Raw genomic sequence first — 133,797 nt, 5'->3', positions numbered from 1 at the left:
AGCAGCCGGACTCCCCACGCATACCTTTCGGTAAAACAACTGCAAGTTTGTTTTCCATAGATACAAGAATTCCAATATATTCCATTTTGTATGATTCACACAAAAACAAAAATAAACAATTGAATATATGACATTACTTAGATTCCTGATGAATGAGAAACTTCATTTTAGGTTAGGCATTGAGAAACTTGACCCCTCCACTTAAGAGTTTTTTACTTTTGAGAGTGGGAAGGATTTTTTAATGGGCTAGTTTCTCCTTTTCTTTCAAACCTTGTTTCTCCTCTGTCGCCCATGTATTTCCTGTGCCCGGCATCACAGAACTCTTTTGCCTCTATCCCTGTACCTCTGTGACATATTGATGGCTGAGTTGGCATAATGGGCAGTAGGTGAGTTCCAGAAAGCCGTTCCTACACCCATGGTGAATAATAATTTAACAGTAGACGGAAATGACTGCAAACCATAAATGCATGCCACTAAACCCAAATGAAATGTATCCCTAAGTCAATCATTGTTCCCTTAGCCAGATCTCAAAAAAGCCAATAGCTATTCCTGCACTATTTACTGCAGAAGAGAAATGATGGAAGTTTGAATACGATGTGACAATGGTCTTAAATATCTTAATTTAGAAACTTTTATGGAAACATTTGACCTAGTGAATATATTGCCAGGGTCTCTCCAAGGGCTTTGAAGTGACTCGTGCAAGTGAGGGGCCCTGAGGCTTAAGCTTCATTAATCTATGGTAAGCCCGCATCTCAAAATGAATTCTGCTGTTCCAAGCCCAGTGAGTTTTTCCACTTAACTGGAATCTTTAGATTTAGCTTTAATTATTTAAAAAATATGCATATTAGAATTCAAGGCATTGCCTCCAAGAAGTCATATATACATTACCTTTTTGTATTCTACCTTTAGTATTCAGTAACTTTTGAGGGTGATAATGATGGTTAAATATAACTCTACTTCCTAGAATTACAGATTCTGTTTCCCAAGTTTACTATAATAAGCATTTCTTTCGTAATCAGAAAAATTTTTTTTTCCAAAGCACTGTAAATGTTAAAGCCTATAGAACACACCTAGAAAGATGGACAGGTAAAATATGATACACTGGTAATTAATGACTTTTTAAAATTGGTTTGAACTTTAACATATTGAAAATTCTTGAAAATCTGCTCATCCTCTAGAGCAAACATGTAAATCTCTTTCTAATGTAACCATCAAAGAATGCCCGAGAGGGAGTTGCACTTAGTGACTAAAACAGAATAGGGAATATAATTTTCCATTAACAACTCATGGTGGAAATGAGTTCCAGACATCTACTATAAGAGGTCAAATTTAACATGTATGAGAATCACACACAGGTCATGTTAAACTGCAGATTCTGACTTAGGAGGGAGGCCCAAGAGTGCATTTCTCATAAGCTTTCTGGGCTGATGCTGCTGTCTACAGACTACATTTCAAGTGTTTAGGAAACTTTCTCATAGCTTTATTGAGGTATAATTAACATCAAATAAACTGCAAATACTCCAAGTTTACAATTTGATGAGTTTCAACATACGCAAATACCTGTCAGACCCGTTACCACAATGAAGATGACAAAAATGTCCATCACTCTTTCTTAATGCCTCCCTCCCCCAAGACATCTCAGTAAATACTTGTTAGAGTGTGCTTGTCACAGTAGAATCTGATTTCTATAAACAGTTCAGGGAAACTACCTCTATTTCCACACTCCTGTCTTTATTTATTTATTTTTTTAAATAAATTTATTTATTTTAGTTGGGGGTTAATTACTTTACAATATTGTAGTGGTTTTTGCCATACATTGACATGAATCAGCCATGGGTTTACATGTGTTCCCCTTCCTGAACCCCCCTCCTACCTCCCTCCCCATCCCATCCCTCTGGGTCATCCCACTGCCCCAGCCCTGAGCATTTGTCTCATGCATCGAACCTGGAATGGTGTTCTGTTTCACATATGATAATATACATGTTTCAATGCTGTTCTCTCAGAACGTCCCACCCTCACCTTCTCCCTCAGAGTCCATAAGACTGTCCTATGCATCTGTGTCTTTTATTCTGTCTCGCATATAGGGTTATCATTACCATCTTTCAAATTCCATATATATGCATTAGTATACTGTATTGGTGTTTTTCTTTCTGGCTTACTTCACTCTGTATAATGGGCTCCAGTTTCATCCATCTCAATAGAACTGATTCAAATGTATTCTTTTTAATGGCTGAGTAATATTCCATTGTGTATATGTACCACAGCTTCCTTATCCATTCGTCTGCTGATGGACATCTAGGTTGCTTCCATGTGCTGGCTATTGTAAACGGTGCTGCGATGAACATTGGGGTACACGTGTCTCTTTCAACTCTGGTTTCCTCGGTGTGTATGCCCAGCAGTGGGATTGCTGGGTCGTATGGCAGTTCTATTCCCAGTTTTTTAAGGAATCTCCACACTGTTCTCCATAGTGGCTGTACTAGTTTGCATTCCCACCAACAGGGTAAGAGGGTTCCCTTTTCTCCACACCCTCTCCAGCGTTTATTGCTTGTAAACTTTTGGATAGCAGCCATTCTGACTGGCATGAAATGGTACCTCATTGTGGTTTTGATTTGCATTTCTCTAATAATGAGTGATGCTGAGCATCTTTTCATGTGTTTGTTAGCCATCTGTATGTCTTCTTTGGAGAAATGTCTGTTTAGTTCTTTGGCCCATTTTTTGATTGGGTCGTTTATTTTTCTGGAATTCAGCTGTAGAAGTTGCTTGTATATTTTTGAGATTAATTGTTTGTCTGTTGCTTCGTCTGCTATTATTTTCTCCCATTCTGAAGGCTGTCTTTTCACCTTGCTTATAGTTTCCTTTGTTGTGCAAAAGCTTTTAATTTTAATTAGGTCCCATTTGTTTATTTTTGCTTTTATTTCCAATATTCTGGGAGGTGGGTCAAGGAGGATCCTGCTGTGATTTATGTTGGAGAGTGTTTTGCCTATGTTTTCCTCTAGGAGTTTTATAGTTTCTGGTCTTACGTTTAGATCTTTAATCCATTTTGAGTTTATTTTTGTGTATAGTGTTAGGAAGTGTTCTAGTTTCAGTCTTTTACAAGTGGTTGACCAGTTTTCCCAGCACCACTTGCTAAAGAGATTGTCTTTTCTCCATTGTATATTCTTGCCTCCTTTGTCGAAGATAAGGTGTCCATAGCACACTCCTGTCTTTAAATGTGAGGAGACACAGAGTTAGCAAAAAGGTATATTTTCTGAAACCTTTCGAATATCTTCCCTGTCTGTTTCTATACAAAAACCAACCAACTTTGTTGTGTGAATTTCAGTTAAGTACCATCACATTCAGATGAAATTTACCAAAAATTTCAAATGCTTTTGAAATTTCTTCTCTAAAATCAACCTTTCCCTCTGTTCTCTCCACATATTTTCATCTTCTCCGTAGACTATTAGATCGCTAGACAGAGACTAGGTTGAATTGTATGTTTCCTGCTTCATCTGATGAGTTCATTTATTGGCCCTTGGTAAAATTTTGCAGTTAGTCATATTTAGTAATTATAATTATGGACCTCCCTGTGGATAAGAATCCACCTGCCAATCCAGGGGACATGGGTTCGATCCCTGGTCTAGGAAGATTCCACAGCAAATAAGCCTGTGCACCACAACTAGTGAGCCTGTGCTCTAGAGACTAAGAGCTGCACCTACGGAAGCCCATGTGCCTAAAGCCTGGGCTCTGTAACAAGAGAAGCCACTGCAATGAGAATCCTGCACACTGTAATGAAGAATAGCCCCTGCTGGCCACAACTAGAGAAAGCCCACGAGCAGCAACAAAGACCCAGTGCAAAAAAATAAAAATAATAAACAAAACAAATTGTTAATGATAAATACTATTCTTTAGTGCTCCTGCTTAGTCGCTCAGTTGTGTCCAACTCTTTGCAACCTCATGGACTATAGCCCACCAGGCTCCACTGTCCATGGGATTCTCCAGGCAAGAATACTGGAGTGGGTTGCTATTTCCTTTTCCAAGGGATCTTCCTGACCCGAGGATTGAACATGAGTCTCCCACATTGCAGGCAGATTCTTTACCATCTGAGCCACCAGTGATAATTATTTTGTGCTCTTTGATTGGAAGCACCTGGAGACCAAAGACTATGTCCCATAGCCCCCAACACAGGACAGGAAACATGGTAGTCACTCCAGATGTTTTACTGAGTGAATGAATGAAGGTATAACTACGTCTATTACGTGCAGTTCAGCTCAGCATACATTTAAGGAGTGCCCCATATGCTATTGTAGGAAATACACAGATGAGAGGTTCTGGTGTTTGTAACAAAAGGATCACGGTCCAGTAGTTAAGAACATGAAAGAAGCACTTATATTAGGATCAGGCTGCCAGTACTGGAATGAACTCAGCAATTCGGTGACTTTTTATAAAATGGGGATGATAATAGTATCCACCTCTCAGGCTGTTGGGAAGACTGTATGCATGAATACCTGTAAAGCACTTAGAAAAGGACCTGTCAGGCATATAGTGAGCGTGTAATAAATTTGGCCACTATTATGTACAATGTTTTATTAAAATGTAGAAGAGAGGAGTTCCCTGGTGGTCCACTGGTTAGGACTCTGTGTTTTCACTACCATGGGCACAGGTTCAGTACCTGATGGGGGAACTAAGATCCTACAGGCCCTGCAGACAAAAAATGTACAAGAAATATTGCACACCAGAGGCCCATCAAATGAAGCCTGCCCACTAATGTCTTCTACCTGGCTCACAAGAGTTGGTCCCTGCAGTGCTTTAAATCTGAATCAGTTACTAGCATTTTAAAATCTGGAATTTTTTAGACAGAATTTTTACTTTATTTAATTATTTTTTGGCCTCGGTGCATGGCTTATCGGAGAAGGCAATGGCAACCCACTCCAGTACTCTTGCCTGGAAAATCCCATGAACAGTGGAGCCTGGTAGGCTGCAGTCCATGGGGTCTCGAAGAGTCGGACATGACTGAGCGACTTCACTTTCACTTTTCACTTTCATGCATTGGAGAAGGAAATGGCAACCCACTCCAGTGTTCTTGCCTGGAGAATCCCAGGGACAGGGGAGCCTGGTGGGCTGCCGTCTATGGGGTCGCACAGAATCGGACACGACTGAAGCGACTTAGCAGCAGCAGCAGCACAGCTTATGGGATCTTAGTACCCCAAACAGGGATCAAACCTGGGCCCACGACAGTGAAAGAGCTGAGTTCTAACCATTGACCTGTCAGAGAGTTCCCCCTAAAAATCTGGAATTTTAAATTAAAAATTCAGATATCTGAGTTACCTTAAAAAATTAAAAAAGTTGGTGGCACTGGCCTGGCACTGGTGCTAGACAACCACGAGCTGAATTTTGTAGAGGCTGCCTTCTTAAGAAGGGACACAGGCTCTCAAGTTTACAGCAATCCCCCCAGCCCATTGGGACAGACAGTTCTTGGCGTTTAGTGTGGGCCCGTAGCTTGGGCTAGTGCTCATTTTATATTGACTCTGTTTATATTGCTACTTGCCTGGCTGTTGTAGGCATTTGTGTTTGGAGCTTCCTAATGCAGAAGGAAGAGAATGGCATATTGCCAGGAGGGTTTAGAGATGGCCTCAGAGAGCAGATAAGTATGATCACTGTGCATGCTTTCATTAGAGGAAAGTAGAAATGACATCGGAGAAGGCAATGGCACCCCACTCCAGTACTCTTGCCTGGAAAATCCCATGGATGGAGGAGCCAGGTAGGCTACAGTCCATGGGGTCGCTAAGAGTCGGACACGACTGAGCGACTTCACTTTCACTTTGCCCTTTCATGCACTGGAGAAGGAAATGGAAACCCACTCCAGTATTCTTGCCTGGAGAATCCCAGGGACAGCGGAGCCTGATGGGCTACCGTCTATGGGGTCGCACAGAGTTGGACACGACTGAAGCGACTTAGCAGCAGCAGCAGCAGCAGCAGAAATGACATTCTAGGCAGAGGGGATACCATTTGCTAACTTCCTGACGGTTAAGAGAGCTGGCAGGTTTGCTTAGCCTCAGAGAAGTAAAGGAGAAAAGCCTGAAGAGATAGGAGGGGTCAGATGTACAGAGCCTAGAAGGGTAGTTCAGAGATAGTCTTGAATCTGGTGGGGAGCCACTGAAGGATTTTATGCAAGGGAGTTTCACAAATAACTTAGGCAGTGGTAGAGGGAGAACCTGGAGGGGATGCAGGCCATAGGGAGCTCAGAAAGAAGCTGCTGTTAGCCCAGGTGAAGACCAGGCGATCCTGAAGAGGAGCAGCTTAAGGAGATGACAAAGAAGAGACAGATTCCAAAGAGATGTACAACAGAGCCAGCCAGAGTCGGTAAGGGCAAGGGACTGAATCCGTCACTTTTTTAGGTGTTGTGAACTTCGGGCCATTTTCTGGACCTCCATCTCTTTATCTATAAAAAGTAGAAATTGTTTCTGCCCTGGCCTTTCAAAATCCATCAAGATGTGAAAAGACCTAAATTATACTGTGAAAGTGCTTTAGAAACTGTAAAATTCCTGAACAGATAAGATATGATAAGCATGGCTGCTGTTACCATTCCTCCCAGGCCTCCACATCCAAAACACTTTAGGGCCACTTTCCACTATGAAATGATGTATATTTCTTCAGGTTCAAAAGTAAAAGTGAGTCTAACAAAAGAAGTCAAAGACAGTGATGACTGGTGTATAGCACAAATCTTTCAATTGTGAAAGAGTGTATATATTTATGTGCCAGACTCCTAATATTCATGAACAGCTCCAAATATATTCAATGGACATCGGATTAATAAAAGAGCATTTTTTGCTCCATTATGTTTAAAAAAAGAGTCAAGACATAGATATTTGTATTTAAAAATATAACTCTTCCATAATCCCATTACTGATATCTAACCAGTATTAGCACTGTGGGGTACATTATTTCATTGTCTTGCAAATAATAATATTCATATAATAATGGTGATGATTATAAAGTAATATTCTCCACTTATAGTAAGAAGAGGTGAAACGTTTAGGAAGGGAGATGCCCTGATTGCAAGGGATCGATTCAAAAAATGCGAGACTAATGCTTAAGCTTCAGGGCCCCTCAGCCCCACCTGCTGGCGAGAGGAGGTAGCGCTGCCTGAGCCGGGCTCACTGTCCACATCTGGTGCTCCTGGTATTACCAGACTTGCCTCCACATCCACGGCCCTGTAACCATCTCCTGGGTTGAGGGAGAGAGATGTGGGCAGCCATGGGGAGGAGCTGGGCTTCCTTTGTAGCTCAGACGGCAAAGAATCTGCCTGCAATGCAGGAGATGAGGGTTCAATCCCTGTGTCAGGAAGATCCCCTGGAGAAGGGAATGGCCACCCACTCCAGTATTCTTGCCTAGAGAATTCCATGGACAGACCACAGGGTCACAAAGAGTCAGACACGACTGAGCAACTAACACACACAGGGGAACAGCTGCCTGGGGCCTCGCCTGGGAGCTGCAGAGCCAGGATGAAGCCTGGGGCCCTGGGCAGTTTTGACTAGATGATGACACTTCACAATGATGGATATAAAACCTAAAATGTGATCAGCCATGCTAGAGGAAAAGACTAAATTATCTTTCCATGCTCTCAGTAAAAAATTAAATTATGAAACTGTTATCAAATGGAGGACAAGGAGTATGCAGCCAAAAAAATGTAGGATGTGTCAGGGAATCAATAACAGTATTAGTAGTAATAATAATAATAGCTGTTGTTGACTGCTGTTGTAGGTGTGCCCTTTGAATTTTGTCATTGCTAGTCAGCTTTTTTAACATTCGTGATTCACTGTGATTTCATTTCTCAGTTTAATTAAGCATTCATTTTTGTACCTAATTGTTTATCTTTTTTCTTTAAGAGTTCCCCATCCCCCCAAAGTTGAATAAGTTTCAGGCCAGGTTGTGCCCTTGCTTGGTTGCACTGGAGGGCTGCTCTCCAAAGAGCATAGAACTGAAGCTGGAGACACAACTTCCGAGATGGTTTGGTCACTTGTCCTGTATCTCGGATCCAACCTGTGCTTCCTTCCAGCTTCACAACACACTCAGTGCAGCGAAAACTTACTTTACCTGCACATGCGCTTCAGCTCCCTGGTGGCCAAGCTGCAGACTGACCTGAGATTTCCTGAGGGACACCAGCTGTGACTTGGGACTGCTGTCTTCCCCTTCCTTGCACAGTGCCTCGGAGCCTTGGGTTGGTATCCAAAGAAGTGGGAATACACCAGAAAACTGGTAAGTGCAAACAAACAGGGAGAATGGAAACTGGGTCCTCATGTGCTGATAGGATAACTATATGGTTGCTGAGTGTGGTTTGGGAAGACTTCCTGGAGAAGGGATGATTTTGAGCCTGGATTGAAATCAACAAGCAACAAGAGCAAGAAGTACAGCTAAGTAGATGTGGGAGAGGGGGGCTGAGTCTGGGAAAAAGGTATGTCAAGGAAGAAGTGATGGTTCTCCTTACATATTCCAGTGACTCTCATGTGGTGGAGGGGTACTTCTCCCACATACAGGGACCAGTCCTTTATCTCATTTGTGCTCACAGGCCTGGCCCAGTCCCTGGCAGGCAGGAAACAACCAATCTACGTTTGCTGAATGACTGAAAGAGCATACCATAATAAAAAACATTATAAATAAATTTTTTTTAAAAAAGAAAGAGCATACTTACAGATTTCATGGCAATGCAAGAAAGTTGCAGGAGACCAATTTCAGCTCAATAAGAGGAAGGACTTTCTAAAAATTAGAACTGACGGCTGAAGAACACCAATAATAGCTACTGAACATGTTGTATGTGCTGTGGACTAGGCTAAACTTTTGATGTACATTTCCCATTGAAGCCTTACAGTAGCTGTTTGGAGTAGTCATCATTGCCCTCATTTTATTTTATTTATTTATTTTAATTTTTTTTTTAATTTGTTTTGCCATACATTGACATGAATCCACCATGGGTGTACATGTTTTCCCCTTCCAGAAACCCCCCTCACCTCCCTCCCCATCCCATCCCTCTGGGTCATCCCGGTGCACCAGCCCTGAGCGCCCTATATCATGAAACTGGAGCCTATTATACGGAGTGAAGTAAGCCAGAAAGAAAAACACCAATACAGTATACTAACACATATATATGGTATTTAGTTAATCGGTAAAGATAACCCTGTATGCCCTCATTTTAAAATGAGGAAACGAAGTCGCAGAGGTTAAGTCAAGTGCATAGGGTCACAGACCCTTGTTCAGAGCAAGTGGCGGAGCCTTGATTTGCACCAAAGCTGTCTGACACCAAAACCACAGCTGACCCCACCCCAGAGGTTTGCCAGTTCCTCTAGCCCTGTCTGCCAGTATTTCCTGCATCTTGCTGGCCCATCAGCTCTTGCATTTCATATGCAGAATATGCACAGCCTTTCCCCTGAAGAGTCTCTGTCTGGTAAGATCTACCAACAGGTACAGGAAAAGGTGCTCAACATCACTAATTATCAGGGTTTTGCAAATGAAAACCAGGACAAGATACCACCTCACACCTGTAAGAATGACTATTATCAAAAAGTCAAGAAATAACAAATGTTGGGAATTCCCTGGTGGTCTAGTAGTTAGGATTCAGCACTTCTCTATCCTGGCCCGGGTTCAGTCTCTGGTCAGGGAACTGAGATCCTGCAACCCGTGCCTCATGGACAAAATAAAAACAAATAAAAAGAAACACATGTTGGTGAGGATGTGGAGAAAAGAAAAACCTTGTGCACTGTTGGTGGACATGTACATTGGTGCAGACACTAAAGAAAACAGCATGGAGGGTCCTCAAAAACTTAAAAATAGAACTGCCATATGATCTAGCAATTCTACTGCTAGGTATGTGTTTAAAGAAAATGAAAACACTAATTCAGAAAGATGTATGCACCCCAGTGCTCACAGCAGCATTAGTTACAATAGCCAAGATATGGAAGCAATTTAAGTGTCCATCACCAGATGAATGGATAAAGAAGACACACGCGCGCACACACACACATGCACACACACGAATAGTACTCAAACATAAAGAATACAAAATTTTGCAACAAAACAGATGGATCTAGAGGATATTAGGCTTGGTGAAATGCCATACAGAGAAGAAAGACAAATGCTGTATGTTGTCACTTATATGTGGAATCTAAAAAATAAAACAGATGAGTGAATATAACAAAACAGACTCACAGATATAGAGAATAAACTAGTGGTTTATTACCAGTAGAGAGGGGAGAGGAAAGTAAGGAAGGGCAAGATAGGGGTAGGGGATTAAGAGATACAAACTACTGTGTATAAAATAGATAAGCTACAAGGATATACTGTACAGCATAGGGAATATAGTGATTTTAAATAGAGTATAATCTATACAAATTTTGGATCACTATGTTGTACACTTTAATATAACATTGTAAATCACCTATGGATGGCTAGGTGCTTAGTCGTGTCCAACTCTTTGTGACTCCACGGACTGTAGCCCTCCAAGCTCCTCTGTCCATGGGATTTTCCAGGCAAGAATACTGGAGTGGTTTGCCATTTCCTCCTCCAGGGGATCTTCCAGATCTGAGAAATAAACCCACATCCGCTGAGCCCCTGGGGAAGCCCTACCTCCATAAAAATAAATTATTTTTTAAAAAAGGAAGCAGCAAAGTTTCTTGGCACATCCTCCCTCCAGGACAAAAATCCCCTTCCTAGTGCCCTTATTTTGCTCGGGGCAGGCCAAGCGAGACAAGATTTGAAGCTGGCCTCCCATGCAGGTATTAACCAGGTTCAACCTTGCTTATCTTTCAATATTAGAAGACATAAGGTACAGTTAGGGTTGTTTGAATACAGGGTGAGTCTGGCCTCTTGACAAGAGGTGCAGAGTCCCTCAAGAGTACCAAATCACAGGCACAGGAATGTTTATTACAACAGCATTTATAGTAGAAAAAAATTAATAGCAACCAAAGTGCCCAGCAATAAGGGACAAGCAACATACATAATGGTACATCCATTCAGTAGATAACAATTAAAATAGTAGTGACTATTAAAAAAAATGTTCCAATATGGAAAGATCTCAAAAATATATTACTGTGTTAAGAGCCACATTTATAGTATGATTCTTTTAGGTTAAAATATTTATGTGGCTAAAGAAATTGATATATATGGGATATATGAGGGAGGTTTTTAACCTTTCATTTTCTACCTTTCTGTACTGTTTGAAAGTTCTAATCTTATATGGGCTTTACTTTAAAATACCATTGAGGATTATCTGGGAAGGAAGATAATGGCTTATTTCTAAAATCTATTTGTTGTGTATTCTTGTGTTAAAATACATGGCTCTTCTACTCTTACAAATAATCTATTCTTGTATATTAAAAATTAACATTTTTACATACATATATGTTTGACTGAATCACTTTGCTGTACAGCAGAAATTATCACAACATTGTAAGTCAACTATACTTCAATAAAATGAAATTCATAAAAATTAACATTTATTCAAAGACTATTTTAGGAATTTTTGAGCTGATAGCCATTATTGCTAGCACGACTACCACCCCTCCTTGTGCTTGGCGCATAGTAGATACTGAGTAAACTATTCATTGGATGAATACTTTTTATGAATAGGTTGGAGGCCTATCTTTCTGACTTTTGTTTACCTTCAGAGAACATTTCCTGGGTTAAATTCCTGCACTTATGAAGCTCAGCCCCTCAAGCTCTCCCATAGTCTCTGAAGAGCAGGGAGAGCACTGGAGTGGCAAACCACTCCAGTATTTTATTCATTTTTTTGGGGGGGTGGGTGTGTTTCTCTCAGTGAATGGGATCTTAGTTTCCCAACCAGGACTTGAACCCATGCCCTCTGCATTGGAAGCGTGGAGTCTTAACCACTGGGCTACTGGGGAAGTCCTAGAGCAAGTTATCTTAAATGTAGCCTTTGCAGCCTTGGTGTTCCACCCAGAAGTACATTTTCACATCTTCATTTAGCAGTTATTTATTGGTCACTTACTGTATGTACAAGGCAGAGCAGGGGGCTGGTGTTAGCTTCCCCCAATTACTTTGATAATTTAGTATTTAGTCAACAAATATTTACTGAGGATCTATCATGTATTCCAGGTGCAGGGGCAAAACAGACGTGGTTTCTGCTCTAAAGGACCTGGAGGTCAAAGGCCACGAATCTCAACTCTATCAGACCTTACACCTCTTCTTAAAACAAATCATTTTTAGTATCCCTCTTCCTATATGAAGGAAATCTGTTGATAAAATGGCGTATTTATACAGTCATTTTTTATGTCCTAAATTTAATATAAAGGAGAAATGCAGGGAAAGTGATTAATAATAAAACTGTTGCTGTTTAAGCATGACTTCTAGAACAATAATAAAGTGGTCAGATACTTGCATGCATACATAGTACCACCTTGAAAACATCTGCTATAAATACAGATGGATGATGTTGTTGCTGTTGGCAATAAGCTTTTGAAATTATGAACGACTCTTGAAAAGAAATTATGCATAGATACTACCCTGGAAATTTTGGTACAAAAATTCACTGTGTTTCTTTGTGAAAGTCAGGATCTGTGCTTGGATAAATGCAGACTGGCTTTTTGTCTCCATGACCACCCAGTGGGACGTGGGAGTTGGGTGACCTGACCTGAGAGTTGAAGGACGTGGAGTGTCCCCGCCCTGCCCACATGTAGCCAGGTTCATTGTCTGCTTGGGTGACAAAAGCAGAAATGCTCGAGAGAAGACCCTAAAAGCACCAGGTCTAGAGGCTGCCACAGGAGAGTGCAAAGAACCAGCCCAGTCACACTGCATATCTTCAAGCCGCAGGAAGTCCCAACACCCAGGAAAAATGTGGTGTGTAAGCCCCAGCGCTGGGACCAGGGAGTAGGCGTTCCAGGTGCCAGACAGCAGGATTCTGGCTGAGGCAGATGTAAAGGTGATAATCAAATAAAACCCCCATCACAAAGGGCTTTAAAATAAGTACCAAGAGCATGCCAGCTACGTATGCCCTCCCCCATGGCATAGGGATGTGTACCAGCCTATATCTATTTATTTAAAAAAGCAAACTTTTTTAAGTTTCCTGAGAAGCAGAGTGATGATTGCAACTCTTGAGAGCCCTAGAGAACATTTCAGTAGTCAAAAAACAGGCAGTGGGATCAGACAATATTTTCTTATTGTTTTTATCTCTTATGAAGTTTATGTGTTAATACTTAATTATAATTTATAAACTTTAATATATGGTGCATTTTTAAAAAGATAAATACATCATGTGCATGTGTGAATATTCAGTCACTTCAGTCGTGGCCAACTCTTTGTGACCCCATGGACTGTAGCCCACCAGGCTCCTCTGTCTATGGGATTTCCCAAGCAAGAATACCGGAGTGGGTTGTCATGCCTTCCTCCGGGGGATCTTCATGACCCAAGGATCGAACCTGCATCTCCTGCATTTCCTGCATTGCAAGCAGATTCTTTACCACTGAGCCAGCAGGGAAGCCCAAATACATCATATTGCTATAATATAATCATTAAAATAATTATATAAATACCAATAGTAATTAATTCTTAGAGAAATATTCTCTATTTCTCTTGACTTCTTTCTAATATATTTACTTTTAAATTCATCACAAAATAACACAGATTTGTGGTAAAATATATTCACACAGCACTGCAGGATATTAAGTGAAAAGTTAAATTCCCCTCTCCTACCCCTAAACTCCCCAGTCCCACCTTCTAGAGGTCAGAGTTTCTCCAGTATCCTTCCCTGAAATTTTTTTCTATGCATATGCAAATATATTCATGTATACACAGTCTAGAACCTCTTTAGAAACATACACATGTGCTTAAAATAGCATTGGGCTTCCCTGGTGGCTTAAACGGTAAAGAATCTTCCTGCAATGTGGGAGACCTGGGTTCGATCCCTGGGTTGGGAAGATCCCCTGGAGGAGGACATGGCAACCCATTCGAATATTCTTGCCTGGAGAACCCCATGGACAGAGGAGCCTGGTGGGCTACAGTCCATGGGGTCACAAAGAGTTGGACACAACTGAGTAACTAAGTACAGCACACACAGCACACGTAGTCTTGTTTGGCAATTTCCTTTTTTCATTTCACAGTTCTTTCCAGATAGTACATTTAGAGCTACTGGGTTGACCAAAAAGTTCATTCGGGTTTTTCCAAACCGTGTTATGGGAAAACCTGAACAACCTTTATGGTCAACTCAATACAAACTCTTTCTGCTTGGGTCTAAATTGCCTTTGAACCAACGTACCCCCGTTTATTTAAGCAGGGAGTATAGGCACTGTCTGGAAACTTGGGGGGTGGAGGGCACAGCAAACCTGACAAGATGCACTCAGCCCTGCAGCCTCTCAGGCACACCTGGGGAAGGGTGGGGTGGAGTCATTATCTCTTCTCCCATTGCAGGCTGGGGAAGGGTTTGAGTCCTGGAATTGCAAGGGACCTAAGACTCCAGTTACCCTGGAGAAGAAAATGGCAACCCACTCCAGTATTCTTGTGTACGAAATCCCAGACATAGGACCCTGGTGGGCTACAGTCCATGGGGTCACAAAAGAGTTGGACGTGACTTGGCAACTAAACATCAACAACAACAAAGAGTCCAGTGCACAGACCATATGGATGAGAAACTTGAGGGGTTGTGTTGACCTAAGTCACCACCAGCTGGTGGAAGAGCCTGAGAAGTGAAAGTGAAAGTCACTGAGTCATGTCTGACTCTTTGCCACCCCATGGACTTTATAGTCCATGGAATTCTCCAGACCAGAATACTAAAGGGGGTAGCCTTTCCCTTCTTCAGAGGATCTTCCCAACCCAGGGATCAAACCAAGGTCTCCGCATTGCAGGCAGATTCTTTACCAGCTGAGCTATCAGGGAAGCCCAAGAATACTGAAGTGGGTGGCATATTTCTTCTCCAGCGGATCTTCCCAATGCAGGAATCAAATTGGTGTCTCCTGCATTGCATATGGATTCTTTACCAGCTGAGCTACCAGGGAAGCCTGTACTTGACCCAAAGTCCCCCAGCGCAGCTGACCCACCACCCCTCCCTATGGACTCAATCCCCCCCATCTCACACTCTACCACTCTGGCCTCTTCCTCCTCTCAGTCTGGGAAGAGCTTTGAAAACTGCTGAGAGGGGCCTTTCTGTGCCTTACCAAGAACTAGGGATCAGGGCAGCAAGCGACCTTTGATGTAGCTTCTTTGGGGAGTGAATACATCTGACTGATGGATTTTTAAACTAATGGATTTACTGGAGTATTTCCCCCCATATATAATAAGTGAATACAACCTATGATCTCATTATCTTAAAAGAAGCAGCATTAATATTTTCAAAGATGCCCCACCAGAAATTTTTCTGTGAATTTATATGTGTATGTGTGCTTTTTATCTTCAGAAAATGATATATTTTCCATACTTCTGTCACACAGCTTGCTTTTCCCCCTTTGTGGTGGAGGGGGCTATATATCATTTTCTCATGATAATAAATGTTATATCACAACACAATTTTCAGTGGTTGCATCATGTTCTATATTATGAATGTACCATAATTTATCCAGCCAAGCTTCTGCTGGTGCTGGTTTGTAATCAGATCAACTGTAAAGGGGTTAAGTTATCACCCAGTCCATATTTCCTGCACTTTCTCTGAGTCCAGCATGTGCTGAGGGAAGGGCAGAATGCTGGTCACAGCTCCTGTCCTCTGGAAGCCAAACATCTGCAAACGCTGATCAAGAATGAGAGGAGGCACTTCCCCGGCAGTTCAGTGGTAAGAATTTATAGTTTGCAACATCAAATACTTAAATACTTATTAATATGATGTCCGCGAGCGTGGTCTCCATCCCTGGTGGGGAAACTAAGATCCTGAATGCCACACTGTGTGGCTGGCAGGGATGGTGTATGGGGTGGGGTGAATGACAGGAGACCATGCATCGTTCTGCTGTAGGTTATAAATGTTTCCGAGTTGAGAAGGGAGTGATGGAGCGTTGCCATGGTGAGGAGGTTAGACTGTGGTGTCAGGCAGACCTAGGCTTGGGTCCAGGCCAGGCCACTTAAGCAGCTTGGGTAAGGAGGTCTTGAGTAAGTTATTTGGCCCTGTGCCCAAACCTAAGTCTCTTCATCTATGAAATAACTAGTGATAACCATACAATGGGATATTTTCCAGCCGTGAGAAAGGAATGTAGTGCTCATACATGCCACAAAGCTAGACAAACCTCTAAAGTATTACACTGAAGTGAAAGAAGTCAAATTCAAAAGATCACATACTGAATGATTTGGATTCTATAAAATATCCAGAATAACCAAGTGCATAGAAAAAGAAAGTAGACTGATGGCTACCAGAGGCTAGGGGAGGAGAGGAGGAGGAGTAACTGCTTAGTGGACACGATATCTCCCCCGGGGAGTGATGAAATCCTTTGGAAATAGAAGCAATGGTTGCACAATATTGTATATATACTAAATGTCACTGTACTGTATACTTTGAAGTGGTTAATTTTAGGTTATGTGAATTTCACTCCTTAAAATAAATGGTCACAATAACTGTATTTACCACATAGGGAGGCTGTGAAAGTGAAGAGAGATAAAGAATAGAAAGCATTGAATGCAGAATTCAGCACAGAAAACTCAGTTAGTGTCAGCTATGGTTACAAAGCCCCTCTTTTGAACAAAGCCTTCCAGGGCTTGGATTCCCAGGAAAAGCCAAAGTCATTACTCCATCTACGACCTAATGTGGGCCCATCTCCTCCCTCATCTGTTTTCCTACTGTTTCCCCTACTGCGTACACTAGACTTAGGATTCCTGCAACCTACCAGCCACACTGCCTCCCTAGGGCCTTTGCATTAGCTTTTGCCTTCCAAACACTCACAGCCATCACCTTCAGTGTTTGTTTCAGACTTCCCTGACCAGTCTGCTTCACAGTGTCTTCCTTCTTTAAAAAAAAAAAATTATTTGTTTGGCCGCACCGGGTCTTAGTTGCAGCATGTGGGATCTAGTTCCCTGACCAAGGATCGAACCTGGCCCCCCTGCATTGGGAGCATGGAGTCTTAGCCACTGGACCTCCAGAGATGTCCCACCCTATCTTCCTTCCCTACTCTTTATACCAATTCTACCAAACTATGTAGTTACACCGTCCCAAATTCATATCTAATCAATCACTTATTTTGCTTATTATCTGTCTCCTCTCAATTAGAAGCCCCTGGGGGCCAGGAGTTTTGCTGTTTGGTGCACTGCTGTGTTCCCAGTGCCTGAGACAGTGCTGGGCTGATGGTAGGTACCCCTGGAACGCCTCTGAATGAGTCAGGGCTGGAGGCCAGCATGCTTCCCCTGAAATTTGTGTCAGGGTGGGGGGCTCGGGGCCACACTCATGAGGGACGTCGGGGGTTCAGAAATCCTAAACTTCTGGGGTGAATGTGCTGAGAAAGAACTGGAGCGAGGGCACACTGGGCAGAGCACAGGTTCCAGAAAAGTCAGGGAACATCTGTTTTGTCGTGAGTGGTTGTCCAAAAGACAGGGTTGCCATCTCAAGCCTCAGTCCCTTTTGAGTTCCTGTGAGAGATCTGCTTGACGCCTAGCTGTTCCTAGATGGATGAAAGAGGGCAGGGCAGCTGAGGAAGAAGGCTCTGGCTTTCTCATCATCTCCAGGGGAGTACCAGCTGCAGGATGGTAGTGGGAACTGCATGGAGCTTGGAGGTGTAGGCAGATCCATCCCCACCACATACAAGCTGTGGGATCTTGGGTTGGTCATCTACCTTCTTGGAGCCCTGGTTTCCTCATCTGTAAAATGAGAGAAAAGGCAACAGAAAAAAAAAAAGAAAAGAAAAATGGGAGAAAAGGCACAAGAAGAGTGGATTATTGAGGAATGGATTAAGGTAATAGGTGCATGGTAGCTAGAAAAGGTTCTGGCCTAGTAGGGATACTGACTTCTTCCTCCTCCTTTAAGTGGGGCTGAAGAGGGCCTAACTGGATTGTACTGAATCTCTGTTTCTAAGTAGATATGCATGAGAGCGAAGTCTCATAAGAGGGTTTAATGTGGGTCTACCTGGAGTACGTAAGAGATACAGGTTCAATCCCTGGTCGGGAAGATCCTCTGGAGGAGGGCATGGCAACCCTGCCCTGGAGAATCCCATGGACAGAGGAGCCTGACGGGCTACAGTCCATAGGGTCGCATAGAGTTGGACACGACTGAAGCATGCATGCACATGAAGTACGCTATTGGTCAGAGGCTATGAAAAGATTTGCAATAAAAGGACAGTGTATTGTGTCTCATGGCTTCCCAGGTGGCACAGTGGTAAAGAACCTGCCTACAATGCGGGAGACTTGGGTTTGATCTCTGGGTCACGAAGATCCCTTGGAGAAGGAAATGCCAACATATTTCAGTATTCTTGCCTGGAGAATCCAAGGACAGAGGAGCCTGGCAGACTACAGTCCATGGTGTTGCAAAGAGTTGGACACAACTTAGCAACTAAACAACAACAACATATTGTGTCCCACGGGTTGTTATCAGCAGTCTAATAAAACCACGGCTGCATCTCCAAACAGAAGGGTGGGGCTGAGGGCTGCTGCTTCCTCTCTGCCAGGCCTTGCGGTAGACATGATGTACAACCAGGATGAAACTCAGGGACTGCTACAGAGCTTCAGACAGTGGGTTGGGGGAGTGTCTGGGTCAGCAAAGGGGGCAGGCAGTGATCTTAGCATACGAGAGACCAAGGGCCAGAGAACTTGGTACAGATGAAAAATCCACTGGATATCTGGCCACCTCTGTCTGTCCCCTCTGGTCCCTGCAACTCCAAACACAGCGCTAGCTCTTTGTTCATTTCCTGTGATGTCTGGGGTGACAGCCTGCGGGCTGCTGTGAGTCCAGAGGCCCCTGGACAGTGTGCGGTCATGGGCACACCTCCGAGGTCCTGTCCCCTCTGAACAGCCTGTATGTTAAAGAAAAAAAATGTATTCATACTACTTGTTAAAGATGGTAAAGTCAACTCTATTCAGGAACATCTTGATAGATAATGGGGACCATGATGATCAAATTTTGCAAGGGAGGGAGAGAGATTGGTCTCAGCTCCAAATACAGCTTAGGCAAGGAGCAGTATGGGAATCAGTGGATGGAAATTTACTAAAATTACATCAGGGGAAAGGGGTATTTTGGCTAATCAAGCTAACAAGATTCTTGCTGAAGACAGGCCAGGGTGACCAGACATCACCTGGGGCTTGTGAAGGATGAGGAACCTGATCAGACATGGAGGGTGGGGGGTTCTTGCTAAACTAACATAGCAGTAAGTAAGTAAGTAAGTGTTAGTCGCTCAGTCATGCCCAACTCTTTGCCACCCCAGGGACTGCAGCCCACCAGGCTCCTGTGTTCATGAGATTTTTCCAGGCAAGGATACTGGAGTGTGTTGCCATTTCCTTTTCCAGGGGATCTTCCCAACTCAGGGATCAAACCCGGGTCTCCTGCACTGCAGGCAGATTCTTTACTGGCTGAGCTACAAGGGAAGCCCAGGGTTCTTGCTAAAACTGGATTCAAGTGCACAGATGAACCCAGGAGAAGTTTCAGGAATCTGACTAAAGTTAGGCCAAACAAAGGATCCTCATCACCTTCAGACACTACAGTTTCGCTCTCTGCACCCACGACCCTGGGGCAGGTCCAGAGCCCCCTCAAGGGACTCGGTGAGACCCTGAAACCAGTCCCTGCCCTGTAAAGTTTCTGCTGGGTGGGGATGGAGTCCTTGTGGCAGAGAGGGGGAGAGGAGCTGGCATCAGGCAGAAACCCTCCTACTGGTGATGCCTGGAGAGTCTATCATTCTTGCTCTCTCTCTGCTGGCTGCTGGCTTTTGGAGCCCATCCCACTGCTCACGGAGGTTTCCACCAAAGAGGGTCAGGAAAAACGACAGGAGATTGAAAACTCAAATAGTCTAGTGGGTGCAACTCTGGTTTTTAAAATTAAATTAATTAATGACTAAACTTTTTCTTTTAAATTGAAGTCGAGTTGTATATTATATTTTACAGAAGTACAATAGAGTTATTTATAATTTTTAAAAGGTTATACTCCATTTAATTACTATAAAATATTGGCTATATTCCCCATGTTGTACAATATAACCTTGTAGCTTATTTTTATTTTTTTTCAAGATCCAAAGTATGTCACTCCACTTTATTTTTTAAATTAATTTTTATTCAGTATAGTTGATTTATAGTGTTGTGTTAGTTTCTGCTGTACAGCAGAGTGAATCAGTTATATGTATACATATATCCACTCTTTTTTAGATTCTATTCCTATATAGGTCATTACAGAGTATTGGGTAGAGTTCCCTGTGCTATGCAGTAGGTTCTTATTAGTTATCTGTGCTGTGCTGTGCTTAGTTGCTCAATCATGTCTGACTCTTTGCGACCCCATGGACTGTAGCCTGCCAGGCTCCTGTGTCCATGGAATTCTTCAGGCAAGAATACTGGAATGGCTAGCCTGAACCTTCTCCAGTGGACAAGGTCTTCTTCCCGACCTAGGAATTGAACTGGGGTCTCCTGCATTGCAGGCAGATTCTTTACCATCTGAGCTACCAGGGAAGCCCATTGGTTATCTACCTTGTAGCATATTTTACACCTGTTTGTATTTCTCATTGTTGTACCCCTATATTGCTCCTCCCTCCTTGCAACTTTTCTTTTTTTTAAAATTTAAATTAAATTTTTTTTTTTTTTTTTTTGGTTACACCACAAGGCATGGGGGATCTTAGCTCCCCACCAGGGATCAAATCCATGCTCCCTTGCATTGGAAACACAGAGTCTTAACCAATGGATCACCAGGGAGGTCCTCTGTTTTTTAAAAAAAAAATTTTGAGGAAGAAAAATAACCTGACTAAAAAGAACACTAGAAAAATTTTATATTTGAGACGTGGTTGGAAATAAATTAATAACTGAGTTCTGCGCACAGAGAGGGCTCCAAAAGACTCAGATATGTGAGCTAAATTTTCAAATACCTCACAGAATCCCTCAGAGACTCCTTGAGTGGTGGGAAAGTTACGCTCAGAGAACCTTAGAATCCTGGAAATCCTTTATTCCAGAGCTTGAACTGGGCTGCATGTTGGAATCAACCAGTAGCTTTAAAAACTTCTGATGCCAGGGTTCCACCTCAGAGGCTCAGGTTTATTCCATCTGAAGTACAGTCTGGAGTCAGGGTTTTAAAGGTGTCCCCTGGAGGTGACATCACAGTGTGAATACGGCCCAGTTTGGGGGCTACTTCTCTCCTCAGTTTCCTCCTTTTGCACCTTAGGAAACTGAGGCCCAGAGAGGGGAGGGCTTGCCCAAGGCTTTGCCTGTCTGGGCTTTGCCCATCTCCCTCAGCACATTGTCCCAACCCCCCTCTTCAGGAAAATGACAGGTTTTGCCCCAGATAAGGGCTCCGCTCCCTGCTGCCCTCACGCCCTAGGTGTGGCTGATTGGCATGCTAATTCTGCCCAGCATCACCTTCTGGGCTTCTTCACAAGTACCTGTCAGCTGACCACTTCCTCCAGCCGCTCCTCTCAGGCTTCAGAAACTGTGGAGAAATTTAATATGGCCCCAAGATCCTTTCATCCCATCAGTGCCTTTCATCTGAGCCTTTTAACAGTGAAAAGTTTCGACTATCAAAGAACCCCCAGGAAGAAGGTAGGAGGCAGGTACCACTTTCCCCATTTCACTGCTGGCAAAACTGAGGCTCTGGAAGAAGCTGTCAGTTGCCCCCCTCTCCTCGTCCCCCAGCCCTCTAGTTCCTCTTGAGATAAGTCAGTTGACAGAAACCTGCAGGCGCTGAAAGAAACCCCACTGAGTCTTCCAGAAAGAGATGGTGGACCAGACAGTGGCTATGGCTTGGACAGCCTCCTGTGTCTTCTCGTGTCTCGGCATCTGGGGTGGGTGCTGCACCCCCTTACTTTTGTACCCTCAGGAGCCGAAGGCCCCAGCCTCGTACAACCACTGCCCGTGCAGCCACATTGGAGCTAGCCCCAGAGCACAGCAGACACCAGGGGACCTGCCCCTCTGGGAGCTCACAGGCCAGGTGGGAGCCGAGATGAGAACACCTGAAAAAACACTGCAAAGCAGCATGTGAGATGTGAGAGACCCAGCAGTGGAGGTCAGGGAGGGTGGGAGGGCGCGTGGGCAGAGCCGAAGTGAGTGCGCAGGGTCCCTCTGCCTCACTCAGTCTGCAGCACTACCAGTAATGTCCTAAGGACCAGCCAGAGGCTCCATGGGCAGTCTTTTGAGTGTTTGTTGCCATGTCAGCCGAGGTGTGCACATGGCATGGGCTACCCAGCTTAAAAAGCCTTCTTGGGGGACTTCCCTGGTAGTCCAGTGGTCAAGACTCCAGGCTCCCAGTGCAGGGGATCTAGGTTCAATTCCTGGTCAGGGAACTAGATCCCACATGCTGCAACTATGACCTCGGTGCAGCTGGAAAAAAAAGCCTTCTTGGGAGGTGGGGAAGGGGTGGCGGGGGAGGGAAGTGCCTCTACTCTCCGCGGGCACATTTTGCAGAGGAGAAAACCAAAGCCTGGAGACATTAAAGCCCTTGCCCAGGGTCCAACGACTAATCAAGACTAAAGTGAATCTGCACCCTTCCTGGGGCTGGTAACCTGACCCAGAGCGGGCAGGACCCCCGAGCTTGTGCAGTGTGCCAGCTCCCAAGGCGCCCTGGCCTGCTAGGTGTTTATCATAATGAAAAGTGCACTGAGTCTCCACTATGTGCTGGATATCAGGCTGGTGTTGAGGGAGAATAAGTCAGATTCAGCTCTGCCAGTCTCCCAGGGCAGGTGGATGTTTACTCAGGCATCCCAGGCAACATGCAGACAGGAGGACTGGGAGCAGGTGCTTTGGTCTTGGGCGGGCTCAGCACTCCTTTTGGGTGTTCACACCACACTTCTACCTGAGACAGAACCCAAGGCCACCTAGCTCAGGTTAGGAACTTTAGTGACTGTGTGGGAAGGAGGGAGCAGTCATGAAGATGGACTGCGAACCAGAGTGTCACCCCATCTGGCTCCAGGATGTCAAATACACTCAAACACAGCCAGTAATATTCCGGAACTGATTCTTGTTTTGAGGAAAAGCTGGGGCTAACACAGGGAGTGACCTTTTAGAGTCTAAGATGGGTGTTTCCCAAACAGCTCAGTCAGCCCCTCCTCATCCAAGTCCCTGCAGACTCCAACCCTTCAGCCCACAGACTTAAGGTGGCTCATGGACCCCAAGTAAGAGATACACACTCAGCCACGCTCTCTACTCACCCTCATTCCTTTCTGGTCACAGAAGAAGGAGAGGTGTGCTCAAGTTTCTGAAGCTCTCCTAATCTAAAGGCTTGCAGAACATCTTTGTTGTTGTTGTTGTTGTTAAGTTGCTAAGTCCTGTGGACCTTTTACGACCCCATTAACTGCAGCACGTCAGGTTTCCCTGTCCTTCACTGTCTCCCAGAGCTTGCTCAAACTCACGTCCATTGAGTCAGTGATGCCATTCAACCATCTCATCCTCTGTCGCCTGCTTCTCCTCTTGCCCACCATCTTTCCCAGCGTCAAGGTCTTTTCTCTTTTCTAATAAGTCAGCTCTTCACATCAGGTGGCCAAAGTATTGGAGCTTCAGCTTCAGCATCAGTCCTTCCAATGAATATTCAGGGTTGATCTTCTTTAGGATCGACTGGTTTGGTATCTTTGCTGTCCAAGGGACTCTCAAGAGTCTTCTCTGGCACCACAATTTGAAAGCATTGATTCTTTGGTGCTCAGCCTTCTTTATGGTCCCACTCTCACATTCATACATGACTACTGGAAAAACCATAGCTTTGACGATATGGACCTTTGCTGGCAAAGTGATGTCTCTGCTTTTTAATACCCTGTCTAGGTTTGTCATAGCTTTTCTTACAAGCAGCCAATGTCTTTTAATTTCATGGCTGAAGTCACTATCTACAGTGATTTGGGAGCCCAAGAAAATAAAATGTTTCACTGTTTCCACTCTTTCCCCTTCTCTTTGCCATGAAGTGATGGGACCAGATGCCATGATCTTAAGTTTCTTTAATGCTGAGTTTTAAGTTGTTTTTTTCACTCTCCTCTTTCGCCCTCATCAAGAGGCTCATGCAGAGTCAGTATCAGATGCTTCCAAAGCAAGACTGACCCCAGGAAAGTGGGGTCATCCCAGAACTGGGAATCTAGGAATTTCCCTGGGGGCATCCATCCTTGGGCATTGCCTGAGTCCTTGCAAACCTAGAACACCCAGAAGATTACAAGAGTTTGAGATCGCTTGCTGTACAATCAAGATACAACCGTTAAAGTCTGTAAGGTAAAGTGTGAAAACCTCTCTCTCCCACTCAGCTTCCCTTCCTGAACAGATGGGCACATGCACAGATTTTAGATTGTGATTTCTTTCCAGCCCATGACAGATTTTTACAGTGTGCTAGGCACATAGAGGGGGCACAGTAATATCAAACAAAGCAATTATAGTCTGGCTAAGGAAACAAGATTTGACTACATAAAACTATACATAAAATTATATAGATATATGTATAAATACACACACCCACACACATGGCTACAAAGAAAAAGTTTTATATGAATGAGTTGATCATGGCTGACCTCTGATAGATTTATTTCTGTGTCTTTTCTCTTTTCTGTGGTTTACATTTGACTTCTGCAGAAACCAGGATTCACAGGAATTGGTTGGAGAGCCCCACATACACAACCAGGCAACAGTGGCAGCTGGGGCAGGCTTGGGGGGAGGAGGACTGGAACCCAGTCTGGCAGTGGGTGGGGGTGGGATCTGGAATAAGTATCAGGAGGAGGAACCAAGTTACTCCAGAGAAGGAGGAGGAGAGATGAGCAGATCTGAGAGGCTGTGGGGCGGGGGGATGGCCTGAGGGGGAACAGGTGGCACAGGCTCTGGATTGGGTCAGCCTGGCTCTGATTCCAACCCCCTGGGGCCTCCTGGGCTTGTCCCCTTCTTGGGTCACCCTTCACCCCAGGGAGCCGAGGCTCCATGAGATCAAGTTTGCACGGTCTTCACACAGGGAGCTCCAGGCTGGGCCGCCTCTGATAAGCCCTCCGCTAGGCCCACAGGGACGATGTGGAGAACTGGCAGCAGGCTGAAGCGGTCTTTTCTGTTCTAGAAAGTTCCCAGGGTGGGCTCCTGAGCTCGGCACCTCCGGGAGAGGTTCCGCATCACCTATACCCCTGCTCCTGCCCTTGGGCCCAGGCCCAGGAGCGCAGGAAGGTGAGGGTCCCCAGGCAGCGTGCACCCCAAGGCACACCCACCCCTAGTGCCTGAGGTTGGAGAGGGGCCATCCTGTAGTGGGCTGTTTTCGTAAGCCCCGCTCAAGGACATCTTAGGGCTGTGGCTGCAGCTGAGGAGTCTCTTTGCATGGAACAGTCCCAAGCTGCCCTCTCACTGGCTCTCTGCCACCACGGTGGGCATGACTTCCGGCAACTTCTCCTCTGGCCAAGACTTAACAACAGATGAGACAAATTCTGGGGGATGCCCCAGAACTCAGCTCAGAGGCCCCAGAAACTTGCGCAGGATGATGGGGAAGAAAAAGGAGCCTTCTGGGTGAAGAACTGTTTGCAGAAGAAAAATTTCCTCAAGAGCAGCGGAATGAGAAGCTTGATTTTCTTCCCTCTGGTGTATTAGCTCTTCTTCCAAGTCCCTGTCCCCAGGCTGATACCTGGTGCTGAGGATCCAAGCTCCCTGACAGGCCCTTGCTTATTCCTGCATTCGTACCTGGTTCGTACCCTCTTCTCCCAAAGTCCTTCTCTCAGCCTTCCTAAAGCCTGACAACCGTCTGCGAGGCTCAGCCCAGCCACTCTTCACCCAGGAACTGTTTCTGCACCACTAAGCCCACCAAGCCTGCCTTCAGCTCTCCCCCACATCCTCTCCTCCTCCCACGTCCCTGCCAGTGTCCCTTCATTTGATGCGGTAGCATGGCAGTATCATGGTTGTGCAGTAGGTACTGACTGCTGGCTGTGATTTGCACAGCCTGGCTTGTGGCAGATTCCCTAGAGGAAAGACCCAGCTACAGACCCTGCTCATCTCCAGCACCACCCCGCTTCCTCTGGCCCCAGCTCTTAAAGCAGTGACTCTGCTCTCCTCTGGGTTCATAAAGCAAGTGCCACCCCTAGGCCAGCAGACCCTGCTGCTCCAAAGTGATATTTTTGTCCTCAGGCCCAGCATCTATCTTCCTCTTCTTTCAAAAATACTGCCTATTGCTTTTAAAAACTTTTTATTCTGGAAAAAATCTCAGACATTTACAAAAGTAGAGACAACAACATCGTGAATGATCACGACATAACTTCAACTGTTATCAATTCATACCCAATCCTGTTTCTGCTATATTTTCCCTCTTTTCTCCCAACCCCCAAAATAGATGACCCCTAAATATCTTATTTCATCTGCCAGTGTTTCCATATATCTCTAAAAGACAATGAATCTTTAAAAAATAGAACACAAAATCACCACAATGAAAAAGATGTTAACAGCAATTCCCTAATATCATCTCCTATCTACTGTTTAAATGTCCTGCCTTGTTTTTGAAACGAATTTTTACAGATGGTTTGTTGGCACCAGGACCTAAATGTTGCACTGGGTTGATACATCTCTTCGGTCTTGTTTATTCTTCAGGTATTTTCTCTCTCTCTGCAATTTATTTAATGAAGCAGCAGTCAGTTTGTCCTGCAGAATTTTCCACAGTCTGGGTTTTGAGAGAGTACCCTTGTGAGACTGCGCCTGTTCCCTGTACTTCTTTTGAACCATTAGGAAGTTCTAATAACTGGATGAGATTCTGGTTCTAAATTTTGGTGAGAATGAGTTATAGGTGGTGATGTGCATTTCTGAAGAAAGTACAGTTAGCAGCTATGATGACCACTGCTTAGGTCCACTATTTCATTAGAAGTTGCAAACGGGAATATTCTATCATTTCTTCTTCATGTATTAGGAAAATACCTCTATAAGGAGAGATTTTTTCTTGATCAAGAGTTTGTTTCCCAGGAGTTGCAGTCATACAGAAAAGACAGGATAAATACTTGCTTTTCTACAGAATGAAGGATTTTTCCAAAGATGATCCATTTTTGTTTTTTTGTGATCATTATGAAATAAAGGATTTTTAATATGCTTGATAGGTATATTGCTTTTAGCATTCTGCTTTTGACTTTTTGGTTTTGCTTTCAGGGTTCTTACTGATGCTCAAACTGTCCTAGTGTTTGGCCAGCAAGAGCTTCTTCAGATTATCTCCTATGAGGGCTCCCTCGGTCGTGCTTCGTAGTTTTGTCATTTTCAGATATGACTAAATATTTCAGACTCATACATTTGCTGTTCTAGGCCTAGAATGAGCCATTTTGCAAAGGAGCATTTTCTTTCCTTTTAATAGGAAATAGTATGTAGAAGCCAAAGTCTCATTGTGAATGAGTTTAAATAATCCTAGAATAAGCCACCAAATTAAAAGCACGACCTGCTTTGGCACTATGTACTAGTGATAAACCAGGGCAAGTGTATTTTGGGCAATAAAAGGGAGTGGGCTGAGTCTGGGTCTATGGCTGGGGCCTTAGAGTGGTGCTTCAGCTGCATGGGGTGGGCTTCATTCATGCAGGATGGCCACCGGCCCAAGAAGCCAAGCTGGAAAGCAGAAGGCCCAGCAGTAAGGACATCTCCCTCATGGTTCTACAACTTGGTGTCTGGAGCAGAGCTGGCCCCCAAGCATGGGAGTGCTGTCTGAAAGAAGGGGAGGTCAAGGTTACTTTCTCTTCCAAAGGAGTCTGAATGCTGAGACTGTGAAAAGCTAAATGCCCAACTGTCTGAAAGAGTGGATCTGTTTATTTAAAAATCACCCTTCTTGGTGCACACTAAAATGGACTAGGATCTGTTTGAAAGAGCCTTACGTGTGTGTGCATGTTCAGTCACGTCCGATTCCTTGCGACCCCGTGGACTGCAGCCTGCCAGTCCATGGGATTTTTCAGGCAAGAATACTGGAGTGGGTTGCTATTTCTTCCTCCAGGGGATCTTTCCAACCCAGGGATTGAACCCACATCTCATGTGTCTCCTGCATAGGCAGGCAGATTCTTTACCACTTAAGCCACCCGGGAGGCCCTGAAATTGCCTTATTATATCTTATATCCACTAAGAATCTGTGATTGATTAGACTAACTTTAGGTGGTATTTTGCTTGCACAGAATTTCTCATCTGTTACAGCGTGTGTGTGTGTTAAGTCACGTCAGTCGTGTCTGACTCTGTGCAACCCTATGGATTGTAGCCCTCCAGGCTCCTCTGTCCATGGGGATTCTCCAGGCAAGAATACTGGAGTTGGTTGCTGTGCCCTCCACTAGGGAATTTTCTTGACCCAGGGATTGAACCCGCCTCTCACATCTCCTATGTTGGTAGGCAGATTTTTTATCACTAGAACCACCCGAGAAGCCCCATCTATTACAGGCTTATAATATATCCAGTAAAAGACAATGTACTGGAAATTCAGACCCAGTACATGCTGGCTGGGACAGAGTCCAGAACTGATCTTAGATTACTTCGGGTATCTGCTAACACATAAATAAATTATTTGGGGGCAGAAAAGACAGGTATTGGCAGATTCTGTGTTCTCCTAATACCTCTCTCTTTACTTGTCCTGGTTCAGTTTAACTTTGTGCAAGACATATGATATGCATTAATTCAATACCATGTCACACTCCACAGAGAATCAGGGAATTCTGAAGCTAAATTTCATTACCTATTTAGAAGAGAACAGAATGATCAAAATGAAATGGAATTTAAGTCAAATGACAATATTGAAGAAACTCATGGTATCATAAGGCTTCAATCAGCACACTGTCACTTCGGAGAAAGACCATTCATGAATGCTACAGGAGTGCTTCACATGCTGCTTAGACAAATCTGTATGAGACATCTGGCTGGAAAATGTGGTAATCATTTTGCTGATCCAGAGTTCTGTTTAAACATTAAAAATGAGATTCTAGAATTCAAATCTAGTGTATGAGTTTGCATCAGCTGAATACCTTTTTGTATCTAAGTATAAAAAATTACCATTGGGGAGTTCCTTGGTTAGGTGGTTAGGATTCTGGGCTTTCACTGCCATGGCCCAGGTTCAATCCCTGGTTGGGAAACTGCTTCAAGGCACGACCAAAAAAAAAAAAAAATTATCATGGATCTAGAGATTATCATACTAAGTGAAGTAAGTCAGAGAAAAACAAATATCATATGATACTGGTTACAGGTGGAATCTAAACAAATTATACAAATGAACTTATTTACAAAACAGAAATAGACCCAGAGACATAGAAAACAAACCTACGGTTACCACAGGGGAAAGAGGGGGGAGGGATACATTAGAAGTCTGAGATTAACATGTACACATTAATATACATAAAATAGTTAACCAACAAGGTCCTGGTGTATAACACAGGGAACTATATTCAATATTTTGTAATAGCCTATAAGGGAAAAGAACCTGGAAAAGCATATATATATATTTACATATGTAACTAAATTTAAACATACAAAACTGAATCACTTTGCTGTACACTTGAAACTAACACAATATAAATCAACTATACATCAATAACGGAGAAGGCAATGGCACCCCACTCCAGTACTCTTGCCTGGAAAATCCCATGGACAGAAGAGCCTGGTAGGCTACAGTCCATGGGGTTGCGAAGAGTCGGACATGACTGAGCGACTTCACTTTCACTTTTCCCTTTCATGCATTGGAGAAGGAAATGGCAACCCACTCCAGTGTTCTTGCCTGGAGAATCCCAGGGACGGGAGAGCCTGGTGGGCTGCCATCTATGGGGCTGCACAGAGTCAGACACGACTGAAGCGACTTAGCAGCAGCAGCATACATCAATAAAAAATATCAACTATATTTCAATTAAAAATAAATAGAATCAAAACAAAGGGGAGCACAGACATACAGATTGTGGACAAATGTGGAAATTTTCAAAACCTAAGTTACAAAACCTAGCACTTACCAAATAAAAAACTTTATATGAAAAAAAAGATCAAAGAAGGGTGATTTTTGGATGATATAGAGCTTAAATACAACAGCCGCTAGCCACGTGTGTCTACTTGATTTTAAATCAATTGAATGGAAATAAAATTAAAAATCCAGTTCCTCGGTGGCACCAGCCCTATTTAAAGTGCTCAGTAGGTATGTTGTAGAAAGAAACGTCAGACAAATGTGGGTGTGAGGACAAAATACTCTGCTAGTTGTTTCAGTTTTTCTTTACAAGTGTGTAGACATAAACTTGGAAAATTTATGGTTTCCTTTCTCTGAGGTTGACATGTTCTTTTAACTTTATTTCTCAGCTATGGGAATCAGGATCCTGAAAGACATCCAGAAGAGCCTTTCCTGCTCAGAGGCTTTTGGGTAAAAATCCTTGAAAGACGAAAAGGAATCATCCTTTCAAAAAGCTCAACAGGCTAGGTTCCAAATCTGTTTTGTGTTTGTTATTTGAATTTATATGACGCTGACTCAACAACAACAAAAAAGCTTCTTAACATTTTATCACTTTCCTGGCACATTGATAGCTTTGCGGGGGTGGGGGTGGGAGTTGTCTTTCGATCTCTTGTAACCACTGGTTCTGAAATAAACTTCAGAAACCTGAAGAGGCCTGGGCAGCCGAGGAGATGAAATCAAAGCGAGGCCAGGATCAAAGGGGCCAACAGCTCTGGGATCTCAAGGTGAAAGCAGAGCCATCGACTCCCCTGGGCTGCCTTTTCCTGGCTCTCTCTTTAATAAACAGCCGGGGCTCCAGGGCCAGGTTTGAGGGCAGCCCAGAGGGGAAGAGAGTACTTAGCACTTGGAGAGGAAAGGCAGGCCTCTGTGAAGTTTGGGGGAGTCGGTGACAGGAACCGTGGTGGGAAACGTGGAGCAAGCAGAACGGGACGGTGACCCCGAATGGCTCCATCCTCCCCAGCCCCGGCGGCCTCAGAGCCAGTGTGGCTCTGGAGAATAATGTTTTCTCTCCACACTGCTTTTCTATTGCATTTTCACTTGTATTTTACCAGACTTCCCTCTTAATACAGGAAATAGCCTTGAAAATTGTCTGCTATTTCATCTTGCCCTTCCCTGTGTCTATTTCAATAGGCGTTCCTGACAAGCCGAATAAAATAATGGCCCCAAATTCTCAGCACATCAAGTGGTGAGCAGAGCCCAGGTATTGGCGAGGGGGAATCAGGCCCCTGATCTCAGTGAGCCTCCTCTTCAGCTAACCCTGAACTTGTCTGCTATTCTGAAACTGGTAAACTGACTTCCTTTGATAGAAACAAGTACTTTACAGAGCTTATTTAAAATGTACTTAAATTTCACAGATAATCTGCTTTGGGAAAATCACTTGCAATAGTTGTTTTTTAAGATATTGCCAAGGATCGAGCTCTTTCCACTTTGCATTTGGAGAACAGGTATAGGAGAAAGAACGAATATTCACTGTGTGCTTGCAGCATGGTAAGGAATCTAAAACTGAGTAAGGAATCTAAAACTTGGATTTAGTGAAAACCACTCATGATTTTGAGACTTTTCTGGTGGCTCAGATGATAAAGAACCTGCCTGCAATGTGGGAGACCTGGGTTCGATCCCTGGGTTGGGAAGATCCTCTGGTGAAGGAGAAGGGAATGGCTATCCAATCTATATTCTGGCCTGCAGAATTCCATGGACAGAGGAGTCTGGTGGGGTGCAGTCCACAGGATTGCAAGGAGTTGGACACAACTGAGCGACTTTCACTCACTTATGATTTTATAGGTGTTTGTCAAACAAAGGAGAAGCAGAAAATAACTTTCAAGTGAATGAACACCTCAGAGCTTTGCAGAGACCCTCTAGACACTTACAGCTTACCGATTTTAGTCAATGAAAATCCAAGAGAACTGGGAAATCCATTCCTACCGCGAAGTAACATCTCTTTCCAGATACATACCCCTGCATTCTTTGCTTCAGTTTTTAAAAGTTAGTTTGCTAAAAAAAATTCGATTTTACCAGTTTTTCCACTAATGTTCTTTTTTCTTTTCTAACGCCCCAACTCAGAATAACATAGCATATTTAGTCATCAAAAAACTAAATTTTAAAAATATACTGATAACAATACAGGCACATGATTAAAGAAATAAAAAAAACAGCACCGAAGGGTATACAATAAAGTCTCCATCTCTAATACTTGATTCCAATTTCCAACCCTGGGTTTGCAGCACCGTCTCCTCAATGAAGTTATTTTGTAGGGATATACAAGCACATGCCATTAAAACTTCATTTTAGGGCAAAAGCAGGAGAGAAGGAGAAAGGCTGAAATCTTATTTCAACATCGAGGATTCTAATTCCACAGACTCTCGTAGACTCTTAGGAAAAGTCATAAGAAGATAATGCTTGTTTAGTCAGTTTGGAGGATTATCAAGCCACAAATTGAACACTGCAATTTTCTACCACTAGTTTAAAAGACAGAGAGAAGACTGTCTTATAGGTTTAGATTCCTTCATCAGATTGTCACCAGGCACTCCATTTGTCCCTGCAGGTCCATTTTCCAGGCCCACTGTAAAACAGGCAGGCTTGCGGGTAGGGGGAGGGCCCCTCACAGGTGAGCAGACAGCAGCAGAGGAATGAGGCCTGGGCACCGGACTAGGGGGGATTTTCACATAAGCTAGAGAATTCCGATGACTCGACCTCTGCGGAGAGTTTCTGGATTGCTGGGATATCTGGCTGTTAGACCTCAGCTGGCAGCCCGCAGCCAGCAGCCAAGCCAAGGTCTGCTTTCCTTGCGTGGCTGGCCTAACAGTGCCAGAGTGAAGCAATAGCAGCAGTGGATCTGGCTCCATCACCTCTATCGCCTGTGCCTGGGAACCCAGAGGGCCCAACGTGCCTGGAAGAGAACAACCCTGAAATGGGAGAGGGCCAGGGGCTTCACCCCCCTCTGAGGGCGGCTGGGAAGATCAGCAGGGGGCCCAGGGGTCATGTCTGGAGAACGGCTTAGCATAGTGGCTTTGGAGTCATCTGGGCCTCTAGACTGTGGAGTACTTCTTGATCTGTAAAACTGGGATAGGAATATCGACTTCACAGGTACATATGCAAAGCACAGTCTAGTACAGTGACACTTCATAAATGGTTTTTGAATTAATGAAAGAATGAAGGCAAGAGTAAAATAAAAGGGTCTGACCTCCCATCCCATGCAGCCTATGTCTGAAAACCCCAATGACCGGGCTAAGGAATAAGAAGGAAGGAGGAGAGGGGAAGAGAAAGAGGGGTGCTGTGGGGTCGATGGAGGAGCAAGCAGGTTGTAAGAATGGTCAGACTGCCTGCAAGAGCCTCTGGGACTGTGTCCCAGACCCCATCTTCCACCCCCACACCCACAGGGAGAGAATCAAGCACAGGGCTCCTATTTGCAGCAGCCCCAATAATCCTTTCTGGGGACTTCCCTGGCAGACCAGTGGTTAGGACTCCATGCTTCCATTGCAGGGGTTGAGGGTTCAATCCCTGGTAGAGAAAGTAAAAAGTTGCGCAGGTGCAACCAAAAAGTTAAAAAAAAAAAGAATCCTTTCTGCTTTGACACCTTCAACAGGGTCCACTCAGGATGAAAATATCCAAGCTCTTCCTGAGGTTGTCTCTGAGCATTCTAGAATGGATGGAGACAGGCAGGGGCTGTGGCCTAAAAGATCCTTCTAGCTCAGAGACCCCTTGGAGCCAATGACAGTATGTGGTCCTGGTGAAATCAGGGCTCAGGTTCTGGGAGCAAGAAGAGCCGGGTCTCTGTGCTCCTCTTCTGAAGACTGCACTGTGGTGGAGCTGCTTCCATTCTGTACCATGAGTTTCGATAAATCAGTTCAGCGGCATCCACTTCTACAGACCTCCACTGAGATTCTAGCATGGTGCCTTATACATACATAGCAGTAGACATACAAAGCAGACACTCGACAGACTTGATCAAGAGAAGTGGTTCCTGCTCCCTAAGCCTTTACAATCTAGGAGGGAAGGCAGGTACAGGAACAGTAACCACAGTCAAATAATAAAATAGGAATCTTAAATGAGGCCCAGAGGGCAGAGGCAAGAGGGAGAGGAAACTTCGGGGTGCCCCTTTCTCTTCTCCCTTCCAGCTAAGAGGAGCCTTGAGCATTGCAGGGTATCTCCAGAGAGGCCAGATCAGGAGTCAATAACTGAATCTAGAAAGGCACATTCCTAACTCTAATGTGTCTAGGGTACCCTTAGTCCTAGGCCCACTGGGACATTTCAGACAAAAGGTCTCCTCCCCTCCAAGGTGAGTTCACTGCCTCTCTTTGAGGTCCCTTTATCTGCACCCCCTCCTTCTGATTCAGGATTTGTTAAGGAGGTCTGAGGAGGACAGGGGCTGGGCTGTTTGACCAACCTGGTGCTGGGTCTAGCACATAGCAGGGGGCGTAAATAAATACCTTTGATGACTATAGACAGGGCAGCGGGCAAGGCTCTCTGCCTGGCCATGGGAGAGATAGGCGACTGGCCCCTCGCTGCCCTGCGTGGGGGCCTGGCCCTCGGAGAGGGCGGTTCTGCCCCACTCTGCCCACGCACTCAGGCGCCTAAAGCCCTGCTCTCCGGGGCAGACCTGCTCTGGGGGATGTTGATTGCGGTGGCGGCAGTGGGGCTGGCCGGACAGATGGACGGGGGAGGGGGCGGAGGGGGCCCAGGCCCAAGTTCACGCCTCCCTCCCTCCATCCCACGGGCAGCGGAAGCGATTATTCCCCACCGGCGTCTGGCGGGGTGGGGGGCGGGCTCGCACCCCAAAGAGACACGGGCCTCCCCGCGTCCACCGCTTTGATCGCACCGCCACCCCGGGCTCCCGCCCTCGTCCCCGGGGCCAGTATAACTAAAGGCCGTGCCCCTCCCGGCGGTGCACTGGAGTCGGGCAGCGATGGCCGCAGCGGAGTCCAGCCAGCTCCAGTTCGAGGAGATCGCCGCGCCCCCCGCCTACCTGCCCGCCCACCCCGGCGGGGCGTTCCTGCCGCCCGCGAACCCCGCCTCTGGCCTGCTCCTCGCGCGCCCCTCGGGCTCCGGTCCGGAGCTCGGGGCCCCGGTAGCCTTCGCCGGCTTTCTCGGGAGGGGTCCCGGGCCCGCCGCACCGCCCCCCGCCGGTCTGGGCCCGCCTGCGCCCCCTAAAGGCGCGGCCGTCTCGTCGGCGTCGCAGCGCCGCAAGCGCACGTCGTTCAGGCCCGAGCAGCTGCAGCTGCTGGAGCTCGTCTTCCGCCGAACCATGTACCCCGACATCCACCTGCGTGAGCGCCTGGCCGCGCTCACCTTGCTCCCCGAGTCCAGGATCCAGGTGAGCGGCCCGCGGCGGGCTGGCGAGTTCGCCGGTGCCACCTACTTGACGTTGGGCAAGTTATTTCCCTTGAGCCTCAGTGTCCTAGGCTTTAAAATCGGTGTCTGTTGCCTACTGTGATCGTGAGGCTTGAAGGAAATAATTCAGGCTCACACTCAATGACTTCTGTCTCTCATTGCTGATTATAAGGGCTCCTCCCGGGAGGCTAGCTGGTCTCTTGAAATGATCAGAAAATAAATCCTCAGCAGGAAGATAATAGGGAGTATTTTCACACTTTTTTCCTTATCCAGGAAGAGGGGGCAGATGAGGTGCAGTTGGTGTTTCCCCCTGCTGGCTCACCAAGTTGCCCCCCGGGCCTCTAGGCCACTTACTTGGCAGGTGTTGGATTTGGAATGTGGGTTGTAAAGGATGTGTCTTGGGGGTAAAGCCTGAAACATATGGAGTTTCTTGTCACGGTTTGAAAAGTTTAGTGCAAGGTGTGTTTATTGCCTAAAGTAATTTAGATCAGAACCCTAGAGCTTGGTGGTCATAAGAAGCCTGCTTTTTTTGCCTGGTCTGTAGCACCGTGGTCTGTACCTAAGAGCAGTTCTAAGTAGGAGCCCTGATTTTCACACTGGGAGAGAGTGGACTTGTTTTGCTTCATCTTTGGTGGAATGCATCTGTCCGTTTCAACAGCTGGCACAGAAGCTTCCTAAGCAGGACAAGTCCTCTGGTATTTGTGGGGAACTGGCAAAAATTTTATTCACCCAAGTGAATAAAGTCCACTGAGAAAAATGCCTCCTTAAATAATTTGACAAGGGAGTACACTTTTGAAAATTGATTCTCCAGATTCTTTTAAGGCACAGTGGCATTTTTTTCCCCTAAAATTCCAAGTGCTGCTGTTGCTGTGGCCTCATTTTTTCATTGCAAATGTCCCTATATAAAGTAATAAAGATGTCCCTATATAAAGAACTAGGTATTACTGCAGTTTTGCACCTGGGAATGATGAGGTCGAGAAAGCCAGGTGCTCTGATTTTGTGAAGTGTTTTGTGAAAACCATAAGGTTCCACAGCAGGGAGCCAGGGCATGTTAACTGGAACTTACAATGAACTATGAAGGTAAAAGTAGCATGAGGACTCCAATCAAAAGCAGTTTCTCTCTTCCCTCTTCCAGGTGTGGTTCCAGAACAGGCGCGCCAAGTCACGTCGTCAGAGTGGGAAACCCTTTCAATCCTCAGCCAGGCCGGAGCTGTTCCTCCACCACTCTGCTTGTGAAACTGAAGCAAAATATCTGAAGCCCCAGCCGCCTCTGGACGTAGATGTGAACTGCCTGCCCGATCCCAACAAGGTTGGAGGAGGCATCTCTGACCCTAACTCCCAGGGTCAGAATTTTGAAACCTGTTCTTCTCTCTCTGAAGACATTGTTTCAAAGCTGGACTCATGGGAGGAACACATCTTTTCTGCCTTTGGTAACTCTTGAGTCTGAGAGGATTCAGGGTGAGCTGAGAGGAACCATGACTGACAGGGGGACGCACATCGGAATACCGTCCTTTCTGGCTTCCATGTTAAGGACTCATCCATGTTAAGCTTGATAATGGTCTTGAGTCATCTCTCACCTGTGAAGCCTCCTCCCCTGTTGCCCATGGCCTGTTCTTTCTTCATAGTACACACCACCTAGGAGTTCTGGCATTTATTTTTACCAACACATCTCCAAATATGCATATTCATTTTGGTCCCCTTATCTGTTCTTTCTTACCAGCCCTGTTGTAATTTTTTCGAATTAGTTTCTTAGAACTCATTATTTTCACAAGAACTCCTCAGTTTGACTCAATTTCCCCTTGTGCTTGACAGCTGCTGTCTTCATATGGCTCCTCCAAAGGCTAATAACCTTAAACTTATGTTAACCCAGCTCCTTCAACCCTCCTCCTATCGTCAAGATTTACTCCTTTTAAAATCGGGCCTCACATATTTACGCTCCTTCATAGTTCCAGTGATTCTGCATCCAGATTATTTGAGACCCCTGCCTCTATTTTCTCAGCTTTTAAAAAACTACTCTCTTAAAACCTGTAGTAGCTTTCAGTTGCTGTCAAATTATAAAGAGCTTTTGGTTACCCTTCTAGGTAACTGACATTGATAGCCTATAGGACAGTTACACACATCTTCTTAATTTCACCCATCCACAATATATGTCTCTGTCTCAAAGCCATTTCTTTCAGTTTTGGAAGCAAATGCATAACCTCTCTCTTTCAAAACATTCTAGACCTCCCTCTTGCTGAAGGCTATAACTTCCTCTCATCCTGATTTTGTACCTGTTACTTCAGTCACTGCAGCATTACCCTTAGCACTTGTTAATTGTACTTCTGTGCAACTTTAGTTTATTATTATTAAATGTTTCCCACAAACGTTTCATTGTTAATTCTATTTAAATGAGTTCTGTTCTTTAGACAGCTCTTAGTACAGCACTTCACTCCATAACTGCTCAGCACATATTTTGTGGCCATGAAAAACATTTCTACAAGAAGTTTCTGCAAATGTAGTTCCTAAAGCCAGTCATTGTTATATCTGGAGGCCACTGTACTAAGTTTAACTTGGTTAAAAGTCTGTCCAGCTTGTTCAAAGTTTGGTAACATGAATCTTTTGGTTCCAGGAGATTCCTTCTTCCCAATTTATATGATAAGGATGTATGCAAATTATTGTTTTCAAGTTTTTCTGAGATAAATTATTGTCTTGTTATTTTGAGGGTTTTTAAGCTTCTAAAGGCAAAAGGAAACTCTGTATATGAGGTAATCACAGGTGAGGTTTTTTTGTAAATTGTGCTTTGGAGGCAGTGCATGAGAAACCAGGGTTGGGGGCCAGGACTCAGGTGTTTCTTTTTTTTTAATGGAATTTTTTTAAATTTGAATATGCCTTGGCATGGGGCTTCCCAGGTGGCAGTGCAGGAGACAAGAGACGTGGGTTAGATTCCTGGGTTGGGAAGATTCCTTGGAGGAGGGCATGGCAACCCACTCCAGTATTCTTGCCTGGAGAATCCCCATGGACAGAGGAGCCTGGTGGGCTTAAGAGTCCATAGGGTTGCAAAGAGTCAGACACAACTGAAGTGACTCAGCACACATGCCTTGGCATGGCTTATGGGATATTAGTTCCCAAATCAGGGATCAAACCTGGGACCTTGGCAGTGAAAGCGAGGGCCCACCAGGAAATTCCCCAGGACTGGACTACCAGGGAATTCCACAGGACTCATGTCTTCATGATTACTAGAAGACTGTGAACTACACTGAAAACTTCAGCGATTGTACATGCCCGTTACCCTGATTTTCATAGAGGTGTTGAGTGGCCTGTAGTTTTCAGAGTAGCAAATCCACTATTACAAGCAACCAGGATATAGTTCAGGCTTTAGTAGCAGATGACTTCTGAACCCTTGACAACTGTCTGAAACCAAAAATGGGATGATCAACATTAGGTCTTATTTTCAGTGCTTGCTTTGTATTATACATCATGCTTGGGGCCTACTATGGGGTTGGCCAGGAGGTCTCACAATCACAGCTTCCTTCACATTTAGACTTGTGACAAGGCCAAATGAGATAATATAAATACATTCACAACTGAGAGGCATATCATTTAAACTTAACAGTCCATTAAGGATCACATTTAAAGCATATCTTGTAATTAGCTTATTAATTTTATTATTGCATTTACATTATGTTCTCTTTTCTCCAGTGAACAGTTAAAAAATCTATAAATATTTAAGTACTCTAACAATTTTTAATATAGGATCCTCAAAGAGTGGTCTGTACTGCTCTGAAACTCTTAAGAGACCCTAATTGTTGAAGTATTACAGGCATTATAGATTTAATCCTTACAACTGCCATATAAGTTAGGGACTGTTATTATTTTAAAGATTACAAAATTTAGGTAGTGGTTGACAGTCACATAGCTAATAAATGATGCCCAGGACTCATATCTAGGACTCAGTCCACCATTTATTCACCACCATATAATGCCTGTTATATTGGCCTGACCTTTTAGTTAGGACTAATGATAATGTGATAGGTTTAAAGGCAACTCCTTAATCAGTATTTGTACATTCAAGTGAGTATGTCTCATCTTTCAAAGCAATCATCATGAAGGACCCTACTTTTACTCCAGGGACACAAATGTTGCTTAGAACTCCTTTGAAACTCTTACTGTTCATTTATTCCACAAATATTTGGTGCCTATGAAAGGCACTTTAGCAGGGCCTGGAAATAAAATGGTGAGCAAAACCAGCAACAGTGCCCCACCTAATGGACCCAAGAGGCCAGGATGGAGTCAGAAGAGATACAAAATTGCAAATGTGACCAAGTGCTGGATGGAGGAGGCATGTGAGGGCCTGGAGAGGACAGTTGTGGTCAAAGATTATCTTCCTTTCTGAAGATACCTTCAGACAGTGATGCTGAAGGTAAAATCTGCAGGATCATCAGGAGTTACCAAAGTAAAGGGAGAGGGAACATAGAGGGCACTGAGTGTGCAAACACCCTGGAGACTTAAGGAGCAGGATGGAGAAACGGTAGGGGAGGCCAGATCACGCACGGCTGTGTAGGTCTTGTAGAAGAGTTCTGAATTTGTCCTGAGAGACATAAGACTTTAGTTGGGGATAACCTGACCATTTCTTCATTTTAAAAGCATCGCTTTGGCTGCTTCTGAGGAGAGCTGAGTGGATGCTGGGAGACAAGTTTGGAACTGACTGCTGTGTTCCAGGATAGGGATGAGGGCATTGGGCTGACAGTATTGGTGATAGTCAAGATGGAGAAAGGGCTTGAATTCGAGGAAAAAAATTTAACAGGCAAGTTTGTAGATTCTCAATGGTAGCAAGTGAATCTGATTTTTGGAACTAATAGAAATTCAGAACCAAATCTACATATAAAGCATGATGTACTTGTTTGCTCGCTCAATCTGGCTTTGATAGTTTTCTTTAGGGCTCCATAAAGGTGTTAAGCAGTTGCAGCATCATTTAAATTAATGCACAGCCAATCCCAAATGACTACTTTGAATTATATAGATTTCTTCTTCCTTAAACAAAAATAAAATTCAAATATATTCTTAGGCACAGTTCTTGTCATCAACACATGATGGCACTGAAAGATATAGATGATCCTTAATTACAAAAGTGCAAAACTAGGTATAATTTAAGTGTGACACGTCAGCCTTAAGAAATGTATAAGAAAAAATGTAAAAAATGCTTGCCTAAGTCTAGGCAGAATATATTAAAAATCAACCTTTCTCTAGGTCTATAGTAAGCCAAGTAACTTACATGCTCACAGTGTTTTCCATAGTGATTCCTTAGCCATGGGAAAAAAAATCCTAATGGTATTTTAATTCAAAATGACTTAGTAATAAATTTGTACTGTTCCTCCTAAAAATATAGTTTAGTGGAAAAGATAATTTTAAAAAACATTTTAAATAGAAGAAATATTTATCAACTTGTATTAATTAAATGAAAATGAAGATCATTAATTTTCATAGATCAATTTATTTAGAATTACAAATATTAAGAATAAAAGATTTATGCATTTCTTAATTAAACATAACAGTTTAGCTAAATATAAACTCTGCACTAAAGTTCTGCAGTGGCACAATACCAACAAAGAATATGGAAGCATTTTTAAACTATACAAAAATTTCAAATGGAAAATAATCTTGTTTCAGTTTTATTATACATTAACATATAAAAAGTCTCATTTTATGAGACGTCTAAAAGAATCAAAGCCACTTCTACAGCTATATCTTAAACTCCAAATCTGAAAACAATTTATTATATTTTGACTTTATAATATTCTATATTAAAACAGAAAATTCCAAATACACACTTTTTACAAGATTAACCTCTTAGGCAGGGTTTTCCTTAAAAAACCGAAAACCAAAAAAGCCCACAACCAAATACAAACCTTTTTTCTCCATTTTCTAGCACTTGCTATTATATTTGTTTTCCTTATAAAATTTTTTTACTTTAAAAATTGTGTAACTGTTGGATTTTAACCAGTAATCTGGTTCAAAAATTGTGCAAATAAACAAAAAAATATGAAAATAGTGTGTTATCAGTCTTTTGAAAGTAAATCCCATAACAATAGCACTTTTTGCCCTGAATTGATGGGAAAAGACATGCCAAATCCATTTGCTGAAATTTAGCATCTTGCAGTAAAGTTTCTTTCCTGCTCCTTCATTTTCTTTCAACAGACAAACAACAAAGGTTTCTTTTATAAATTATGATAAATTAAAATATTTATTATTATAAAATGATCTATAGAACCATGTCACATTGCAAGTATATAGCATATATACTTGTAAAGTCCGTATTTCCCACCTATATTCCAGTGGCTTCCTAAAAATGAGGACTTCCCGTACCTCATGATGTTATCTTTTGAAGACTGAAGTGGTGACCAACTAAATGAACTGGAGTTGTAATTTTCTAGATGGAATTTCCACATTGCCATGCATAATGCACAAAAGACCATGTTTCTTCATGTTCTCCACTGCAGTAGTTGTCTGCCTGGGTTGAGTTGAATTCATGCACATTAAAAAATGGTCAACATATTCTTCCATGAAATTATATTATGTTCAGACATTTTCAGTTTAAAAATACTTGCTAATAAACATATATAATATAAGCAGTGCTACTGCAGCTGAGTAATAAAAGAACAATAAATATAATGCTGGTCAGCAATGCTGGTTTAAGAAGCAGTAGAGTATATTAAAATGCCTTATTTGGAGATTTAAATTTCCCTTGTTTTCCAGCAATTAGGTTATTTGGTGTTGGAAGCCTATATAAAGGAAGAGAACTTCACAAAAACAATGTCCTATGCAGTTGGGATAATTAAATCTTCTATTCAGTCTCTGTTGGTGTTATTTGCTGCAAAGGCATGTAAGTTTCCCATCTGGCTCAGGCCGCTCTGAATATGTGCAACATGAATTTCTACATTATTCTGAAAGCAACTAAAGAAAGAAGAAACATGGTTAACTACTTTGTCTCACAAAATTAAGAAAAACAGTTTTTTTAAAAAAGAAAAAGCTGAATTTCAGTTAGGAAATAGCTAAGATAACAACCCCACATAAGTAATATATCTTCCCTTTACATTAGCCATAATTCTATTTCAGTACTAACTGAAAAGGTAAGCTTGAAAGAAGCAAAGAAACCATGGGAGTACGGGAAAGAGAGGATGAACAAATCTCTCTTTGGGGAAGACTTACTTCAAAGTTAAACCTCTATGCCAAACCCAAACCTAAATATTATATGTCTTTCGATTCCTATATATAAAAAAATCCATCTGAAAATTCTGTCAATAGATTGTATGTAACATGAAAGCTCATTTACAATTTACTTAAAGGATAAAAATCATGACTAGTTCATAAATATGTACAATTCTTAAAGCTTATACTGGAAATCACTATGAATTTCATATAAAAACAGTACATCTAATGAATTACCTGATATTAGAAGCATCTATTGTACTCTTGATATCATTTAGTGAATCTGTAAGTGATTTAAATTCAAAGGAATTCAGGTCTCCTCCTTCTGCTAGACACTAAAGAAAAAAAAAAATTTCAAAATTTAATTGTACTTCAAATACAGACAAAAACTCTGCTCTAATATACAGTTTAATTTTTTAGGACCAAATCAGCACAGTTTGTTTAGGTGTCAAAATGAAGAAAGTATTCTTAATATTTTCTCCAAAAGGTTCTCCGAAATTTACCTTAATTTGTAATAAAATAGCTGTAAGCCTGGAGATTAAGTCTGTCAGATTTTCATTTTCAACACAGGGCTGTCCTGTTGCGGAATTTGCATGCCGAACTATTTCCTGTGCTTCTTCCTCACACCTTCGTCTCATGTCTGTCGGCTGATCTGCAGGCTGGAGCCCTTGGTCTGGAGCAAGCTGAATACAGATGATTAAAACATAAGATATACATTCATAAGGCCATGATAATTTCTGTGTGTGTGTGCCCTGTTTTCAGGTTAGGATTTTTATAAAAGTAGCATTTGTATAACAAAAACAATTTCACTCTTACCTTAGAAATTTTTTCTCCTCTAACAGGATTTATTTTTTGATTTGTTTTATATTTTGGGTACCTTTTAATTTTGAAATACTTCTAAAAAAAGAACAGAACAAAAATTTCTTGATAACCTTTTACCCAGATTCACTAACTGCTTATGGTTTACTGTGTCTGACTTAACATTTGACCTTTCTCTGTCTGTATATAATTTTTTTTCTCTTAACTATTTGAGAATAAGTTGCAAACACTGTGCCTCTTTACTCCTAAATACTTAATTAACTACAGAGCAATGATCTGATCACAATCAGAAAGTTTAGCACAGACATAATACCATTTTGTAACAGTCTATATTCAGATTTCATCAACTGTCCCAATACCTAGCTATTTTTCACCCCGAATACATCTGGTTGTCCTGTCTCTCTAGACTCCTTTACTCTGGAACAGTTCCTCCGTTTTTCATAACCTTGATAGCTTTGAAGAGTATCAGCTAATTATTTTGCATAATATCCCTCAATGTGGGTTTGTCTGTTTCCTCTTGATTAAGGTAATAGGTCTTTGGCGGGAACACCACAAAAATGATGTTTTTGTTCTCAGTTCTTTGTGACTAGGAGGCATATGATGTTTATCTGTCCCACTACTGCTTATGTTATCTTCAATCACTCGGTTAAGGAAGCTATGTGCCTCCATTAGCACAGAAAGCTTCCTTGATCGTTTTTATAGCAGCACACTGCTCCACTGTGGGATGCGCCACAAGTTATTCAGCCAGTTCCCTATGTATGGGCATTTAGGTTACTTCTAATATTTTGTGGCTGTCAGTAACACTGCAATGAATAATCTTGTCTTCTAACACTTAACATTTTTTTAAACTGAAGTATACATAAATATATAATACTCCAAGGGTAGCCACCATCCTGACTTTTATATATATATTATAACACAGTACAGAGCTATATATTATTTATTATATACATTAGTTTTTGCTGGCTTTTGAGCTTTCAGTTCAGTTCAGTCGCTCAGTCGTGTCTGACTCTTTGCGACCCCATGAATCGCAGCACGCCAGGCCTCCCTGTCCATCACCAACTCCCGGAGTCTACCCAGACCCATGTCCATCGAGTCGGTGATGCCATCCAACCATCTCATCCTCTGTCGTCCCCTTCTCCTCCTGCCCCCAATCCTTCCCAGCATCAGGGTCTTTTCCAATGATTCAACTCTTCACATGAGGTGGCCAAAGTATTGGAGTTTCAGCTTCAACCTCAGTCCTTCCAATGAACACCCAGGACTGATCTCCTTTAGGTTGGACTGGTTGGATCTCCTTGCAGTCCAAGGGACTCTCAAGAGTCTTCTCCAACACCACAGTTCAAAAGCATCAATTCTTCTGCGCTCAGCTTTCTTCACCGTCCAACTCTCACATCCATACATGACCACTGGAAAAACCATAGCCTTGACTAGACGGACCTTTGTTGGCAAAGTAATATCTTTGCCTTTAAATATGCTATCTAGGTTGGTCATAACCTTCCTTCCAAGGAGTAAGCGTCTTTTAATTTCATGGCTGCAATCACCATCAGCAGTGATTTTGGAGCCCAAAAAAATAAAGTCTGACACTGTTTCCACTGTTTCCCCATCTATTTCCCATGAAGTGATGGGACCAGATGCCATGATCTTAGTTTTCTGAACGTTGAGCTCTAAGCCAACTTTTTCACTCTCCTCTTTCACTTTCATCAAGAGGCTCTTTAGTTCTTCTTCACTTTCTGCCATAAGGGTGGTGTCATCTGCATATCTGAGGTTATTGATATTTTTCCCGGCAATCTTGATTCTAGCTTGTGTTTCTTCCAGCCCAGCGTTTCTCGTGATGTACTCTGCATATAAGTTAAATAAGCAGGGTGACAATATACAGCCTTGACGTACTCCTTTTCCTATTTGGAACCAGTCTGTTGTTCCATGTCCAGTTCTAACTGTTGCTTCCTGACCTGCATACAGGTTTCTCAAGAGGCAGGTCAGATGGTCTGGTATTCCCATCTCTTCCAGAATTTTCCACAGTTTATTGTGATCCACACAATCAAAGGCTTTGGCATAGTCAATAAAGCAGAAATAGATGTTTTTCTGGAACTCTTGCTTTTTTGATGATCCAGTGGTTGTTGGCAATTTGATCTCTGGTTCCTCTGCCTTTTCTAAAACCAGCTTGAACATCTGGAAGTTCACATTTCACGTACTGTTGAAGCCTGGCTTGGAGAATTTTGAGCATTACCTTACTAGCCTGTGAGATGAGTGCAATTGTGCGGTAGTTTGAGCATTGTTTGGCATTGCCTTTCTTTGGGATTGGAATGAAAACTGACCTTTTCCAGTCCTGTGGCCACTGCTGAGTTTTCCAGATTTGCTGGCATATAGAGTGCAGCACTTTCACAGCATCATCTTTGAGGATTTGAAATAGCTCAACGGGAATTCCATCACCTCCACTAGCTTTGTTCGTAGTGATGCTTTCTAAGGCCCACTTGACTTCCCATTCCAGGATGTCTGGCTCTAGGTGAGTGATCACACCATCATGATTATCTGGATCGTGAAGATCTGCATGTTTTTTTTTGTACAGTTCTTCTGTGTATTCTTGCCACCTCTTCTTAATATCTTATGCTTCTGTTAGGTCCATACCGTTTCTGTCCTTTATCGAGCCCATCTTTGCATGAAATGTTCCTTTGGTATCTCTAATTTTCTTGAAGAGATCTCTAGTCTTTCCCATCTGTTGTTTTCCTCTATTTCTTTGCACTGATCGCTGAGGAAGGCTTTCTTATCTCTCCTTGCTATTCTTTGGAACTCTGCATTCAGATGGGAATATCTTTCCTTTTCTCTTTCGCTTTTCGCTTCATTGTATATTATATGATAATTTACTGATTCATTTTAGTATTGATGGGTATTTGGGTAATTTCTAATTTTTGGCTATAATGAACAGTGATACTATGTATGTTCTAGTGTCTCTCTTTTGGTAAATACATGTTTATGTATCTTTGATATATACACAGAAGTGGAATTGCCTGTTCTCATTTTAAAATCAATATTGTACTTCCATAAGAGCTTTGTGAAAATTAAATTAAATTTACTGCATTAGGAAATGAGTCTATCACACATGGCCTTGTGTATACAATGAGATACAAAAAGACATCCACTTCTGCATGTTTTGTTATATGTCATCTTGGTCTGCTTGGTTTGCACCTCTTGTGGATGGTTGCTAGTCCAGGGGGAGAACTCTATTTGCTAAGACAACACATATTGCTATGTAGGTAAATGACAATTATCAGGAAAATAAAAATAATAATGGATGGCTAAAGGAATGAGTAAAATATACTCAGAATTTAGTTAAAGGTAATCGCAGTTCAATTTCCCTCAGTTCAAGTGGACTGATATCAACACTAATGGCAGATCTTTGGGACTCAATGATGAGGTTAGTTATCATAAAAAGCTGTTTAGCTCACATCACAAACACAGGTGGCTTTAAATAACCCACGCTGTGCTTAGTTGCTAGGTCGTGTCTGACTCTGTGAGGCCATGGACTGTAGACCACCAGGCTCCTCTGTCCATGGGGATTCTCTAGGCAAGAATACTGGAGTGGGTTGCCATGTCCTCCTCCAGGGGGTCTTCCCAACCCAGGGATAGAACCTCTCGCATTGCAGGTGGATTCTTTACCATCTGAGCTACCAGGGAAGTCCTAAACCCAATCTACAACAAAGAGGCACAAACATACAATGGAAAAAAGGTAGTAGTCTCTTCAGTAAATGGTGCTGGGAAAACTGGACAGCTATATGTAAAATAATGAAACAGAACATTCTCTAATATCATATAAAAAATAAACTCAAAATGGATTAAAGACCTAAATGTAAGACCAGATACTAGAACACTCTTTGACATAAATCACAGCAATATTTTTTTGGATCATCTTCTAGAGTAATGAAAACAAGAGCAAGAAAAAACAAATGGTACCTAATTAAACTTAAAAGCCTTTGCACAGCAAAGAAGACCATAAATAAAAAGAAAACCTACAGAATGAGACAACATGGTTGCAAATGATGTGACTGCAAGGGATTTAATTTCTGAAATAAACAAAGAGTTTATACAGCTCAATATCAAAAACACCCAAACAACCCAATCAAAAAATGAGCAAAAGACCAAAAGAGACATTTCTCCAAAGAAGACATTCAGATGGCCAACAGGTATATGAAAAGATGCTCCACATCTCTAGCTATAAGAGAAATGCAAATCAAAACTACAAAAAGTTATCACCTCACATCAGTTGAGAATGGCCATCATCAAAAAGTCTACAAATAATAAATGCTGGAGAGGGTATGGAGAAAAGGAACCCTCCTACACTGATGGTAGAAATGTAAATTGTACAGCCAATACAGAGAACAGTATGGAGGTTCCTTAAAAACTAAAAACAGTTACCATTATGATCTAGTAATCCCACTCATGGAAAAGATGAAAACTCTAATTCAAAAAGATACATGCAACCCAAAGTTCATAGCAACACGACTGACAATAGCCAAGACATACAAGCAACCTAAATGTCCATCAGTAAAAGAATGGATAAAGAAGATGTATAAAAAAAAAAAACCACACAAAACCACAGGAATATGTGGTACATATATACAATAGAATATTACTCAGCTATTAAAAAAAGAATGAAATAATTCCATTTACAGCAACATGGATGTAACTAGAGATTATCATACTAAGTGAAGTAAGTCAGACAGAGAAAGGCAAATATCATTATGATAACACTTATTTGTAGAATCTAAAAACATGGGACCAAAAAAAGGATCAAAGGGTGATACAAATAAAATTTTTTACAAAACCAAAATGGACTCTCAGACATAGAAAAGAGGACATAGAAAGGATTATCAGTGGAAAAGGGGTGGGGGAAGGATAAATCAGGAATTTTGGATTAACAGATATACACTACTATATATAAAACAGATAAACAATGTCCTACAGTATAGCATAGGGAACTATATTCAGTAATAATCTATAATGGAAAAGAATGTGAAAAAGAATATATGTCTCTGAATTACTTTGCATACACTTGAAACACTGTAAATCAACTAGTCTACAAATAAGAAATGCTGGAGAGGGTATGGAGAAAAGGAACCCTCCTACACTGATGGCAGGAATTAAATAGGTATAGTCAGTATGGAGAACAGTATGGAGGTGCCTTAAAAACTAAAAACAGAGTTACCATTATGATCTAGTAATCCCACTCATGGAAAAGATGAAAACTCTAACTCAAAAAGATACTTTTTGAATGCTAATTCAAAAAACTCTACTTCAAAAAAAAAGAGTGGCTTTACTGGAAATATACAACCTCTAAGAACAAATGCTGGAGCATACTAAACTCATCACAATCATTTCATTCTTACCTTGTAAGAAACTCAAATTTTAGGCGAAACTGGTGAACCACCTTCATACATATAATTATATGTGCATAACAATAATGATAGTTCACAAATAATCCTATAATGTATGTGACTGCAGTTCAAGAATCCATAGTTCTAATGTAAAGTTTATTTTTAAAATTTCTATTTATTTTTTTGACTGTGCCTCACAGCCTGTGGGATTTTAGTTCCCCAAGCAGACACTGAACACAGGCCCTCGGCAGTGAAAACACCAAGTCCTAACCATTGGACCACCAGGGAATCCCCAAATGTAAAGTTTAAAAAGGAGCAAACAAAACTGTATACACAGCATGATCATAACTTTGTGAGAAAAAGCATGTACGGTTAAAAAAACCAAACACTAGGAAATAAACAAAAATACAGTTTTTGTGGTAGCAGAATTAAGACTAATTATTCTTCTGGATGTTTCTAAATTTTTAGAGAGCTATAATCATTTGTAATTCAAACAAAAAACCAACAGAATTGACAGGTCACTGTGTATAAAGCACTCTTCAATGTTGATGCTGTAAGGAAAAAATATATATATAAAATATGGTTCTGCAAAAAGATCTTGGCTTAGTTTGGATTTTCTAAAATGGGATGGTAACACTATCAGTTTCAAGTAAGAGGGGAGGTCACAGCCCCGTCAAGGGAACTTCATACAAACTACCTACCTCATAGCAGTACTGTTGAACTTTATGCAAAACTTTGTTTAGGTCCTTGTTCAGTTGTTCAAGCTCTAAAACAATCGTTGCATATCTCCGTTGAAATTCAATGCCAATGGGCATGGAATATGATTTCTGAGAAGGAAAAAAAGTCAGATTTTGATAAGGTTTTTTTTTTTAACAATGCAATTTCAACGCTCTAATAGGACACCAGAGTTATTCAAAATAGACAAATAGGTTATTAAAACAGACTGTGCTCAATGTTATACTACTTATATGTGATAATGGAATTACTGTTATTTAGGTGATTGTCTTTGTTCTTGGGAGTGTCATGATGTCTGTCATTTACTTTTTAAAAAATGGAGATCGTACAGAGAGAGAGAGTGTGTGTGTGCAAGACAGATTAAATAAAGCAAAATTGTTTATATATGTTTCTTATAGAAATCTTTCAACTTTTTAATAACTATCATTTTCAAAAAAAAAAGTTGGTAAAAAATTATATATATTCATTTGAAGTGTTCTAGTTATTTAATTGATTCTCCATTTGGACTCAATTCAGTATAGCATAATGGATAAGAGTACGGGTGCTAGAATCAGATTACACGTTCAAAACCCAACACTATTACATACTAGCTGTGTGACTTTAAGCAAGTTCCTTAATTTCTCTGTGCCTGTTTTCTCATCTGCAAACTGGGGATAAAAGAACTTCTATCTAATGAGATTATGGCAAAGATTAAATGAAATAATATATGGTAGCATATTGCCTTCCACATAGAAAATATTCATTAAGTATTAACTGTTATCACCATTGCCATCATTTCCTATCTGCTTCCTACCAGTAAGTGTAAATGGACTTTGATTCTGTTTCCTTTCCTCTCTTCATAACACCTCCAATAAATTACACTATCCATTCCACTCTAGCTACAAATGCTGCAGTGAGACTTCTTTAGTCAAGCCAAATTGAACCACACTTCTTTTTTCCACAGGATTTCCGAGAAAGCAGATCATCGTGCACTGGGGAAACAAGTACAATTAAGAAAGAAAAGTGTGCCTAGACTGGTAGGGATAAACTACTCACACTAGTAACCAATCACAGTGCTTTAATTATTTGAGCTAACAGAAACCTGGTGATCATCTTGTTCAGCCTTGTTATTTTACAGATGAGAAAACGGAGTCCCAGGAAAGTTAAATGTTTTGCTCAACAGCACACACTATTAATAATGTACCAGGTACTGTTCTAAGTGTTTAAGAGAATCTCACAGAATCCTTACAACCATCCCAAGAAGGGTACTATAATTATCCCCACATTACATATGGAGGAATCTGAGGTCCATGCCAATAAGTGGTAAGATCTCAAGGTAGACTGCATCAGAATTCCTCCACCATGGGATCTGATGCAGTGCAAGAGGAGGAAAGGAAACAATGTCACAGGGAGATAAGGGAATGGATAAGTCATTTAAAGATTATTTCTTAATTAGTTTTTGAATTGAGGTAAACTGACATACAACATTCTATTAGTTTCAGGTGTACAACACAATGATACTATATTTGTATATATTGCAAAACAATCACTACAAGTCTAGTTAGTATGTCACCATACATAATTTTTTTCCTTGCAATGAGAACTTTTAAGATTTACTTAGCAACTTTCAAATATGTAATATAGTGTTATTAGCTATAGCCACCATACTGTACTTTACATCCCTATGACAGTTATTTTATAGCTGTAAGCTTGTACCTTTTGATCCCCTTTACCCATTTTATCCTACCCTCCCCCCTCCTCCACCAAGCTCTGGCAACCACCAATCTGCTCTCTGTACTTATGAGCTTGGTTTCTTGTTTTTAGTTTTTTTTAGATTCCATATATAAGTAAGATCATACGTTAGTTGTTGGAAAAGTAAGTTCTATAATGGGCTTCCCAGGCGGTGCAGTGATAAGGAATCTGCCTGCCAATGCAGGAGATATGAGATGTGGGTTCAATCCCTGGGTTGGGAAGATCCCCTAGAGTAGGAAATGGCAACCTGCTCCAGTATTCTTGCCTGGAAAATCCCATGGACAGAGGAGCCTGGTGGGCTATAGTTGACGGGGCTGCAAAAAGTTGAACACGACTGAGCACACACACACAAGTTCTTATACCAGCCCAGAGTTATACCCAGTACATCCACTGGAGCTTCCTGAATTCCCGTTCCTAAGCTTTAGTTTTTGTGGAGTTAAGCCCACTGTTCTATCAAAAAAATTAGTATTTCCTATGCAAGGATAAACAGGACATGGTGAATTTAACTCCATTTCCCTGTTGGGGACACGGTGTTGAGTTTAAGCATTTGGTCAAGTTTTTCTTGAGTGTAAGTGTGTATTGTGGCAGACTCAGAAGTAGTCAAAATTATAAGAGGGTGAGGGTATCAAAAGTCTTGATCCTCAATTTTTGTGTTCAACATATTCATGAGGTATTTAAATAAAGACATACAAAGACTTTATCTACAGTGAAATAACAAATGAATCATTTTTGAAAAGAATCCTAAAATGAAACAGGTATCATCCTCTTCAAAATTATCATCTGCTTGTATCTCCAACTTCTCAGATACTGCTGGAGCCCCCTCTTTTGAAAATGCCCTCAAAGTCTTCAGCACTTCTTTCTGAATATCCTAAATGAAAACAAATATTTCCCTTATGTTTTAAAATAATTAAGTACTAACACAGAAAATAGAGTAATAAGTGTACAAGAATGACCAAAACCATTTTGAAAAAGGACAAATAGGGAACTTATACTGGTAAATGGCAGATTACACTGTGGAACTGGCATGGGTAACCAATCTTCCAATGGAATAGAACAGTGGGCAGTCTTTAATACATGGTAATTCCTATATATATATATATATATATATATATATGTATGCTTGTGTATTTATTCATACATGGGAATTTAGTATACAATAAAGTTGCCCTTTCAAATCAGTGGGGAAAGATAAACTATTGTTAAATTGAGACTAATATTATTTGTTTGGGGGGGGGAAATAAAGGAAATCTCTCTGCAGAAGTTCCTAGAAGTGCAATCAAAGGGCTTGTGCATTGTGCATTTTAAATTTCAATAGATACTGACAAAATGCCCTTCATAGAAGATGTACTATTTTTAAGAACACTTATTTCCCCATAGTCTCACCAATAATTAAAAAAAAGTTTTTTGGCTGTGTGGTGGTCGGTAGCTTCTCTCATTTTGGAGGCTGGGCTCTAGAACGTGCAAGCTCAGTATCACCATAATGTTTTATTACAACTTTTAATTTTTGCCAATTTCACTAAGAAGAAGGGTTTTTTTTTTAACTGTTTCTTTGACCACCTTTTCACATGGGGCTTCTCAGGTGGTGCTAATGGTAAAGAATCTGCCTGTCAATACTGGAAATATAAGAGATGTTGGTTCGATACCTGGATCGGGAAGATCCCCTGGAGGAGGAAATGGCAACCCACTCCAGTATTCTCGCCTGGGAAATCCCATGGACAGAGGAGCCTGGCAGACTATAGTCTACAGGTTCACAAAGAGTCAGACACGACTAAGCAACTGAACACACACACACATACACACACACACCCCTTTTCACATATTTAAGAGTCATTTGTATTTTTTCCCTATGAACTGTCTATTCACATTTATTTCATTAAAAAAATTCTTACCTCAAGATCTTAAAATTACTCTCCTAATTATCTCTAGAAGCTTTATAGTTTTGCCTTTCACATTTAGATCTAAAATGCCAGTCATCTGGCTATGTTATGAGATTCATCTCCCTCCCCACACGGATATCCAGTTAATCCAGCACCATTATTTCAAAGACCTTTCTTTCCCCACTGCTCTGCAGGACCACCTTTTCATAGATTAAGAGTGTGCACACATGCAAATCTATTCCTGGGCTCTCTATTCTGTTGCATGGTCTGTTTGTCTATGTTGGGCCAGTAGCACATAGTCTTCAGAAACTCGAGCTTTGTAATAAGTCTTGATATACAAGAGTAAATCATCCTACTTTACTGCAGTTCCACATAAATTTTAGAATCAGCTTGTCAGTTTGAATGCACTTATGCATACATGCATGCGCACACACACACACGCAAAATTCACTTGTGATTTCATTCAATTTATGGATAAATTTGGTGAAAATAACCCCATTCAAAAAATAGTGTTTGAAATCATGAGTATCTCTTTTTATTTAGGTCTTCTTTAATTTCACTCAACATTTAATAGTTTTCTATACGGAAGTTTAATATCTTATATTTATATCAAGGCATGCAGTTTTAAATGGTATTTTTTGAAATTTCATTTTTAACTGCTTATTGCCGATATATAGAAAAACTGCTTAAAAAACTTACCTTGAATCTTACAACTTTGCTAAACTCACATATTAATTCTAATAATTTAATTGCATATTCTTTTACATTTTCTAGGTACACAACCACATCATCTGTGAATAAAAGAGTTTTATTTTTTCCTTTCCAATCTTTATAGCTCTTACTTCATTTTCTTGTTTTATTACATTGGCTAGGCCCACTAGTGTACTATTGAATAAAAGCTGTGATTGTAGGCTCCCTTATCTTATTTCCAGTCTTAAAGAGAAAGTTTTTAACACTTCACTAATAAGTATGATACGTGCTGTAAGTTTTCTTGGTAAATATTCTCTATCAGGTTAAGGAATTTTCATTCTATTCCTAGCTTGATAACAATGTTTGCTTTTCCACGATGAAGAGATGTTAAACTTTGTAAGATGGTTTTTATGCATCCATTGAGATGATCTTGTAGATTTTCTTTACTTTTTGGTGGGGGGGGGGGGTCATGCTGCACAGCTTGTGGGATCTCTGTTCCCTGACCAGGGACTGAACATGGGTTACAGCAGTGAAAGTCTGGAATCCTAACCACTAGGCAACCAGGGAAATCCCCTTTACTTTCTTGCATTGTAAATTACACTTAAAAAAAATTTTTTTTAATTAGTAAGTGACTAGCTTTAGGAGTCTTACCTGTTAGTCTTTTAAACAAGTATCTAAAGCAATTTTATAGTTCATTTAAAGATGAATAACACACACTTTTACAAGCTTGGCTACTTTATAAAACAGATAAAAGGAAAATTGCATCACACCTGTCTTTTTGGAAAATAGCCTGGCAGTTACACAAAAGATAAGGGGAGGGTTAACATGACTCAGCAATTCTACTTTTAGATACATACTCATAGAAACGAAAATATACATCTACACAAAAATCCATACATGGACGTTCATAGTCGTCTTACTCAAAATAGCCAGAGTGGAAACAACTCAAATGTCCTTCAACTGATGAATGGATTTGGCAATAAGAAGTACTGATACATGTTACAACATGGATGAACCTTCAAAACGTTATGCTACTTGAAAGAATACAGTCACAAATGATTACATATCACAAGATTCCATTTACATTAAATGTCCAGAACAGCTGGAGAGAAATTAGATTATTGATTGCCGAGGTTTGGGGTGGAAACTGATTTGGGGGAAATGAGGAGTAGCTGCTAAAAATGTAGGGTTTCTTTTTGGGATAATGAAAATGTTCTAAAATCAACTCTGATGATGCCTCTACAATCTGTGAACTGAACCGTAAACTAAACACCACAAAATTGTCCTCTTAAATGGGTGAATTGTATGGTATGTAAATAATATCTCAATAGGGCTGTTATTTTAAAAACCTGCCCCTTTAAATAAGTTATTATAATTAAGCATGGTTTCCTATCCCTCCTATATAGTCAACTAATGTGCTTTTAGGCTGTCACATAAAGGTTGAGTACGGCACACAAAATGGACTCTTACTTTTTTTTTTTTAAATGTATTCTACTTTCAAATTAGTAAGCAGATTTCTGCAGAGATTCATGATTTCAAAAATAAAAAGAGAACTAACAATCATGATAAGACAATTCTGAGAATATTTGGAAAAGAACAACCTTTGTAGTGGTGATGGAGAGAGGGAAGGAGTACAGAGAATACAGTATCCAGAGTTTTTCAAAGCCATTAATACACAGTTTTAAAAGTGGTTAAAACAGAACTGTCTAGGATAAATCCCCTTTCCTACTCCTGAATTATTATTAACGTCCATGTAAGACAAGACAAATTTCCAAAGTGGAAAAGCAATGATCAGAGACTGACTGAGACTGCTAGTGTAATATCTACTTTTATATAGTGTTGAGGCAATTCAAATCTATTTTAATGAATTTCATATACTAATTAATTTGTATGTGTATGCTCTGTATATGGAGAAGGCAATGGCACCCCACTCCAGTACTCTTGCCTAGAAAATCCCATGGATGGAGGAGCCTGGTGGGCTACAGTCCGTGGGGTCGCTACGAGTCGGACACGACTGAGCAACTTCACTTTCACTTTTCCCTTTCATGCACTGGAGAAGGAAATGGCAACCCACTCCAGTATTCTTGTCTGGAGAATCCTAGGGACGGCGGAGCCTGGTGAGCTGCTGTCCATGGGGTCACACAGAGTCGGACACGACTGAAGCGACTTAGCAGCAGCAGCAGCAGCTCTGTATATGTATTTTAAAAATGTTTTGATAGTCCAAAATAGAAAAGGTATATTGAAGTTAATAAGCTTGGACAAACCTTCACTGACTTTAACATACTATATAATCAGGTCAAGAAAAGGTAGTTCAAAACTTCAAATCTAAAAGAACTTGACAAAAATTCCTCAGATGTATGACTGAAAACTTTTTCCTTGTTGTATCAATAAAAGTGACTAAAGTATTTTAAAGTAATTTTCCTCCATTTGCTTTGCAAGTTGAAAGTCTGAACATTTAATTTCATATTTTGACAAGTTTGCCTTTAGTTTGCTTTTGCTGGGTAAAGTAAGAGTGAGATAAACACTTAAGTATTCCAAAATTAAAGGAGAGTTTATCAGACCAATGTTCTCATTTTTAATAAATTCCATCAAGAAATAAATTTTTGTGTCTCCATAAAAAAAATTCCAAACATAATAAATGCTGGAGAGGGTGTGGAGAGAACTTGGGAACACTCCTACACTGTTGGTAGGAATTTAAATTGGTACAGTCAGTATGAAGAACAGTATGGAGGTTCCTTAAAAAACTAAACTAAAACATATAATACTACAATCCCACTCCTGTGCATATATTCAGAGAAAAACATGGTCCGAGAGAATACTTGCACCCCAATATTTGGTGCAGCACTGTTTACCATAGCTAAGATATGAAAGCAACCTTAATACCAATGGACAGAATGGAGAAAGAAAATATGGTATATATATATATATATACACAATGTAATATTACTCAGCCATTGAAAAGAACAAAATAATGCCATTTGTAGCAACATGGATGGACCCAGAGATGATCATACAGAGAAACAGAAACATTGTATGATATAGCTTATATGAGGAATCTAAAAAGAAATGATACAAATGAACTTATTTACAAAACAGAAACAGACTCACAGACTTAGAGAATTGAACTTATGGTTACCAGAGGAGAAGGGTGAGGGGAAGGGATAGTTAGGGAGTTTGGGACTGACATATACACACTGCTATATTTAAAATGCATAACTAACAAAGGCCTACTGTATACCAGAGGGAACTCTGCTCAATATTATGTAACAATCTAAATGAGAAAAGAATTTGAAAAAAAATAGATACATGTATATGTATAACTAAATCACTTTACTGTATATCTGGAACTCTCCCAACATTGTTAATCAACTATACTCCAGTATAAAATAAAAAGTTAAAAAGAAAAAAACAAATATACTTTGGACAAAGTAGTATGTCCAGTCCTTTGAAGTACAATATAATGAACTATTCAGGTCATTTTGGTAAAAACAGAATAGAAATTAGCTCTCAGCTTCAAAATTAAGTTATACTGATCAAATAAAATTAAGTATTTGTTAGGGCAGAGACTAGGTAGGGATCAGTTCAGTTCAGTCGCTTAGTCGTGTCCGACTCTTTGTGACCCCACGGACTGCAGCATGCCAGGCTTCCGTGTCCATCACCAACTCCCGGAGCTTGCTCAAACTCATGTCCGTCGAGTCAGTGATGCCATCCAACAATCTCATCCTCTGTCATTGCCTTCTCCTGCCTTCAATCTTTCCCAGCATCAGGGTCTTTTTCTTCGCATGAGTCAGTTCTTTGCATCAGGTGGCCAAAGTATTGGAGTTTCAGCTTTAGCATCAGTCCTTCCAATGAATATTTAGGACTGATTTCCTTGACGACTGACTGGTTGGATCTCCTTGCAGTCCAAGAGATTCTTAAAAGTTTCCTCCAACACCACAGTTCAAAAGCATCAATTCTTCAGCGCTCAGCTTTCTTTATAGTCCAACTCTTACATCCATATATGACTACTGGAAAAACCATAGCTTTGACTAGACAGTAAGGTGGCAAAGTAAGGTCTCTGCTTTTTAATAAGCTGTCTAGGTTGGTCATAGCTTGTCTTCCAAGGAGTGTAAATCACTGCACAATCTGGAGTGATTCTGGAGGCCAAGAAAATAAAATCTGTCAGTGCTTCCATTATTTCTCCATCTATTTGCCATGGAGTGGTGGGACTGGATGCCATGATCTTTGTGTTCTGAATGCTGACTTTTAAGCCAGCTTTTTCACTCTCCTCTTTCACTTTCACCAAGAGGCTCTTTAGTTCCTCTTTACTTTCTGCCATAAGGGTGGTGTCATCTGTGTATCTGAGGTTATTGATATTTCTCCCGGCAAGCTTGATTCCAGCTTGTGCTTCATCCAGCCCAGCATTTTGCATGATGTACTCTGCAGAGAAGTTAAATAGGCAGGGTGACAATATACAGCCTTGATGGACTCCTTTCCCAACTTGGAAGCAGTCTGTTGTTCCATGTCTGGTTCTAACTGTTGCTTCCCGACCTGCATACAGATTTCTCAGGAGGTGGGTAAGGTGGTCTGGTATTTCCATCTCTTTAAGAATTTTCCAAAGTTTGTTGTGATCTACACAGTCAAAGGCTTTGGCGTAGTCAATAAAGCAGGAGATGTTTTTCTGTAATTCTCTTGCTTTTTCTATGATCCAATGGATGTTGGCAATTTGATCTCTGGTTCCTCCTCCTTTTCTACATTTAAGTTGTACATCTGGAAGTTGACGGTTCACGTACTGTTGAAGCCTGGCTTGGAGAATTTTGAGCATTACTTTCCTAGCATGTGCTGCTGCTGCTGCTAAGTCGCTTCAGTCGTGTCCGACTCCGTGTGACCCCATAGATAGCAGCCCACCAGGCTCCCCCGTCCCTGGGATTCTCTAGGCAAGAACACTGGAGTGGGCTGCCATTTCCTTCTCCAATGCATGAAAGGGAAAGTGAAAGTGAAGGCGCTCAGTCATGTCCGACTCTTAGCGACCTCATCCTCTGTCCGTGGGATTTTCCAGGCAAGAGTACTGGAGTGGGTTCCTAGCATGTGACATGAGTGCAACTGTGCAGTAGTTTGAACATTCTTTGGCATTGCCCTTCTTTGGGACTGGAATGAAAACTGACCTTTTCCAGTCTTGAGGCCACTGATGAATTTTCCAAATTTTCTGGCATATTGAGTCCAGCACTTTCAGAGTATTATCTTTTAGGATTTGAAACAGCTCAACTGGAATTCCATCACCTCCACTAGCTTTCTTTGTAGTGATGCTTCCTAAGGCCCACTTGACTTCACATTCCAGGATGTCTGGCTCTAGGTGAGTGATTACACCATCGTGCTTATCTGGGTCATGAAGATCTTTTTTGTACGGTTCTTCTGTGTATTCTTGCCACCTCTTCTTAGTATCTTGTGCTTCTGTTAAGTCCATACCATTTCTGTCCTTTATTGTGCCCATCTTTGCATGAAATGGTCCCTTGGTATCTCTTAATTTTCTTGAAGAGATCTCTAGTCTTTCCCATCCATTCTATTGTTTTCCTCTATTTCTTTGCACTGATCACTGAGGAAGGCTTTCTTATCTCTCCTTGGTATTCTTTGAAACTCTGCATTCAAATGGGTATATCTTTCCTTTTCTCCATAAAATCACTCAGTGCGAAAATCACTTGGGTTTAACTTAAACATTAAATTAGTTCAATGTCACTAACCTGACATATCACAGAAAATTAGGAAAAAATGCATACCGAGAAAATCTGTAATCCATAAAAATGAAAGAACTGTTATACCTCTGAAGGTTTTAAAAAATAACAGTTCTGGATATATTAAAAATAAAATCTCCTTATAATGCCTAGGATTCTTCCTTCTATAAAGAAGGAATTAAACTAACTGAATAATTTGTATTTGTCCCTGAAATATTCTACAAAATTTCAACTCACAAGTGATATATGAAACAGAATAAATAATAGGTATGTTACAATTAATGGATATAATTTGATTTTTACTACCTCTATAAGGCAGTGTACTTATATCAATATAAATAGAAATGGCACAGTCTCTGAAAATAATTCTCACGTTTTATTTACTTTTTAAAACTAATCTCAAATCACATAAGTAAATGTTAGTCACTCAGTCATGTCTGACTCTTTGTAACCCCAGGGACTGTAGCCCACCAAGCTCCTCTGTCCATGGGATTCTCCAGGCAAGAAAACGAGTGGGTTGCCATTCCCTTCTTCAGGGGATCTTCCCGACCCAGGGATCAAACCTGGGTCTCCTGCATTGCAGGCAGATTCCATACCATCTGGGCCATCACATACCATACTATTTCCTTTTTGATGATTCCACTTAAATTTAAGGGTATGGTTTATTAAACAAAGGTTAAGACCAAACAATTACCATGCATGTTACATGTTATACACAGGAGCTACTGTGAATAGAAATCCATCCCTCTCCACCGTTTGTTTTTAATGAGTACAAGGATCAAATAACCTTGAGTATACTTTTTATACTATTAGCAGTTAGCAAATCTTCAAAAATCAACAGGATTTGCAATAGCATTCATTTTACCCACTACACTGAACAATTTACATTTCAACTCTTTTGCCAGGCAAGTACGTGATTTATGCTTTTTCTTCTTTGGGGAACAGTTTTATTCTAAAGCAGCCTGATACTTCATACCTTTATCTTATCCTATAAAACTGAATTCCAGGTTTATGTTTAAATGACAGTCCTTGATATGAGAAAAAAAAAATAGTGGCATGTTGTCCTCCTGTTGTCTGAAAACATGAGTATACATGTTTTAAATATTTTATTACCAACGAATGAACATGTTATGTTTACCAGCTGGAATAACTTTATTAAATGTTTGAGTTTTTAGTACCGTAATAACCAAGACAGTAAGCTGGATAGTCCCTAAAATCAACTGCTATTTCTTACATAAATGCCTACGGAAGTTTCATATTTTCTTTGGATATCTTTAGATTTCCTAGTTCTTTTTTTTTTAACCTTTTATCTTATATTGGAGTATAGTTGGTTAACAATATATATAGTTGGTTGTGATAGTTTCATGTGTGCAGGAAAATGGTTCAGTTATACATATACATGTATCTATTCTTTTGGATTGACATGTATACACTGCTATAATTAAAATGGATAACCAATAAGGACATACTGTATAGCACAGCGAACTCTGCTCAATATTATACAACAACCTAAACAGGAAAAGAATCTGAAGTAATGTTTTAAAGCTAATATGAATTCTGACATTTTGCTAAACATTAGTATGTTCTGTGAATCCGCCACCCCATTGGAAATACTCTTTTCATATGACGTTTTCTTGTAAATCTACCTAATGGAGGAGCTTCTGGATATTTAGGTCATTTTAGCTTCCATGTTTCATATTCTATTTTCGTAATCGGTCTATGGAGACCATCATCATCATCTGTGGCTCGAGACTCCACTCATTTATTTCTGAATGTTAAACTACCTTTACATTCCTGAAATAAATCTACTGGCTGGCATGATGTACCTTTTAAACATTCCCATTTGTTAATACTTTGTTTAGGATTCTTTCACCTATATTCATAAATGAGACTGGCTAGTAGTTATTCTCTTTTGTAATATCTTTGTTAGGTTTTAATATCAATTTATTCAAGAATTACAAAAAGGAATTGGAAAATGTTCCTAGTTTTTCTCCTATTCTCTAAAAAAGTTTTTGCGAGGTGATGGTAATGGTAAATATTTAGTTGAATTCACTGGTATGGAAGAATTCATCTGGTGGTGTAGGTTCTTTGTGGTCAAGTCTTACATTATAGATTGATTTATAAGGTGGTGATGGGACTATTCAGACTTTCTTTTCATATCAGTGTTGACAAGTATTTTTCTAACACCTTGCCTCCTTCATTTCAATTTTCAAACATATTTACAGGAAGCTGTTTATAAACTGTACTAGTCCGCTCGGGATGCTACAACAGGATATCATGACTGGGTGGCTTAAAAAATACCAATAAATTTTTTTTGTAGTTATGAAGGCTGTAAGTTCAAGGTCAAGGTGCTGTCAGGGATGGTTTCTAAACAGAACTTTAGAACTTTATCTGGCTTGCAGATAGCTGCATTCTCATTGTGTCCTCAGATGGCTTTCCTTCTGTGCATACATGGAGAGATCTCTTGGGGTCTCTTCCTCTTCTTGTAAGGACACCAGTCTTATTGATTTGGGCCCCAACTTTATTGCCTCATTTAACCTAAATTATCTCCTTAAAGGCCCTATCTCTAAATACAGTTACACTGTGGCTTTAGGGCATCAATTTATGAATTTGAAGCATACAAAATTCAATGCCACAATATCCTCTCAAGATCTTTTTCATGTCTGTAGGTTTTATAGCCATGTTCCTGCTTTCTTTCTTTTTATGGCTGTGCTGGACCTTCACTGCTGCACGTGGGCCTTTCCTAGTTGGGGCTACTCTGTGTTGTAGTGTCTGGGCTTCTTACTGTGCTGGCTTCTCTGGCTGCTGCTCTCAGGCTCTAGAGTGTAGGCTTTGCAGTTGTGGTGCACAGGCCAGGGACAGAACTCGTGTCTCCTGCCTTCGCAGGCTGATTCCCCACCACTGGACCACCCTCTTTCTTAATAGCAGTAATTTGTATCTTTCCTGATTAGCATTTTCAGGATTATCAATTTTATTAGGTCTTTCAAAGGGCTGAACTTTTACTCTCTTGATCATCTCTATTTTAGATTTGTTTTCTTTCATTACTTTTCTCTCTGGATTTAATTTGTTGTTCTTATTCTAACTTACTGAGATAGATGTAACTTACTAATTTTTTTCAGTCCGTCTTCAATTTAAATATGCCTTTTGGGAGAAGGCAATGGCACCCCACTCCAATACTCTTGCCTGGAAAATCCCATGGATGGAGGAGCCTGGTAGGCTGCAGTCCATGGGGTCGCTGGGAGTCGGACACGACTGAGCGACTTCACTTTCACTTTTCACTTTCATGCATTGGAGAAGGAAATGGCAACCCACTCCAGTGTTCTTGCCTGGAGAATCCCAGAGATGGCGGAGCCTGCTGGGCTGCCATCTATGGGGTCGCACAGAGTCGGACACGACTGAGGTGACTTAGCAGCAGCAGCAGCAGCAACTCAGTATTAATTCAGTTTTAACTCAGTATTAACTCAGTTAACTTAGTATTAATTCAAACAAGTTTTTGCCAGTACCTATTTTGTAACCAGAAGTTTTATTTGGCAATAAGAATAAAACATGAATAATCTACAGCATTTGCACTCTTAAAACTCATTATCTAACAGAATAGATAAACTTGTAAATAATTATTTATGATTCATTGTGACAAATATTCCAGCAGTGTTATGGAGGGGGAAGTAATTCATTCTGTTTCTAGAGTTTAGAGAAAGTTCATCTCAGCATTTAAAGAATATATTCTCTATGACTTACGATTACCAGAAGGGAAGGATGGGGTGGGGAGGAATAGACTGGGAGTTTGGGATTGACATGTGTACACTACAATATTTAGGATGGATAACCAGCAGGGACCTACTATATAGCACAGGGAACTCTGCTCAATATTCTGTAATAACCTAAATGGGAAAAGAATTTGGAAAAGAATAGAAAAAAAAATTTTTAACAAAATGCTTATTTTGAAAAAATAAAATTACTGGAATAGGAAATGCTAAAAAAAGTAAAGTGTGTATTCTCTGTGTAGAAAAGATGAACAAAGCTTATAAAACCTTAAAAATAAATAAATAAATAAATAAATATGCCTTTTATTCTAAAATAGGCGTGGCTGCATAACAACATTTCGATGTATATAATTTTCAACACTACTAAATTAAAAACATTTTCTGTTCTCTGATAACTCATTCTTTGGTCTATAGTTTATTTAGCATTGTATTCTTTAATTTTCAAGCATGAGTTTTATTCTTGGTATCTTTTAGTTAAGAACTGACTTATTGGAAAAGACCCTGATGCTGGGAAAGACTGAAGACAGGAGGAGAAGGGGACGACAGAGGATGAGATGATTGGATGGTATCACCAACTCGATGGACATGAGTCTGAGCAAGCTCCGGGAGTTGGTGATGGACAGGGAAGCCTGGTGTGCTGCAGTCCATGCGGTCCCAAAGAGTCAGACATGACTGAGCGACTGAACTGAACTGATCTTTTAGTTATTAACTTCTAAGTTTATCTGTACTGTGGTCAGAGAACTTACTTTGGAGAATTGTAATCATTTTGCAATTTGTTGAGAAAGCAATGGCACCCCACTCCAGTACTCTTGCCTGAAAAATCCCATGGATGGAGGAGCCTGGTGAGCTGCAGTCCATGGGGTGGCTAAGAGTCGGAGCGACTTCACTTTCACTTTTCACTTTCACACAATGGAGAAGGAAATGGCAACCCACTCCAGTGTTCTTGCCTCGAGAATCCCAGGGACGGGGGAGCCTGGTGGGCTGCCGTCTATGGGGTCGCACAGAGTCGGACACGACTGAAGCGACTTAGCAGCAGTAGCAGCAAGACCAGCATACAATTAATTTTTGTAAATATTCCACGCAGGCTTGAAAATAATAGGTATCCTACAGTTGGCAGGTGTAACTGTCTCCATGTGCTAATGAAATCATTTGTTAACTGTGTTTTTCAAGTATATATTCTGACTTTTTAAAAATTTAATTAATTTAGTTTTGACTGCTCTGGGTCTTCAATGCTACACAGGCTTTTTCTCTAGTGGTAAAAGAGAAATGCAGTGCATGAGCTTCTCATTGCGGTGGCTTCTCTTGTTACAGAACATGGGCTCTAGGGCACGCGGGCTTCAGTAGTTGCAGCTCCTGGGCTCTAGAGCACAGGCTCAGTGGTTGTGGAGCACGGACTTAGTTGCTCTGCGGCATGTGGGATCTTCCTGGGCTAGGGATTGAACCCATGTCTCCTGCATTGGCAGGAGGATCCTTTACCACTGAGCCATCAGGGAAGCCCTCTAACTGATTTTTGACTACTTGTTTTATTAGTTACTAAGATGGCTATGGAAACTGTGTTGCTACAACAGTGGATTTGTATTTTTTCCTTTGAGTTTTGCCAATTTTTGCTTTATATATTTGGATGCTATGTTATTAAGTACATATAAATTTCAAGTTATTATTTTGAAATTATGCCTTTCATCATTAAGAATCACACCTCTTTACATCCAGTAAGATATGGTGAATTAAACTTTTCTTCATTAGAAAGCATATCTCTCTATATCCAGTAATACCAGTAATATCTGTTGCCCTACATTTCATTATCAGATACTAATATAGTTACATGCCTTTCTGTTGTTATATTAAAATTTGTATTGCTGGGGTTTCCCTGGTGGCTCATTGGTAAAGAATCCACCTGCCAATGCAGGATATGTGAATTTGATCCCTAATCTGGGATGATCCCACATGCCACTGAGCAACTAGGCCCATGTGCCACAGCTACTGAGCCCATCCACCTTAGAGCCCTGCTCTGCAATAAGAGAAGCCACTGCAATGAGAAGCCCGTGCACCACAACTAGAGAAAAGCCTGCATAGCAACAAAGACCCAGCAAAGCCATAAATAAATAAATAATTGCATTGTTTATCTTTTCATACATTAACAATTTTATCCTGGATTCTTTTTTTTTTTTTTCCCCTGGATTCTTTTATATTAAATGTGTCTCTTTCAAGAATCATAGAGTTGGATTTTTTTAAAAAGTTGTAGTTGATTTACAACTATTTAAACTACTATGTTAGTTTCAGGTATAAAATACAGTGATTCAATATTTTTTTATGGATTATACTTCATTTAAAGTTATTACAAAATAATGGCTAAATTTCCTTGTGTAGTACAAAGAATTTCTTTGTGTAGTATCCTTGTTGCTTATTTGTTTTATACATAGTAGTAGTTTGTAACTCTAAATACTCTACCTCTATCTTGCCCATCCCCCTTTCCCTTTCCCCACTGGTAACCATGAGTTATAAAGATATAAAGAACTGTGAGTCTGTTTCTGTTTTGTTATAGCCACTTGTTTATTTTTTAGGTTCCACATTTAAGTAATAACACAAAGTAGTATTCATCTTTCTCTAACTTCTTTCACTAAGCACAATACCCTCTAGGTCAATCCATGTTATTGCAAACAGCAGCATTTCTGTTTTTATGGATGAGTAATATTCCACTGTGTGTGTGTATGTGTGTGTGTGCGTATGTATGCATGCATGTGTGTATATACACGTACACACATATATACAGACTACATCTTCTTTATCCATTCATCTGTTGATGGACACTTAGGTTGCTTCCATATCTTGGCTACTGTAAATAATGCTGCTATGAACACTGAAATGCATGTCTCTTTTTGAATTAGTTTCTGTTTTCTTCAAATATATACCCAGGAGTGGAACTGCTGAATCATATGGTAGGAACTGGGTTTTATTTTTCATCCAGTCTGGCAATCTTTGCTTTTTATTCAAGAAATTTAGTCCACTTATACTCAATGCTACTTATCAATATGTTTAGATTTAAGTCTACCATCTTACTATGTTCCTTCTGTGTGTCTCACTTGTTTGGAGTCATTTTTTTCTTTCCTTTGTTGCCTTCTCTTGAACTGAGTGAACACTTAATTGTTGCATTCCCCCATGCAGCTCCCCCTGATAAGCTTGGTAGTTATTAATCTTTTACCATTATTTTAATAGGTGCCTTAGAGAGTAAAATGTACATTCTTCATTTTTCAAAATCTATGTGGAATACACACTCCTTACCCTAACCAACAAACAAATGTTGGATTGTATTTTTAAACCTTTATATTCTAAATGCCACAAGACATAATTATATTATTTTATATGGTGACACTTAGACTAATATACATATTCATCCTTTTAGTTGTTTTTCATTCCTTTTTGAAACTTTAAGTGTCTTAAACAAGTTTTTTTTCCCCCCCTGCTTGAACAAAACCTGTATTATTTCCTTTAGTACAGGTATTCCGGTAACAAATTCTATAACTTGCCTGCAAATGTCCTTGTATTAAGTTTACCCTTACGAAATTTTCACTGGATATAGAAATCTAGGTTGGCAGTAATTTTGTTTCAGTGCTATAAAGATGTCATTCCATTTTCTTATGTTCTCTGTGTTTTCTGTGGGGAAGTCAGCTGTCAAACAAACTGTTACTTTTTTTAAAGTACTTCCCCATCTCCATCCTACTCTGGGTACTTTAAATACCTCCCACTTTGTGTTTAGCTTTCAGCAGTTTTACTATTATGTGTTTTGGAGTCATTATCTTTTTATTTACCTTATGATTTATGGGGGTCTTGAATTTGTAACCTGTTGAATTTTGAGAGTTCTGAAGAATTCTCAGTTATTATCTCTCAAAAATTCTCTCTCCTTTTGTCTCATTTTTCTTTCTCTTCTCCTTCTGCTACCCTATTAGACATGTTAGACTCCTCACTATATCCCTTATTTATCTTACTCCTCTCTTCGGTACTTTCTAGTCATCTTTCTATGCTTAATTCTGGATATTCTATTCTGATCTGTTCTCAACTACTAGCTCTCTCTTCAGCTGTTCCTAATCTGCTGTGTTATATCTACCAATTGAATTCTTAATTTTGATTACTGTAGTTTATTTCCTTAGTTTTTGTTAGGTCATTTTTGTTGTTTCTAGTTCTCTTCTAGAATTCTCAGTTTTGTCTCATCTTGTTAAACAAAATAAGCATTCAAAACCTATGTCTAAAAATAACATTCTCTTTAATCTGCCCTCTGTTCATATTTTCTTGTGTTTTTCTTTAGTGTTATCATGTCTCCTACTGTTTCTGGGATTTAAAATTGAATATTAGATACTGTATGTTAATAACTGTAGAAATAATTTCAGGTCTAGTATGATATTATATTCCTCTAAGAGGACTACTTACTTCTGGATGGCTGCTTGGGGCCTGTGTGTGTTAAGTTGCTTTAGTTGTGTCTGACTCTTTGTGACCCAGTGGACAGTAGCTCGCCAGGCTCCTCTGTCCACGGATTCTCCAGGCAAGAATACTGAAGTAGGTTGCAATGCCCTCCTCCAGGGGATCTTCTCGACGCAGGGATCGAACCCGCATCTCTTATGGCTCCTGCATTGGCAGGAGAGTTCTTGACCACTAGCACCACCTGGGAAACTCCATAATCATCTTAGTTCAATTTCAGAGATAAAATAATCTGAAGCTGGGCCAATGTAGCCTTTTTGGGTTCCAATCCAGAACATGGAAGGAATTTGCCAACTTCTCTCAACCCCTGCAGGTTCGCTGGACTCTAATTTTGTCCTCCCCACTCTCATAAGCCCTTTGAGAACATCACTCAGTTTCTCAGCCACCTTTTCTGAAATTTGCATAAGCCCCTAAGGAAAACGGAATCCTAACTGCCAGAATCCTTCTGAGTTTAATTTTTTCCTAGATCCTACCCCTAAAATTCTTAAATACCTTATTAACGCTCCAGTGTCTTTGGCTTGTTTTTATATTTTATTCCAGAGGAAATAGCTGTTCTTAACTATTTGGATTAGGAAGACTAATCCAAATTATCTAGCCTACCATTATCAAAAGCAGAAGCACATTAACTTTTCCCAAGCAGTATGTTCAAATTCTTTAGAGAAGTGTCAGTTTCTTTCTCTCCTTTTAACTCGGGTAAAAGCCACATTTACATTCTGTCACTCGGATGAAGATCAGGAATGTGGAAACAGAAATTAAATCAATTCCTTTTAAAGTATAGCATCTCACTTCTGCATTCCTCTAACATATTTGCAACTCTTGGCCTGGTGTCTCTTCAGGGTTCCAACACGCAGCCTCTTTTAGCCAAGGTTTTAATTTCATCCAACACGTAAGAAAATGTAAAAAAAAAAACACCCTTTCATACATTGTTAAACAATCTGTTTCCATATATTCTATTTACTTTTTTTTTGTACTTCTTATTTTATGTGGAAATTGTAAGGGACGGGAAAACACATGTCCAGCATACCATCTTAAGTTAGGAGTACAATTAAATCTTTAAAATGCCCATACATTTTGACCCTGCCACTTCCTATACAAAAAACCAAGCCAAACCAAATCAAAAACCCCTTCAAAATGGTTTAAAGACCTAAATGTAAGCCCCGAAACCATAACACTCTTAGGACAGAGGCAGAATACTCTTTGACAGAAATTGGTAGCAATATTTTCTTGGATCAGTCTCCTAAGGCAAAATAAATAAAAGTAAAAATAAACAAATGGGGCCTAATTAAACTTTTGCATAGCTAAGGAAACTATCAACAAAAGAAAAAAACTATGGAATGGGAGGAAATATTTGCAAATGATGAGGCTTACAAGGGGTGCATACCCAAAATACATAAACAGCTCATACAACTCTAAGAAACCATACAGACAAACAATTCAATCCAAAAAGGGGCACAAAACTTGAATAGACACTTTTCCAAAAAGGACATGCAGATGGCTAATAGGCACATGAAAAGATGCTCAACATCACCAATTATTAGTTAAATGCAAATGAAAACCACAATTAGGTATCACATCACACCAGTCAAAATGGCTATAATCAAAAAGTCTACAGGAAACAAATGTCAGGGTGTGGAGAAAAGGGAACCCTTGTACATGGCTGGGAATGTAAATTGGTATAGTCACTATTGAGAACAATATGGAGGTTCCTCAAAAAGCTAAAAATAGAACTACCATATATAGGATCCAGCAATTTCACTTCTGGGTATATATCCGGAAAAAATGAAAACAGTGATTCAAAAGGATACATGCACCCCAATATTCATAGCAGCACAATTTAAAATAGCCAAGACAATGGAAACAACCCAAGTGCCCAGCAACAGACTGGTTTATGAAGACATGGCACACATGTGCACACACACACACACACAAATGAAGTATTACTTAGTCATAAAAGAGAATGAAATAAAACCATTAGCAGCAATGTGGACAAACCTAGAGAATGTTATGTTTAGTGAAATAAGTCAGATAGAGGAAGGAAAATACTGCCTGATATCACTTACATGTGGAATCTAAAAAGCAATGCAAATGAATGTGTATGCAGAAAGAAATAGACTCATAGATACAGAAAACAAAGGAGAGAGGAAAATAGGGAGGGATAAATTAGGGGCATGGGATTAACAGATATAAACTATTACATACAAAATAGATAAACAACAAGAATATACTGAATAGCACTGGGAATTATACCCAGTATCTTATAATAACCTATCATGGAATATAATCTGACAAAAGCACTAAATCAGTGTGCTGTATACCTGAAACTAAGACAATACCATAAATCAACTATACTTCAAAAAACAAAACAAAATATGAAAGTAAAGGCATGGAAGAAGAAATATATATGCTAAGCATAAAAACATATTTATACCATATACTAGTTTTACAATACTTGAATTTTTATAATGGAAATTATTTCTAATAATAAAATTATAAAGTCTATCAATAAAATTAGATTTCTGCAGAGTTCCCACATGCCAAGAAGCCAAGCTGACATCAAAATAGGCCTTTATTTAAAAGTAGGTAACATTAACTCGGCTGAGTCAAATCTAATACTTTAAGGTGTGAAACCCAGCTACAGGGAAAAGTCCTAGCTAGTGGTGTGAAAGTAAAATAATTTGATTATGCATGAAGATGAAATGGGTTCCCTAGTGGCTCAGATGGTAAAGAATCTTCCTGTAATGCAGGAGATCCAGGTTCGATTCCTGGGTTGGGAAGATCTCCTGGAGAAGGGAATGGCAACCCACTCCAGTATTCTTGCCTGGAGAATTCTACAGACAGAGGAGCCTGGTGAGCTATAGTTCATGGGGTCACAAACAGTCAGACACAACTGAGGAACTGAACACTTTTTTCAAGATGGAAAAGATGATAAGATGATCAGAGGAAATGCAGCGGGGGAACATTGAAAAACCATAGAATAAAGGGTAGAAGTAGAAACTAATGGAAACCAAAATAAGAATTAGAGTCCAGTAGCAAAGAAGCTAGCACATTAATATTATTATGTTTAGGATATACAACAGCAATATGCTATGGCTAATTTTTTTCGATCTTTGATAGTCTGCATATCTGACAATACTAATTTTATAACATGCCTACATGAATTAAACTGGGACCAAGAAGCCTGTTCTGGTAACTGTACTACTAAATAGCAGCAAAATCTTAGGTCAAAATCCCTTGACATCTTTGGTTTTCAGTTCCATAAAAATGATGGGCTTGAATTGGATAATTCAAAGTCATGTTCAGATTAAAAAAAAAAAAGCCTACAAGAGGACTGTTCCTCATTCAGTTCTGTATCTACTTGTCCAGCTGTTTAGTCACACCTACCCCTCACACCATTCCATGCAACAGGTGATTAATGTTATGACAATTCCCTATTCTTGTACTCATGACAGACACTGGTAATTAGCTAAAGCCCTTTGCCTCCAAGTCTAGTCACTGAGCTCTCCTTTTCTTTCGTACTTTTTAGCAACCATTTCTAATCAGTTGGAGATGGTACTTGAGATAAAAACTATTTACCATCCTATAAAATCATAACTATGACTTTCAGTACGATTAAAAAACTTTCTTAGTGAATATTTTCTACATCTTAAAAAATTCTGATAATTCTCTCCTATGAATTAAATCGACTCTCATATTGTGTACTCATTAGATTAATAAAATAAGATATAAGCTTTGTCAAGATAACCTGAAGATACCAGCCTACATATTTCCTGATTTATTTATTCTGAACCACTTTGAATAACCTCTGTTAATATGATTTCCTTAGTCAGAAGCACCAATGGCAGGAATTCTACACTCAGGCAAACTGTCTAAGAATCTAATATATATCCATTAATCCTATTCAATGACATAAGAAGGTCTAGGGTAATGAACTGTACTGTATTGCTAATTAAGCATGTGTTCAGTATAATAAAACATAGTGAGAGTACATCAGGATTTTAAAATAAGTTATCTCTAGGTTTTCTTTCATAAAATCTTTTTAACCTTTACATATAGAAGCCTCCCCCATTTGAAAATGAAACAAGTAAACAAAAAAATATCCTTACCAGTTTTTCTGCTTCTGTATTCATTTCCCTTAATTTCTTGATATGTTCCTTTTTAATCATGAGAATTTTTGATAGTCTGGTCTACAGACAATGAAAAAGAGATGTTTTGGAATAAAGAGAGGCACTTAAATATACCAGGTAGACATCAAACTTGTAAGTTTCCACTAAGATATTTTCGCAGATGTGTTTCAATATAAATATAGCACAGACACTATTTTAGAAATCTGACTGGCTGAGAGGAAGATATTTTAAAATCCACTGTAAGCAGGTACATCAAAACGAGTAAGAAGTCAACCTGAATAAGCTTTCATTGGAACAATGTGTGGACCAATCAGAATAATAACTACAATTAATTGAAGCACAAATATGTTAAAATCCATGCGTTCAGACTGATACTTTAACAAAATTAACCACTATTGGAGAACACTAGTAACCAAACTCGTCAACTGGAAAACAAAGCCAAAAAATCAAGCATTTATCTTGCCTTTCCTATACAAACTATGCCATTAGGTAACCAAATAATAAATTTGGGGAAGTTTTTCCTCACAGAACGATTTCAGCTAATAAACAAAGAACAAGAATGGCACCGTTTTGCAATCCTAATGAATGAATGGATCTAGGCATTAATAATTTATAGCAGCTAACATTATATTAAAAAAGAGATAAAAAATAGGGGTATCCTATCAGGGCTTTCCAGGTGGAGCTAGTGGTAAAGAAACCGCCTGCCAATGCAGGAGACACAAGAGATGTGTGTTTGATTTCTGCTTCGGGAACATCCCCTGGAGTAGGAAATGACAACCGACTCCAGTATTCTTGCCTGGGAAATTCCATGGGCAGAGGAGCCTGGTGGACTATAGTCCATGGGGTCGCAAAGAGTCACACATGGCTAAGCACTACTACTACACATCCTATCAGAATACAAAAGTATGCATAAAAGTAATCATATAAAAACAACTATACCAATCAAAAAACCCAAATCAAATCAAATCTTTATATTCAATGAGCAATTTACATGAAGTACAAAGACAGAAGAGTATACTGGATGTTATTACAAAGATTCAGTCAGCAACATCCAGACAGTGGGAGACTCTATGGACAAATAATACAGTTTATTCAACAAACAGGTTAACGGGAAAAAAGAAGAGCCAATACTTAAGAGCCAACTAGACAACTGGAATGCTGACTGGATATGTGATGATATTAAGACATGTTTTTGTTAACTTTTTAGATGTAATAATAATATTACAGTTATGTTTCTTTAAAAAAAAGGGCCCTTACCACTTAAAGATACATAACAAAATATTTACAGATAAATGGTATGATGTTTAATTTATCAAAAGAGAGAAAGAGGGTAGGAGTATATATGAAATAGAAACGGCCAGGAGTTTTTGATGACTGCTATAGCTAGATAACGGCTATAACAGCTGTTTCATGCTGTTTCCTTCTCATTCTTTTCAAAACTGAGTCCTCTCTTAAGAGGGTCAGTCTTTTTACATTCCTCAGAATCCCTAACCCAAAGAAAAAAAATTCATTGTGAAGTATGAATTATGAAACTAGCAAAAAATGTTTATTTTGTCATAAGAAAAAAAAAGTAACAGAAAAAGACAAAAACATATCTCATAGCTCGACAAGAGCAAACCTCAGTTTCATAAAATTTTAGATATGACAAAAGACAAATACATAAAAGGACTTTCATTTTTACCTGCTAGAAAGCTGAAAATAATGAAAGCAGTGTTTCAACTAGGCATTACACATAGATTTTGAAGTTAAAATTAAGCACTGCAATCAAACATCTAAGCAGCAATAAAAACATCAATCCTTTACAAGTAGTGTATTAGTATCTAGCTTCTGACTCCCTCTGCTGGTGGATCTCTTGCTCCCCACTCCTCTTTCTCTTCGCCCTCCTTCCCAATCTCCCTCCACCCCTTGCCCAAATATGACATATCAGCTTTGTTTTTACTTCCACTATTTAATAAAAGAATGTCTTTAAAAAACAAGTGTCCTAGTTGTGAAATGATAAGCCTTGGCTCTTTTCATTTAAAATTTTTCATATAAAAATATCTACCTTTGAAAGTTAAAAGGTATAATTCTGTATTCCAAGGATAATTAACAACATATAACTAAGGAATAAGAAATGCTATACATATACATACAAATGACAATACTTTTCCTCAAAATAACGTTAATTGTAAAAGGTAACACTGAATATTTTAATAGCTTATGTTATAAACATTTTTATTTATAAAGACTTTATCTATCCCAAGCCAAATAGCTTTATTTTCAAAAAAGAAAAGGAAAGGAAAAGAAAAGAAACAAATCAAATATCATTAGACTATGATTCAAACTAAATAATTTATTCAACCTAATTTTCAAAACAAACAGCTCATTATATTAAGAGTCAGGCTATTCAAGAAAACTGTTGTATATAATAATTGCTATTTGTTTCACTTTAGCTTTAGATTTCTTTGTGTCTAATCATTAAGTACTTAGCAAATGAATAGCTATTTGTAGTCACAGAAAAAAACTAAAGTTCCTCCTAACCAGAGAGCTGGCCAACACACCATAAGTTTTGAGGTGACTGATAATGGCAGGATTACTGAGGTTACTAAATAAAAACCTTTATGTTTATACAATTTATTAACAGCTAACCGTTCAATTTCATAGGGTGTATGCTAGAACACTTATGCTAGAGTCCTTAACACAGCAAAATAATAAGAACAAAACCCAAGAAAAGCCCAACAAAAATAGACCTCCAAGTCTTTTTTGGATGTTATAACTTATTTTCAAGCTTTGTTGGAAATAACAGAGTTCTTAAAACACAATGATTTTAAAAAGTGTAAAAATATTTGGTCCCAGAAAGATTTTCAACTTTAATAAAACAAAAGATATTGAATTTTTTTTTTAACAAATGAGCAAAATATTCAGAGCAATTCTTACCACTTGGATAAGGAATTCTACTGGAAAACCACCTAACGTTTCAGTGTCAGAGCCAGAAATTTTACTTCTCCAAGGTGACTGTCCTAATAAGGGATCATTATCCTGTGGGAATAAGAGGGAACCATTTAACCACTGACCATTCAAAAGGAAGCATTTTAATTTTTTAAAACTTTATTTTATTGAAGTATAGTTGATTTACAATGCTGTGCTAACTTCTATTATACAGCAAAGTGATTCCTTTCTACATATATGTTACATTTTAAAATATTCTATTTCATTATGGTTTATCACAGGATACTGAATACAGTTCTTTGTGCTACACAATAGGAACTATCATAAAATTTTTAAATAAAGAGCAAATTCTATTATAATTAATATTCTATTAAAAATCCTATAAAAAGGAAAATATTTCCAAGCTGAAACAACTATTTTATTTACTTTATTAGCTTTTTACTTAATATCTGACAACTCAAAATAACGTGGGCACCACCTAAAGTTACTACTGTCAATCAATGTATATTTTGTAAGAACATAGTTTACATTCATAATATTCATTTAAATTACTGGTGATATTTAAAAAATCTTACTTACTGTAATCGGTGACTGGAGAGGAGGAGTATAATGTAACCGTGGTGGAGTCATAAAAATTCTAGAAGGCCGCTGTTTTTGTCCAAAGGCAGCAATTGGCATTGTCTCATGAGGCTCATTACTCTTTAGGAAAAGAGAACAGGCCCCAAAACTTGAAGAACTTTACCAATCATTTTAGCTTTATAAAAATTCTATTTTAGCATTAAATGTACACTAGTTTATTATGATTTATCATAAAATATATTAACTACAAAGATCAAAGGGCTAGAACCTAAATCAGAGTATGAATACTACTTGGCTACTAAGATGTTGAACCCACAAAACAGAAGAAAGTGATCTATGAAAGAAAGGAAAGTGATCTATGGCCACCCTTGGCTGTCTGTGTTAAAGACTATCTGAATATTACCCACTGTAATTAGAGGCAAAGGAGAAATGTTTTGGTGATCTCATAAAGGAAATTACATTAATGCAACAGAAGAGTAATTTTTCTCTTTTGAAATGGGAGGTTTAAAGATTTCATCCTTTAATGAAAAAAATTAGATCGATACACCTTGCTCTATATTTAGCCCAAATTATCTCTCTCCTACTCCTCTCTAAAGTACGTTTGATAAGGAAACTCTCACAATAAGCAGAGTCACAGTTTTTTTAAAAGTATGGACCAGAAAAAGTCTTCTATTTTTATACTAAGGAGATAAGGAAATTTTTATTTTTAATTGTAAGTTCAGAATCCTTAAAAATCAAGTTTATAACAAAGGAATGAAGAGGCAGGGGGATTAATGTAAACAGTTAAATTTCCATAATACTTAGAGGCAAACAATTTTTTTCCAAAAAGTTTTTACTCATTAAAAAAACTATCAGAGAGTTATATTTACTCTTTATATTTTGACTTATTAGGAAAGTATATAATTTTCATGACATTGCTAAGTTAAGCATGATCATGAAATAATGGTTCAATAGTTTAATGGACTATATCAGAAGTTCAAAAGATCTGGATTCAAGACTCAACCTGTCAAGAATCCATCTTGAAAGCCTTGAATAAATTACCTAATGTACTTATGTCTCAGTTTCATCTTACGAAAAGTGGAGGCTATTAACATCCACCTTGTATATTCTGAGGATAAAATAGGAACATATAAAAATATATATATTTCAAAGTACAAGATGTTACTTCAACTTTCAAAGTTGTTTTACAAAACAACTTGTTTTAGTTTTATAAAAACAGCTAAAAGCAAGTGTTGTGTAGCTATTTAGTCAAGAGTGATCAGTTGCGTCACAGTATAATTTGGTGGGGAAGGCAGAGGGAGGCTAGATTCTGGAAAATGTAGAAGAAAAGTAGAGTTCTGCTCCAGGAGTCCAGGAGGCAGGGCTGGGAACCCCTAAAGATCTCTCCCTTTGTGACTTGAGATCTTGATTCTATCATAAATACAACCCCTAAAAAACTCTACAAAACATATATATATATATATATTTTTTACAAAACATAGTTTATAGGCATAAACCAAATATGTATTGTGAAATAAATACTCACAAGAACTTCATAGTCAGGGATAGTATGAGTTCCAAGCCCTGCCCTATCAAATGTTACTCTATAAGTAGCATTAAGAGTATCCACAGCATCTATTTGTCCAGTGAAGAGACCATCATGAACACCACGTAATCGAGCTGAAAAAAGAAACAAAAGGCATTATGGTATTTAGGATACAAAAAACTGCCACATATAGAACCGCTCCAAGCATGTACTTCAAAGTGGAGAAAGTACAGGACTGCTGTCTATTAAAATTTCCAAAAAAGGTATGTATTAATACTTTATTTTAGGTTTAGAAGAACAATTAAAAAACTTCTGAAACAAACAACAAAACTATAAATGGTGATCCTTAATTTGATGAATGAATGAAACCATATATCTACCAAACTAGGAGGAAAATACTTTAAAAAAAAAGTCAACAAAAGAAACTTGGTCATTATACTCATGAATGAAGCACTAGGAACAATTCAAATGAAAAAAAGACAAGGGTGCTATGCAGAAAAGATTTACTAGGCTTCAGACTTCTATCCTTAGAAAGGGTCGTCTACAAGATTAACTTCTGGGAGCCTGAACTTTGAGAGTGTTCCCACTGTTGCCATACTAAGAAAGGTGGTTTACTGTGCCCAGATTGCTTGTGTAAACAATGTTGTTACCAGCTTTCCAGTTCTTATATATGCCAAGCTAAAGGTGCCTACGTAACTAGTCCCCTATAAAAACCTTGGGCATTGAGTAATGAGTTTCCTTGGTAGACAACATTTCGTAAGTGCGATTACAACTTGCTGCTGAAGGAATTCTGCAAGTCTTGTGTCACACCACAGGGAGGGGACTCTTGGAAGCTTACACCTGTTTTCCTCTAGACTTTGGCCCCATGTACTTTTCCCTTGGATCATCGAAAAAGCAAGAGTTCCAGAAAAACATCTACTTCTGCTTTATTCACTATACCAAAGTCTTTGACTGTGTGGACCACCACAAACTCTGGAAAATTCTTAAAGAGATGGGAATACCAGACCATCTGACCTGTCTCTTGAGAAACCTGTATGCAGGTCAGGAAGCAATAGTTAGAACTGGACATGGAACAACAGACTGGTTCCAAACAGGGAAAGGAGTATGTCAAGGCTATATTGTCACCCTGCTTATTTAACTTATATGCAGAGTACATCATGAGAAACGCTGGGCTGGATGAAGCACAAGCTGGAATCAAGCTTGCCGGGAGAAATATCAATAACCTCAGATATGCAGATGACACCACCCTTATGGCAGAAAGTGAAGAAGAACTAAAGAGCCTCTTGATGAAAGTGAAAGAGGAGAGTGAAAAGGTTGGCTTAAAACTCAACATTCACAAAACGAAGATCATGGCATCTGGTCCCATCACTTCATGGCAGATAGATGGGGAAATAGTGGAAACAGTGACAGACTTTATTTTTGGGGGCTCCAAAATCACTGCAGATGGTGACTGCAGCCATGAAATTAAAAGATGCTTGCTCTTTGGAAGAAAAGTTATAACCAAGCAGAGACATTACTTTGCCAACAAAGGTCTGTCTAGTCAAAGCTATAGTTTTTCCAGTAGTCATGTATGGATGTGAGAATTGGATTATAAAGAAAGCTGAGCGCAGAAGAATTGATGCTTTTGAACTGTGGTGTTGGAGAAGACTCTTGAGAGTCCCTTCGACTGCAAGGAGATCCAACCAGCCAACCAGTCCATCCTAAAGGAGATCAGTCCTGAATATTCATTGGAAGGACTGACGTTGAAGCTGAAACTCCAATACTTTGGCCACCTGATGTCAAGAACTGACTCATTTGAAAAGACCCTGATGCTGGGAAAGATTGAGGGCAGGAGGAGAAGGGGACGATAGAGGATGAGATGGTTGGGTGGCATCACCAACTCGATGGACATGAGTTTGAGTAAACAACAGGAGTTGGTGATAGGCAGGGAGGCCTGGCGTGCCACAGTCCATGGGGTCGCAAAGAGTCAGACATAACTGAGCGACTGAACTGAACTGACTTTTCCCTTTGCTTACTCTTTGCTTCGTATCCTTTTCTGTGATAAGCCATGGCCATGAATACAACTATTTGCCAAGTACTCTTGGGTTTTTCTGGGGCTTCCGAGGTGGCTTAGTGGTAAAGAATCCATCTGCCAATGCAGGAGATGTGGGAGATGCAGGTTTGATATCTGGGTTAGGAAGATATCCTGGAGGAAGAAAGGGCAACCCAACTCAGTATTCTTGCCTGGAAAATCCCACGGCCAGAGAAGCCTGGTGGGCTACAGTCCATGGGGTTGCAAAGAGTCGGGTACAACTGAGCGACTGGGCACACTTGTATACACACTTGAGTCTTTCTAGTGAATCGCCAAACGAAACCTGGGGGTGGTCTTGGGGATCCCTCACATAGATGAATTCTTGTACCACTATTATTTAAATTCAGTTTGAAGTAACATCAGGAAAATCCAAGGAAACAACCAGCATGAGTGAAAAAATAAGAACATTTAAGGAGTTAAACTAGGTAAAATGACAATATTTTGCTGTGTCCTATGCTTAGTCGCTTAGTTGTATCCAACTCTTGGACTGTAGCCTGCCAGGCTCCTCTGTCCATGGGGATTCTCTATTTTTATACACATAAAAGTGATATCATTTTAGTAGAACACAAGTGTTCAATGCAAAACTGTTTAAAAGGATCAACTGATTAGAAACTCAAGTGCAGAAGACTAAAATATCATTTTCAGTCTTTGACCAATTAAGGGAAAATTAAACAGGTATATAGAAGATAGGAGCAATAAAGTTGAATAAACAGAGAATTAGAATTTCTACTCATGGCATTATGAAGAGGTTGGTGATTCTTCTCTGCAAAAGGACTTCTATAAACCTGTACAAGATTGTCAAAGACTACCATTTCAAGGTACTGGAAATGGACTAAATACAGAAAACAATTCAGAAATGAGCACTGTTAGAAAACTGCTAGAACTTCAGGTAAGGATAGGTGAACTCAGTGGCCTTTTTGCAAAAGGCTATTCACACTCCACCATCACCAACAGCCTGATTGGTGAAAAGAGTTTTTCTAGTGTATGGTTGGTCATGGAAACAGTGCTGTTTATTGCCAGAGGGGCAGACTGGTTGTGGATCAGTGAGTAAAAACCTGTGACTGTGTTAGCTAAGAGTGGTGAACTCAGTGAGGAAAGAATAAGAAAACCCTACAACTCTGGAAGCCTAAGATGCAGTCCTGTCTGAGGTGAGTGGTAGAATAGGCAGGAATTTAACAGGGAGATCCTGTAAACTACAGAGCCATAAAAAGACTGAAATAAACTCTCCATAAATTTTTGCCTAAGTGGAAAACTACGTGATTTGGTGGGAAAGACCCAAGAAAGTCTGGTAAAGAGCAAAAACTAAAGGATGACCTGGAAACCAACATCAACTTTGTATGTGTTACCCAACTACACACACAGATTAGTCTGATGCCTTTCCGGATTAAGATGTTTGAGTACAATCTCTGCCTAAGTCACTGGCTGACCACTAAGTCTGCATGAATTTATTTATTAAAAATAAAAAAAGAGCAAACAAAAACTGAGCAGAGATATCTGTGGTTGCACAGTGAAAGTGTCAGTTGCTCAGTCATGTCTGACTCTTTGTGACTCCATGTGTGTCCATGGAATTCTCCAGGTAACAATACTGGAGTGGGCTGCCATCCCTTCTCCAGGGGATCTTCCCGACCCAGGGATTGAACCCAGGATCCCCTGCAATGCAGGCAGATTCTTTACCGTCTGAGCTGCCAGGGCAAGTTACTAAAGGAAATACAACAATTCTCAAAAAAAAAAAAGTAGAAAAGAGACTTGCTATAATATATTATCTAAAATATCTAGTTTTCAACCAAAAATTGATAGACATGTAATAAAGTAAAAAAACGTGATTCTTACCCAGAATAAAGGTATAGTAGGTAGAAACTGAAAGAGATGATATATTAGCAGAGTCTTCAAAAGTAGGTTTTATAAATATGTTCAGAGAATTAAAGACAATGACTCAATAGGAATCTCACAGAAACTGTACAAAAGAACCAAACAGAAACTCTAGAGTTAAAAAGAGGATATGAAGAAAAGCATCAGGGAACATTTTAGATAATATATTGTAATAAGTTTGGATTCTGCTTTATTAAAGAGAGATCAAGGTAGAAATTATCCAATCTGAAGAACATAGAGAACAAAAGACTGAAGAAAACTGAAGACAGCCTCAGGGAGCTGGAGAAAGATATCAAGTGTACCAGGATATTTGTAATGAGAGATGGAAAGGGAAAGTGAGAAAGCAGCAGAAAAAGAAACTGGAAGAAACTATGGCCAAAAATCTCCCATATTTAATTTTAAAATTAAGTCCTACTAATCCATGAAACTCAATAAACCTCAAATAGGATAAATATAAAGAGCATCAAATCTAGACACAACACAGTGAGATTTCCAAAATCCAAGGACAAACAAAGAATACTGAAAGCTTCAAGAGAAAAATGACTCATCACATGTAGGAGAATAGCAGCACAATGAACAGGTACATCTCTCACTTCTCATCAGAAACAATGAAAGTCAGAAGGCAATAGGGTGACATATTCATGGTGCTAACAAGAAAAAACTGTCAGTCAAGAATTCTATATCCTGTGAAACTATTTTTCACAAATGCAGGAGAAATGGAAACATTTTCAGATAAAGAAAACAGAATCTGCTGCTACTAGACAAGATAAGAAGAAATACTAAAACACATCCTTTGTGATAAAAGGAAACAATACCAGACAGTAACTAAAATCCACAGCAAGAAAAGAAAAACACCAGAAATGTTAAATATGTGGGTGCATATAAAAAAAAGTGTATACAAAATACAACACTTTTTCTATTTTCTTCATTTCATTTTTAAGAAGTAAGATTATTTAAAGCAATAATTGTAATACTGTATTCTCAGAGGATCACAGATATAAATCTAATGTATTTGATGATGACAGTAAAAAGGAAGTGGGAGAAAATGGAGCTATAATGGAGTAAATTTGCTATATTTTATCAGAATTAATTCAGTATTAATTAGATTGTGATATGTTCAAACTTCATACTGGGAAAAAACCCTTCATGTTGTATTTCCCAGAGCAACACACACACATACACACACACAAAACCCTCAAAAAACTTCTAAAAATAAGAACAGAGAAATTAAAATTGTACACTAAATTTGTACACTAATATACAAATCCTAATTAAATAACTATACTAAGTAAAATCTGTACACAAACAGTACTTAACACAAAGGAAGGCAGCAAAGGAGGTACAAAGGAACATGAAAGATATGAGACATACTGTAAACAAATAGCATGACAGGAATAAATTCAACCATATCAACTACTACATTAACTGTGAACAGACTAATCACTGATTAAACAGCAGAGGGTGAAGGGGGTCAAAAGTTACAAACTTTCAGTTATAAAATAACTGGATTTCCCAGGCAAGAATACTGGAGTGGGTTGCCATTCCCTTCTCCAGGGGATCTTACACCACCCAGGGGTCAAACTCAGGTCTCTTGCATTGCAAGCAGATTCTTTACTGTCTGAGCCACCAGGGAAGGAGTATAAAATAAGTTAAGTCTATATAAAATAGATAACCAACAAGGACCTACTGTATAGCAGAGAGAACTATACTCGATATTTGGTAATAACTTATAATGGAAAAGAATCTAAAAAAGAATATATATATACACACATGGACACAGCCATACAAACACACACATAACTGAATCACTCTGCTATACACCTGAAACCAACACAGTGTAAATCAACTATATTTCTATAAAATTTTTTTAAATTGTAAACATACAAAAAGTCATGTACAAAATGTACAACATGGTGACCATAATTAATACTGAATTATAAACCTGAAAGTTGTTAAAAAAAGTAAATCTTTAAAAAGTTGTAACTTTTTTTGTAACTATGTGTGGCAATGGATATTAACTAGAATTATTGTGGTGATCATTTCATAATATATACAAATACTGAATCATTATATTGTACACCCGAAACTAGTGTTAGATGTCAATTATACCTCAATAAAAAATACAATTAGATAAAAATTTCTCAAATTTTTAAAAAGGCAGAGGTTTATAGACTGGCTTAAAGAGAGCAAGACTCAACTATATGTTGTCTATGTTTCTACATGTGTCTGAGACACACTTTATTGTTTTTAAATTTTTTAATTAATTCATTTATTTTAATCGGAGGCTAATTACTTTACAATATTGTGGTGGTTTTTGTCATACATTGACGTGAATCAGTCACGGGTATACATGTGTCCCCTCTGCCCCGAACACCCCCTCCCACCTCCGTCCCCCATCCCATCCCTCTGGGTTGTCCCAGTGCACCAGCTTTGAGTGCCCTGTTTCATGCACCAAAGTTGGACTGGTCATGTATTTCACATATGGTAATACATATGTTTCAATGCTATTCTCTCAAATCATCCCACCCTCGTCTTCTCCCAAAGAGTCCAAAAGTCTGTTCTTTACATCTGTTTCTCTTTTGCTGTCTCACATATAGAGTTGTCTTTGCCATCTTTCTAAATTCCATATACATATATATACTAATATACTGTATTCGTGTTTTTCTTTCTGACTTCCTTCACTCTTTATAATAGGCTCCAGTTTCATCCACCTCATTCGAACTAATCAAATGCGTTCTTTTTAACAGCCGAGTAATATTCCATTGTTTATATGTACCATAACTTTCTTATCCACTCGTCTGCCAATGGACATCTAGGTTGCTTCCATGTCCTAGCTATTGTAAACAGTGCTGTGATGAACACTGGGGTACGTGTGAGACACACTTCAGATTCACAGATACAAATAGGTTAAAAGTGAAAGGATGGAAAAACATTTACCACAGTAACAATGGAATACTGGGATGGCTATATAATAAAAACTGAAGATAAGGCATGAGCTTCCCTGGTGGCTCAGCAGTAAAGAATCCGCTTGCAATGCTGGAGATGTGGGTTTGATCCCTGGGTCGGGAAGATCCCCTGGAGAAGAAAATGGCAATCCAATCCATTATTCTTGCCTGAAAAATCCCACAGACAGAAGAGCCGGGCAGGCTACAGTCCATGGAGTTGCAAAAGAGTCAGACACACACACACACACACACACACACACACAGAGTCAGACATGACTTAGCCACTAAATAACAACAAACGTAAGTGATAATACCAGAAACAAAGAGGAACATTTCATAATGACAATAGAGTCAATGTATCAGGAAAATATGACAAATATAAATAAATATGCACCTTAACAAAGCACCAAAATACCTGAAGCAAAATAAAGTTATAGTTAGAGATCTTAATAGTCATCTCAGTAACTGATATAACAATAAAACAGAAAATCAGTAAGAATATGGAAGATATGAATAACACTATCAACCAATTCGACCTAACATATATGGAATGCTCAACCCAACAGCAAAATACACAATCCTTTAAAATACACATGGGACCTTCTTCAAGGCAGACCAAATGACGGGCCATAAAACAAGTCTCAACAACTTTAAAAGAAGTAAAACCATATAGAGTACTTTCTCCAGCCAAAACAAAAAGAAATTAGAAATTACTGAGTCTTCATCAAGCAGACTGCGTTATATAAAATAAACCAAGAGAATACTTATAACATGAATAGTGTAAGAACTCAAATATATTTTGGACAGAGGACCATCTTATGTTCTGACATATATTGTATACTTAGATACATCAAACTTTAGAGGGAGATTTATAAAACTTTAGAGAAAACTTTCTTGCTACACTTCTGTGGTATTTTTGTTTTGTTTTGTTTGCTTTGAGAATGTGTTGCTTTTATAAATCAACAAAAAGAAGATATTTCCATAATTTTTATGTGGATGTCATTTATGTCCTTCTACCACAGATCTATATTTGAAATAGGTTCCCCTATTATTATAGGAGTATCTATCAGTTCAAGTGATGACTAAATTCTAACCAGTTTTACTTAACTGGTTCCAAGATTTTTAAAAATATTTAAACTTCTTCATCTCTAAGGCAGCCCTCTCATTAACAGCCATTTCTGTACTAGATTATTGGTGCTGACAAAGCAAACCTAAAAAAACAGAAGCAAAAGCAGCAATTTAAGTATATTACATATGATAACTCAGGGGTAAAAAGCAGACTCTTGGTCAGGAAAGTTAAGAAAAAAATATTATTGTTGTTATCAGCACTTCCTTTATCCTAAGGTTTTGAGAATACAATAAGAAATTTCAAAAACATCAGGTAGAGTAAATCCTATTAATCCATAAATCATATTAGACAATGTCCATTTACACTTGTTATCCTACCTCAGTTATTAAGAGCACCTCCTCCTCTTCTCTCAGAAGATGCTTATTTGGGTGATAAATTACATGGCCACTCTACTCCTCTGACTGTTTATAGGGTCAAATACACAATGCAATCCTTTCTGCAGAAGTGACCACTTTTCTGATAATATTTTTCTACCATAAACTAATTTTGTCTGTTCTACTTCACATAAATTGAACCATATGATACACATTTTTTAGTTTTCAGCTTCTTTTGCTTAGCATACTGTCTGAAGTGAATCTATACATCAGTAGTTTCTTTTTATTGTCAATTTATATTTCACTGTGAGAAAATACCATGTTATGTTTATCCATTCGCCTGTTGTTGGCGTGATTCTGGGTTTTGGCTATAAAATTGGAACAATGATGCTATGAATATTCCTGTACATATCCTTCTGTGAATAGCACTTTTCATTTCTCTTACTTAAATATCATGCAGCAGAACTGGTGGGTTTATAGGGCAGGCATAAGTTTAATTTTATTAAAAATTGTCATGCTTTTACCTAGATGTCCAACGGCAGACAAATGGATAAGAAAGCTGTGGTACCTATACACAATGGAATATTACTCAGCTATTAAAAAGAATGCATTTGAATCAGTTCTAATGTGGTGGATGAAACTGGAGCCTATTATACAGAGGGAAGTAAGTCAGAAAGAAAAACATCATACAGTATATTAATGCTGCTGCTGCTGCTGCTGCTAAGTCACTTCAGCTGTGTCCGACTCTGTGCAACCCCACAGACGGCAGCCCACCAGGGTCCCCTGTCCCTGGGATTCTCCAGGCAAGAACACTGGAGTGGGTTGCAAATGCCTTCTCCAATGCATGAAAGTGAAAAGTGAAAGTGAAGTCACTCAGTTGTGTCCGACTCTTCACGACCCCATGAACTGCAGCCTACCGGGCTCCTCCTTTCCAGGGGATTTTCCAGGCAAGAGTACTGGAGTGGGGTGCCATTGCCTTCTCTGGTATATTAACGCATATATATGGAACTTAGAAAGAGTAATGATGATCCTATATGTGAGACAGCAAAAGAGACACAGATGTAAAGAACTTTTGGACTCTGTGGAACACGAGGGTGGGATGATTTGAGAGAATAGCATTTAAACATGTATATTACCATATGTGAAACAGATCATCAGTCCAGGTTTGATGCATGAGATAGGGTGCTCAGGGTCAGTGCACTGGGATGACCCTGAAGGATGGGATGGGGAGGGAGGTGGGAGCGGGGTTCAGGACAGGGAACACATGTACACCCTTGGCTGATTAATGTCAATGTATGGCAAAAACCACCCTAGTATTGTAAAGTAAATAGCCTTCAATAAAATAAATAAATTTTTAAAAAAATGGTCATGCTTTTCTCCAAAGTGGTACACCATCCTGTCAACAATGATTTACGGTAGATCTACATCTTTGTCAACATTTGATGTTATCAGGAGTTTCAATTTTAGCCATTCTGGTGTGTGTAGTGGTATTTCATTATGCTTTTAATTTGCACTTCCACGATGATTAATTGATGCTGAGTGCTTTTTCATGTGCTTATTGGCCATTCATACATCTTCCTCTGGGAAGCCTCTACACAAATATTTTGTCTCATTTTTTAAACTGAATTATTTATATTTCTATCACTAAATAATTGAGTTATTTATGTTTTCTAACTGTAGTCCCTTTTCCGATATAAGATTTGGAAATATTTTTTCCTAGTATATGGCTTGCCTATTTGTTTTCTTGGCATTGGCTTTTAGTGGGCAGAAGTTTTAAACTTAAGCTCAATATAAAAATCACCTTTATGTTTTTGATAATTACTTTTTTGTCAGATCCAAGAAATCTCTGCCTACTTACAGATCACGAGATATTCTCCTGTGTCTACTTACTGAAGTTTTATAGTTTTAGCTTTTATATTTGCCCTCTGGTCCATTTTAAATTAAGCTTTTTATATAGCATGAGGAAAGGTCAAGGCTCATTTCCATATAGATATCTAGTTGATCAGTCATTATTTATTTGTATAATTATTTTTTTATTCTTATTGCTATTTTATCTATTCTTTTCTGGCTGTGCAGCATGTGGGATCTTAGCTACCCAATCAGGGATCAAACCTGCACCCCCTGCAGTGGAAGCACAGTCTTAACACTGGACTGCTAGGGAATTCCTGCTCATTTCACTTCAGCTTCAAATAATATTCCATGTGAGGATATACCAGTTTATTCATCTAATGAAGGACACAGTGGTTCTTCCAACTTTTGACAATTACAAATAAAGCTGCTGTAAACATCCATGTGCACTTTTTTGTACAAAAATAAGTTTTGAACTCATTTGGGTAAACAACAAGGAGTGTGACTGCTGGATTATGTGGTAAGGATATGTTTAACTTTGTAAAAAACTGGCAAACAGGTTTCCAAAGTGGCTGTACTGCTTTGCATTCTCACCTGTTGCTCCACATTCTCACTAATGTTTGGTATTGTCAAGTTCTTGATTTTGGCCATTCTAGTAGGTGTATAATGGTATTTCACTGTTTAATTTGCATTTCCCTGATGACCCATGATTGTCTAATGTTGATCTGTTTTTTTGGCACTGCATCTTCTATGTCTTCTTCCTTATTTTTCTGGCACTAATTCGGAAGCAATCATCTCCATCAAGTTGTGTTGTTAATTCCTCTGGTGTGGTGTCTACTAGTTCTTCAAAATATCTGCATCTCAAACCTCTTCACCCCCAACCTTTCCCCCCCTCACCCCATACAGCTACAATCTCTTTCATGATTTCCTTGACTGGCTCTATCAGACTTTTTCTATAACAGCAATGACATCTTCAGTGATATAATCCTTCCAGATTTTCGTGACGTTTTCTCTATTTGCATTCTCTTCCACAGCGTTGACAATCCTTTCCATAGAGTACCATGTGTAACGAGCCTTTAAGGTCCTTAAGGCTAGCGGCTGAATTACAGATGTTGTATCTGTGTTCAGTGCCTTCAGAGCTGAACTCATGGGGTTCTGGGTAGCCAGGGGCATTGTTCAATATCCCAAGAACTTTAAAACGCAGTTCCTTACTGGCAAGGTACCTCCTGACTTCAGGGACAAAGCATCAATGGAACTGATCCAGAAAAAGGGGTTTTGTCATCCAGGACTCCTTGCTGGACAACCAAAAGACTGGCAGCTCATGTTTATTTTTCCCTTTCAAGGCTCCGAGGTTAGTAGTTTTATATATAAGGGAAGTCTTGATCATAAACTCAGCTGCATCTACAGTTGTTAGCCTATCTCTTTCTGCTTTAAATCCCAGTGCTTGCTTTTCTTCCTTACTAATAAGGCATTTTTTTTTAACCCAGAATAGGACATACATTGGCATTAAAAACCTGTTCAGGCAGATATCCTTTCTCTTCCATGATTTCCTTAAGGGCATTCGGAAACTGCCTGTTGCCTCTTGGTTGGCAGAAGCTGCTTTTCCTATCATCTTGATATTTATTAAACCAAACCTCTTTTTAAAATTATCAAACCATCTTTTGCTGGCACTAAATTCTTCAGTTTTAGATCCTTCAATCCCTTTTGCTTTGTTGTCTTATCAGAGTCCATAGGTCTGTCTTCCTTATATCGATCCTGCACTCACATAAGAGCTACATTTTCATTATGAGATAAAAAGATATTTCAAAAAATGCAAGGTATTCATGCCTACTGACATAGCTGAAGCTATAGCTTCACAAATTTCCTTTCTTTTTTCTTTTTTACATTGGTCCTTATGTGGATTCATTTATCTTGAAATAGTGGGCAATCACAGCTGAAGACCTCAATCTACAATACATATCAAGCAATTCAACTTTTTCTTGTAATGTCATAATCTTTCTCTGCTTCTTGGGAGCAACTTCAGCATCACTGTGGCACTTCACATGAGCCCTATGAAATTATTCATAGTCTATGGTGTTGCACTAAACATAATGAAAAATATCTGAGAACTGTAAGAAATCACTTTTTAAGGCAATCACATGCATTTTGCTGCAGACAAACTGATCACATGGAGATGATTACTATTACACAGCATTTTAAGCAGATACTTGCAACACCTGAGCTCACTGCAATAGCAACAGAAGGTTACTATGAAATTTTTACAGTAGTGCAGTGTGTACTACAGTTAATTTTAAGAAGTTACAGTTTAATACAGCATCTTTATGTTTGCTTCCGTTTCTCTCAACAGTAAATGCATAGACTATGTTTGTGGGAGTAAGTTTTGATAAGTTTTACTGTTGTATTTTATGGTAAGCAAATGATAAAATAGACTATGCCTACATATATCTTCTGCATTCATGACATATTAACTTATAAAATTTTTTTCAATATTTCAAGGCTAAGCAATTCATCTGCAAGTTCTTTCACACTGTCAAATCTCCCCCAAAATTGTCAGTTTATTGAAAAAAAAATCCACAAATAAATGGATTCACACAATTCAAACATGTCAAATCCATACTGTTCAATGGTCAGTTGTAGTTGAGTGTGATTTAAAAAAAAAAAAAAAATTCAGTTTGATAATCTCTACTTTTTAAGTATAGTGTTCAGTTCATTGAGATTTAATATAATTTTAAAAGGGCGAAATATAAGTTTACCATCTTGCTATTTATTTTCTACTTGTCTGTCTTTTCTTTCCTGTCATCTTTTCATTTAACTGAGAATTTGTTAGTATGTCAATTTAATTTCTTTATTGGCTTTTTAGGTATATCTCTCAACACTTTAAAAAGTAATTCCTTCAACTTGGACAGCCACAAGCAAAAGATGAAACTAAACCACTATGTCACATTGCACAGAAAAATCAGCTCAAAATGGATTAAAGACTTGAATGTGAGACCTCAAACAATAAAACTCCTAGAAGAAAACACATGTAGTATGCTCTTTGACATTGATCTTAGCAATATCTTTCTGGATATGTCTCTTCAGGCAAGGGAAACAAAAGCAAAATTGAATACATGGGATCATATAAAACTAAAAAGTTTCTGCACAGCAAAGGAAATTATCAACAAAATGAAAAGACAACATACCAAATGGGAGAAAATATTTGCAACTCATATATGTACATTAATTGGCTAATATCTGAAATATATAAAGAACTCAACAACAAAAAGACAAACAACTCAATTAAAAAATTGGCAGAAAAGCTGAATAGACATTTTTTCAAGGAAGACATATAGATGGCCAACAGGCACATGAAAAGATATTCATCACTAACTGTTAGGGAAATGCAAATCAAAACCACGATGCAATTAAAAAAAAATACAAAAAACCATCAAACAACCTAATCATGAAGTGGGCAGAAGATCTAAACAGACATTTCTCCAATGAATACACCCAGATGGCCTAAAGGCACATGAAAAGATGCTCAAAATTGTAAATTATTAGAGAAGTGCAAATCAAAACTGGAATGAAGTACCACATCACACTGGTCAGAATGGCCATTATCAAAAAGTCTACAAATAAAAAACGTTGGAGAGGGTGTGGAGAAAAGGGAACTCTTATACACTATTGGTGGGAATGTAAATTGGTGTAGCCACTATGGAAAACAGTCTGTAAGTTACTTAAAAAACAAAAAATAGAGTTATCATATGATCCATCAATCCTACTCCTGGGTATATATCTAGGAATGAGAAAAACTCTCATCTGAAAATATACATGCATCCCAATATTCATCAGCATTGCAAACAGCAGTATTATTTGCAATAGCCAAGACAGAAACAACTCAAATGCCCAGCAATAGATGACTGGTTTAAGAAGATATGAATATATATATCTCTCTCTCTCACACACACACACAATGGGATATTACTCAACCATAAAAAAGAATGAAACGTTTGCAACAACATGGATGGACTAGAGAATATCAGTAAGTGAAATAAGTCAGACAAAGACAAATTACATGACATCACTTGTACATGGAATATAAAAAATAATACAAATGAATTTATATACCAAACAGAAACAGACTCACAAACATAGAAAACAAACTTACAGTTACCAAAGGGGAAAGGGAGGTGAGAGGGAGGTATAAATTAGGGGTATAGGATTAACAAACTACTACATATAAAGTAGACAAGCAACAAGGATTTACTGTATAGCACAGGGAATTATATTCACAAAACTGTATATCAACTGTACTCGAATAAAAAAAAAACCACAACAAGATATCACCTCACATCTGTCAGAACGGCTATTATCAAAAAGGCAAGAAATAACAGGGTTGGCAAGGATGTGGAGAAAAGGAAACCCTCATACACTGTTGGTGAGAATGTAAACAGGTGCAGTCACTATGGAGAAACAGTCCCCTCCAAATTAAGATTAGAACTATCACATGATCTATCAATATCTATCCCACTTGTGTATTTAGCCAAAGAATACAAAAATACTAATTTAAAAAGACATATTCACCTCTATGTTCATCACAGCTTTATTTAGAACAGCCAAGATATGGAAATAACCTAAGTGTCTGTCAATGAATGATGAATGGTAAAAGATATGCTGCACACACAAACACACATACACACTAAATACTGCTCCACTGTAAAAAAAAAAAAAAAAAAAGAATAGTGATCACCATAAATGGAATACCACTCAGCCATAAAACAGAGTAGTCATTACCAGAGGGGAAGGAGTGGGATGGGGGGTGGGGGGTAAAACAGATAAAGGGGATCACCTGTATGGTGAGAGATAAGAACTACATTTTTTGTGGTGAGCATGCTACAGTGTTAGGAGAATAAAAAATATACACATGAAACTTATGTTATAAACCAAAGTTACCTCAATAAAAATTAAATTAAAAAAAAAAAGAAAGTAATTCTTTTACTAGTTCTCAAAGTACAGCCCACTCCAGCAGTGTCAACACCTGACACTTGGAAATTTCTTAAAATGCAAATTCTCAGGCTCTACCCCTGACTCTCTGAATCAGAAACTCTAGGGCAGGGGCCAGCAATCTGTCCTTTATAAAGCTCTCCAGCTAATCTGCTGTACACTAAAGTTTTTGAACCTTAATATTCTAAGGCTTATAATATCCACTCTTCACTTATTACACTCTACTAATAATTAATATTGTATGCCCTCACAACAAATTTAAGAAACTTGAAACACAACAGTTACATTTTATACACACATTTACCATTTCTGGTGTTCTTATTCTATAGTCAACATTCCATTTGGTATCATTTCCCCGCAATCTGAAATTTTCATTTGATGTAACATCTAGTGTTCTTTTCCCATGAGAAGTCAGCAGCTATTTGTATCACTGTTCCTCATACATATTGTTTTCCTAAGACTGCTTTCAAGATTTGCTCTAATTATGGGGTTTTGTATATACATGGGTTGTATGACTTGGGGTTTAGAGTACTAAGGTGTGGTATGTGGTGTGTGTGTGTCACTCAGTCGTGCCCGACTCTGTGATCCCATGGACAGAAGAGACTGACGGGCTACAGTATTTTTTCAGGCAAAAATACTGGATTGGGTTGCCATTTCCTTTTCCAGGCTATCTTCCCAACCCAGGGATTGACCTCTTGCATCTCCTGCATTGGCAGGCGGATTCTTTACCACTGAGTAACCCAGAAAGCCCAGAGTATTAAAGACCTGTACTTTTTTTTTAAATTAAATGAGTAAAGTGGCCAAAATGGCGGAGTAGGACGATCTTGAGCTCACCTCTTCCCAGTGGCACACCAAAATTGTAACTATTACAGAGCAAGTATTGATAAGAAAGACCAGAAGACAAGCAAAGAAGATCTTCTACAACTAAAGACATAAAAGGAACCATAACCAGACAAGGAGGGACAGAGATGCAGTACAGTCAAGAACTATACCTCCACAAGGGTGACCCACAAAGGGGAGGATAATCACAACTGTAGAAGTTCTTCCCAAGGAGCAAGGGATCTGAACTCCACAAACTTCCAGTTTGTGGCTTTCCAAACTGGAAGTCCTGCACTGGGAAAATAAACCCCACAACGTTTGCCCTTGAATGCCAGCAGGTCGTACATTCAGGAGAGCCAGAGGGCTGTGGGAAATAAACTCCATTCTTAAAGGGTGCACACAAAACCTCATACGTTCTGGGACGCAGTGCAGGAGCAGTAATTCAAAAGGAGCCTTGGTTAGACCCACCTGCTGATCTCGGAGAGCCTCCCTGCGAGGCAGGAGCCAAGTGGAGCTCATCCACGGGAAAGAGCCACTTGTGGCAGCCATTTCTGGAAGCTTGTTCAACCATGACACTGGTGCTGGCAAGCGCCATTTTTTAATCCTCCCTTTAAGGTAGTAGGCCCCGCCCACCAGCCTGTCCGCACCAGTGCTGGGACACCTCAGGCCAAGCAGCTAGCTGGGCGGGAACACAGCTCCACCCACCAGCTGACCAGCAGGGAGTCTCTGAGCTCACAGCCGCTTCAGGACCTGGCCTTATAAACCAGAGGGCCCAGGACTGACCACTGACACCAACGCACCCCTAGGGCCCTGCAGCCAGGGACTTTGGGACTGGCTACCCCCACCAGTGAGCCAGCACTAGCGCTAGGACCGAGCCTCACCCAGTAGGTAGACACCAGCTCCAGTATCCCAGTCCTGCAGATAGAGAATCCAGGACCCAGCTCTACCTATCAAGGGGTGGGCACCAGCTAGGGGATCTGATGCCCTGTCTCATCCTCCACTGGGTGGACACCAGCTCCAGGACCACCACAGCCCTAGGGCCTGCTATTTCTGGATGCAGCCCACACACCAGCAGGCTGGCACCAGGCCCAAAACCTACTGAGTCCTGGTGCTGCCCACCAGAAGGCTAATACTAGCTCTGGGACACCTCTGGCCCCTCAGCTAGCTGCCCATGGTGGAAATGCCCCCATCCACGAGTGGTGGGACACTAGCTCAGGGAATACCAGGGGCTCTGGTCAGCCAACAGTAGGCTGATAGCTGCTACTAGACGCTCTGGACCCCTCAACCAGTAGCCCCAAGATCCAGTTCCGTTGACACAAACTTTGGGATATCCCAGACCACACCCCCACCCCCAGGCAGCCATGCCAGGAACTGGCCCACCCACCAGCACTAGATCTGGGACCCCCAGCCTGCAACCACCCACCCCAAAACCAGCTCCACCCACCAGTGAGCTAGCATCAGTTCCAGGACTCCCCACCCCTTTCCACAACCAGCCACCTGATGACCTAGCCCACAGACAGAAGCCCTCCACAAGGCAGAGCCTAGCACCCAACCAGAAGGAGGGTCAGCCACACCTACCAGACTGCCCATAAATAGTCTACCACAACAGAAGGATCCAGGCAGCCCACACAGGGGGCACCCCTAGAGAATATAGCTCTGGTGACCAGAAGGAAGTGAGCTGCTGGGACACACAGGAGTTCTCTTACAAAAGGCCACTTCTCTGAGGTCAGGAAATGTTGTGGATGTAAGTCAAATCTTTATGACCTATACTTGACTCTTGTGTGTTTGTCTGTGTGTGTGTACACGTGTGTGCATGCGCACGCATTCAGTTGTGTCCAACTCTTTGACACCCCATGGACTGTAGCCCACCAGGCTTCTCTCTCCATGGAATTTTCCAGGCAAGAATACTAGAGTAGGTTGCCATTTCCTCCTCCAGGGGATCATCCTGACCCAGGGATTGAACCCACATCTCTTGTGTCTCTTGCACTGGCAGGCAGATTCTTTACCAACTGTGCCACCTTGGAAGCTATAATACTGTATGCCAATTATATCTCAATAAAACTGGAAAAAAAATCAAATATTTTGTCTTTTTAATATGCCACTGTGCCTCTCTTTTTTTAAGACACTAATTATATGTTTATTATTTGCTTAATATTGTCCCACAGGTCTCTGAGGCTCTATGAATGTTTTTTCCACTTTTTTCCTCCATGTTTTCACAATGGATCATTTATACTGATTTATTCTGAAGTTCACTGACTCTTACTTTTTGTTGTTTTCAATATGCTTTTAAGTCCGTTTAGAAATTTTCTTTTCAGACACTATACTTTTAATTTTCTATTTGTTTTATATAAGTCATTTCCATTTATCTACTGTGATATCCCCATTAATTATGACCATATTTACATTTAAGTTCTTGAACATGTTTTATAACATTTATTTTGAAACGAATCCCAGTATCTGAGTCACCCTAGCATCTAATTCTATTGATAGCTTTTGGTCTTAACTATAGAACCTGTTTTTCTGTTTCTTCATAGGTTTAGTAATTTTTTATCATATGCTGACACCTCCCCTAGACCAAATAGAAACTTTCAAAAGCTCTAGTAGTTGATTCCTACAAACTTCTTTCATATTTTTATACATCTAGTCCCCCTATTCTGCATTGTAAAAAAGTACCTACTTATTGATCCTCTGTAAAACTTTCAGTTCTTATCAAATAATACCACTAGTCTTTAAAATTCTAGAGCAATTAACTTTTAAGGATTTCCTAATTGGGTCTATGAGTCACTCTATTCACGTCAGCATTTCTCTGATTAGTAGTTACATTGTAGACTTTGTATGTGTACTTATTTATATGGGGTTTTTAGAACTAACACATTTTTTCAGGAAAGCTATCTCTTCCTCACTCTATCTCCATCCTCACTCCAAGACTAATTTTGTTAAGGGAGAGATCATATATATAACCTATAACTTCTGTACATGGTGGGTTAAGACTAAATGCATTCTTCTCTTTTCCAATGGCATTTCATATGCATGATAGAGCCTTTTCCCTGCTGTCTACTTTTCCTCTTCACTACCCATTTTTACAATATAACGAAAAAATGTACCACTTTTATAACCAGGAAAAAATGGTACAAATATGTAATTCAAAGATCACTTTCCTCCAGAAAATACTGATTAATCCAACAATTTTTCAAACTTTAACTCTATCTACTCACTGAACACCTTGCTATTGCTTGTATTACATAAATTGTAATTTTAGATTACCAAATTATTAAGGATTAACCTAAATTTGAGATTTTAGTGGCACTTTGAACTTCCAGATGTTCAAGCTGGTTTTAGAAAAGGCAGAGGAACCAGAGATCAAATTGCTAACATCTGCTGGATCATCGAAAAAGCAACAGAGTTCCAGAAAAACATCTATTTCTGCTTTATTGACTATGCCAAAGCCTTTAACCGTGTGGATCACAATAAATTGTGGAAAATTCTTAAAGAGATGGGAATACCAGACCATCTGACCTGCCTCGTGAGAAACCTGTATGCAGGTCAGGAAGCAACAGTTAGAACTGGACATGGAACAACAGACTGGTTCCAAATAGGAAAAGGAGTACGTCAAGGCTGTATATTGTCACCCTGCTTATTTAACTTACATGCAGAGTACATCATGAGAAATGCTGGGCTGGAAGAAACACAAGCTGGAATCAAGATTGCCAGGAGAAATATCAATAACCTCAGATATGCAGATGACACCATCCTTATGGCAGAAGAAGAAGAACTAAAGAGCCTCTTGATGAAAGAGGAGAGTGAAAAAGTTAGCTTAAAGCTCAGCATTCAGAAAATGAAGATCATGGCATCTGGTCCCATCACTTCATGGCAGATAGATGGGGAAACAGTGGAAACAGTGTCAGACTTTATTTTTTGGGGCTCCAAAATCACTGCTGATGGTGATTGCAGCCATGAAATTAAAAGATGCTTACTTACTCCTTGGAAGGAAGGTTATGACCAACCTAGATAGCATATTTAAAAGCAGAGACATTACTTTGCCAACAAAGGTCCGTCTAGTCAAGGCTATGGTTTTTCCAGTGGTCATGTATGGATGTGAGAGTTGGACGGTGAAGAAAGCTGAGCGCCGAAGAATTGATGCTTTTGAACTGTGGTGTTGGAGAAGACTCTTGAGAGTCCCTTGTACTGCAAGAAGATCCAACCAGTCCATCCTAAAGATCAGTCCTGGGTGTTCATTGGAAGGACCGATGTTGAAGCTGAAACTCCAATACTTTGGCCACCTGATGCGAAAAGCTGACTCATTAAAGACCCTGATGCTGGGAAAGATTGAGGGCAGGAAGAGAAGGGACGACAGAGGATGAGATGGTTGGATGGCATCACCGACTCAATGGACATGAGTTTGGGTAGACTCCGGGTGTTGGTGATGGACAGGGAGGCCTGGCGTGCTGCGATTTGCAAAGAGTCAGACATGACTGAGTGACTGAACTGAATTGAACTTCCCTCAATGTTGTAACTGAAGTGACCATATAGAATCACTGCCTACAAGCTGACAGAATTTACATCTTTACAAAATTTTGAGCAAACTAAATTATTCAGTAGGTAGTTTAGTCATTTAGTCATTAGAAATGGAGTATTTCTAAACCCAAAGATCACAAGAACAATGGTGTTTGCGAATTAACTAGGTAAGACTGGTAAGAAAAGAAAATCAATATAATATAGAAGCAAAAACGAAACAAAAATTTAAAAATTTAAACATTACACTCATTTTTAAATTTCATCTTTGTGGCAGTTAACGTTGTGGAAGACACTGCTTTGAAGATGTACACTTTTATCCAACTACTTTAAAAAAGAGACTTCACAGATGAAGAACAGTAACCTCTACAGAATATTGCTATAGAAATATAGTTTAAGCTTTCTAAATGTACAGGCCATTTGTCTAATAAAGGTTATCTTGATGAAAAACCACAAGTCAAAATAGTAATAAGCTTATCTTTACCTACCAGTAACTTTGGTTCCAATAACCAGAGGCAAAGGAATCTCGTCTGGGAGGTCTTTGAATTGTGAAACATCTGCAACTTTCCTTTGTTGTAAGAGCCTTATTTTTTGCCGTTTCTGTTTTAATGCTGATCTCTCTTCCTCAAAAAATGCAGAAGAACATCTAGAATAAATTACAAAAATCATATAAAGTGATAACTGTCCTATATAAAAACTTCAAGTCACACCATCCATATCACTAATTCCTTTATTTCTTTCATTGAGTGCTGTATTTTAAAATGGGTTCTTAAAAATAATAATTTTCTCTTCAAAGTAAATTACCTTTATGTTGTTTTAAAAATAGGACCTTGCAAGATTGAAAGATACATAAGCAAGTCTAGATTGCTGCATCTGGATCCCAGGTCCTCTCTTAAGAACAAAGTTCAATTGCAATATTCTATTCAAAAGAACATGATATTTTCCCTGTGACCTAGTGAGCACATCAATATATAAATTAAAGATAAGACTTGCCACTGTGTAAACTTTTAATCATATTTTCTGTCTTTAAGTATGAATACTGAATATACTCTTATTTTTAGGGCCCATCTTACTTCTATTTTCAAATTCTAGGATGAACCAAAGGTATTTTAACATAGCTTTCATGCCATAAAATATATATCCATAAAACTATCACTACAGCCAAGATAATGAACATATGAAGATATCAATCAGCCTGGATGGAAAGGAAATTTGGGGGAGAATGGATACATGTATATGCATGGTTGGGTCCCCTCGCTGTTCACCTGAAACTATCACAACACTGTTAGTTGGCTATACCCCAAGACAAAATTAAAAGTTAAAAAAAAAAAAAGAAAAGAAGAACGAGGCATGTGAAAATACTCTGTAAAATACTGATATTATAATGGTGGCTATGTCACCAAACATTTGTCAAAACCCATAGAATGCGCACCACCAAGAGTGAACTCTAATATGAACTATAGACTTTGGATGATTATCATGTGTTGATGCAGGTTCATCAACTGTCACAAATGTACCACTCTGATAGGGGATACTAACAACAAGGGAGGCTACGTATGTGGGGGGAGGGGCAGTAAATGGAAAATCTCTGTATCTTCCTCTCAATTTTGTTGCAAATCTAAAACTGCTCTTAAAAAACTAAGTCTTATAAAAAAAAACAAAACAAAGGGACAGGAACTGCCAAATGGTTTTTTCAAAGTAGTTATACCATTTTATATTCCCATCATCAGTGTATAATAAGAGTTCAAGTTTTCCCACAGATTCACCAACACTTGGCATGCTTAGTCATGTAAATTTTTAACACTGTGGTTTTAATTTGCATTTTCCTAACGACTAATTATGTTTAATATCCTCTCATTGGTTTATATGATATCTCTACATCACTGATGAATTATCTATTCAAAATTTTTTTTGCCAATTTGTTAAATGGGATGTTTGATTCTTTTTATTTTGGGGCTGTGCCACGCGGCATACAGAATCTTAGTTCCCCAACCAGGGATCAAACATGTGCCCTCTGCAGTGAAAAATGTGGATCCCGAACCAGTGGACCACCAGAGAATTCCCCTGTTTGAGCTTTATTACTGAATTTTCAGAGTTCTTCATACATTCTGGATATAATACACACTTTGGCAATCAAATTTTATTTAAATAGCATTTTTGCATAGTAAAAACATTCATAGGCTTCTAATTTAAAAGGTTCAAAAGGCATTGAAAACTCTAAGGCTTCCCTTGTGGTTAAGTGTCTGCTTTGCGATGCAGGGGACACTGGTTTGATTCCTGGTCCAGGAAGATACCACGTGCCACAGATAAACTAGGCCCATGCACCATAACTACTAAGCCCACACTCTAGAGCCCATGCCCTCAGCAAGAGAAGCCACTGCAATTGAGAAGCCTGCAAGCTGCAAGGAAGAATAGGCCTCGCTCACTGCAACTAGAGAAAGCCCATGTAGCAATGAAGACCCAGCACAGCCAAAAATAACTAATTAAATGAGATTAAAAAAAGAAAACTCTAATATTTTTGTCCCTCAGTTTCCTATTCTGTCTTCCAGATGATGACTATAAATTTTGTACATGCCCTTTATTGATATTATACTTTAGAAATATACATGCAAGAAATGCTTATGTTCCCTTCCTATTTTTCTCAAATAGCTACAATATGCTCTGTTGTGTATTCTGCTTTCTTAAAGTATCTTAGCAGTACATAAGAAACTTTCTCTGATTTTAAATTAAATGATTTCAGTTTTCTCCTATACTGAGGTATACTACTTTAATTAATCATTCCTCTATTTATGGACACTTAGGCTTTTTAAAAACTTTTTCTTTTACAAATAATACTGTACATGTCATTTTATTCATGAAGAAGTACTCATAGAAGTACTAGGTCAGAGAGTATGGGAATTTGTAAATTTGACAGATATTACCCAACTGCCCTCCAGAGGTTACATAAATTTATTCTCTCACCACCAACAGTGGCTTTTTCACCACGCCATTGCCAACCCAATATATTCAAACTTTAGGAACTCTGTTGTTCTGATAGTTAAAAAACAGTATCTTGGCATACTTTGATTTTGTATTTCTCATTATAAGTAAGATTGAATTCTTTCATCTGTTTAGAAGAGCCACTTCTTTCTCCTTTCTTAGGTACTGTTTGTATAAACAGACATTTTTATTACAGGTTATTTGATATTTTTTACTGGTTCGTAAACATCGACTTAGCAGCAGCAGCAGCAGCAAAGATTGAGGGCAGGAGGAGAAGGGACGACAGAGGATGAAATGGTTGGATGGCATCACCGACTCAATGGACATGAGTTTGAGTAAACTCTGGGAGTTGGTGATGGACAGGGAGGCCTGGCGTGCCACAGTCCATGGGGTTGCAAAGAGTTGGACATGACTGACTGACTGAACTGAACTGATTCGTAGTTCTTCACATATTTAGAAATTGGTCCTTTGTGGTAAGAATTATAAATATTTCTGTCATTGTCTTTTGCCTTTATGGGTTTTTTTGGGGTGAGCAATGCAAAATGCTTTTTTTTTTTTTACAAAATCAAATTTATCAGTATTTTCTTTTATGATTCCTAGCTCTGTGGACTGTTAAAAAGATCTTAACTCTTAAGATTGAGCAAAACTCTCCTACAGGTTCGCCTAGTAGTTTCACTGTTTCATTTTAAAAATCTGAATCTCTTATACTTTCAAATCTTTCCTGGTGAGGTATGAAATCAACTTGTGTTTTCTTAGATTGCTTCAGAGTGGTCTCAATATCCACCAAATAAATAATTTAACCTCCTTCTCCTTTGTGTGCCTGAGATGCAATCAGTGTTATTATGTATTAAGATTCTGTGGACATCTTTGATTCAATAAAGATATTTTAACTTTACTGGAGTATAGCTGATTTACAGTGTTGTGTTAATTTCATGGACTTTCTCTCCTTTTTAACTCATCTTTTTATTCAAGTACCACTATGACATCATTTTGATTATGATCATGTTACATCAATGTTAATATCTGGTAATACATAATACATACATATGTATGATACTACATAATCTCCCCTCATTACTTTGTTTCTTCAGAATTTTCCTGGCTCTTCCTGCTTGATTTCTTCTCTTTATGTGAAATTTAGAATGAGTTGGTCTACTTTTTTTTTTTTTAAAAGGTCTACTGATATTTTCATGGGGACTGATTTTAGAATGCTGAGTATTCTGCACATTTCCTGCTAAGCTCTTTCCTGGCTTCTTTTTTTTTAGGATATTTGAAAAAGTATATCAATAATTTGTAGTGTACTTCACCTTCTTCAAAATAAAGAAAAACTAAAAACTTGCTGAAAATAAAGACTTCACTTAAACTGTTAATTTATCTTGATGAAGTAAATAAAGAACTCTAAGATTCAACAATGTTACGGTAACCCTATTAATAGAGGATAAATTAACAAGAAAAATAATGACCAACTGCAGAATTATAACTAAACAATACAATAAATAGTGACTAATACTTCACTCTGACAATAATTAGAAACAGTGTGGCTCAATTTACTTAAACACATAAAGTTACAGCAGTTCAGTTCAGTTTAGTTGCGCAGTCGTGTCTGACTCTTTGCGACCCCATGAATCACAGCACGCCAGGCCTCCCTGTCCATCACCAACTCCTGGAGTCTGCCCAAACCCATGTCCATTGAGTCAGTGATGCCATCCAACCATATCATCCTCTGTCTCCCTTCTCTTCCTGCCCTCAATCGTTCCCAGCATCAGGGTCTTTACTAATGAGTCAGCTCTTTGCGTCAGGTGGCCAAAGTATTGGAGTTTCAGCTTCAACATCAGCCCTTCTAATGAACACCCAGGACTGATCGCCCTTAGGATGGACTGGTTGGATCGTCTTGCAGTCCAAGGGACTCTCAAGAGTCTTCTCCAACACCACAGTTCAAAAGCATCAATTCTGTGCTCAGCTTTCTTTATAGTCCAACTCTCACATCCATACATGACCACTGGAAAAACCATAGCCTTGACTAGACGGACCTTTGTTGGCAAAGTAACGTCTCCTCTTTTTAATATGCTGTCTAGGTTGGTCTTAACTTTCCTTCCAAGGAGTAAGCGTCTTTTAATTTCATGGCTGCAATCACCACCTGCAGTGATTTTGGAGCTCAAAAAAATAAAGTATGACACTGTTTCCATTGTTTCCCCGTCTATCTGCCATGAAGTGATGGGACCGGATGCCATGATCTTCATTTTCTGAATGTTGAGCTTTAAGCCAACTTTTCCACTCTCCTCTTTCACTTTCATCAAGAGGCTCTTTAGTTCTTCTTCACTTTCTGCCATAAGGGTGGTGTCATCTGCATATCTGAGGTTATTGATATTTCTCCCAGCAATCTTGATTCCAGCTTGTGCTTCATCCAGCCCAGCGTTTCTCATGATGTACTCTGCATATAAGTTAAATAAGCAGGGTGACAATATACAGCCTTGACGTACTCCCTTTCCTATTTGGAACCAGTCTGTTGTTCCATGTCCAGTTCTAACTGTTGCTTCCTGACCTGCATACAGGTTTCTCAAGAGGCAGGTCAGGTGGTCTGGTATTCCCGTCTCTTTCAAAATTTTCCACAGTTTATTGTGATCCACACAGTCAAAGGTTTTGGCATAGTTAATTAAGCAGAAATAGATGTTTTTCTCGAACTCTCTGGCTTTTTCAATGATGCCAGTGGATGTTGGCAATCTGATCTCTGGTTCCTCTGCCTTTTCTAAAACCCGCTTGAACATCTGGAAGTTCACGGTTCACGTATTGCTGAAGCCTGGCTTGGAGAATTTTGAGGATTACTTTGCTAGCATGTGAGATGAGTGCAATTGTGTGGTAGTTTGAGCATTCTTTGGCATTGCCTTTCTTTGGGATTTGAATGAAAACTGACCTTTTCCAGTCCTGTGGCCACTGCTGAGTTTTCCAGATTTGCTGGCATATTAAGTGCAGCACTTTCACAGCATCACCTTTTAGGATTTGAAATAGCTCAACTGGAATTCCATCACCTCCACTAGCTTTGTTCGTAGTAATGCTTCCTAAGGCCCACTTGACTTCACATTCCAGGATGCCTGGCTCTAGGTGAGTGATCACATCATCATGATTATCTGGATCGTGATCTTTTTTGTACAGTTCTGTGTATTCTTGCCATCTCTTCTTAATATCTTCTGCTTCTGTTAGGACCATACCATTTCTGTTCTTTATTGAGCCCATCTTTGCATGAAATGGTCCCTTGGTATCTCTAATTTTCTTGAAGAGATCTCTAGTCTTTCCCATTCTGTTGTTTTCCTCTATTTCTTTGCATTGATCACTGAGGAAGGCCTTCTTATCTCTCCTTGCTATTCTTTGGAACTCTGAATTCAGATGGGTATATCTTTCCTTTTCTCCTCTGCTTTTCACTTCTCTTCTTTTCACAGCTATTTGTAAGGCCTCCTCAGACAGCCATTTTGCTCTTTGGCATTTCTTTTTCTTGGGGATGTTCTTGATCCCTGTCTCCTGTACAATGTCACGAACCTCTGTCCATAGTTCATCAGGCACTCTGTCTATCAGGTCTAGTCCCTTAAATCTATTTCTCACTTCTACTGTATAATCATAAGGGATTTGATTTAGGTCATACCTGAATGGTCTAGTGGTTTTCCCCACTTTCTTCAATTTCAGTCTGAATTTGGCAATAAGGAGTTCATGATCTGAGCTACAGTCAGCTCCTGGTCTTGTTTTTGCTGACTGTATAGAGCTTCTCCATCTTTGGCTGCAAAGAATATAATCAATCTGATTTTGGTGTTGGCCATCTGGTGATGTCCATGTGTAGTCTTCTCTTGTGTTGTTGGAAGATGGTGTTTGCTATGACCAGTGCATTCTCTTGGCAAAACTCTATTAGCCTTTGCCCTGTTTCATTTTTTACTCCACAGCCAAATTTGCCTGTTATGCCAGGTATTTCTTGACTTCCTACTTTTGCATGCCAGTCCCCTATAATGAAAAGGATATCTTTTTTGGGTGTTAGTTCCAAAAGGTCTTGTAGGTCTTCATAGAGCCGTTCAACTTCAGCTTCTACGGCATTACTGGTCAGGGCATAGACTTGGATTACTGTGATAATGAATGGTGTGCCTTGGCAATGAACAGAGATCATTCTGTCGTTTTTGAGATTGTATCCAACTATTGCATTTTGGACTCTCTTGTTGACTATGATGGCTACTTCATTTCTTCTAAGGGATTCCTGTCCACAGTAGTAGATACAATAGTCATCCGAGTTAAATTCACCCATTCCAGTCCATCTTAGTTCGCTGATTCCTAGAATGTCGACGTTCACTCTTGCCATCTCCTGTTTGACCACTTCCAATTTTCCTTGATTCATGGACCTAGCATTCCAGGTTCCCATGCAATATTGCTCTTTACAGCATTGGACCTTGCTTCTATCACCAGTCTCATCCACAACGGGGTATTGTTTTTGCTTTGGCTCTATCCCTTCATTCTTTCTGGAGTTATTTCTCCGCTGATCTCCAGTAGCATATTGGGCACTACCGACCAGGGAAGTTCACCTTTCATTGTCCTATCTTTTTGCCTTTTCATACTATTCATAGGGTTCTCAAAGCAAGAATACTGAAGTGGTTTGCCATTCCCTTCTCCAGTGTACTACATTCTGTCAGACCTCTCCACCATGACCCGTCCATCTTGGGTGGCCCCACAAGGCATGGCTTAGTTTCATTGAGTTTAGACAAGGCTGTGGTCCACGGGATCAGATTGGCTAGTTTTCTGTGATTGTGATTTCAGTCTGTCTGCCCTCTGATGCCCTCTCTCAGCATCTACTGTCTTACTTGGGTTTCTCTTAGCGGGGCATAGATAATATAAAAAAATTATGTTCAAAGCCTGTGATCTGAAGAAAAATGAAATTGTGTATTTAATTATAAATTGCCTAAGTATAAAAAGCACCTACATTAATGCTGGTCAATAGAATATATTTAACATATAACTAATTACTCTGGAAAGTTATGTTTTGGTACTAGTCTTTTAAACAAAAACATTATTTTTACCTCCGTGGTTTCCCCATAAGCCTCCTGATTTTTCCCCATTCCACTCTTGTTAATTTTCTTGTTTTCAAATTAGGAAAAGATTCCTTTAGACACACACAGAAGTCATTGTCACCTTCAAAAAGCGGTCTGTAAAAGAGAAATGGTATTTTAAGTTAATATATAGCTTGAGACATAAAATTCAAAATATGCGTTCCAATTATGAACATCAATCAATCTCGACACCAAACTTTCACTTCTACCCAAAATATACACACAATGGGCACAAATTCCAAGTGTTAAAATTAAGCTAAATCATTTACATTTATAAAACAAACAATGTGTAAAAGTTACTCAAGAGGTATTGTCTGTGCTTGAGATTCCAGGAGACACTGATTTTCATTAAATCTCCTATAGGAGTCTATCCTTTGGGAGGCTATTTTAGTGTTATCATTGTATCTGGCGGGGATAAAGAATGTAAGCTACAAAGTATCTTTGGCCCAAAGATAATAAATACCATCACCAAGGAGTTCTCTTTGATATTAAATTAGGTTTAAGAAACTAGGGGACTCTATAAAGAGTTAGATTAGTTCTTAGGAAATGCAGAACACAGATTATACTAGGACATCCTGAGAGCTCTCTTAATTAAGATAATGAAAAAATTTGTGGACAAAAAGAAGGCAATTTTATTGATGAGTTTGGGAAAAGAGGAACCAGTCATAGTAACGACACATGAATGTCTTGGGCTTAAATATGAAGTTCATGAGATTAACAAGGTTCAGAGTAGGCAACTGGTGACAACAGAAAAAGGAAATAAAGATAAGCAGCCAGCAAAGCAAGCACCACTGACAGGCATGGGTTAGATAAGATTAGATTGCAGTGGATGAGAAATCAGAATCTTTCCTCAATGCATTCTGCTGTTGAATAATTGCATTTCACCCAAATCTCTTACTATGTTCTACTTAAACACTTACATATAACTAAAAAGTGCATGAATATCATCACCTAAATAGAAAGACTCTTAAAAATCTTCCTGAATCACTTTTACCATTCATAACTCTTTCTCTACTAATATACTAAGCATTTAAAATCTTAAGATTTATAAAACAAGTCCCATTCACTGAAAATAATGGTGCTTTGTTTTCAGGGTATCTCCACTCCATAGTCTTTGTAAATTATAATATAGAAATTATACTTTCATTTGATTTTTCACAAAAACTTATAATAACTTCTTCCCCAAAAGACAGGAAGCAAGAAAAGCATGAAAAATGGAAACAGATCAAACTAGAATGAGGAATAGGAAAAGAAATGCAGGAAAAAACAGAATCAAAATAGACCTCTAGAAAAAGTCGAAGCTTTTAACATTTGAAAACCTTAAACTTCTGATTCAAATGATATTCATGATATGAGCCGTGATACATACTTATCTATATTTGAGTAGAACCACTCATATATGCACCATTTATGTGCTTTGGGAAGCTTGAGTAAGTTACGTAATCGAAAACCAATCTTCTGTGAGGCCTTCTTATCTGGTGTTGACATTGTTGCTGTAAATTTCTATACAATAAAAAAAAGAGATTAATTACGGTCCCATTAAGTAAAAATGAACACCCATAACACTGACAACATTCGTAAAAAGGTAAACATTATGGTTAAGTACTCAAAAAGATTCAACAATACACAAAATAAATTTGTTATTATTTTAAAAATACACGTTCTGATTATATCTTACAAAGTTAAAGCCTCCATTTTCATAACAAATTTTGACAAGGAGGGTGAAACATTTGCCCCCACCGTGTTTGTGCTACAGTACAATTTCAATTTAGGTATGCAGGAAGAAGATACTTACGAAAACTATTTCTGCAGTTCTTGGGTTAGAAAAGACCAGTAAGGACTCTGATACAATTGTGAGAGAGATCAAGAGAAAGAACATGCAGAAAATATCACTAATTTATATGAATTTTTAAAATGCTGGGAAAGATGTTTTGTATTCATTGATTGGAAGAATATTGTTAAAATGTCCATAATACCCAAAGCAATCTACAGATTCAATGCAATCCCTATTAAAATTTCAATGGCATTTTTCACAGAAATAGAACAAGCAATCCAAAAACTGTTATGAAACCACAAAAAAACCCTGAATAGCCAAAGTGATCTTGAGAAAAAAGGACAAAGCCAGAGGCATCACACTCCCTAATCTAATAGTATAGATTATAAACTGTATTACAAAGCTATAGTAATCAAAACGTGATAGGACTAGCATAAAAACAGATAGGCTAGGCCAATAGAACAGAACTGAGCCCAGAAATAAATGCATGCGAATGTGGTCAACTGATATTGACAAGGTAACCAAGAATATTCATTGGGGAAAAGATAGTCTGTTTGACAAGTGGTGTTGGAAATGGTTTTCACAAGCAAAAGAATAAAACTGGCTACCTGTCTTACATCACAAAAATAAACTCAAACAGATTAAAGCCTTAAATGTAAATGTAAGACCTGAAACTATAAAATTCCTAGAAGAAAATATAGGGGAAAATCTCCTTGACATTGGTCTTGGTGACAATTTTTTTTGGAGATGACACCAAAAGCAAAGACAACAGAAGCAACCATCAACAAGTGGGACTACATCAAACTAAAAAGCTCCTGCACCACAAAAGAAACAATCAACAAAATGGAAAGACAGGCTACAGAATGGGAGAAAATATTTCCAAATCATATATCTGACAAGAGGTTAATACCCAAAATACCTAAAGAACTCATACAACTCCACGACAAAAAGACAATCTGATTTAAAAATGGGCGGAAGAGTTGAACAGACATTTTTCCAAAGATGACACACAAATGGCAAACAGGTACATGAAAAGGTGCTCAACATCACTATCAAGGAAATGCCACAGTAAGATATTACCTCACATCTGTAAGAATGACTATTATCAAAAACGCAAGAAATCACAAGTGTTGGAGAGCATGTGGAAAAAAGAGAACCCTTGTAAACTGCTGGTGGAAATGTAAATTGGTGTGGCCAGAAGGCAAAACAGTATGGAGATTGCTCAAAAAATTAAAAATAGATGTACCACATAATCCAGCAATTCTAATTCTAATTTTGGTTCATTATCCAAAGGAGATGACCTCACTATCTCCAAAAGATACATGCACCCCCAAGTTCACTGTAGAATTATTTACAATAGCTAAGACATGGAGACAACTGCTGCATACACTGACAAATGAACAAATAAAGAAAATGTGGCATATGTGCAGATGGAATATTATTCAGTCATTAAAAAGAAGGAAATTTTGCCATTTGTGACAATGTGGATAGGCCTTGAGGACATCATGCTAAGTGAAATAAGTCAGAGAAAGATAAACACCATATACTTTTACTTATATGTGTAACTTAAAAAAAAAAAAATCACTCCTCTCCCCTCAAAAAACCCAAACTCAACAGAGAACAGATACAGAGAACAGACTGGTGGTTGCCAGAGACAGGGTAGGGGGATAGATGAAATGGATAAAAAATGGTCAAAGGATACAAACTTCTAGTTATAAAATAAGTAAGTTATGGGTATGTAATGTATAGCATGGTGACTATATCATACTATATATCTGAAAGTTGCTAAGAGAATAAATTTTTAAAGTTCTCATCACAAGAAAAAAAGTTGTAACTATGGGGATGGATGTTAACTAGACTGGACTTACTGTGATGATCATTTCACAATATACACAAATACTGAAATCATCATATTGTATACCTAAAGGTAATATGTCAATTATATTACATTTTTTAAAAAGCTTAAAAAATATCATCAGAACATCAAAAAATACAACACAATCAAGTGAAATTCATGTCAAGAATACTAGAATGGGCCATTATTAGAAAACTATTAGTGTAATGTGCCATTATTAATAAATGAAATAATGAAAATCATATGATCACTTCCACTGATACTTAAACACTTGATAAAATCCAGTATCTACTAAAAAAAACTCTTAATGGAATAAAAATAGACAAAATGACTGAAAAAACACAATATGCCAAAAGTTAAGTGATATAGCTAAAGCAGTACCTGAAAGAAAAATTTTAATTCATTGGGTAAATGCTTATACTAGAAAAAAAGAAAAATTTCAAATATGACTTATTTTTCCACCTTAAGAAATTAGAAAAAAAAAGAACAAAGAAAACTCAAAGCAAGTAGAGGAAGAAAATAATAAAAATCAGAGCAAAAATAATAGAAATAAAAAACGGAACACCAATAGAAGAAAAATCAATAAAATCAAAAATTGTTTGAAGAAAAAAATTGACAAAATTAATAAGCCTTTAGCTATACTGACCAAGAAAATAAAAATAAATGAATACTTTCTTAACCTTCAAAACACATTTCTCGGGCTTCCCTGGTGGCTCAGTGGTAAAGAATCCACCTGCCAATTCAGGAGACATGAGTTCGATCCCTGATCTGGGAAGATCCCACATGCCACAGAGCAAATAAACCCACGTGCCACAACTATTGAGCCTGTGCTCCAGAGCCCAGGAATCGCAACCACTGAGCTCACGTGCCATAATTACTGGTGCTCGTGAGCCCTAGAGCCCATGCTCCACAACAAAAGCTACCGCAATGAGAAGCTTGTGCACGGCAACTAGGGAGTAGCCCCTGCTCTCCACAACTAAAGAAAAGCCCATGTATCAAGAAAGATCTAGCCAGCGAAAAATAAATAAATAACACATTTCTCCCCAATCCAATCCAAAAGTCAGGATCACATTCAACGTTACAATTCTGAACATTTCTCATTAAAGTGAGGAATATCATAAAGATGTTGATTATACTATTTTTGACATTGTTTTGATGGTGGAATTAGCCAACTGAAGAAAAAGGAATAAAACTGTAAATTTGCAGGTGACATGACTTCCCCAGAAAACTCAAAAAAATCCTACTATAAACATCAAAAAGAATAAGAATTTAATAAAGCGGGAGAAAACAAAGCTATTATCCAAAAATCTCTATTTTTTAAAAATATTATCTTCTCTCTATATAAATGAAAACAGATTAGACAATAAAACAAGAAATATATTGTTTATTACAGCAAAAATGATGAGAAGAAAGTATTAAACACCTAGGAATACACTTAAGAAATGTGCAAGATTGACACGGAAAAGAAATTTAAAGTCTGGAATTAAGATTGCCAGGAGAAATATCAACAACCTCATATAGGCAGATGACACCAACCTAACGGCAGAAGGCGAAGAGGAACTAAAGAGCCTCTTGATGAAGATGAAAGAGGAGAGTGGAAAAAGCTGGTTTAAAAACCAAACATTCAAAAAACTAAGATCATGGCATCCAGTTCCATCATTTCATGGCAAACAGATGGGGAAAAAATGGGAACAGTGGCAGATTTTCTTTTCTTTTCTTTTTTTTTTTTTTAGATTTTATTTTCTAAAGCTCCAAAATCACTGTGGATGGTGACTGCAGCCATGAAATTAAAAGACGCTTGCTCCTTGGAAGAAAAGCTATGACCAACCCAGACAGCATATTAAAAAGCAGAGATGTTATTTTGCCAACAAAGGTCCGTCTAGACAAAACTATAGTTTTTCCAGTAGTCATGTATGGAAGTGAGAGTTGGACTTATAAAGAAAGCTGAGCGTCGAAGAATTGATGCTTTTGAACTGTGGTGTTGGAGAAGACTCTTGAGAATCCCTTGGACTGCAAGGAGATCAAACCAGTCAATCTGAAAGGAAATCAGTCCTGAATATTCATTGGAAGGACTGATGCTAAAGCTGAAACTCCAATACTTTGGCCACCTGATGTGAAGAACTGACTCCTTGGAAAAGATGCTAAGGAGGTGAAGGGGCGACAGAGGATGAGATGGTCCACTGATTCAATGGACATGAGTTTGAGCAAACTCTGGGAGATAGTGAAGGCCAGGGAAGCCTGGTGTGCTGCAGTACATGGAGTCAAACATGACCTAGCAACTAAATGACAACAAAAAAAGGGGCAAACAAGCTTGAATAAGTGTAACTACAACCAGTTCTTGGATGGGTAGTCCCAATGTTACATGTCATATTCCCCAAATTAATTTATAATGTTACTGCAATATCAATGAAAATCCCAACAGATTCTTTTTCCTAGTCAAGTTGATTCTAAAGTTCACATGGAAAAATAAATGTGAAAGAATACTCAGGAAAATCTTAAAAAAGACTAAGTAATGTTATATCAGAGGTTAAAACACAATATAAAGTCACATTAAAATAATTTGATACTAGCACATAGAGAGATATACTAGATATAAAGAGATAATAGAAATAAACCCAAATATATACAGAATTTAGGTTGTCATGCAGCAGCATTATAAACCAATGTAAAAAAGATGGATTATTCAGTAAATGTTACCAGGACAACTAAACAGTCCTCTGGAAAAAAAAATCTGGTTGCAGTCTTACCTCATTCCTTACTCCAAAATAAATTTCAGACAGTTGAAGATTTAAACATTTTTTTAAAAAATGAAATAAGAAATAGAGAATTCTAAAACTATAAATTTTAGACTAGGGAAGGTTTTTCTGATCATACAATCAAAAACTCATCAAAAGGAAACAGGTATATTTGACCTATAGAATCTTTTTCAGTCCTCTATGGCGAAAAACATAGAAACAAAGCAAAAGACAAACTATTATACAAACTCTGAAAAAAATTATAACCAATATGAATAGCCAAAGGGCTAATATTCTTAATATATACAAAGTTCTTACAAATTAATCAGAAATGACCAACAATTTAATTTTTAAAAATGGGAGGACTTCCCTGGTGTTACAGTGGATAAGAATCCACCTGCCACTGCAGGGCACACAGGTTTGATCCCTGGTCCAGGAAGATTCCAAATGTCGTGGAACAACTAAGCCCATGAGCTACAGCTACTGAGTCCACACTCTAGAGCCTGTGTTCTGCAACAACAGAAGCCACTGCAATAAGAAGCCCACACACTACAACAAAGAGTAGCCCCTGCTTGCTGCAACTAAAGAAAGCCAATGTGCAGCAACAAAGACCCAATACAGACAAAAATAAGTAAACAAATAAATAAAAATTAAAAATTAAAAAAAAATAGGAGAAAGTTTAGAACAAAGGAGAGAAAGTTTATAAATGTATATGAAAAGTAATCTCACCATCACTCATAGATGACATATCAACTAAAACAAATGAGATGCTGTTATGAGATTAGCAAAAATCTAGCTGTTTGGTTATATACTGGGTTGACAAGCATTAGATAAAATAGGCACTGTGATATATTATTGGCTGAAAGTATAAGCCAGTACAATTTCTTTGGAGAATAATCTGGCACTACTTTAAAAACTTTAAATGTGCTTATCCTGTGATCTAGCAATTCCGCATTTTAGGCATCTGCCCTAGCAAACACTTGCAAATTTACACAAACATGCTTGGGATGTTCACCACAGCATTGTGTGTAATAGTGAAAACTCAGAAACCACTTGAATCCCCATAAATAGGAGAATTTATAAATAAATTACGGTATAAGGTTGAATGCTACAAAACAGCAAAATGAAATGAAATACTGAAGCCTGCCTAACTAAATCAGTCAGCATGGCCAGATCTCAAAAACAAACTTTTGATTCCACTGCAGGGGGCCTAGTTCCAGTCCCTGGTCAGGGAACTAAGATCTCCACAAGCCACACGACAAAATAAAAACAAAAAAACAGACTTTTGAGTGAAAAAATAAATTACAGAATGATGACTGATACAATATCATGAAAATACTACTATAAATGTAATTTTTAAACTACATACACAAAACAATACTATATATTTTCTATGAATACATATAGAAATATTTAGAAGTATTAAAGAGGTCTAAAAGTGGTTGGTTACCAACGGAAGAGGGAAGCAGATCTGAAGGGTAGATGAAGGTTAAAATAAACTTTTTATTTCTAAATATAAAACTTTATTTTGGAAAGACTGTAGATTTATAGAAAAGTTGCAAAGACAGTACAGAGTTCCCATATGCCCTTCACCCAGCTTTCCCTAATGTTAACATCTTATATAAACATGGTTTGTCAAAACTAAGAAATTAACATTGGTATAATACTATTAACGAAACCACAGACTTTATTTGAATTTTTTCAGTTTTTCCATTAATGTCCTTTTTCTGGCCCAGAATCCAATTCATGATACCACATGGTACTTAGAAAGTTGACTTTTTAATGTAAAAAAAAATTATATGTCATGATAACCAAATTCAAGATCATAAGGCTGGGAAGTGAAAGCTGATACTGAATGGCAGACAGCCTGTCTTCAGAGCCTTTCTTTTTTTGTTGTAGCTTTATTGAGATGTAATTAAGAAAGCAGACAATTCAGCATGCTTTAAATGTATACATAGACGTGTGCAACAGTTACCACTGCCAATTTTAAGACATTTTCATCATCTCAAAAAAAGAAAAAGCAGTAGTAGTCACTCTACTACTATTTGGTTAAATAATAACCAAATTATTATAAAATATTACTATCAGAAAGACTGCTATTTTTGTTTCTATTGAGTTATTGACCCAGATTTTAAAACAGGGTATTATTGGTGGCTCACTGGACATAAAACTGTATTGAAGATCCCTCTGTTGAGTATGAAGAAATACAGTCAATTTGTTAGTGGAAATATAAGTTATTACAACTTTTATAAATAGATTATTAGGGTGTGTGTGTGTGTGTGTGTGTCTTAATTGCTTAGTCGTGTCTGACTCTTTGCAACCCCATAGACTGCAGCCCACCAGGCCTCTCTGTCCATGGGATTCTCCAGGCAAGAATACTGGAGTGGGCTGCCATTTCCTTCTCCAAAAGGAACTATAGAAAGAAAAGAAAGTGAAGTCACTCAGTCGTGTCCAACTCTTTGTGACCCCATGGACTGCAGCCCACCAGACTCCTCCATCCATGAAATTTTCCAGGCAAGAGTACTGGAGTGGGTTGCCATTTCCTTCTCCAGATTATTAGGTAGTATCTTCCAAAGTTTAAGTGTAAATACCTTTGCAGCAATTAAACTTCTAAGGGTTTATTCAATAAATGGAAAATGGAGAGTGACTACTACTGCTTTTTCTTTTTTTGAGATGATGAAAATGTCTTAAAATTGGCTGTGGTAACTGTTGCACACGTCTATGTATACATTTAAAGCATGCTGAATTGTCTGCTTTCTTAATTACATCTCAATAAAGCTACAACAAAAAAAGAAAGGCTCTGAAGACAGGCTGTCTGCCATTCAGTATCAGCTTTCACTTCCCAGCCTTATGATCTTGAACAAGATAACTTCTCTGTCTGCTTTCTCATCTGAAAAATGTGAAATAAGTAACCTAACTCATGGGGAATTTGAAGAGTAAATCAAAGTATTACATATGAAGTGCTTAGAACAGGATCTGGAACATACTAAGGACTCAGTAATACTAATTTGGATTTTAGTAATTTTTCAGCTGAGTGGTGCTCTTTAAACAAAAAGAATACAACAGATTAGAGGCTGTGACTAGGAGGGTAAGAAAAGAAGACATATCATGTAAATGAAGACTGAAAGAAGTAGGCACGTACGACTAGAAAAGAGAAAACTCAGAGGCTATACAATTTTTTCACATAATTGAATAAGTCTCATATCACATCTGTCCTATGTTATATTTGTTCTGTATTGCTCAGAAGTTGAAAGGTCTTTGTAAAACAGTCCCAGAAGGAATGAAATGTGCCTGGGGAGGAGGGCTTTGGATAGACTTGGGGGAGGATGGTCTCACAGTCACAAAGACCAGAGTTCTCTGTATGTTTGAAATTATTTCTAATAAATAGCTGAAGAGAGAAAAAAAATTTTTTTTTAAATTCCATATGTTTGGAAATTAAAAAAAAATCTAAGTAGAATTAAAGCATCCAAATTATCCTAATAATACAGCTCTTCCAAGGTCAATACAGGGGACTTCCCTGGCAGTCCAGTTGAGGCAGGAGGTAGATGGGGCTCCCGCCCAGGGTAAAGTGATACGAGATTCATTCCCTGTGGACCGAAACTCCAAGACAAGAATAGCAGGACAATTAAGAGAGGATACTGGACCCTACCCAGGCCACATATTTCTCATTCTCAAAGTCAGGAGATCTCCCTGATCACATATGTGCAGAAAGGCTCCTTGGAGGTCAAAGCAGAGTGGTGCTAACTGATATTCTACCCATATGTCTCTTTGGTAGAATCCATCTTGGCTAAGAGATAATGCGCGCACACTTGGGAGAATCCTGAAGTATACCAAATATGGACTCTGAACCAGGCAAATCAAAATAATTGGCCAAAGGAAGACAGGAAGAAAAGCCCAAAGTAAGTGATTCAAACTGCTGTGAGGGGATGACTCTCTCTGAGTCACCCATGTGTCTATCCACTGTACTTTTTTATCCTCCTAATAAATACTTCACTTGTTTCACTATTTTCCATCTTGGTTGGAATTCTTTTCTGCAAAGGTGAATGGCCAGGGCCCTTGTCAATGACCACTGGTTTAGTGGTCAGTATTCAGTGCTTTCACCAGTGCTACCCAGCCTCAATCTCTGGCTGGGAAACCAAAGTCTCACTTCAAGCTGCTGCAGGCCAAGGCCACCCAAGATCACGGTGGTTAAGACACTGAGCTTCCAATGCTGGGGCGTGGATTTGATCCCTGGTCGGAGAACTAAGATTCCACATGCCACGTGGTGTGGCCAAAAAATTTTAAAAATAAATAAAAACCAAAGTCAATACAAAAATAGTTGTTGACTATTCTTTTTTGTTATTGTTATAAGCCTTTTATTTCAAAACTATACATAGTGCATAGTTTTGATAAAAAATAAAATCACTCTTAAAAAGGTAAAAAGCAGGAGGAATTTTGATGTATTACAAAGGTTAAAAACCATAGCAATGTCCATAATAATACTAATAAGTACTACACAGCAGGGTGGAAAAGAAGTTAAACTACATTATTCTCAAGGCCACTGATTATTGCCCCTGCTGTTTATATGGAATTCTCTAGATGATAAAGAAACATTATCTTTTTTCCCCCAAAATAATAGTTTCTGAAAAGTTGTTGACTATTCTTACATTCATTCAACCTGTACCAGCATCTACTGAGCCAAGCTATGCATGTTGTGTATTAGTTTCGATTGGTTCAAATTTTTAAGTTGAAATTTAGATGCTTATGCACACTTGTTCTTGATATTAAAAAAAAGTTCATAATTTTTGTTCATTTTATAGAGAACAATATATTTTACTATTTGAAATGACCACAAAGGTATGTAAAAGCTCTTTGGATTTTTTTTTTGGTAGGCCATATTGCTGGTAATACTTCTAATTTATTTGATGCCAAATCTTTGGTTAAGAAAATTACCTCTACTATAATATATCCTACCAGAAAATCTTAAAACACTTTTGAAAACAAATGAAAGTAGGGAATAACTTTATCAAAAATTTTAAGTTTCATAGGAGAAAATTACTTTATTTTTAAAGTTAATATTTCCTTTTCTAATTTTCATTCATTCCTTTCTTATATGTCTACTCTCACTTTTTTTAAAAAAAGATGTCAAAAATGAAAAAGGAAATATGATTTTTCACTATACATTTTCCTCTTCTGGATAAAGAAAGTCTTCAACATACTTTCCTTAGTGATGAAGTAAAATGATTTTTCCCCTCTGAATTCCATGCAAAATGTCAAGCTGATCCCAATTTGCCAAATTCATTTGTTTAATGTCCACCATCTCCATGCTTAAAAGGAGTGTACATGGGACTTCCCTGGTGGTCCAGTGGTTACGATTCTGCATTTTCACTGCAGGGGGCACAGGTTAGATCCCTGCTCAGGGAACTAAGATCCTGCATGTTGTGGTGAAGAGCCCCCTGCCCCCCAAAAAAGAAGAGTGTGCATTTGTAAGACTGAGGATTGGCTTTCTACTCTGGTTTAAAGTTCATCAATAAAATAATGCCCCTTTTCAGGTAACCAAAACAGAGCTGAGCTGAAGTAATGATTTAAAGAAAAGAACTTGTCACTCAAAATGTGACAGAATGATAAATACAAACTTTATTATGCTGAGTGATTGCTCATTTCCTTTCAATGAAACAAAATTTTAGCACACACATACCTGTGGAACCATTGCTACCCTCTGGTTTCTTTTAGGTGACCTTGTATTTATTTGTCTGTCATCTTCATCAGAAAAGAGTCGACTTCGTTTTGAATTTCTGAAAGGCTATGACAGAAATTTTTTATTTAATGAAAAGGCCAAACATATCTCATTTTTGTTCCAAAGCACAATTCTACACTTGGAAAATACAGCTAACTGAATTATCATCAGTACTGAAGAATGAAGAATGGAAAATACAAAGCATACAAATAATCTTAGATTTTATAAAGTAGAAATATACATATTTATGCAATTTGTTTAAAAATGAAACACCCAACTGTTAATTGAAACTAGAACCCAAGTCTTCATATAGTATGCTGGCAGTCTTGAAAATTAAGTTCCGGAAATTCCAGTTCTCATTATGTTGGTGCTTGGATTAATACCAGCCAATTGGGCGTTTCACATGATGTGTCTGCTGTGTAGGACTGGGTTGGGACAAATTTACTAGACTTTGAGAGTACATTTACTCAATTTAGAGAGTAAATCTAAAGGTATATAATATTATATTAGATCTTCTATGAAAAATTGTTGACAAATTTCCATTTAATAAAAATATGAGATAATAACAGATGATTGATAAGTGCATATGAACTAAAAACTTTAAAGTATCCAAAATATATTACACACTTAAGGATCTGTAATATGAAAAAACTTACAGTCCATCCTAGGTTCAGAGGCTTTATTAATAGAGAAGAACACCAGAAATAATATCCCAATAACACCCACACCCTTTTCAAATCCTTCTCTCATCATTCAAGACAGTTCCATGCCTACTTTGAACTGAAGTAGGGGCAGTGGGACAGCAACATATGGGAAGCATCCAACTGAACTGACACTAGAGGTACGGACCCTTGAAATTAACCTACTGAGAGGCTTAAGAATGCATAGTCCTAACAGGAAGTCCCCTCTACCCTGCTTCCCTCCTCTGACTGTGGGCAGAGAGGAAGAAGAAAATGATGACAACAGGATTGATAAGAGTACGGCCAACTGCCCAGGCTACTGAGACAGCTACTGTCTAACCCAGCTCTGTGTTTCATGATTGACCCCTAAAATTTCCTGGGGTTAGGGGAGGAAGAAAGGCCCCCAAAATTGTTAGATGCCAATTATGTGCTCATCTCTACTTTCCAACTTAAATGCATTTACCCTTGACCTCCACAAGATTTCAATATCTTACCACTTACCTAGAAATCTTTTTGTAGGGTCCGGAGCCACACACAATTTTTTTATTTTTAAAAAATCTACTAAATCATTAAAAATCTATTAAAAGTAAGATTTTGAGTTGTTGAGGTTTTTTGGTTTGCCTATTTAAAGCAACAATTACTTAAAAATGCTTAATGATGAACAGATATCACAGATTATTTATCTAGATATGATCAAATACTGTTCAATGACACTTAAAGACACAAATGGCTGGAACAGGGGCAAAACCTTAGAAAGAGTTTTATAGTGCTATAAGAATGTGTACATGACATGTAATACAGACAATTTAGCTATCATATTCTAAAGAGTAAGAAAAACGAATTCCTTACCATTTCCACAGCAGAGCCTGTATTCCTGCCTTTCCAAACAGGTGTTTTTTGTAAAGAACTGTACTTTTCATTCCATGTATTAGATAAGCTTCCCTCTGTAATAAATGATTATTATTTATGATATTTTAGTTCAAAGGACTTTATACTATAAATATGGCCTTTTAATAACAGCAATATATCTGAAATATTTACCAATATGGAAAAAATATACTGCCCATAATAATTTTAGTTTATTACAAATGAAAAAAATCCCTTCCGTATTTTCTTGTCAAACTTTGTAAATAATTTGACAAGCCGATTCTACTTGAAACTATTACATTTTCATATTAAAACATGTGTGGCTTATTTCATTTTGGTTTTCAATAATGCCTCTATTCTAATTTGCCAAGAACTGTCTCAGTACAGTCTGACTGAAAGCAGGCAAGGAAAAATGAGAAAAGTTTTAACTTTCAATTTAAAGCATATTTCTAAACGTTTTTTGCTTCAACGTGTAAACCCCTTGATATCCAAAAATGACATGTGGTATTTTTTTTCCTTAATTCTGTGAAACATCTTCAGAGTTGTATGCAACCAGAAAATATCTGATCAACTGATTAAATATATTAAACACGAAAATTGTGAAATTAAAGAAGGTGAGTTTAATTTTTATAAAAATATGTTTATTTAGAGAGAGACAGAGAAAATTGAGATGAATATACACAAGATAGTTGTTTCTATTTCCTTTTAATTACTTGATAGCATTTTCTAATTTTCCTATAAAAATTTTATATTCCTTGTATATATTTACAAAGAGACATGGCTTTAATATTTGGAAGAAAAAAATAGCGGAGTCGTTTTTCTGACATACATTTTAATAACTACAAAAGAGATCAGATGGGGTTGATCCTTCTAGGCAAATAAATGAGGATAATCCTGGAAGTTATATGTTCTCAAGCCAGAAGGACTTGACCTGGTACATCACCCATCCAAGGTACAACATAGTAGCTTTAAAAACTAAAAGTACTAATGAACCTATGAGAAGATTTAGATTGGTTCCAAATGTACTTACCCAGCAGAATCTTGCTCAAGAGATAAAATTTCAAAATTATATTAAAAGGACTGGTCTAATCTACTCATACAGAGAAATAGCAAGACCAAGGAACAAGTCTAACTTTTTCTCAAAATAACACCATCACTGTTTTATTTCAAGAGACTTGCATTATTACTTAGCTCACAAGATTCTTTAAAAATAAACAATCACTGAGCCACCTGGGAAGCCCTCAAAATACAGCTTAGCCCAGTTGTTAATACATTATTTAAATCTAGTAAGAACTTTTCAGAATGTTTAGTTACAAAGTACTTTAATCAATAATTCTAGAGGGAGAAAACCAAGGGTCAAATTCCCATATGAATTTAAAATTATCATCAGTGAAAACCAGTATTTAAAAGCTATAGTGAATCGTAACTTAGAAAGAAAAGAAAATACTATAACCAAATTAATTTAATGAATTCAATTCCTAGTTTATGCCATATCTAAAGAATCAAGCTCTGATTCTTACCTTTTAAACTGACAAGTGCTTTTGCTGAAGAGCCTGCAATGAAAACAAATCAGTATTACTTCATAATCAGAGTGAGAGAAAAAGAACTTGGTGATCCACTTAGTTTTAGCAATGTTGAAGTCATAGTTGAATGTGCAATTAGAAATAACAGACAGTTCAAGCTATTGACCAGAACTCAGACAACATATGGAAGAACTGGAGACATTTGGGAGTTTTGTTTGAAACTATGAGAACTGGTGAACTTTCTAAGACAGAAAAACATAGAAAGAGAGGAAAGAGGAGGAGTAGGAACAGAAGCAATTTTGGATCCTCAACCAAAAGTGTGCTGGTTCTGGAGAAGGAAAAGAGAAAGGGAACTGACATTTATTGAGGCAAAGATCAAAAGTGGTAATAGAGCTTTAGAAAAGAGAAAATGGAAATGATCCAGGGACTGTCATAGCAGACAATAAGTACTTTGGAAGTCTAGAATGTACACTAGTATGTACACTTAGAAGATACAAGTCTGACTAGGGCATTCAGAGAAGCCAAGAAGGGCTAGCGTAAAGTTGGAGGGATTCACTAACTAAAACAGTGTATAGCAGAATAACCCAGAAGCTCCTCCTACATGTAGAAACTGTAGGATTAATAAAGGCCTTCAGGGGATTCTGTTGTAGATAACTCTCAGGTCCATATTGAGAAACACTGGACTACAGGTTCTGGTGTAAATAAAGGATATAGGATATTTGGGTGAGGAGCTGTAGGAGAACTGATAGGCAAAGAAGCTTTTATGAGAGGGAGAGCACAAAATTGAAAATCTCAAAGTTGGATATGTATACTGCAAAGAAGATCAAGTCATTTGAAAAATAATAAAGTATGATCTCTCTCACTTATATGGGACATCTAGAAAAAAATAAAAAAGGGACTTCTCTGGCGGTCCAGTGGTTAGAACTCTGCACTTTGACTGCTGAGGGCTGGAGTTCAATCCCTGGTCAGGGAACTAAGATCCCACAATCCACCCAGCATGGCCAAAAAATAGTAATACAAATTTTTTAATTAAAAAAAAAAAAAAAAAACCCGTACCAAACTGACAGATACAGAGAACAAATTGGCGGTTGTCAGAGGCAGGGGTGGAGGATAGGCAAAATAGGTGAAGGGGGTCAAAAGGTACAAACTTAGAGTTATAAGATAAATAAGTCCTGGGGATGTAATATACAGCATGGTAACTAAAGTCAACAACACTGTATTATATTTCTGAAAATTGCTAAAAGAGTAGATCTTAAAACTCTTAATCACAAGAAAAAAAATTTATCTGTGTGGTGATGGGTGTTAACTAAACTTACTGTGGCAATTGTTTTGCAATATATACAAATATCAAATCACTATACTCATAACTAAAACTAATACATTATATGTTAATTATATCTCAATAAAAGAAAGTAACAGGGAGGAAAAAACCTTTCTGCGGTCCAGAATAGAAATTATTTATAGAATTATTAGTGAGCAAAGTCTCCCTTTTTAAATTTAAAAAACTGTTTAGAACACCTTTTCTTTTACTACAGTCAAATTATTATTTATCATTCCTCATTTTAAAATTTATTTTATTCTAGAACCAGCTATTTTTCATCTCAGTTACTGTGACATCCATTTATGCTTTATAAATATATAATGTAAGACCAGGCAGTAGTGATGTTATTTGAAAGGTTAGCCATTTACTTATGTTGAGAAAAGGTAGATTTCTAAGTGGTTTGTTGTAAATGTCTGTTAACATCTAAAAGGAGCCAGTCCATTATGACATTACACAAAACACAAAAATAAATAAATAAATAATGATCTCAGGGGATAAAGTAGAAGATAGAAAAACATGAACTAAGTACAAAAATCAGACAGAAGCAGCAATGATTTATTTACAACTCATACAAATGGACAACAGACTTTAAATGAGAAGTAACAGATAAAGTATCATGGTTCTGCCTATGAAACATTTTATGCATCTCAGGTCTCCAAACCTCAACTGACTTCTCTTCGAGGCAGTACGAGAGGCTTGTAGAACAGACAACCCACCAATATCAAAGCCACTCTTGCTGCTAAGTCGCTTCAGTCGTGTCCGACTCTGTGCAACCCCATAGACGGCAGCCCACCAGGCTCCGCAGTCCCTGGGATTCTCCAGGAAAGAACACTGGAGTGGGTTGCCATTTCCTTCTCCAATGCCTGAAAGTGAAAAGTGAAAGTGAAGTCGCTCAGTCATGTCTGACTCTTCGAGACACCATGGCTTTCCCCCTATTCTCTTGCCTAGATGTGGAGAATGGCTAACAGAGCACCTTAACAGCTTCTGCATGGCAAACTGAAGTTTAATGACCAAAGGCAGTAAAGCTGTAAGGGGAAAGGTGGGGGAGAGAGGCCATAAAGTCTTGCTAAGAAGGATCAAACAATACAACACAACTGGGAAGCAATACATATCCACGTAGCTACCAAGAAAAACAGGGTTCATCTGAGAAAAAGCAGTAACCATTCACTCATTCAGACAGTATGACTGCATCCTGGCCCCTGCTGTAGGCACTGGGGATACTGACAGCATGCAAGACAAAGTCCATGCTCCTGATGCTCCCCTGGGAATTTACATCCTACCGAGGGGAAACAAACACATGCACACGTATCAAGGGAAGATAAGCACTACTGCAAAAAAGCAATAAAGCAAGATGGGTGGGAGCTGGTGGAGGGAAGACTGTTTCTATAAAAGGTGCTCATGATTAGCTTCTCTGAAAGGTGATATTTGAGCAGAGATCTGAAGGAAGAGATGTGAGCTGTAAGGATATCATTCCTGCTCCAAAGGCAGGGACTGCATCTTGCAGATTCTGACCTACCACCTTTAACCCTCTTCCTTTCTTGAGAGATAGTATAGCATAGTGGTTAAGAACACAGATGAAGCCTACCTGTGTTTGAATCTTGGCTCTGCCACTTTGTGTTATCTAAAGCAAGTTACTTAACCTCTCTGTGCTACTTGCTCTTCTTTCGTAAAATGGGAGATTAAATGAGTTGGTATATGTAAAAATGCTTAGAGAAAAATGTACATAGCACAAGACTAATTTTCAGACCATGTTTATCAATAGTATTATTTTTATTGATCAAAAAAAGAATTAGGTTAAGAATATTTTATAGGCAGGTGAATTCATTTAAGTTAGAATCCTGCTTTTCCTGGGTATGTTCATTCATTCAACATATATTCACTGAATACCTGCCCTAGGGACTAGGGTTAACTGAAGGAAAAGACAGACAAAGACAAAGCCTCTGTTCTCAGGGAAGCTTACAGTGTAGCAGAAGGAGGCATACATCAAACAAGTACATAAAATGACAACTACAATGGTGGTAGCTGCTGTAAAGGAAGTAAGTAGGGGATCACAGTGTGGAGAGTAACTAACTTTATATATGGTAGTTAGGGAAGGCTTCTCTGAGAAGGTAACTCATGAAAAAGACTAGTCATGAAAGAAGAGGAGGTCAAAGCAACAAGTCAGGATGGTAGAAACAGCAAGTAAAAAAGCCCTGAGGTAGACCACTTAGAATACGAAGGAAGGGTAGGGGGCAATATTATGCTTGGGGACTCATTGGCAGGCGAAGGGTGGTATGAAAAAAGAGCAGAGAAAGAAACCAGCTGTCAAGTATGAAACTGCAAGCACGAAGAAAAACAGAAATGGCACCTTCTCTGGTAGGGCTTCTAACCAAAGGTAGCAAATGTAAAGCTGCAATTGTGACAGCTGCCACTAAGAAATTACACAGTGGTATGAAAACATTTAATAAGAAGATGTATTATTTGTCACGGAGGACAGAAGCCTAAAATGGGATCTAAAGGATAAAGTAGAAGTTAACTGGAAGCGAGGGGAAGGAAGAGCATTCCAGGTAGACAGAATAGCATGTGCAAAGGCCCTACAAAAAAAGAAAGCTGAGTGATTATATGGATTGAAAAAGGTCCAGTTTAGCTCAAAGGGATAGAATGAGAGGGAGAGTGGTACAAAATAGTGCTGGAGAGATAGGGAATGGCCAGACCACAAAGGGTCTTGTAGCCAGCAGAGTTTTCAGCAATAGGATGACATACATATATTTCGAAAGGATCACTCTGGCTGTGTGTAGGTTGAGGGAGAGGGTTGGGGTGGTGGATTAATGGGAGGCTGAAGTGAATCATGCAGAAGAGATGGTGACAACTTGGATGAGGATGAAGGCAAAAAAGTAGGTAAAACTGAGAGATATTTAAAAGGTAAAAGTTACAAGATTTAGTAAAAGCTTAAATATGGGGAGTGAGGAAGATAACTTCAGTCTAGGTTTTAGCTTATTGCAGTGGAGCCATTCATTCAACCAGAACCACTGAAAGTATCTCTGTACTGGGGTAAGATGAGGAGGTAGATCTTGAACCCATAAAGTCTGAGGGGCTTCTGAGACTATGTGTGAAATGAGCAGGAGCTGTTAAGCACAGAGGCTGGCTGGAAAGCTCTGGGCTGAAGATAGCCTCAACTACTTCATTAAGAGTACTTACCTCAACTGGAATGAGGATTAAATGAACAAATGTATCCAATATGCTTTGCACAGCACCTGGTGCATAATTAGGACTAAATAAACGGTAACTTTTTCACTGATAATGTCATAAACGGTCTAACTTTTTCACTGATAATGTCATACTGACTATTGGATAACTTACAACTAGCCCCCTTGACTAAAACTGGCAAAGAAACATATTGCTACTTCTAGTATCAAACTGAAATCCCTTCTGCTCCAGTCATTAACCATGCCTCTTACCCTACACTCAATTCTATTTAAATTAAGCATATATATATATATATATATATATATATATACCTGATTTGTGGCACTGTGTGACAAACCAGGTAAAGCAATCCCTGCTTTCAACAAGCTCTGGTCAAGCTAAACAAGACATATACCGGACAAGCTAAGGTGCACGCCACACACATCCCAGTGTATCAGAGATGTCACAAAGTAATATAAATGATTACGTTACACAGTCTGAGAGTGTAGCTGGAATTTGAACCCTTGTGTGTCATTCTAAATAACAGTTATCAAGTGGCTGGGACTTCCAAGAGGTGATAAAAGATTATGACAAAGAGAGCAAAGATTTCCAGATGATGAGTGCATTGTGTAGGCCCACCTTTGTTTAGGAGCATCCTAAATCACAAAGATATTCTCCATACAAGAAATAATAATAGTCATTGGTGGTCTATGGTTGTGCCTTGTCCAATACAGTAGTCAATAGCCATATGTGATTATTAAGACTTAAATTAACAAAAATTAAATGAAATTTAAAAGTCACTGTAGCCACTTCTGAAGAGTTCCAAGAGCCAGTATAGCTAGTGGCTACCCTACTGGATGTTGCAAAACAGAACAATCTCCATTACTGAGAAAGTTCCATTGGAATTCAGCACTGGTCTAGAGCAAATTTGAAACACAAACTCTCTTAACACAACTTCTTACCAGTTTGGCCACTTGAACTTTCAACTTTGTAACACATTAAGATTATATGACCCCACAAGGAAAACAAGACTTGGCTGTTTTCAGCTCTCATTTTAAGGGTCTTGCACAGCCAGATTTAACAGTGATTGTTAAATCACTTTGTTTTCTTTATACTAAAACTCTCGTAAATAATACGGATACATAAACTGAATAGTGAGTGCGAATCAGGTCTCTTTTGTGATTAACTAAAATATCTGCCTTTATCCTGTATACTTTATACAATATTGTAAACTACAAAATTAAGTTCTATTGTGCTTAAACTACGAATTAGTGCTTTTACTTACTAAACACAAGTGAATATCAGATGACTAAACACGGTTAAGGGAGGCAATGCACAGGGTGGGAGTCAGGGAGAGTACTGTATGTGCCTGGTGTGATGGTCACATCCGTGCATAAAGGTACCCCCAGGATTCCTAAGACACACACGTACAGAAGAAAGTCTGTCGGATGGGGGCTCCCTGAACACTTGAGGGCCCTGTTTGGATTACCTCTGGAAAGGTCCACAGCCACCTGTGGTCCCAGGGGAAGGGGCCAGCCCTTTGACACGGAAACGCTTCTAGGGGTAGACACACCGGAGGAGGGAAGGGAGGGCAGTGATGATCACAAGTGCCCGCAGCGGCAGAAACTGTGACAGGACAGGATCAGAGACCCGGGCAAGAAGAAGGGCTGTGACCACCCCCTCCCCAGCCCGAGACCTTCTCGGCCCCCGGACAACGAGTTACATAACCCCGTCAGGCGTCTCTCCGCGCCAGGCGAACGGTGCAGGCAGCGAGGACAGCCCCCGCGGCCGGGGGCCGCTCTTCCCCCACCGCGGCCCGGGGCCCAAGCAGGGCCAGGGGAGCTGCCACTGCCTCCGCCTCGCACGGGCTGGACCCCTGGGCTTTCGGTTTCCGGCCCTGGCGCTCACACACCCCAGAAACCAACACACAGACACCATAACAAAGGCGGCGACGCGGCGGCAACACCGAGGTGGAAGGACTAGGGGACCACGGCGGGGCTGGCAGTCATCCCACTTGCTCGGCAGAGGGCACGGCCGCCCGTCCCGGCCGATGCAACCAGGGAGCAAGCGGCAGGCGGGAAGAGTGGGGGTGCTTTGAGGTGCTACTCACTCTCATCAGGCAACTGGTCGAGCTCCGCCATCTTGAACGAGCCGCGCCGCTTTTTCAAAGGCTGCCCGCCGCGGTGCATTGTGGGGCGGAGACTGTCTTTGCGAGGGAGGTTCGAATGCGGAGCTCGCTGCCCGCGGCGCAGCGCGGCGTTGCTCCCGCCGCGGCCGGCTGAGGCGGGCCCGGCTCCGCCCGCTCCTGCCCGGGGAGGGTATACAGCCTAGTGGGGCCGCGTCTCGCCCCTCCACCCCCGCCCCCGGCCGGGCCGGAGGAAGGGGGAGGGAGGCCGCGCGGACAGGCCCGTCTCGCGCCGCCCCTGCCCGGGCCCGGCGCCGGAGCGCGGGGGGAGCGGCGCGAGCTGCTGTGTCCCGCCCGGGCCCGCTCCCGGCCCGCGCGGCCCTCCTCCGGGGCTCGCTCCCGGCGCGCGTTTCGCGTCTCTCGCTGCAGCTGCGGGAACTGCAGGCTGTTTATTCCGAGTGGGGAAAAGGAGGGAAGATGGGGAGGAGGCCCGGGCCGGTTAAGGAGCGGGGAAGGGAGGCATCACCTGTGGGCCTGGCGCGGGGAGAGGCCCCAGGTTCTTGGCCGTCTTCACCTAGGGGGTTTTACTCGAAGTAGATTTTTCACGGCTCCCCAAGCCCACGTTTCTCCCGCGTTTCCATTCCCTCCCTTCTCCGGAGAGCTGGAGGGAGGGCCGGGGAGGAGGGCTCAGACCGCCTCAGCCCCACAGCTTGTCTGCCCCGGACTTGCGGTGCCCGCAGCTCCTCGTTAGCCGGGGCCACTCCTTCCAATTGCGTGGAGCTTGGAGGTGAGACCTTGAGAGGTCATGAAGTTAGTCACTTGGGTCGGCAGCCGAAGAACTATTTTGCTCAGCTCTTTGATCCATTGACACTAGACCATGTAGTGAGCTGGGAGAGAATTCCAGAACCAGGAAGTGGAGGCTTGAAGAGGATACACACAAAACACGACAGTGACACTTCAAGATGATGTATCCTGATCGAAATGTTATGAGAACACCCAAAGAGAATTCATCCAGTTTTGAAAGAAGCCCAGGGAAAGATATCACAATTTCAGACTTTAACTGTGCAGTAATAAACCACTCTTGCTTTTCAACAATTCATCTAACAATGTTATTGAGTGCCAGTCCTTTCTTTCCAGGGCTATATGGGGGAGGGGAAGGGGGAGGGAGATAGTTAAGCAATGAGAATACAACATAGGTGAATTCCAGGAACTAAAAAGTTAAAAGGTGGTAGACGGAGGTAGGTGGTAGAGATGAAGACAGCAGAACACAGGCCAGCCTGGGCTAAGGAGCTGAACTTGCTAAGAGCACTGGAGCAATGGATAGGTGGGGTTTTAAAGTGTAGGACTGGCATGTTTCCATTTGTGTTGTAGAATAAAAATGTGGGAAGCTGAGTGTGACAACTTGAGAGTTCTGGAAACCAGTCAGGAGGAAGCTTGCTGGGGCAGGCAGGCAAAGGAGAACAGATAATCAGTACCAACCACCCTAGAGCTTCAGAGGGTGGACTCAGGAGCCCCAAGGCCTGGGATTCTGGCTGCTAGTTGTATAATCTCAGGCAAGTTTGTTTCTTAACTTAATTCTCTGTGCCTCAGTTTCTCATAATAACAGAGTTGTTTTGAGGATAAATGACTTGATGAACATAAATACCTCATAATACTTCCTGGAACACAATTTGGCTCAAATGTTAGCTATTACTACCACTTTAGAGAGTATCAGTTCAGTTCAGTTTAGTCGCTCAGTCGTGTCCAACTCTTTGCGACCCCATGAACCACAGCACACTAGGCCTCCCTGTCCATCACCAACTCCCAGAGTCCACCCAAACCCATGTCCATTGAGTTGGTGATGCCATCCAACCATATCATCCTCTGTCGTCCCCTTCTCCTCCTGCCTTCAATCTTCCCTAGCATCAGGGTCTTTTCAAATGAGTCAGCTCTTTGCATCAAGTGGCCAAAGTATTGGAGTTTCAGCTTCAGCATCAGTCCTACCAATGAATATTCAGGACTGATTTCCTTTAGGATGGACTGGTTGGATTTCCTTGCAGTCCAAGGGACTCTCAAGAGTCTACTTCAACACCACAGTTCAAAAGCATCAATTCATCAGCGCTCAGCTTTCTTTATTGTCCAACTCTCACATCCGTACATGACGACTGGAAAAACCACAGCCTTGACTAGATGGACCTTTGATGACTAAGTAATGTCTCTGCTTTTCAGTATACTGTCTAGGTTGGTCATAACTTTCCTTCCAAGGAGTAAGCGTCTTTTAATTTTCATGGCTGCAATCACCATCTGCAGTGATTTTGGAGCCCAGAAAAATAAAGTCAGCCACTGTTTCCACTGTTTCCCCATCCATCTGCCATGAAGTGATGGGACCGGATGCCATGATCTTAGTTTTCTGAATGTTGCGCTCTAAGCCAACTTTGTCACTCTCCTCTTTCACTTTCATCAAGAGGCTCTTTAGTTCTTCTTCACTTTCTGCCATAAGGGTGGTGTCATCTGCATATCTGAGGTTATTGATATTACTCTCGGCAATCTTGATTCCAGCTTGTGTTTCTTCCAGCCCAGCGTTTCTCATGATTTACTCTGCATGTAAGTTAAATAAGCAGGGTGACAATATACAGTCTTGACCTACTCCTTTTCCACCGATACTCTGCATTTTAAACAAGAACCATAAACGAGTCTTCTCACACTCTGTAGTCTGAAGCTGTACCCCAGCCTCAGATCTACCACTTATTAGTTTGTGACTACAAATAAGAAACTGAACTATTTATTATTTTCAGTGAGATTCTTTACTGGATATTTATGTGAGGATGTTTATAATCATTGCTTACTTGATCCTTCCAGCAATCTGGTGACTTGTTCAAGGACAACATTGACTGGGTGATAGAATTAGGAATCTAGCCCACTCTCAGAGCCTCAGTTTCTCCCTCTATGATGTGAGGATAATACCTCCATCATGATGTTGTTAAATTTCCTCCAATTGTGTATTCCAATTTAAAATGACATGATTATTTAAGAGTCATTGTTTCTTTCTTGTTTATTTAAAACATTTAAACATTTATTTTTAATTGGAGGATAATTGCTTTATGATGTTGTGTTGGTTTCTGCCATACAACAATGTGAATCAGCCATAAGTATACATATGTCTCCTGCCTCTTGAACCTCCCCTCCACCCCCTACTCCATCCCACCCCTCTAGGTTGTCACAGAACACTGGGTTGAGCTCCTTGTGTTACACAGCAACTTCCCACTAGCTATCTGTTTTACAATATGGTAATGTATATGTTTCAAAGCTACTTGCTGAATTCATCCCACGCTTTCCTTCCCCCACTGTGGTAAAGAACCAATCTACCAACACAGGAGACGTAAGAGATGTAAGTTTGATCCCTGGGTTGGGAAGATCCTCTGGAGGAGGATGTAGCAACCCACTCCAGTATTTTTACCTGGAAAATCCCATGGACAGAGGAGCCTGGTGGGTTATAGTCTATAGGGTCACAAAGAGTCGGACATGACTGAAGTGACTTAGCCTAGCATGCCATCTCCTTCCCCCTCTGTGTCCTCAAGTCTGTTCTTTGTGTCTGCGTCTCTATTCCTGCCTTGCAAATAGGTTTATCAGTACCATTTTTCTAGATTCCATATATATGTGTTAATATAATATTTGTTTTTCTAACTTACTTCACTCTGTATGACAGTCTCTAGATTCATCTACCACACTAGAACTGACTCAAATCCTTTTTTTTTTTTAATGACTGAGCAATATTCCGCTGGGAGTCATTGTTTGCTTGAAGAAAAAAAACGTAAAATTTCACAAGGACAATAATCATGAAAATAAATCATAAGGAAAATAAACATAGCCACATTTTAGCTATATTGTTTGATCATTTCCAGTCCCATGGCTCATTTATCAAACACTGAGTTATTTTTGTATTAACTTTGTACTTCAAGGGCTTCCCAGATGGGGCTAGTGTTAAAGAACCCACCTACCAATTTAGGAGACATGGGTTTGATCCCTGGGTCAGGAAGATCCCCTGGAAGAGGGCATGGCAACCCACTTTAGTATTCTTGCCTGGAGAATCCCTGGACAGAGGAGCCTGACGGCGGGCAACAGTACATAGGGTCGCAAAGAGTCAGACACCACTGCAGTGACTTAGCACTCAAGCACAGGTACTTCAAAGAACACTATCAAGAAAGCAAAAAAACAGCCCTCAGAATGGGAGAAATATTTGTAAATCACATGCCTAATAAGGAACTTGTGTTCAAAATATACAAAGAAATCTTATAACCTGATAATAAAAAGATAACCCAACTCAAAGATGGGCAAAGGATCCAAAGAAGATATAAGCCAATAAGAACATGAAAAGATGCTCAATATCATTAGTCGTTAGGGAAATATAAATCAAAACTACAATGAGGGACTTCCCTGTTGGTCCAGTGGCTAAGACTCTAGGCTCCCAATGCAGGGAGCCCAGATTCAATCCCTGGTCAGGGAACTAGATCCCACACGCCACAACTAAGGCCCTGGTTTGGCCAAATAAATAAATAACAAATATTAAAAAAACCCACAATGAGATACCACTTCACACTCACTGGGGTGGCTATGCTCAACAAGACAGATAATAGCAAGTGTTGACAAAGTCATGGAAGAATTGAAATCTTTGTGTTCAGATGCTAGGAATGTAAACTGGTGTAGCCACTGTGGAAAATAGTATGGTGGTTCCTCAAAAAAAAAATGAACAGTAAAATCATATGCTCTAGTAATTCTACTTCTGAGTGTTGAAAGCAAGGTCTTGAAATATTTGTAGACCTATATTCATAGAAGCATTATTCACAATAGTAAAGAGCTGGAAGTAACCAACATGTCCATCAATATTGAATGGATAAACAAAATATAGTAAATGCGTACAATGGGATATTATATTATTCCTCAGCCTCAAAAAGGAAGAAAATTCTAATATATGCACAATATGGATGAACTTTGAAAACATCATGCTAAGTAAAATAAGCCAGTCACAAAAACAACAAGTATTGTATGATTCCTTTTACATGAGGTAATCAGATTCATAGAAACAGAAAGCAGAATGGTGGTTGCCAGGGACTGGGAGAGGGGGAAATGCGGAGTTACTGTTTAATAGTTACGGAGCTTCAATTTGGAAAGATAAAGTTCTGAGATGGATGGTGGTAATGTTTGTGCAATGTATGAATCTACTTAATGCTACTGAGTTCAGCTCAGTTCAGTCGCTCAGTTGTGTCCAACTCTTTGCGACCCAATGAATCACAGCACGCCAGGCCTCCCTGTCCATCACCAACTCCCGGAGTCTACCCAAATCCACGGCTGTCGAGTCAGTGATGCCATCCAACCATCTCATCCTCTGTCATGCCCTTCTCCTCCTGCCCCCAATCCTTCCCAGCATTAGGGTCTTTTCCAAGGAGTCAGTTCTTTGCATCAGGTGGCCAAAGTATTGGAGTTTCAGCTTCAACATCAGTCCTTCCAATGAACACCCAGGACTGATCTCCTTTAGGATGGACTGATTGAATCTTCTTGCAGTCCAAGGGACTCTCAAGAGTCTTCTCCAACACCACAGTTCAAAAGCATCAATTCTGCGGCACTCAGCTTTCTTCACCGTCCAACTCTCACATCCATACATGACTACTGGAAAAACCATAGCTTCGACTAGACAGACCTTTGTCAGAAAAGTAATGTCTCTGTTTTTTCATATGCTGTCTAGGTTCGTCATAGTTTTTCTTCCAAGGAGCAAGCATCTTTTTAATTTCATGGCTGCAGTCACCATCTGCAGTGATTTTGGAGACTAGAAAAATAAAGTCTGACACTGTTTGTACTGTTTCCCCATCTATTTCCCATGAAGTGATGGGACCAGATGCCATGATCTTCATTTTCTGAATGTTGAGCTTTAAGCCAACTTTTTCACTCTCCTCTTTACTTTCATCAAGAGGCTCTTTAGTTCTTCTTCACTTTCGGCCATAACGGTGGTGTCATCTGCATATCTGAGGTTATTGATATTTCTCCCGGCAATCTTGATTCCAGCTTGTGTTTCTTCCAGCCCAGCGTTTCTCGTGATGTACTCTGCATATAAGTTAAATAAGCAGGGTGACAATATACAGCCTTGACGTACTCCTTTTCCTATTTGGAACCAGTCTGTTGTTCCATGTCCAGTTCTAACTGTTGCTTCCTGACCTGCATACAGGTTTCTCAAGAGACAGGTCAGATGGTCTGGTATTCCCATCTCTTGCAGAATTTTCCACAGTTTATTGTGATGCACACAGTCAAAGGCTTTGGCATAGTCAATAAAGCAGAAATAGATGTTTTTCTGGAACTCTATTGCTTTTTCGATGATCCAGCGGATGTTGGCAATTTGATCTCTGGTTCCTCTGCCTTTTCTAAAACCCGCTTGAACATCTGGAAGTTCACAGTTCACGTATTGCTGAAGCCTGGCTTGGAGAATTTTGAGCATTACTTTACTAGCGTGTGAGATGAGTGCAATTGTGCGGTAGTTTGAGCATTCTTTGGCATTGCCTTTCTTTGGGATTGGGACGAAAACTGACCTTTTCCTGTCCTGTGGCCCCTGCAGAGTTTTCCAAATTTGCTGGCATATCGAGTGCAGCACTTTCACAGCATCATATTTCAAGATTTGAAATAGCTCAACTGGAATTCCAACACCTCCACTAGTGAACTGTACACTTAAAAATAGTTAATATGGTAAGTTTTATATTATGTATATTTTACCACTATTAAAT

General features: G+C 39.4%; 2 protein-coding genes, 1 long non-coding RNA gene and 1 other non-coding gene across 13 annotated transcripts; 3 read left to right on the top strand and 1 right to left on the bottom strand.

The window, feature by feature from the left end:
- Window positions 1-15,614: 15,614 nt before the first annotated feature.
- LOC145506553 (uncharacterized) lies at window positions 15,615-28,862 on the top strand. Its single transcript, XR_014054029.1, has 3 exons — window positions 15,615-15,742; window positions 17,162-17,238; window positions 28,636-28,862. It is a non-coding gene; the product is annotated as an uncharacterized LOC145506553 (long non-coding RNA).
- A 3,091-nt stretch (window positions 28,863-31,953) lies between these two features.
- MIXL1 (Mix paired-like homeobox) lies at window positions 31,954-37,605 on the top strand. 2 transcript variants are annotated; one of them, XM_081491481.1, is made up of 2 exons: window positions 31,954-35,225; window positions 36,378-37,605. In XM_081491481.1, exons 1-2 carry the CDS (start codon window positions 34,818-34,820, stop codon window positions 36,681-36,683), a joined length of 714 nt encoding a protein of 237 aa, XP_081347607.1. In that variant the 5' UTR covers window positions 31,954-34,817; the 3' UTR covers window positions 36,684-37,605. The 2 variants fall into 2 exon arrangements, with proteins under 2 accessions (XP_081347607.1, XP_081347606.1); XM_081491480.1 differs by having other exon boundaries at window positions 36,354-37,605.
- A 2,425-nt stretch (window positions 37,606-40,030) lies between these two features.
- On the bottom strand, window positions 40,031-127,924 carry LIN9 (lin-9 DREAM MuvB core complex component). 9 transcript variants are annotated; one of them, XR_014054027.1, is made up of 16 exons: window positions 127,037-127,435; window positions 120,438-120,470; window positions 118,900-118,994; window positions 117,332-117,436; window positions 106,660-106,793; window positions 105,261-105,386; window positions 97,725-97,882; window positions 76,747-76,880; window positions 75,222-75,341; window positions 74,631-74,732; window positions 71,694-71,774; window positions 49,317-49,442; window positions 42,931-43,110; window positions 42,665-42,762; window positions 41,585-42,172; window positions 40,031-40,252 (listed from the first exon to the last, which is right to left on the bottom strand). XR_014054027.1 is itself a non-coding variant. In XM_081491474.1 (16 exons), the coding sequence occupies exons 1-15, from the start codon at window positions 127,113-127,115 to the stop codon at window positions 41,624-41,626; spliced, it is 1,677 nt and encodes a 558-aa protein (XP_081347600.1). In that variant the 5' UTR covers window positions 127,116-127,435; the 3' UTR covers window positions 40,031-40,252; window positions 41,585-41,623. The 9 variants fall into 9 exon arrangements, 7 of the variants coding, with proteins under 7 accessions (XP_081347600.1, XP_081347601.1, XP_081347605.1 ...); XM_081491474.1 differs by having other exon boundaries at window positions 41,585-41,729; XR_014054028.1 differs by lacking the exon at window positions 71,694-71,774.
- Window positions 116,985-117,057, top strand: TRNAE-UUC (transfer RNA glutamic acid (anticodon UUC)). The gene has a single exon. It is a non-coding gene; the product is annotated as a tRNA-Glu (tRNA).
- Window positions 127,925-133,797: the final 5,873 nt, after the last annotated feature.

The sequence above is a fragment of the Giraffa tippelskirchi genome, chromosome 5, assembly GCF_054371585.1.
Source record: "Giraffa tippelskirchi isolate mGirTip1 chromosome 5, T2T-mGirTip1v1.2.pri, whole genome shotgun sequence".
Classification (NCBI taxonomy): domain Eukaryota; kingdom Metazoa; phylum Chordata; class Mammalia; order Artiodactyla; family Giraffidae; genus Giraffa; species Giraffa tippelskirchi.
Note: the sequence above shows the minus strand (reverse complement) of the source record. Positions and strands in the feature narration are given on the sequence as shown.

Coding starts and splice junctions, on each gene's coding strand:
- MIXL1 (XM_081491480.1), top strand. CDS start 34,818: ATGGCCGCAGCGGAGTCCAGCCAGCTCCAGTTCGAGGAGATCGCCGCG. Junction 35,226..36,353: donor TCCCCGAGTCCAGGATCCAG/GTGAGCGGCCCG, acceptor TCCAATCAAAAG/CAGTTTCTCTCTTCCCTCTT.
- LIN9 (XM_081491474.1), bottom strand. CDS start 127,115: ATGCACCGCGGCGGGCAGCCTTTGAAAAAGCGGCGCGGCTCGTTCAAG. Junction 74,733..75,221: donor CTCTCCAGTCACCGATTACA/GTAAGTAAGATT, acceptor TTATTCCCACAG/GATAATGATCCCTTATTAGG. Junction 42,763..42,930: donor CTATTTTATTACAAATTAAG/GTAAATTTCGGA, acceptor TTTTTTCTTTAG/TGTCTAGCAGAAGGAGGAGA.